At 41.4% G+C, this 106471-nt stretch overlaps 10 protein-coding genes and 1 long non-coding RNA gene across 21 annotated transcripts; 6 read left to right on the top strand and 5 right to left on the bottom strand.

The window, feature by feature from the left end:
* Positions 1-3367: 3367 nt before the first annotated feature.
* On the top strand, positions 3368-9686 carry josd2 (Josephin domain containing 2). Of its 3 annotated transcripts, none has more exons than XM_084943285.1 (6): positions 3368-3519; positions 4998-5164; positions 5374-5502; positions 6265-6390; positions 7383-7577; positions 7843-9686. In XM_084943285.1, the coding sequence occupies exons 3-6, from the start codon at positions 5381-5383 to the stop codon at positions 7949-7951; spliced, it is 552 nt and encodes a 183-aa protein (XP_084799411.1). In that variant the 5' UTR covers positions 3368-3519; positions 4998-5164; positions 5374-5380; the 3' UTR covers positions 7952-9686. The 3 variants fall into 3 exon arrangements, with proteins under 3 accessions (XP_084799411.1, XP_084799412.1, XP_084799410.1); XM_084943286.1 differs by lacking the exon at positions 3368-3519 and adding an exon at positions 4856-4945 and having other exon boundaries at positions 5032-5164; XM_084943284.1 differs by lacking the exon at positions 3368-3519 and having other exon boundaries at positions 4892-5164.
* A 55-nt stretch (positions 9687-9741) lies between these two features.
* ttyh1 (tweety family member 1) lies at positions 9742-31778 on the bottom strand. 4 transcript variants are annotated; one of them, XM_084943281.1, is made up of 16 exons: positions 31668-31778; positions 30947-31078; positions 26809-26973; positions 25247-25476; positions 22460-22571; positions 20068-20405; positions 18377-18472; positions 18189-18261; positions 16757-16832; positions 16508-16563; positions 16123-16215; positions 15931-16023; positions 15704-15843; positions 14351-14518; positions 12416-12494; positions 9742-10811 (listed from the first exon to the last, which is right to left on the bottom strand). In XM_084943281.1, exons 3-16 carry the CDS (start codon positions 26941-26943, stop codon positions 10728-10730), a joined length of 1773 nt encoding a protein of 590 aa, XP_084799407.1. In that variant the 5' UTR covers positions 26944-26973; positions 30947-31078; positions 31668-31778; the 3' UTR covers positions 9742-10727. The 4 variants fall into 4 exon arrangements, with proteins under 4 accessions (XP_084799407.1, XP_084799406.1, XP_084799408.1 ...); XM_084943280.1 differs by lacking the exon at positions 31668-31778 and having other exon boundaries at positions 30947-31425; XM_084943282.1 differs by lacking the exon at positions 31668-31778 and having other exon boundaries at positions 14458-14518; positions 30947-31410.
* Positions 31779-32497: 719 nt separating this feature from the next.
* Positions 32498-39423, bottom strand: leng9 (leukocyte receptor cluster (LRC) member 9). Of its 3 annotated transcripts, none has more exons than XM_084943785.1 (8): positions 39343-39423; positions 39002-39124; positions 36612-36705; positions 36125-36264; positions 35683-36012; positions 35416-35596; positions 34705-34828; positions 32498-34624 (listed from the first exon to the last, which is right to left on the bottom strand). In XM_084943785.1, the coding sequence occupies exons 2-8, from the start codon at positions 39114-39116 to the stop codon at positions 33962-33964; spliced, it is 1647 nt and encodes a 548-aa protein (XP_084799911.1). In that variant the 5' UTR covers positions 39117-39124; positions 39343-39423; the 3' UTR covers positions 32498-33961. The 3 variants fall into 3 exon arrangements, with proteins under 3 accessions (XP_084799911.1, XP_084799913.1, XP_084799912.1); XM_084943787.1 differs by having other exon boundaries at positions 35416-35593; XM_084943786.1 differs by having other exon boundaries at positions 35683-36009.
* Positions 39424-39500: 77 nt separating this feature from the next.
* Positions 39501-48474, top strand: flcn (folliculin). Of its 2 annotated transcripts, XM_084943784.1 has the most exons (12): positions 39621-39901; positions 40056-40259; positions 40376-40522; positions 40619-40840; positions 40920-41086; positions 41172-41263; positions 44116-44279; positions 44481-44594; positions 44999-45122; positions 45236-45361; positions 47317-47419; positions 47832-48474. In XM_084943784.1, the coding sequence occupies exons 2-12, from the start codon at positions 40056-40058 to the stop codon at positions 48037-48039; spliced, it is 1671 nt and encodes a 556-aa protein (XP_084799910.1). In that variant the 5' UTR covers positions 39621-39901; the 3' UTR covers positions 48040-48474. The 2 variants fall into 2 exon arrangements, with proteins under 2 accessions (XP_084799909.1, XP_084799910.1); XM_084943783.1 differs by having other exon boundaries at positions 39501-39901; positions 40376-40840.
* A 1420-nt stretch (positions 48475-49894) lies between these two features.
* On the top strand, positions 49895-52759 carry LOC146377820 (uncharacterized). The gene is made up of 5 exons (XM_084943806.1): positions 49895-50473; positions 50861-50967; positions 51084-51155; positions 51452-51598; positions 51729-52759. The coding sequence occupies exons 1-5, from the start codon at positions 50461-50463 to the stop codon at positions 52062-52064; spliced, it is 675 nt and encodes a 224-aa protein (XP_084799932.1). The 5' UTR covers positions 49895-50460; the 3' UTR covers positions 52065-52759.
* A 1124-nt stretch (positions 52760-53883) lies between these two features.
* grwd1 (glutamate-rich WD repeat containing 1) lies at positions 53884-61782 on the top strand. Its single transcript, XM_084943803.1, has 7 exons — positions 53884-54154; positions 54245-54362; positions 57034-57196; positions 57292-57502; positions 59621-59766; positions 60417-60608; positions 61227-61782. The coding sequence occupies exons 1-7, from the start codon at positions 53938-53940 to the stop codon at positions 61533-61535; spliced, it is 1356 nt and encodes a 451-aa protein (XP_084799929.1). The 5' UTR covers positions 53884-53937; the 3' UTR covers positions 61536-61782.
* Positions 61783-61870: 88 nt separating this feature from the next.
* On the bottom strand, positions 61871-65107 carry cdc42ep5 (CDC42 effector protein (Rho GTPase binding) 5). The gene is made up of 2 exons (XM_084943804.1): positions 64866-65107; positions 61871-63982 (listed from the first exon to the last, which is right to left on the bottom strand). The coding sequence occupies exon 2, from the start codon at positions 63978-63980 to the stop codon at positions 63093-63095; it is 888 nt and encodes a 295-aa protein (XP_084799930.1). The 5' UTR covers positions 63981-63982; positions 64866-65107; the 3' UTR covers positions 61871-63092.
* A 3760-nt stretch (positions 65108-68867) lies between these two features.
* leng8 (leukocyte receptor cluster (LRC) member 8) lies at positions 68868-80057 on the top strand. The gene is made up of 15 exons (XM_084943275.1): positions 68868-69241; positions 69890-70022; positions 71868-72002; positions 72122-72199; positions 72460-72895; positions 73226-73391; positions 73472-73642; positions 73758-74006; positions 74096-74257; positions 74367-74655; positions 74947-75048; positions 75150-75218; positions 75328-75457; positions 75602-75809; positions 75905-80057. Exons 1-15 carry the CDS (start codon positions 69201-69203, stop codon positions 76065-76067), a joined length of 2532 nt encoding a protein of 843 aa, XP_084799401.1. The 5' UTR covers positions 68868-69200; the 3' UTR covers positions 76068-80057.
* A 65-nt stretch (positions 80058-80122) lies between these two features.
* Positions 80123-94678, bottom strand: rbfox1l (RNA binding fox-1 homolog 1, like). 2 transcript variants are annotated; one of them, XM_084943276.1, is made up of 12 exons: positions 94269-94678; positions 89223-89459; positions 84542-84721; positions 84383-84436; positions 84205-84297; positions 83570-83639; positions 83432-83491; positions 83191-83326; positions 83076-83115; positions 82918-82985; positions 81965-82037; positions 80123-81881 (listed from the first exon to the last, which is right to left on the bottom strand). In XM_084943276.1, exons 1-12 carry the CDS (start codon positions 94353-94355, stop codon positions 81837-81839), a joined length of 1143 nt encoding a protein of 380 aa, XP_084799402.1. In that variant the 5' UTR covers positions 94356-94678; the 3' UTR covers positions 80123-81836. The 2 variants fall into 2 exon arrangements, with proteins under 2 accessions (XP_084799402.1, XP_084799403.1); XM_084943277.1 differs by lacking the exon at positions 94269-94678 and adding an exon at positions 90577-90688.
* Positions 94679-95047: 369 nt separating this feature from the next.
* rps9 (ribosomal protein S9) lies at positions 95048-97407 on the top strand. Its single transcript, XM_084944297.1, has 5 exons — positions 95048-95154; positions 95894-96006; positions 96108-96230; positions 96418-96604; positions 97146-97407. The coding sequence occupies exons 2-5, from the start codon at positions 95910-95912 to the stop codon at positions 97321-97323; spliced, it is 585 nt and encodes a 194-aa protein (XP_084800423.1). The 5' UTR covers positions 95048-95154; positions 95894-95909; the 3' UTR covers positions 97324-97407.
* Positions 97408-98203: 796 nt separating this feature from the next.
* On the bottom strand, positions 98204-103916 carry LOC146377814 (uncharacterized). 2 transcript variants are annotated; one of them, XR_014801675.1, is made up of 2 exons: positions 103254-103916; positions 98204-98841 (listed from the first exon to the last, which is right to left on the bottom strand). It is a non-coding gene; the product is annotated as an uncharacterized LOC146377814 (long non-coding RNA). The 2 variants fall into 2 exon arrangements; XR_014801674.1 differs by having other exon boundaries at positions 103471-103916.
* Positions 103917-106471: the final 2555 nt, after the last annotated feature.

The raw sequence follows: 106471 nt of genomic DNA, 5'->3' as shown, positions 1-106471 counted from the left end.
TTGAGGTTTGTGACATGGTGTATTATCCTGTTGGAAGCAGCCATCAAAAAATATGCACACCGTGGTCATGAGGGGATGGACATAATCACAGGTAGGCTCAGTTGGTACCCAAAATTGGCCAAGAAAATATCCTCACACTATTACAACACCAGCAGTAGCCCTAACCATTGGGACAAGGCAGGATGGATGTGTACTTTCATGTTTAATGTTATAGCAGAAATCAAGACTCACAAACTGGGCAACATTTTCCAGTATTTGATTGTCCAATCATTGTGAGCCTGCTACGTCCACACTAGCCCGGATAGATCTGAAAACTGCGTTTTCGTCTGAAAACGCTCAGCGTTAGTGATGGGTCGTTCGCGAACGAAATGGCTCTTAGAGCCGACTCTTTGAAGTGAACGACGCGAGCCGGCTCCTTATTGGGAGCCGTGAGGTTTTTTTTTTTTCTTTCTCTCACCCTCTCTCTCGCCCTTTTTTCCGCTAAACTCCGCATGCACGGCCTGTACTTTGCGCTGGGCAGAGGGGGGAGGGGCGTTAGTTACACTCGCAGTAGCACAGGAACAGAGCCAGAGAGAAAAAGAGCGAGGGACAACAACGTCACATTAGAAAGGTATAGTAATCATCCACTATTTTCAGTTGCAGATGATAAAGGATTCAGAAATCATGCAGGCCCATATGACAGAGAATGTGCATCTTCTTTTTGTTTTAATATTTTAATTTATATTTAATTGTGTTGTGGTTTGCAGTGTTTTGTGTTGTTTCACGTTAAATTAGTTTAAAAGGAAAAAGCTGAAAATTTAAATAGTTAAAAGTTTAAAATGTAAATAGTTGTTTTTTGTATTATATGATTTATTTATTACATTTTATGTGGAGTGAATAAATAAAGTGTATTTATGGTGGCCCTTAGAGACAAAGCACGTACAAACTCCAAACACGTACAAACTCCTAAGCATGTACAAACTCCAAAACGCGTAAAAACTCCAAAACGCGTAAAAACTCAGACGCACTTACAAACCCCAAAGCATGTACAAACTCCAAAACACGTAAAAACTCAGAAGCACGTACAAACTCCAAAACACGTAAAACCTCAGAAGCACGTACAAACTCAGAATCACGTACAAAAGACAACAGAAGTGCTCCAGGATGCTAGGGCGCAGTGTTGAGCTTTTGTTACCTAGTGGCTACACAAGCCAGAAAATATCAACAACCGGATTTGGTGTGTGGTAGTAACAGGTAAATGAACTTATTTTTTTTAAATTATTTGAATAAATATGAGTGCTTGTCTATAAATACACAAACAATACACACATGCTTTCAATTGTGTAATTTAAGTGATCTGGGTAGCTCTGTTTTGGAAGTTCAGTTAACGCTAGAAATGTGTTTTGGAGTTTGTACGTGTTTTGTCTCTAGGGGCCATATATAAACATATATAAATAAAACCACTTTTTTTACATTAGTAATTCCTTTTCTGCATAATTTTATATTATTGTTAATGATAAATTAATTAAAGCAACAAAACAACCTGAAGAGCCGGTCTTTTTAGTGAGCCGAGCCGAAAGAGCCGGTTCTCTTAAAAGAGCCGGAAATCCCATCACTACTCAGCGTCAATGCTAGCGTTTTTCAGTCGTTTTCACAGAGTTGCACGTCCACATTGAAACGGCTGAAAACACTTACGTTCCAGTACTGCGCATGCGTGAAACGCAAGAAGATTCGACCTGCCTTATTTCTGTCTGTTGCTTAGTTACTTTCCAGCTCTTTGAAACATTGCTGCAAAATGTTGAGGAAAAGCACAGAGTTTTTTAAATGGACTAACAATGAGGTGGAGTTGTTGCTGCGAGTAACACAAAAGTGCAAAGTTGCAAAACGCGAGTGAGAGTTAAAGAATTTGAAGAAAAGCTATCTGGAGCATGTACAGACTGATATTAATCTTTAATAGGGCTGTCAAAATTGAGAGCAAACAAAACAATTGCTGTAGAATGCCCTCCGCTATCTTAGTTTAATTTGTCACATGACTGCATCATATGACTAACATGGTTTTCGCTGTCCACACTGCCACACCAAAACACCGTTTTCACATGTAGCCTATGCGTTTTCGAGAGCGTTTTCAAAACGCTGCGTTTTCCATGAGCGAAAACGCCGTCTCAGTGTGGACGGGGGAGAAAACGATGCGTTTTCAAACGAAAACGCATTAGTGTGGGCTACGTCCACACGTACCCGGGTATTTTTGAAAACGCAGATTTTTCTATGCGTTTGCACCTTCTGTCCACACGTAAACGGCGTTTTCGGTCACTGAAAACGGAAATTTCTAAAAACTCCGGCCAGGGTGGATATTTTTGAAAACTCCGTTTTTGCATTTACTGTGCGCATTTTTTGACGTCACACTGTGCGCCACGTTATTGTTTCGGTGAAATGAATTTCTACAATACTGTTACTGTTAATTGTACTCTCTGTAGTGTTTAAATGCTTATATATATACACACAGTTACACAGTTACTGTCCCTCCACACATACGACTGGGTTCTGCTTCTATGCCCCATCCTTGTTTACTATTTCCCACCAAGGCTTCTAGACTTCTGATTGGCCAACATTTCTGCACGGTTAGGAATATATTGCCACCTGTTGCTTTGGCATGTTCCTAGCAGCGTTTTCCTTCATTTCTGCGTTTACGTGTGGACGGGATTATTTTTTAAAACGAAAACGGAAAATCTCCGTTTTCAAAAATACCCGTGTACGTGTGGACGTTTCCTGTTCTTACCTGGCAGGAGTGGCACCTAGTATGATTGTAGCCCTGTAGCTTTAAGCATGTTGTGCTTTCAGAAATGCTCTTCTGCATGCTTTTGTTGAGTTGCTATTGCTTTCCTATGTGCTTGAAAAAGTCTGGCCGTTCTCCTCTGACCCCTGACATTTGAGCATTTGAGAAGTGTCGATCACTAGATATTTTCTCTTTTTTTAGGATCCTCTGTAACCCTACAGATGGTTGTGTGGGAAAATCCCAGTAGATCAGCAGTTTCTGAAATACTCAGACCAGTCTGTCTGACACCACACCACCAATCAATGTTCAATACCATGTTCAAAGTCACTTAAATCACCCTTTTTCCGCATAGTGATGCTCGATCAGACAGGTCATCGTGACCAAATCTTGACCTTTTTGCCAAAATTGTCCCACTGTTTATAATCAAGTTTAGAGAGATCTTTTAAGTCACTCCAAAACACTGCCATATTTTATGAAATTTTGGGGTTGATACCTTATGTATGCCGCTAGAGGTCACTTTTTGAGTTTTTTGGTATGGTGAATGTATTTGAGGTAGACACACGTAATTAGCGGCAGGTGTGTTGTTGATCGGAAGGAGGCAAACAGTTTGTGACCGCTGCGCTGCTATGTTAAATCGTGGAAATAAAGAATCTAAAGGACAAGATGAGTAAGGCTGGAGTTATTGGACTGTATCAAGTTTAATATATTCATGCATACCAGTGACATCGCGCGTCATCCCTGTCAATAAATACCTCAGTGGCTTCAAGGTAGGCTTAGCCTCTACAGTAAGACAGAGCTTGGACTTTGTCACCCTAACAGTTACAGTAATTAACAAATCTATTAGATTACTTGTCATAAAGTCTGTCAAAAATATTTCAAAAATCTGTTTAAAACTAAAAATAATTTTGTTATCTATTAGACACACGTTAAACAGAATTAATTTTCCTACACTGGACTTCTTTAAGAAATTATTCAAGTGCAACATCCAACCATTAAAACTTTTCCTGTTCAGGAATGCAAATAAATACATTTATCTCAATAAAAAAAACAGACAGATTTAACATTTTTCTGTAATAATGTAAATTTTGAAAATTTACAGTTTTCAGTTTATGGATTTACTTGCTTCTGTTTTAATTGTTTTAAGTTCTAACTTTCTTATTATAATATGGAGAATATTTATTAAGAGCTAATAATAATTTGCTAATAATTTCAGAATATATACATTTTTCAACTCCTTCCTTTAGGGGTCGCCACATCAGATCATCTGCCTCCATTTCACCCTGCCCCTAACCTCCTGTGACACACCAACCCTCTGCATGCCCTCCTTCACGACATCCATGAATCTTCTTGGTGATCTTCCTCTTTTCCTCCTGCCTGGCAGCTGCACATTCAACATCCTTTGTCCAATACATCCACCAGCCTTCCACAGCACATCCCCAAACCATTTGAGCCTTCCCTCTCCAGCTCAGCCTCCTGTCTCTTTGTCGGTGGCACCGTCTCCAAACTAGACATCACAGCAGGTGTCACAACCATCTTGTAAGCCATTTTTTTCCACTCTTGCTGCTATCCTTCTGTCACAAATCACCCCCCACACTTGTCTCCAACCACTTAACCCTGCCTGTTCTTAACCTCTCTTATGCACTGCTTGTTGTCTTGGATGTGACTCCAGGTATTTAAACTCATCCAACGTTGCAACCTCTGCTCCTTGAAACTTTACCTTTTCACCTGTCTAGTCTAGTCTAGTCTAGTCATGCTTCTACTGACTTTCTTCAGCTCTTCGCCCTACTCCCGGTTTTTACTACAAATTACAATGTCGTCTGCAAACATCATTGTCCACTATTTCAGAATAGAATAAGGCAGTCATGTAGAAATCTCAAGTCTCACCAAACAATGCATCAAAGCCTTAGTTGGGCAGGCTTTGAAAACAACATTTCCTACATATTTTTATTTATTTATTTATTTCGTTTATTTCAGTTTAGTGGTTGTACAACTTAATTTCATTTAGTTTAGTTATAATTTAGTTATTTTTTTCCTAGAATATAGTTTTTTATCTTTATTCGAGGCTTAGCTCACTTCATTAACTTCAGTCTGTATCACCGCAGTCAGCAGTAATCAGGCTCGTCACTAGGGGGCGCTTCAGCATCAGCTCAGTGATTAGACGCGGGGAAGAAGCGCGTGTGTGTGACACCATTGGTGAGTTGAAGATGAGTTAATCCTGACATTATTATTACTTTCCTCTATTCAGCATAATTAGACTGTTAAACTGGCGGGGTTTCCAGCCCTGCTGTGAAGGACGCATACGGACGACAAAAAAACCCAACACCATCTCAACAACAAAGGCTCAGCTTCCGGTTTCTGGATGTAGCTGTCAGGCTCCACCATCATTTAAACGGGGCATCGCTTTATCAGCAGGTTGGTAGCTTCGTTTAGCTATTGTTGATTAATAATAGTTTATCGGGGCGATGTTTTTCCAAACTGCCAGCAGTCATAAACACAGTGTATACTCAGATTTTTCAGCTTCTTCTACAGCCAGCAGCCGCTAGCCTGAATGGGCTACAAACTGCCAGCTAGCAGATGTAATATGATCGTTAATTAACGAGACTTCTCGTTTCTCTGTGAAGCTTTAGTATGAGCGAAGGAGAGGTGTTTCATGAGAAGCAACGATTGGAGCTGTGTGCAATTCACGCACTCAACAACGTGCTCCAGGAGCGGGTGTTTACCAAAGAGACAGCCGACGATATCTGCAAAAGGTAGGGCAGCCTCTGGGTGACGTGACGGTGATCAAACGATCCATCTGCTAAACTCACCAATGATCTGACCAGTTTATAACCTCAACATTCCAGACAATACTCCATAATTTGTTTACCCTGTGAACACACTGCCATTTTTCTGCAATGCAGCAGCTGCTTTTATCTTCTAAGGCGTGTGTGAGATGCTGAACATGACAGGTTTTCATGTTTAGCTTCAGTTATGGCAGTGCCGAGCAAGGCTTTTACTGGGAACTCCAAGACTCAAGCGGAAATGACTGAATTCCCTCATTCAGCCATCATGTCTTCCACCTAAAAGTGAAAAATGCCAAACATTTATTCTTAACAAAAGCTTTAATTTGATCAGGAGTGTGTGGGTGTTTGTTGGTTTTTTTACACTCACTGTTAGGAAAATTTAACATTAAGTTTTTGTGGGGAAAGAGCAGTGGGTGCTGTCCGTGTAGCAGAAACCATTGTTTTTCAGTGAGGCTGGCATGTATGTCAGCAGCCATTAACTTAATTGAACACGAGGCCAGATGAGTCATGATCTCTGTGGCTTTTGACAAACAACAGCAGCTCAACCCCAACCCCACAAAAACACAGCTTTTTCATATCGCTGTGGTTGTTTTGGGACAACAGTTATGCATTGTGATGATATTTATATGCAAGGAAGTAAAACAAATCTAAACAGTTTTGTAAAGAAGATGCAGTATAACATTTGGTTTTTTAAAACTGGATTTCTCTGCCTTTTTTCTCTCGTGGCAGGCTGGCTCCACAGTGTGTCGTGAACCCACATCGGTCAGTGTTAGGGACAGGAAACTATGATGTCAACGTCATCATGGCGGCACTACAGAGCCGGGAGTTGGCTGCGGTGTGGTGGGACAAACGCAGGTAAGTGAGTCACACTTGAAGTCTGTGAAATGAGAAAGTCATTTTGTGTAGAGGTCCCGCCTCTGTGCTCATAATGTTGGTGTTAAATTTGAAATTTACTTTTTCATTTACACTATGTCTCCGGGCTGTTTGTTCTACCTTTCTCCTTTACTTAATCTCACAGTCGCTTTTTTTAAGCCATACCTATACAGCTGGTTGTTAATAAAAATATCCAATTAGACAATTACACGGAAGCAACTCAGTTCGTTTAGGAATTTAGGCATCAAAACACAGTCAGGATAACCTGCTAAAGTTTAAACTGGGCATCAGAATGGGGAAGAAAGATGATTTAAAGTGATTTTGAACGTAGCACGGTTGTTGGTGCCAGATGGACGGGGCTGTTTATTTCCGAAACTGCTGATCTTCTGGGATTTTTCCCAAGAAACCATCTCCAGGGCAGAACACCATTTCTGAATGTGCAACATGTCAAACCTTGAAGCAGATGGGATACAGTATCAGAAGACTAGACCGGGGGCCACTCAGGGAACCGAGATTACAACCAACCAACCCAGTTTTAGCAAGGTGTACCTAATAAAGTGGCTGGGACTGTATACTGCAAGGGGATCCAGAATATTGAGATCAGCTCTTAGTGCCAGGCTGTTGTAATAAAAGGAAAAGGGAATTCTTGAGACTATTTTCAGACACAGATGGGTTTTTTTCCCTTAAAACAACATCTTAATTTTAAACCACTTGTGATGTAACCCTGAGGCGTTGTTGGATTACACATAAAAAGCATATTGGCAGTCTTACCAAACCGCAGCTACATGTGAAAATGAATTTTGTGCTTTGATAGATTTACAGACTCAGTAAGTGCTTCAGAAGTAGGCTATCCGGGTCGAGGTCATTCATAATGAAAAATGCCCTGAGATGCACTGCGCGTAATAACTGGTTAAGTAAGACTATCTCAAAGTGGGTGATTTTGTGATTTCTTTCTCTCCTCTTTCAAACTGCAGGGAAGTTGAGAACCTCTGTATGTCAAAGGTCCAAGGCTTTATTCTGAATGTCCCATCACGAGTATCTTTGGGGATTGTATCCCTCCCGCTCCGACGGCGGCATTGGCTCGCAGTTCGGCAAGTTAGCGGACAGTACTACAACCTGGACTCTAAGCTGAAGAGTCCGGTCTGCATCGGCGGAGAAGCAGAGCTACGGTAAGAATTGCACACGTATACGTCCAATGTTTCCCGGACTCTCAGGAGCAGAGATGTAATCTCTGTGTGAGTGATTCTGCTCTGACTTCGATCTAAACTTGGCTTTTGTGTGCTGTTTGAACTCATTGAGTGAGTCATACCATGTGACTGGTCGCGTGGAAGTGGGGGTTAGCTCATTGTTTGTTTCGTGTTAGGACACTGTGCTCTATTAAAATCCCCACTGTCTGTGTTCTTCTAACCTTCTCTCTCTTCGTTTCTGTTTCAGCACATTTCTCACTGAACAGCTTTCTCAGGACGTGGCAGAGATGCTGCTCGTTGTCCAACGGGAGGTGGAGGAGGACGGCTCGTGGCTGAACGCTGACAGCAAGAAGTGATGCCTTGGGACAGAATATAACTTTGCAAAGCGTGGGGGGAAAAAAACCCTCCACTGGGGAAATGACAGACATTTTGAAAGAGAGAAGCAAACACCTCGTTAAAAAAATATCTTCAGGGAATGCACTAAAATACATTTAATATCTACACAAACACACAAATTCCAAAGAGAAGTAGAGGTGGGCGTTTAATCTTGAAATGAAGAACTGCTTGATTGTAACGGCTTAAAAAAGAAAACCATTGCTCTGGTATGACCATCTATCTGCAACGTCAACTATACTCTTGTACTTTTTGTTTTAACTCTTTGAGTTGACAAAGTTGCAGGTTAGAGGCAAACGTGTGCTAGTTTATGACACTTTTGTTGTGACCTGATTGTGAAATGTTACTGTGTTTTTGGTAACTGGAAAAATTTGATTACTTAAAATGCTATCAGGATGAATTCGCCACTTAGGATACTGTTGTCTTAGATCCAGTTTATGTCCTTCGTGCGTTATGGTTATGCCAGAATGCGTTGATTGTGAAGGAGCGCCATCTCTTCCTTCACCCTTGTTATTAACCTTCTATGCACTGCAGCGTTTGAGTTGTTTGCACTGTTTGTCTTTGTTAGCACTCATGCAGGCACAGGAGCCTTGAATGCATCGCCTTAAAGAGGCACCAGAAGACTGCACCAGTGTCTTTGCATGTGTTTACCATTTACTTGACTTCTTGCGTTCTTTTTAGTCTAGTTACACAGTTGTGATCAGAAGTTTACACGCACTCTTCGTGGGCACGAATGTTATGATAATTTGGGGCTTTTAATGATTTCTTTGAACATTTTTTTTCCAGGGTGGAATGATTTACAGCATACGTCTTTAATGACTTTTAAAAACAAGAATTGGCTGTGCAAGTTTGAAACTGGATTTTCTCTAAACCACACAGGGTTAAATATCTGCATACACCCACACTAATATTTGGTTAAATTTCCCCTGGCATTTTGCACCTCAGCCAGACTCTTTTGGAAGCTTCTTACTGAATAGTTGATCACTCATCCTGGCAGATATGATGGAGTTAATTTAAATCAGGCACAGAGACAGCGTTTAAGCATAGGCCAGAAATTTTCAGTAGGTTTTGGGAAGGCCTTTCCATTAGTGGATGTAAACCTCTGACCACAGCTGTGTTATAGTTGTGCGGTAAAGTTGTACAAGCCACACGCTGAAGAAGCTCCCTCAGTCCATTTTTCTTCTGTTTATCCAGTTCAAGGTTGGGGTAGTCGGGGGGGCTGGAGCCAATCCCAACTGTCACAGGGTGAGAGGCAGGGTACACCTTGGCCATGTTGCCAGTATGTCACATGGCCAACACAGAGAAACACGACCGTTTACACTGACAGTAAATTTAGAGTCAAATAACTTAACCCTCTGCATGTTTTTGGACTTTGTGAGGAAGCCACAGGACCCAGGGAGATGATGCGAAGAGTAAAGTAGCTGACATCATGAAGAGTTAGCGAGTGAATCCAGGTTTGGGGTACAGAGCAGTGTTAAGTTCACTAATCTTGAAAACATGCAAAAACACTGGACACGTGACTGTATGTAGGCGCTACACTTGTGTTTTGTCTCCCCTAGTGATCTATGCATATCTGAAAGAATAGGAGCGCTGTCTCTGATACACACTAGTGAATAACTTACACATAAACCTAAGCTCAGAGGTGAATAATATTTAAATTTATTTATATTAAACATTGACCTTTTGTTTTAAGTACAAGTCTCTGTGTGTGTGTTTTCTTGGCATTGTGTTGACATGAAGATGAGGACCAGTGTCGGGTTATTGAAGTTATTTTTATTTATATTAGACTCTCGAGTGTAAAAGGATGCCATTCAAAAGGAGCATTGATAACCATACAAACTCAATTCAAGGGTTAACGGGGTCAGAGAGGGAGGGATTCGATGAAATCTCACACCGGTACCATATATACACAAAAACTTCTTGGAGAGATCTCAGAAATCCAACGCTATACATAGTTATTATTGCTAGTTATGGTAGGGCTACTGCAGCACCAGTAGCAAGATTCATATTGCTATGTACCTGCTGTCATGGCATGGGATTTCTAGTTCTCCACCCTCAGAGATTGAGTGGCGGTTCTCCGTTCCGTCATTAAAACAGAGTCACGGCAGCCCTCAAGTTTTTTTTGTTTGTTTTTGTTGTTTTTTTTAAAGAGCAAAGATTCATGATTATTCAGATATTACAGACAGTGAGAGATATACAGAGTACCATAAGGTAATACGAGGAAAATACAGAATCGCCACCTATAAAAAGTAATTAAAAAAAAAAATCATACCAAGTGAAGGAACTGCATAACCATTCACAGAAAAAAATGTGTCTTGTTGCTACGTGCCAGTGCTTTTCTACAACAATATTTATATAAAAACTCGAAAATAAAGTGGTGGTACAGATACATTTAAGAATATAAAACTACAACGTAGTAACGTCAATACCATTCTGACTTGGCTCACCACAGTTTACACAGTTTGGACAAAAGGGAGGGAGGAATTTAGGCCAAGCACACTTGGTTTAAAGCATAACCAAGCAGCAGAATCACTGTCGGTTGTATCTTTTAAGTGCTTTTAATAATAATAATAATACTAGTAATAATGATAATACTCAGTGGTACTGACGTTACGCACTTTGACACCTAGCATTCATTTTATTTAGATTAGTTTCTTTTTCATTTCATTAAAGTGTCCATTCATAAGAAAACTAAACATTTTTTTTTCTATACATTTCCTAACAAAAAAATAATAATAATCAACGTGAATACAGGTTCCTCGAATGGGCGGGGTTGGGGTGTGATTGACTTCCCCCGTAACCAGTCAGCATGCTGGGAGAGTACTGCGCTTCCAGAGAACAGGACGGGGTTCAACAGACGAGAGGTCAAGATGGTCCGAAGTTTCAGGGAGAGAAAGTAAAAGAGAAAAAAAAGACGTTTGTTATTCATTCATGTGAACATTGGCTCATCCAAAGCAGAACACGGCACCTATTACGCTCATTTAAAGCATCACCGTTTTATTTTCAGCTCTTTTAGCCTTTAGGCAGCTGATTTTGTCCTCTGGTATATATATGTGTGGCAGATTGGCTGGCCCTCAAACTGATGGTCTGAAGTAAATATTGCTGTTTTACTTCATTCTTTCCTCAGAAGCAACATATTATAGTCCATAAACTAGACTATAAATCCAAATATGTTCTTTTTTATTTGGCAAAATCTTGACTGGCATTGTTCCCGGCGCATTTTACAGCATTTCTCAGAAGCTGAAGTCTGCCGGAACATCAAAGAATTGCTTTAGCTGTCATTATGAAAGTGAAAGCTTGCTCACTTGTTGAAATCGAGTCATACAGTCATGTACAAAGGAAAGCGTTCAAGTACCTCCCATGATAAAGCAGCTTGTAGAAGCACTTTTAACAGCTCTTTCTGCATGACTTTATTGTTCCCTCACATAATTATGGAGCCATTTTGCCCCACTCTTCTTCACAGCGTTGTTTCAGTTCATTGAGGTTTGCAGGTATTTGTTTATGCAAAGCTCTCTTAAGGTCCCACCACATAATTTCAGTCAGGCCTAGGTCTGGATTTTGACCATGCACCACCTACATTCTTTCGTTTTTTTCTGTTCATTCAGATGTGCTGCTGTGCTTGGGATCATTATCCTGTTGCATGACAGAATTTGGGCCAAGCTTTAGCTGCCTGACAGATGGCCTCACATTTGACTCTGGAGTACATTGTTACACAGAGTTCAATGGCTGACTCTGTGTTTGGAAGGTGTCCAGGTCCTGTAGCTGCAAAATAAGCCCGTATCATGCCACCTGGACTTTCAACCCTATCTTACAGCTTTTGCCAGGAAGATGGAGTCTGATTTGAATTTTCAAAGAATTACTTTTGCTGTCATTATAAAACTGAAAGTCTGTTCACCTGTTAGAGCAAGGTTATATGATGGTAGAGATTGCAAGTCTGTACTCTGTGCGCTCTATAACTTAAGCTGAAACCTTGTCAAAACATTGTAAAACTGCTGAGCATGACTAACTTGTCGTGATCAAGGTCACTTAGTAGATTTTTGTGGCACCTTGATCTGCATCTCCTGGTCTTCCTTGACAGATAAAGGTGTTCAGGAGGTCACATATGAGGGGGAGACGCTATTAAAAGTCATGCAGTGTCTCTGACAGTATCATAACCTGAAACCTTCCTATGTGCTTTAAAATAACCAGAAAAAACTTGTAAATTGGTTTTAGTTCATTTCTTTTCCCAGCGTTGATAGTTTTTGTTGTCAAAATGGACAAATGTTCTTCCTGATATGCTTTGCACTTTTTAAAGGTTTTAAACTGTTGAAGTAAAAGTGAACCACGTTAGTCCGTTTGCTACTTGTTATCAAAGCGAGCGTGAGCACTAACAGCAATGAAAAAAATGGCACAGAGTGCGATGGTGTCACAGGTACAGAGGAACTCACAGAGGGGGGTGGGGACTGCCTGTCAGTCAAGGGTAGGCTCTCATAGCCAGGGTTGCCATTGGAGGAAACGTTTGGAGTCCTGTATAGAGATAGAAAGAGACAAGGACAGAAGAGAGCGGGAGAAGACGAATAGAGGATAAAGAAGAGAGGGAAAGAAGGGGTGAGACACATTGAGAAAGACAGAAGGGGGGTGGGGGGAGGACCGCAGGATGACGAGACCCACGGACAGGTAAAAGGAAAAAAGGAGAAAGAACGATTAGAGAAATAGTGCAGACAACACAGCACTCAGCAGAGCTATTAGTACTACTGGCACTCAGGAAGGACACTGTGAGCACCAGCAGAAGCTGTACAGTCCACTCCTGATGACTGATGCACAATAGGATTTGCACAATAATCTGCAATTACAGGCATTTAGGACTGGGTATGAATCGCCAGCTGCATTTCAGCCGTTATGTTGCTTTGCTAATGAATTTGTTTATCTGCACGATAAAACCCAGAAAGCTTTTAAAGCAGTCCTGAGCTTCCATTTAAGAGGAGTGGACTGTATTTAGCTGAGTTTCTTTGTATCTTTGTATTTGTGCGTTAATATCACATATGGAGTCAAGACGATCCACTGCATTAGGATAGTAAGTAAAATTAGTAGCACTAACTATACTTTGATTTTTGCATAAAGGAGTAAAGGGAGGGGGGTCAAAACAAAGTAAGATGAGAAAATTGAAGGTATGCAGAGGACTGAAACAGCCAAAAACAAATATAAATAAGGAAGTAAATATATGAGTATAATAATAATAATAAAAAAAAAAGAAATGTAGACACCGATTAATTTACAAAATGCGACACAAATTGATGTTCATATTTCTATTATGTACTTTTCCTTTTTATCTATTTCTTTATTTTTCATTTCATTTATTTAACCAATTTAAAAAAACATGAATTTCTCTTGCATTTATACATTTGTTCATGCCTACATTTCTCTTAAATATTCCTTTTGTATAATCATTAATTTTCCGAGTAGTTTATTTACTTCTTTATGCTTATTTTATTTTGGCTGCTTCGGTCCTCCATATAGGGAGAACTAATCGGGAAGCAGGAGGAATTATGAAGAACAAAAAAGGAGCAGGACAGAGAGAGAGAGAGATAATAATCTGAGGGGTTTGGACACCACAATGAGGTGAGAGATGAGAGTGATGCAGGAGGGTGTGTGTGGGAGGGGTTACCTATAGTCAACCTGAGCCTCACACCGCCGGAGTTTTTACGAGCGCATCCTCGTCAATGACACCCTGCCCCCCACCCAACACAGCAGCAGCGCACTGCTGTTTAGGAGACAGGACGCCATTTGAGACGAGATCTGTGAAATGACCGAGTGGCCTACGTCGTCTGTCCCGAAACACTCGACAGACGAATAGACAGACACACAGACAGACAGACCTCTGGAGTTGTGTCTGTTTCTCTGCCTACGCTGTAGTCCATAATGACCTGTCTGTGTGTCTGTCTGCAATGCATGTGCTTAACCTGACAGCTCTGTGGATTCAGCCTAATCCTGTGTGTGCATGTGTGTAAGGCAGGAGAGTTTGAACCTGGCTGACTGTCCTGCACTCATCAGTATAGCTATAACTGTGCTGTAATAATGTTCTGAAGGAAGGCGGGATGTGATTTCACACTTCAGCAAAAAGACTATGTGTCTGCACAAAAACAAAAACAGTGCTCCGCCAGTCTCTGAATTTACTCTTTTGTTTTATATTTTCTTGGACTTTTACAGTCTGGGGCTCGGGGGAGACACCAGTGTAAAAAGCTTTTCATGGATCCAGATGTTGAAACAGAAACATCTGTTTCAGCAACTTCCTCCTCTTGTATTTAAAAAATAATAATTTTAGGGTGTGTGTGTATGTTCTCTCTGTCTGTCTGTCTGTGTGTCTGTGTGTCTGTGTTACTCACGGGAGGGGCGGCGCGCTAGAAAAGGGGGGTGTCCACCCTGCCCCTGGGTAATTATAGAAGGGGGCCATGGCCCCTCGCTGAGACCCCGAGGACGTCTGTCTACGTGCCTGATGGGAAGTGAAGGGGTCCTCACTCTCGCTGTCTGAGTCTTCGTACTCCTCTGATTCACTGTCGGCGACCATGAAAGAGAGAAAAAGCAAAAATATGACGATACCAAGCTACTGGATTCTGTTTTGAATTTAAAAAGACATCTAATTCTCTCATCTTGCGATCCTGAAGAACTTTAGAAGCATTTATGTCTTCTAGGCTGGACTACTGTGATTCGTTATTAGCAGGATGTCCTAAAAACTCCCTGAAAAGCCTTTAGTTGATCCAAAAATGCTGCAGTGACAGAGAAAGAGAGAGCATATTTCTCCCATATTGGCTTCTCCTCATTGACTCTCTGTTAAATCCAGAAAGGAATTTAAAATATTTCTCTCACATACAAGATCTTGAATAATCAGGCCCCATCTCATCTTAAAGACTTCATAGTACCGTGTCACTCTATTAGAGCACTTCGCTCTCAGCATGCAGGTTTACTTGTGGTTCCTGGAGTATTTAAAAGTTCAATGGGAGGCAGAGCCTTCAGCTTTCAGGCCCCTGTTCTGTGGAACCAGCTCCCAGTTGGGATTCAGGAGACAGACCCTGTCTACTTTTAAGAACCCGTTTGTTACACTGTAACTGGTCATGACAGATGGTTCTTAAAAGGGAGTTTTTCCTTCCCACTGTCGCCAAGTCCTTTCTAACAGGGGGTTGTGTGACTGCTGGGCTTTTCTCTGTATCATTGTTCTTTACCTTACATTATAAAGCACCTCGAGGCAACTGATACTGTGATTCGGTGCTATATAAATAAAACTGAAATGAATGGAATTGTAATAGGTAATGCTCCAAATGGATTTCATGTATTTAGAGAAAACCAGCTACCACTTCCACCATCCACCCACCCCTGCTCCTGTAGGCTTGCTAAGCACAAAAATACTAAACTGAACCTATCTGCACAAAAGTAAATAAATAAAAATGAGGTTTTATTTAGCAGGAGAATAAACTGCAAGATGTTTCATGCTTCAAATATCAAACAGCAATATCTGCTACAGAGAAACACTTCTAGAGGAAATGCATTACAAGGCAAAATAGGCAAAACTGAATGACAACACTGTGAATCAGACAAATGTAAATAACTTCTACTAAAGACCAGTTCTTAAAGACATAACAACAATGTCCTACTTTTACTTGTGCTCTCAGTGTCAGTATTTATACTGCACATTTCTATTGTGTTACACTGGAGACGTGCACTTTACTGTTTTCTTTTCTCACCTGGGGAAGCTCCTCCAGGCACCAGGTAGAGAGCAGAGGATGGCAGTGAAGGCCAGAGCAGAGAGAAAAGAGTAAAGGGAGAGGTAGAGCAATCCCTCCATCCCATCATAGCACAGGCCTTTCAGTGAGTCAATGTAGTCCTAAAATAAAATGGCAGAAAAATACAGAAATGAATAAATGAGAATAGAGCAGCACAGCAGCGAGCAGTGCCGAGTTCTTCTGATCACCTTATTCAGACCCCGGCAGTTCAGTAGTGCCACCAGCTGATGAAAGTTGCCCTCTGTTGAGTTGAGTATCTGTTGAACATCCCTGAGTGATTTCTGCAACGACATAGAAATTCCAGAATGTGAGAAAACCACCGAGGAGGCGGTCCACGTGCAGAAAATGTAGTATTTCATAAAAATAAGTAGTGCACATACCTCAGCTTTGGGGAACTGTGTGAGAGCATTTCTGTCCAGACTGGAGAGATGTGTGTGAATGTTTGAGAGTGCCCTCTGTGACTGGGTCAGCAGCTAAAGCCAACAAGTCAATATAGTCAGTGGAAATCAGAGGTTTTATTTGGCATTGTTTCTCAAACATAGCATTAATGTGCTGAGAGTGTAGCTACTTGTCGAGGGACTAAATAATTTAAGGACAGGACACGTAGCAACAGCTGTGCATCCTGTCCTCAGTTTTATTTTTCCCCTCCAACTGCCCTTCAGAAACTTTGACATACTATCTGCTCACTCCCTTTGAATCACTCTGGGTAAGAGAATCAGAAAATGCCTGCAAATGTAATACGCTGACTGGCAGAGGTGGCATTACCTGCTGGAATGGACTGTTCATGCGCCTGTTGCAGGTCAGGTAATAATCCAACACGTCTGGGTGGCCAACAAAACAGCAGTGCACAAAAGATCAATGCACAATAGGAAAAAATGTGGAAACAGTCATCTGTCATTATATTGGATTCTGCTAGCAAAAGCACATTTGGGGCAGGGGGTAAATCAAGTGCATGGCAGGCATGGAAAACAACTAGATTTTCCAGAAAGTGTTGCTCAGAGAGGGAATCTGTACCTGAGCTGGTCCCACTGTTGAAGTGGGTGGAGTTAAGGACAAACGCGTTTGGATCTGAGCAGAAGTCACTGAGAGCCTGGCGAGAGTGACGGGGACAGTGAGAGAGGATGACAGGAGGATAGCGAGAGTGAGGAAGAGGTGAGGTGGAAGAGGGAGGGCAAGAGAAATGATCAGATAGGAAAACATTTGTAGACACAGTGACCAACTGACATACTTGTCTCTACAGATAACTGACAGCATCGGACAACACAGCAGCAAATATCGACACCCCCCTCCTCCTCCCATGCTCTCCTCTTCTGCTGTTAGATCACTCTTTCATTTAGCTTCTTTTTTAATATCATCTGTGTTTTTGAGGTTGGGCGCACTTCGGTTCAGAGAGTGTACTCCCACAAACTCTCTCAGCCTGAGATCGCCCGACCAGAAGAGGGTGCAAGAGCCACACAGGGAGCCTGCTGACGGAATGAGAAAGCGACGATGGTGGCCAGAATAAGGTTGAGAGGCCCACAGCTGGCCTATTGTTTCCCTGTCAGTGACCAGGGACAGAGCAGCCCTGTGTGGACCCACAGGCCTTGGGACATCTCCCGGCAGCCCCACATGACACTGAGACTCTTAAACTGAGCAGCCATGCAGAAAAACACCCACCCTTTACTCTTTTTTCACACGCACACCAACAAAGTCTCCTCTTCAAAGAGAATGGGCGCTTTTAAAAGAGAAATAGTTCATATGGACAGCCCTCTGTTTTGGACATAAAAATGCTCTTTATGCTCTTTGCTGCTGGTAAATGTCACCATCTAAAACTGTGGCTCGACTGCTGATGATAACAAATGGCACATTGATGCATTTTCTATACAAGTGAAAAGTAGACCTTCAGCCAAACACTGTCCATTTAAAACTTTATTTTACAGTACAAATTTTTTTGTATGCTCACTGTAAAGAATCGTGGAGCCAAATGCCTTCGCAAGTTGACGGTTTCCCCACTCTCTGTCTCTCTCTATCACTTACTTCGGCTTGCTCTCGCTCTAAAAGTGATCTCAAGATGCACTCTCCTGCTCCTCCTCTCCCCTCCTCACTCTTGTTGAAAGCACTTCTCTATCTTTACTTCTTGAAGCCAACAACCCACACACTTGCAAACACACTTGCATGTAAAACACGCACTTTGCTGCATAAACACACTTTGTTCGCAAACGCACTCGTGCACACGCACACTGAATCTTTAATCTCTGCCCCATTTTCCTGCCTCCTTGGTCCTCTGCAATGACTGCAGCGTTCCCTAGGAGGCAGGTCTTTTCACAGTTTAGCACAATAGGCACAGAATTCACACATAAGCACATATATGCACATTACTTTGGCTTGCCATCAGGGGTCGGCCTCCTAAAGCTCTCTTCTCTCCGCTATAGCCAGCCTGTATCGCAGTTTTACTGAGTCTACTCACCACCACAGTGGCTGTCTCCAAACCCAGGGAGCCCCAGCTTAGGAAGAGGGCCAGCCAAGCCAGCACTGTCATCCTGTGGATGGGGGGGGGCGGGGGGACAGAAACTCTTCAACCAAGAGGACACCCATTGCCATCAATCCAGTTTTTGTGTGGTATGTGTCTAAAGATACAAATGTGTGTGTACTCACAGGATGAGCAGCCAACGGGCTTGTTTGGCGAGTCCCAGCAGGATGAACAGACAAACTATGAGGTCAAGGAGCAGCAGCAACACATAAGACAGCCACCTACAACACACACACATATTACTGTGTGTTAATTACAATATCAATCCTTGCTTAACAGCAACTTGACCAAAATTTTACTTAAAGTCCAATCAACATTTTTCTAATATGGGATATCTATCTATCCATCCACCCATATCTACCCATTTATACATTCATGTACCTACATCTGTCTATTTATATATCAATCTATCATCTTTGTGACCATCCATCCATAGATTCACACCCTACCTATCTACCCATGATCCACCCATCTATTTTCTATCCATCCATATACCTTTCTACATGTCTGTGTAAGTACATATCCATCACCATTTATCATCAATCCATACTTGCATACAAGCTACTTAATAGAAAACATCACATCTTACTATCATAGCACAACTGCTATGTTGTGCCTATTAATCCCACAGAGTTCCTGAAAGCAAATTTCTGTTTTCTCAGGTTTTTTTAGTAGCAATTGCAATGTTTTTATGGATTTTGAATCCTCTGGCCATGATGATTTTGCCTCAACAATGGGGATAAATGCGGTAGCAGTGTTTACAATAGTGTTTACAACTAGAAAAAAACCATGTGGAAATGTTTTTTTATCTTCCTGGTAAAGTAATGATGCTTTAGGACTTGTTTACTTGCGATGGAGCTAGTTGCATTTAATATCTAGTTTTTAATTTAAAAGTCCTGGTTTTACTGGGGACATGAATTATAAGATGATCAACAAATAAATAAAAGTGATTTTCACTTTTTTTTTCAAATACTCTTTGAAAAATAAAATATAATAATTTAACCAATGTATGTGTCTTTTCCCCAAATCACCAACGAGCAGATCTGATCACATTTCGATTCTTCCGCCTGATCTTGGATAAACATTCAGTCACCAGCAATTGTTCCCAGAATCAAAACTGCTGGCTGTGTAAAATGAGTCAGGAGGAGCTTGAACTTTCCTTCCCCTCTCCCTGCAACAAGGGAACAATCTGCTTTGTTTATGAGGACATTGTTATTACTTGACTGACGTTATTTATCTAAGCTAGGATATACTTGTTAGCTTTTATTTATCAACTGAAATGTTTCCAATATGGAATATAAAAGCAGCCCATCAACATAATATAACTGGGGGGAAAATGGCATTACATCAACAAGCACATCTTAATAAACATGCAACATTTATGAGGGGCTGGGGCAGGACGTCTGGCAGCCTCTCACAGCATCGTAGGAATAAGAGTGTGGCTGTGTTTGCAGACAGCTTGTACATGTGGAAGTTTGTAAGGCAAAGAGCTTTTTGCAGAAATACATAAACACCTTACGACCCTGACAAGGTAACCTGAAAGGTAGCTGTTAATTTCTATTTTTAAAGCACTGGGTATAAATCTCATGGGCTTTTCTAACTGTAACAAATAATTCTCTCATAAACAAGTAAAAAAAAAACCAAAAGCTCACATTGTCACATTATCTCAGGCTGTAAAAGCACTAGTTTGGTATTTGAACTGGTGTAAGAACTGCTTCTTTTCACCCCGTGAAAATGCTGCATGAATAATAGATTAGTCATTCAAACTGATAAACTGTATTATTAATTTATATTATCCTGAACTGTGCAGCCTTACCTGTAGTCCTCATTGACCATCAGTGTGTTGGCCGCCCAGCCAGGTGAGAAGGGGCTGGCCATTAAGCCGCTGTTAGGCACCACTGTAGGTGCCACAGAGGGCGGTACCGGGGTCAGAGGCGTGATGGACGCCCCACTGATACTGCTGTCATTCCCCAGCCCAGTGTCAATGCTGGACCGAGCCAGGGAGATGGAGGAGAGGAGGTTGATGACGTTCTCAGATAACCTCCGGCAGTTCCGCGTCGAAACCAGGAAGGGTTTGCTGCCAGTAAATAACTCCTCCATCGAGGCCAGTGGTCCAGAGATAGACAGCTGAAGTCCAGTAATTGTGTCTGAAATCTTGAGGGAGGAAGGAGGAATGTGAGGGGAGTAAAGTAGGACTGAAACCACAAAGTGAGCTTGATGATGCTCATAGGGTCATAAAATCCTGGTGTAGGAAACAGAGAGCTAAAGATGTTGGACATCCTCGGCGCCTCAGAATGGCTCTCATAGTCTATAATGCAAATTTACACTTATCAAACTTCTGAATACTTCACTACTTCTCATATGTGTTTGCTATCTTTATGTCTCTGTCTCCATATTTTAAGGTCTTTTCGGGACGGTTGTGGTTTTCATCCCGTTAGCAGTGATGCGCTGCAGAAGTTGGAGTTTAATTTGGAGACCGTGCTGCTCTTTCATCATCCTTATCCTTACCTAATGTTTTTGGGACATCATCTTGCTGTAGGGTGAACTGATGCCCCAGCCTTACTTTACAAAAGCACTACTTCCTGCAGTACAGTACTGCCCTAATAAAGAATGAAACATCACATCAACATAGTTTATCCCTAAAAGTCTTTGTGCAAAGGTTGAGGCAACTGTAGGAATAGTTTGCATTATGTTTCTAGTGGTGGAGGAAAGCTGTCATGTAAAACAATTAGTGATTCACAAAAAAGAGTTTTTAAAGTTACTGAAGAAATTTGATGTTTTTGTTATTATCCAGATCATAAAGTAATTAATTTGTTTTATTAATTATTGAATCATTTACTTTGTATTCTCTAACATCCCCACTTTGGTCTCATCCAAAGGACATTGTTCCATGAGTCTTGTGGTTTGTTGAGATTCAACTTTGCAAACCTAATCTCATGAAAAGACTTTCTCCTGCAACCCTCCAAACAAGCCACACCTGTGCAGTCTTTTTCTAATTGTACTACCACCAACTTCAACATTTAACATGCTATCTGATGCCTGTAGAGTCTGAGATATAGCTCTTTGGGGGTTTTGTAGTTTCTCTGAGCATGCAGTGATTCTGAGCCTGGAGGTAATTTGGGATGCCCACTCCTGGAAACAAACCTGAATTCATTAACAAACCTGAATTCTCCAATTTGAGGAAAACTGTTTTATTTCTAAATTATCTTAATTTTATTTTTTAACCAAAATCAACAGATTTTGTAAGCCTTGAAACTTCGCTTCACTTTTGCAAAATGTTTTCATTTTGAGGTTCAATTCAGGGTTTCTTTTTTTCAGTAGTAAAATATGGCCAAATATTATTCCACTGATCATATCAATCATCACTAGAAACACTGCTTATAAAGATTAATTCATTGAAGGTTAGGAGTAGATTGAATAAAGTATCTTTCTCTTAACTTTCTTCACTACTTCTCTAAACAATTTCAAGTGTGTAATTATTAGAAGTGTGGTCGATTGTCTCATTTTTTAACCACATATTGTATATATATTTTTTCCATATCTTCCTACAGTTTCTCAGATGTTAGTTTAAGAGCTGATGTAACTCTTTATGTATATTCTTTGCATCATGCAGTGGTATTTCTCATGCAATGCAGCAAATCTGCCTTACAGAGAGTAATCTGTTCTCTCATGTAAACATAAATCTGCACTGTCACACCACGTTATTGCACTGTGCACTACACTATTCATTTAAATGGATTGCTTTTTTTTTATGTAATAGTTTATTTAAGTATTTAACTCCTTGTTTCAATTGACCTTATTTCTCAGCTTTACTGAGTTTCTTTCTTTTATGCAGTTAGCCATGCTGTGTTGTATTTAACTATAAAATGCCATTTAATGTACTTATTAAAGTTATTTTGTTATAGGCTTTCAATTGAGCCAACATTTAGAATGAATAGAGTATATCTTCTCTAATTCATGTGTAATATGCACAGATTTGCTGGCCTGTGCCATTTAGTAGTTTGACACATAAACCACTGTCTGACCACAGAGATCAATGAAACAGAAGTTTGTATCTGATTTTCTTTCCCTCTCTGCAGACCTCATGAACAAATTCAGCCCATCTGTCTTCCTCTCTCTCACACTCCGTCTCTCTCACACACACACACACACAGTCATACAGGGTAGATACTTTGCATGACATTTTACTTGCAGAGAGCACCACTCACCAGCAGATCGATGGAAGCTAGCGTATAATTGGCTGTGAGAAGAGACGAGGTCAACTGATACATCCCATCATTAGCCTCACTGTTGCCATAGAAACCGATGCCTATGGCAACACTGCATGAGAGAGAGAGGGGGGGGGGGGGACATGAAAACATTGTGGGAGGGTGACGGGGAGAGAGAAAGAGGGGGACAGGAGAACAGATAGCAGAGGCATAAATGTAATGTTTAATTCAGCGTGGATGTACATTTTAAATGAATGTGACAGGAGGAGATAGAGCTGGTGAGGATGTCATATGTGCGCTCTGGATGAGCATACCATCAGTGGTGAGCAGGGGATGGAATAAACAGTTGATGGGAGAAAAAAGATGACTCACAGCATCGGCAAGGAAAATATTCAAAATGTAAAACATAGCGACGTGTTTACACATTTCTCTGTTATTCAAATATTCAGATTAAGGCCCAGGCCAGATGTTCATCAAATCCCCTCAAACCCAAGAGGAATGGTATGACCCAATCTCCCACAAAGTATGTGACCCAGATTAGAAAGCGGAGGGGGGGGGAGAAGGAATGTGTGCCTGTGTCTGTGTGTGCTTTGCATTTCAAACTGTCAAACCTAAATGCTGTCTAATGCAGCAAAAATGACACACGCTTGTTTCATACTGGAGGCCAAAGGTTACCATCTGGAGAAAACAGGAGGACAATAAATATTTGTTAACAGTAAACCGCAGCACAATTTCTTCATTCAGTCCAGCACAGAGAGCCTTATTGAGCATCAGAGGAGACGATGACTATGACATCACATTATGCTCCATAAGGGGGAGACACGAACCAACTCAAACACCTACAGTCTGCATGTGCTGAAATCATTAAAGCAGCCGAAATCAAATCGGCAGCACATTATTTCCTGTCATGTAGTCTCAGTGTATATAACTAGGCAGGCAATGGACTGGAATATAATAACAAGTGCTGCTGAAGCTTTAAATGGCACTATAATTTTCTTATGCAGCTGGGATGGAGCTTCAGACTTAAAATGTCTGATGGGGAGCAGAGCTTACTCTGAGTGACTCACACTTCCGTTAAACTGCAGTGCTTTGGACAGATGTCAGGCAGCAATTTTGTGCAATATACAGTGAACACAATGTACTGACTTGAAGACTGCATGGTCACCGGAGCTGCAGGGAACACCGGTGGGTAAATGACTGCTGTACCGTAGGTGGGAGAGCTGAGATCATCCACAAACACACTTTAATGCCAAAACACACACAGCTAACAGTGCAATTGTTGCCCTGTGGTTGGGAAACAGCAACGTCACATGACTGTCAGCTGCTGTCTGGGCCAGTCTTATTATAAACACATCAGTGACTGAGTGAGAGACGGAAAGAACACATGACGATGGAGATGATGGAGGTGACAGCTTGTGATTCACAGCTTCACTGCTGTTGGAAAGCAAAGTACATTTAATACAATAAGTTTAATTCCACGGGGAGCTTCATTGCAGTTTTCTAGTTTATTTTATCATATTTAAGGCAATTTGATATACTGCATAGAAGTGGATGTTTTCCCTAAAAATTGAGGCCAATGCACAAGCACTATAAATCTGCATTGTTTCTGATGGCCTGCAGGAGGCGATCTAAGTGGCTGCAGCCCAATATTATTTAAGACTGTGAGAATATTACCCTAATTCTAAATTAATTTAACACCTCAGGAACTTTCCTGACAACTTTATGGTCTCAATTGATATTTTCAAGTCTTCTTTAATAGAGCATGATTGCAAATTATGGTCAAATTCACACTTAAATAGACAATGAATCAGAGAGCGGTTTACTGTTGGAGTGGCTGATAGGATATCCTAGTGTGTGTTTATAATTAAATAGCTGTGAAATTGTTTTTTGCATTCTTTAGTCTTAAAGCTTTGGGTTCATGATGGTTAAAACATTATGGTTTAAAAACCAAAAGAAATATTACAGATTAATTCTGGTTTGACCCAAGTGTTCTGATCTATATACTGTCAACACAGATTTAACTTCAAGTATAATTTCCATCCTGCTGTATTTTTAGATGGTTGAAAAACATGTTTTAGACTCCATAAATGTATCGATGAAACGTACAAAGTAGTTATGTGTTTTTATCTCCAATTATAATTAAAAAGTAGAGTTAACTGTTGTGAATTATTTCTCTCTAAAATGTAGTTAATGAAAAATTATGATGCATCAAAAATGAATGAATGACTATGTAGGTATGCAACTTGGCTCTGTGCAATTATTTGATGTAAATTAAATATTGGATGGATGGATGGATGGATGGATGGGTATAGATGAAAGAAGAGGGATAGGCAGACAGGTGCATGGATGATGACTAACCCATATCAATAAAGATGTGGTTTGATATCCATTAAAATAGTTTCTGGGTTTTTCAAAGGTAGCTGCAAAGGCAGAGACGACCCTCACTCTGACAGAAACTGTTTAGTTCAAAAAGAGCTTCAAGGGTTACTCTGAAGCATTCAGGAGGTAAAGAGCTAAAGGGAAGGTACCCTGAGATAAAATTACTTTTTCAATGAGAGGATGAACTGGAGGGCTGCACCAAGGCCCAGTTTTTGATAGATATTGGTTTGAGCTGTGAATGATGCAAACTGACTCTAGAGGAGTCTATAGATAAAAAATAATGAGCCAGAAATGAGTGTGATTGGTTCTGTTTGAGAAAAACATCTGAATACTTCTTCAACTACTGCCAAAAGGCGCCGTGTGTACATTTGCCAGGAAGTACAGTGACGTCTAAAAACTCTTTCTCACCAGCAGAGCGTGACAGCCGCCACCGCCACCCACGTGACACAGCAGATTCCCCGCCCCTTCTTCCCACTGTAACCGTGACCCGTGCTGCCATCCTCATCCTCCTCCTCTTCTTCTGATCCTTCGTTCCGGTCACCACGGTGACAGCAGCAGTAGTGTATGAGGAAGGAGAGAACCACCAATAGGGAGATAACAAGAGCGATGGCTGATAAACTGGACAAAACCAGCAAAGTCTGAAAAAAGGAAGAGGAGGGGGAAAATATCAGAGGATGAGTCAGTGAATATAAAAAAAAGAAAAGAAAAATGGCACTTTGATTCCATTTTTACAAGAATACTGACTAATCCTGTTAAATTTCAGTGCTTGTCAGATTGTCCTGCCTCCACTAACAGCAGGAGATGGTTATAAAAAAGCTGTGAGGATATAAATCAAGGATACAGACACATAACGCATACCCCACAGGATTAATGCAACTTGTTTCAAAGATTTTTACCCCTGAATGCCCATCAGTCTGTGCACCTTGCTGGGTTCTAATGTCACTGAGCCATTTCAGCCTTTTGCTTTTCATCAAGCTTCACGTCATAAAATCAACACAGCTGAAGCCACATATCAGCCACATATCTACAGTATTATCCTCCATCCATCTGCCCCATTCCTCCACCTTCCCTCCATTCTCACCTCATGTCCTCTGAAGCCCGTCCCCTTCGCTCCACTCCCCCAATCCCTCTTTCCCCACGTTCTCACTCGTTCCCACTCTCTTTCTCTCCCCCCTCTCTTTCTTTCTATCCACACCACTGAATCTCTATTAATAATCTGTGACCTACTTAAATACATTCACTGCCAGTCTCTCTCGTTCCCACTCTCACTCACTCACTTTGCCTTCCCTCTCTCTGTCTCTCTCGCTCTCTCTCTCTGCCCGGCTTTCTCTTCGGAAAACCTCCTTGCATTACTCATTCCCTCTCTCTGAGCACTTTCAGTTTCTTTTGTCTTTCTGTTCTGCAGGATAATTTGAGTCCCCCCCTCCACCTCCTCTTTGTACCGCAGAGAAGTCACAAACACTGTGAGACATGGCTAGCTGGAGTGCTTGCATGAGCGCTTGCTGGAAGAGAGGGATGAACCTTGCATTTTACAGCACAAACAGGACCATGAGCACAATAGCAGCTGTGGAAACCTTCCAGCGGGTTCCCGCCATGTTGAATATCTTGCACTACCTGATACCAAATTGCATAAAATAGCTCCAATCGGTATGGTTCAAAAGGGGGATTAAAGAATCAAAATCAAGGTATAGAAATGAGGAATGACAAGATCTGACATACTGCACCAATAATTATGCTTTTAAAGGCCTGTAAATGCCATTATCATATTGCTACAGGTTGCTCTGACATGTAGAAATTTGTGGAACAATTTATAGCACAATGTGCCACAAGTTGTAGTAAAATATCAATTGTATCTGCAACTGCAAATTGAGTAACAGGGCTGTAATTATTATGCGATCTGGCACCTCAGACTGGACAGCCACAGCACAGCATGTGGTTACAATGTGGCACGAGTGGCAGGTGTCAGTTACCTGCTGGTACTCCCAGCTGACAGGGACAAAGACGTTGTCCCTCATCTGCATGGAGAAGTCCAGCCGGGGCAGGGCGTGACACATTCTCACCCACAGCGAAGGGTTATAGCTGGGTACCGTAGTCATGGTAGCCATTTTCTGCTGCCACCAGTCCCCTCCTCCACCCTATAGGAGGCAAGAAAGAGGGGTCAGAATAACCAGGATGTGAAGAATGGAAGAGAGGAAAGAGGTTCAGGAGGGATGAAGGTCTTCCTGAGCACAGGGTGAAGCTGAGAGGAAAGAGAGGTTACTATTAATGTCTTCAAGCATCATTTGCAGGTGATAACTAGACTTCATGACAAACGATTGCCTGAGATGAGTAGAAAACTTGATCAGTCCAAAGCAGCTGTGATTCCAAGCTGTGACACAATCAGTCTCAGCATCCGAGATATTCTACTTTTTTTAAAGAAACGTATGTTTCTAGTGTTGCTTTTGCTAAAGGTGCCTTATCGTTTGTGTTGCTCTTAATTACCTCCTAACCATTGCTCTTATTTGTTTTTAATTGTTGCAGTTTTATTACACTTTTATAATTTTGTTGATTAGTTTTTAAGCTTTGCTAAAGATTTTTAAAATGTTACTATTTTGTTGGCAACTTTCTCTTTTTTACCTTTTATGCTTAAGTTTAAAACATTATTTGTTAGTTTCACTGGTCTATTAATCAAATTAAATGTTAAATAATTCCATTAATACATGATCAGGAGATCTTTCTGTGTTTTATAACATCTTAAACTGGGTGGGATTAAATAAGTGTGTACTTCCTCCCACTAGTTTTTTGATCTGTAACAGTTGAAGCAATATTGAAATGCATTAGCTTTAATATGTATAGCATTTTTTCTCTTCTTTTCTTTGCTAAATAAACTTTGAATATTGTTTACGTGATCGAAATAAATTAAGAAACAAAAAACTTAAAATATGTGGAGTTTTGTGACAAAAATATTTAGAGATGAAATCAAATTTTCTTAATTTTTTTGCCTAGTTGCAAAGAAAGAGATCTTTCATAGGGCCAACTGGCAGTTGTTTGGTTAGCCACAGACCACATGGGCATAAATTCAGTCAGCGCTGACTCCCCGGTTCAATATCTGGCAGGCTAAACTTTCATGCATACTGACTCTCTTTCCTCACATTTATTTTGTCTCTCTCCACTTGTAATATTGAATAAAGTGTAAAATACGATCAAAAAGCAAATACAATTAGATTTAAATGCACTGACTTAAAGAAACATAAATAACACTGTTATTTATGCCATTCCTTTCTCTAATATAATGAATAGTAGTATGTGACAAGCCTCTGCATGCAGGGAATGTATAGTTCGGGGTCTCTAAAGTGTGTTTTCTGGAGTACAAAGTAAAGAAAAACCGCAGACAAGGTACAGTGAAGGCTATGAAAGAGAAAAGGCTGCACAATTCTTGACCATCTCCCCCACTGTTCAGCGCATCTTACTAAAGCTGGTCAAGGGGAGGGGGTGAAAGTAGGGTAAATACAAAGGGCAAATCCGGTTAGCTAAAACACACACTGGAATACTCATTACAATGAAGGAGCAGAGATGGAACAGAGGGCAAGACAGAGTCTGGTAGGCTTCTGATACCAGCTGCCCAGATTAAGAGACCGTCAGAGCTTTACTGTTCGACAAAGGAGCATTTTTAGGCGGCAGGAGAGACAACCATTCACAACAACAGCACTGTCACTTAAATATAGAGGCTATACAGAGCAGCTCAATGCTGATATCACAGACAGATACGACTCTGCCTCTAATCACTATTCAATAATAAAAGAGACCCTGAACTGATGGCCTGTGTTGGATTTCTGTGTGTTTTAAAGCCACTGTGATTTGTCCAGTAGCTTCAGCTGGCACAATGTTCTACTTAAGAGAGACTTTTTTCACTCTCCCTATTGAGTCACCCACACAGTGGCTCTGATTCTTACAAGCCACTGCACATAACTGTACTAAATACTGTGCGTGATAAAAGTTTGGATTTTGCCACATGTCATATTCAAAGCCCAAACAGTTTGGCCACTCAGATTTTTGCGGCCCAGAACGAGTTAACGGCTCACCCACGGGGCAGACAGGGCTTCTCTAAGCCCATTACAATAAGCCTGTTCACCTTAATGGTTCCAGCAGCCCAACTGTCACAAATCAAATCACAGCCAACACTCCATTTCCCTTATTAAAACTGTGCTGAACATAATGGTTCACACACTGTGAGAACTACATCCATCCAACACAAATCAGCAGTGTAAACAGACTTCTGTAGTAAGTCATCCAGTATTACATTTCCTACTGTACCATTTATCTTAAGTGTGTTTATTAGGTTATCTATATTGAAGCATGTCTATGAGATGCATTTATCAGACTCTGAGGGTAAAAACTCTTTGAGATCCATAACAAGTAAAGGACTAATTCAACATCAAAGGAGAACCTGATGAGAAGTGGGTCAGCGTGGAAAAGCACTTCCTTTGACGAACAACAATGCAGTGAATGTCACTGTGAGGCCCATCAGTGGTAACAGAAGCAGAAAACCTCACATAAATGCCATTGCTGAATAGTTAATGGTAAAGAGACATGAGTCAATAGCCTGAGAGCGCAGCTATCTGGATCAATTCATGCACAAAATTAAGCCGGTCAGGGTGTGAGAAAGAGGAAATGCACAGTTATGACAGATGTCTGGTCAAAGTTCAGGTAGGATTCTGCTGCAACCCAAAAAGTAGAGGAACACCTAACGAGGCGCTGATGGAAGTTTAGTGGGGGGTGGTTACAGTCCAGGAGGAGCTCCAGTTACTCAGCAGTTGTCATAGATAAAAACCCTCAAGTTGACATGATGTTTCCTGCCAGCTTGTTATTATGCCAGCTACCATTGCGTAACTGAAGGCAAATAAATGTGATTTTAGGCACAGTTGGTGGAGAGAAAAGATGAAAAAAGGAGAAGGAAAGAACACGAGAGACAATGAAAGAGATGGAGGAAAACCACAGATTCTCACCATGGCTCTGAGCTCTGAGAGATAACTAAATAAATAAATAAAAAGAAAACAAAGCAGGAGAACAAATGTGTTGTCTTTTGTCTGTGCAGAGCTCAGAAAACACAGAAGATGTACTCAGTTGGTTTATACGAGACTCCATGATGTCTGAATTTTTTAAAAAAGGGCCATTTTGTGAGGCAGCTAATGGGAATAAGGCTGAAGCATCTTCTGTCAGCTGAATTTAGGATCATCTTTAGCACGGGGAAAATCATTCTGCACCTTTTCTTTTTTTATGAGGCTACATCTCTTTGAATCACAAGATATAAATAATGCTGTTGGCTTGCTGCTGGAACTATGCTCGTTTGCAGTCTGGGCTCATAAAACCTGTTATCGTTCACATAACAGCCTGTGCGTGGAGCTTCTTAAAACCAACCTTGATAACCAGAATTTATGAGACAACATTAAAAAAAAAAAGAAACCCTCTTGACACTTCATCAGCCAGAAGAAATTCAGTAACATCTCTGTATAGTTGAATCTCTCTCCCATGTAAAAGCCGAGGGACAGTCAAACCTCAAAATAAATTTCTACCTCACATCTATGTTCAAAATTAATGTTCAGCTGCGACAATGAACCTTCAAAGTCAGCTGACCGAAGGTAAGCGAGTGCAGCTCGTACTCAGAAAGTCAGTGCAAATCAAAGCTTTGATGTGTGCGAGGGGTCCAGCATGGCATGAAGTTGAGGGTGACACAGTGTGTTCCCACTGATGACAGTAAATCATCCTGCAGATGGTGAAAATCATGAAAAAAGATAAGCTCCAAGTCATATGAAACTCCAATTAGGTGGAAAAAACATTGGATTTCCCTGAGAAACTGCAATAAAACTCATTACAGCATTTTCACATTACTCTGGTAGGCAGCAGACCCCTATTAAGTGTCGTGGTTGGAAAAGATAAGCATGGATCTCCTTTGGCAACACAGTCTAATGGTGTCATGATCATCCATTAATCATATTTGCCAAGATAAGCGTGAGCCCAAATTGGGAAAACACTGTGATTTGGTGTAATGTACATTTTTAATTGGCCAATCTCTGCATGTACATCAGCAATTAAGCCACTAATCGACAAAGAGAGGGGTCAGTCTCTTACCTCTGTCGGTTGTGTTGGGAGGTTTCTCTCTCCTTCTGTCTCTTCTCTCTGCCGGCGTCCGTGAAATATTTAACCACTCAGAGAGGTATACTGCCAGCCATCACCGCCTGATGCTCTTGAGAAAACATCATCCTGAAAAAATGGTTTGGAGACATGCCAAAAATATGACAAAAAGCACAAAAATGAAGACAATTCTGGTAGTTATTTAAATATTAAATGGCCGATAAGTGTCTGGTCGTCTGATGACAGTAGAGAGGTGCTTGTGTTGATGGATGGGAGAGGATCTCTGAGTGAGCGCGAGTGAGTGAGAGTGGGAGAGAGTGAGATAGATGGAGAGAGGGAGAGAGGGAGAGAGAGAGAGCGAGAGAGAGAAAGGGGGATTAAGATTGAGGAGACACCCCTAAGGGACTCTTTATCGTTGCACTGTAGCCCTTCATAGCCTAACACCCGAGTGACTTCACAACACCGCAGTGACACGATATTACCCAAAGATAATTAATCTGTTAACGCGGATTAGCGGAGTCTAACCCCTCGCTGACTTCATAGCTGGGGCGCACTTCTAATGCCGACCCCCACCAACATCAACCTGACCAATCTCTCTCCAGAGCACCAGACTGAACCCTGACCAGATTAACAAGAGAAAGAGTAAAAATGCAAAGCTGCTGGCCAACTGTGTGCACTAAACAAATCAGGAAAAAGAGATTTTTAAAAATCCACTCACACGCTGGATACACAATAGTGAACTCCTCTCTCAGTCTGATGAGGGCTAATGAGAGGAAGAGATGCACAGAAAAATGGGGGAAGAGAGGCACACTGAGAAGAAAACGGGGAGAGGGAGATGCAGAGAAAGGCAACATGAAATACTGAGTAGAAGAAAAAAAAAAAAGTGGGTTCCCAGGGAGTGATGCTGAGAGAAAGAGGAGGGAGGGAGCCAGAGATGGAGTGAACAATGAACAGAGAGGGGCAAAGCAGCATGCAATGGATTTGTAGGCAAAACCAGTTTTCAGCAGAGGCTGCAGGACAACATCAACAGTGATTCAGAGACTGGGAGGCAGCGGAGAATGTGCAACAACGTGACACAAGAGATGGGAGTGCACGGATGGAGATGTTCAGTTGGGTCGCGGGTGGGGGGGATTGGACTGAGAAAATGCAAATTGACGACATAATGTTGAATTGCAGCGAGAACGAGTTTAAAAAAAAAAAAAAAAAAAAAAAAAAAAAAGAGTACGGTGTTTGTCTGCCACTGGAGTAAGGGGGGCAGAAGCAGGCGAGCAAAGAGGGAGGGGGCGGCGTTAGTTTTTCTGTGTCACTGAAAAAGAGTGGGGGAAGGGAGATAATGCAAGGGAGTGCAGACACGATTGAGAGCCAGAGAGCATACTCACTGACTCATATAGTCTATGTATAGTGTTTATGTATCTGGGAGGAAGAAGAAGGGGGAGCAGAAAGGGATGCATGTAAGATTTCAGCTCAGGGAGCGTTTCCACATCCTCGGCACCACAATGAAGGCATTTATAACGGCGCTGGCACATCACCACTCACACGACTTTAAAATAACCAATTCAATATTTAATCCACATGATAATCTAGTGGTCATAATCATTCGTAAAAAGAGTACAAAGGGATCATTCTGTTGGAGCGCAGTCCATGCAACATTCATATAAAACCCATTGTACAAGTCCCTGAATTACGAACAGCAATTATTCAGGCCTATAAAAAGAACACTTTATGTGTCCATAATCAGCTTCAAATTTATTGTCTGTGCAGTAGTAAAACAGTGTAAATTAAGCATGCTTACAGGTCAAAGTTAACCCCAATCATTAGGCCCATCAGATATAAAGTATAACAAGCATTTCTGCACCAAGAAAAACAGATGACCAATTAAAACATTCTTAAAGTTCTTCATAGAAATAAAAACAATATTAATATTATCAAACTGATGGTCCTGAGTCAATTAGACATAAATATTATTGAGCTCCAGCTCATGTTTGCACAAACAGTTCTTCATGGTTTTTACTGTCTCTACATAAAAAAGGCTCTCCAAGCAAAACATTATTTGGCTTATTGATTATTAAATAATTATGGATTCGTTTCTGGATTTTCCCAAATATGATTAGCTGTAGCAAATAAAACATCACAACCACCGAATTCACCAGTGAACCAGAACTTAAACAGGCTGATGACACTGAGGACACTATAACAAGAAAACTGTGCAGTAAAGATCCATGGCTAAAAGAACCAGAGCTAACATTTTTAAAATGGACTGCTGCTCTAAAAACTTCAGCACCTTAAGCAGTTTTTTTAAAATTGTGGATTAATTATTTATATGTTGTATTGCAGCCAGGATGTTGTTTTAAGCTTTAGTGATGTTTACAGCCCAGCCCTGCCCTTTTCTTTCCTCTATATCTCATCTAGAAATATGAAACATGAGATTTGGTACCTTAAGCGGTCCCCAACCCCAGGGCCTCGGACCGGTACTGGTCCGTGAGTCGTTTGGTACCGGGCCGCGAGAGTTGAGGCTCAGGTGTGAAATGTATGGTTTTCAGGGTTTTTATCGGTTTTCAACGTTATTTTGTTATCGTTTTTATCGTTAACTCGGTTTTCCTGGGTCTTTTCACGTGTGTTATGAATAAATCTTCTTTTTTTCGGTACTGGTACTAGTTTTATTTTGTTGTATTTATCCGCGACACATTAAAGGCCGGTCCGTGAAAATATTGCCGGGCATAAACCGGTCTGTGGCGCAAAAAAGGTTGGGGACCACTGCCTTAACAGATTTAAATGCATTAAATAGGAAAACAAATATAACTTTGATCATATTTTTAATTTAAATGCAGTATTTATATCTAATAAATTTAACGAAATTATATTTTTACACCTTTTACGGCCTTCATTAAAAAATGTGCATCTTATCTGAATAAACAAAACTTCTTATAAAGTTTAATTCAGAGGCATCAGCTTTGGTAGACGAGGCCATGTGGCTTATTGCACCCAGTAATGTCTGCAAATCAGTCTTCTTTATCATCGAAGTGTTACCGTGCACACCCTCTCATAAAAACCGTCTACTTTAGAGCCGCCCATGGCACAGAGGTGTAAGGTGTTAACTGGCAGACGCCCAAAGTTTAAGCCCTTCCCCACCCTCAGGTCCCCCACACCTTCAAATATCCTCTCGCCCTCCCTGTCCAGTACCCTGGCCAGACTGAGGTGGTAGCGTGGGTTGTAGGAGTCCCTGTGAAGAAAACCCTCTTTCCTGTAGGCCTCCTGCAGGCCGCTGTTGAGCTGCTGTAGGTGGAGCTGAGGCTGAGGACTCAGGTACAGCACCTTCCCATTGAAATGTTTCAGCTTCACAGGAAAGGTCACAGCTACCGGTGGGTTTCGGTCCAGTTGTGCAAACCGTTGGAGGATCTCCCCAGCAGCCGCCACCTCAGCGGGGCTGTGCAGCACCAGGAGGCACAGGGTGACGTGAAGGCTGGAGGCGGTTTGCCAGTGAGGAGCAGAGGAAGGTATGAGGGAGGTGAGGTCCTTCTGCAACTGCTGGAAACAGGAGAGGATGGCAGGAGTGTTGGCCCGGAAGGTGATGAAGTGTGTGGGTCTCTTCTTAGGGGGGCGACCACCACGCTTCTCTTCTCTCTGCTCCAGAGGTACAGATGGATTCTTGCTAACTTGTTGGGCTGCAGGATAACTCTGTAGTAGAAAGGGAACATTCAAATAACATAACATACAGTGTAAAACCAAGATTTCACGGCAAGATGTGCTGTACTCACTATACAGTCTTCATGGCCTTCCCAGCTTTCCTCCCATTCTGGCAGAATCTCCCCCTCACCCTCCTCTTTTACACCCGGTGCCTCCTCTTCGGTTGAGGAACTCTGATCTGCTGAAACCTGATGTCTGAAATCAAAGCAGGTGAGCAAAATCAATAAAGAGCCAGCTGTAAACACACATTTTGAAAAATCCATTCTCTAACTTCTAATTGCAAGTTCTTTTCATTCTCTTACAGCTTGTTACATACCTAACATGTGTCACAAAAGTTGTTTTTTTTTTTTGTTTGTTTTTGGGGGGGGGGGGGGGGATAGTATATTGCCTGAATGAGGTTGTTATTTGAGGAAGGCAAGCTATAACTGGAGTGCATTTCTCAGCTTTTCTCTTATTCTCGTCTTCCTGATGCAGAGGTGTGAGTGATGTGGGTGGAGGTCCTCAGACCTCTAGATAGTAACATGCCATTTGAATGCTCCAATCAGAAACGGTCTGATTTAAATCTCTTACTATAATATACCCCCACCCTTATATTCTGCCTCAAATCACTGATGCTGAAGATCCTCAAGCATCTTTCTCATTTTAAGTGTTTTAACATTTTGCACAAAGTGATTTGGGAAAACAATGTGTAGATGCTAACAATGATTTTGGGGGGGTGTGGGGGTTGTTTTACTTAAGATCTGTTCTGAGTTATATTTAAACGAGCAACACGAACACCAGACCTATCTGCAGCCTCCTCCACAACACATGGTCCTCGTGACTCCTGTTGTTCCTGAGAAGTGTTTCCTGTACACTCTGGTGGTGGTGGTGCAGACTCAGGGGTGTGAATATTTGTCTCATTCGGCTTCTCTTCCTCTGCAGGTGGCTGCTCGTTAGTTGTTTCAAGCGCTGCTGTATTTTCTTCTAAAACAAAACGTAACATTCAGTCATCTTGCAGAATGCATGTGGTCACATGTAAGGTCTGGCAGCACCAAAGCTGCTTGTCCTACCTCTTACTTCCTCTTCCCCTCCAAAGGGGGGAGCCAGAGATTGACCTGTGGAACCAAAAACTCGGTCAGTCCTGGTGTGGCGGTCCCAGACACGGTGCCCTCTGTAAGTGAAGTACTGGATCCTGTGTCTGGGCAGGGCCAGCTCAACAGTGTAATCACAGTCACACGGGTTGGTCTCCCAGTTGAAGTCACAGAAGGGGCGCTCCAGCACGCCGAGGAATCGATCCACATAGCCCACTACAAATTCTGATGCGTCCACTGATGGGTCCCACAGGATCCGGGAGATCACTTCATCTGCTGTGCGCATACGAGGCTTTTTGTTCACCTCTGCTGAAGAGAAACAGTTTTAAAAAAAGTGAACGGACAAGTTCAAAGAGTATAAAAGCATAATTGGTCTCATGGAAGTATGATCTCACAGAAAGTTAAATAAATGCGGAGTCACCTCTTCTCTCGTTGTGTTTTGGCTTTGGCACTTTATTCACACTGCCCTTCTTGTTCTTGTCTTTTTCTTGTGTCTTTTCTTCTTCCTGTTTTTCATCCACACCAGGACACAGAGCCCCTGAATCATCCTGTAATGGGTCACTAAGAAAGAGAGCAGCAGTGGAAAAAATGCAGAGACAAGGAGATTGAGACAGACATTTCATCAGTGAGAGTATTCATCATATCTAGCCAACTGTCCTGCAGATAAAAAAAATGCAGACAAAAGGTCATTCCAAAGATATTTACATCCATGTCTCTCTGTCTCCAAACCAAGCTTCTAACATCTGTGATCTGAAGATAAACAGCAGCTATTCTACAATAATTTCCAAAGTCTTTTGTGTTAATTTTGAAAAGAAATCCACAAGATGCCAAGAAATTATCTAGAAAAAAACTATAAATCCTCATTTATGCTTCTGATGACTTTTCTGAATAAAGTAAGGAGAGCAAACCTGTGAGCTAAACGGCATCTGAGGCCAAAATGACATTTTCCTATCCGGAAAAACTGGCACACTTTGGCTCCATCCTTGCAACATTCTGCTGACTCTGAAAGACAGGGCACCCGAGGGAGAGACAGAACAAAAGGTTAAAAATAAAAAGAGCCAACGTTTAATAACACTGAACAGAAGTCATGCAGCATTTCACCCTTTCTTCTGCATTCAAAATATGTCAGAAAAAACAATGTAATGGCAGAAGAGATCAACAGGTTTTGTTTAAAGCAGTCCCAAGGCATGTTACAGCATCTTATATGGTCACTCATAATTTTAGGTACCCGTCTTTGCTACAATAAGCCAGTACTCAAAATAATGTTTTTCGCCATTGGACCACTAGAACCGTAGAGCTGACTTTTACCCCGGCCCCTTGTTCATTTTCACAGGCCAAAAAAGTCAATGTGAGAAACTTGTAATCTTCTGCTAAGATTGCTGCATAATTTATTAGCATAACTGACATTAGATGTATATTATGAATCTATATGTTTTTAAATAGTAGCTGTAAAAATGCTGTGCCCCTCTTTAGATCTCTAAAAAGAGACAGTGTGGCTGGTGTCAGTCTGCAAGTTCACAAGAAATCTGCCAAATTTAGACAGACACCTTTCATTTTAGCTTCTTCCTGATTCAGTTGTGCTTTCTCTTTGCAAAACAAGCCAGGGTTTTACTTCACATTTAACTGATCCACAGAGGTGATGGTGTTTTAATGTTAAAACAAGTGAGTTTCATAAGAAACAACATCACTACCCAAATGTACTTCCTTGCTGACCCTGTGTGACTGGGTCATGGGCTACGCTGAATCCTACAAAAAGTCCAACTTCCAAAAACTGCGAGTTCTAAGATTGTATTTCTTCACATTGATCCCAGCTGTAAAACAGAGGAAATTTACACCCTGTTAGTTTATAGTAGTTTTCACTATCAGTGAAACTATCTTCATCTATCAGACTGTAGTGGCTGTTAAAGTGTTCAGCAAAGCGATATGAATGATAAATGAACAATATCAGATCACACATGTGCTACTTATACCATACTTTTAGAAGATGTAGCATGTTTCTACTTAGAACAAAATCCATGACAAATTTGTAAAATTATGTGGTGTAATTGTAACCATAGAAAACAAATGAGCCACTTTGGCCTCTGGTAAAAGTTTTAAGTTCATTCTTAAAGTAAAGTGGAAGAAAAAAATCTGAGATCCCGATGAAGTACCACAGGGCTTTTACTGTATATGATTATCCTTGCACCACATAATACTGAGCAAGTTCTCTTGGATTTTGTTTTTTCTACTGCTACCACCGATGAGCACCTGTCAGATCAGCCATGAGAGCCGTGCAGTACTTTTCTTTCTGATTTTTGTTCATGTATATTTTCACCGTTTGCTTCTGCGTGTGTTTACATTTTGGCTGATGTCTTATATGAGCTTCCGCATCAGTCTGTGTCACTCACACAGACATCTGGAAAAAGGATTCCTTATCGTCTGTTCATTTATTAGAAAACCCTCTTATCATTCCCGTTACCATGCTGTGTCATAAATAAATGAGTGAGAAAGAGGCATGGGGAAAATGACGTGTACAGTCCATCTCCAGTCCACTTCCACTGAGTATTATCATATGACAGGTGGCAGTGACTCAACTCAGAGGACTCAAATGTCAGCCAAGTATGCTGTACATGATGAAGTTGCCTTTACACCCAAATAAAACACATCCTGCAATACTATTTAGAGACAGGAGAAATGAACGTGACTCATGACACAAATACTTTACTTATTAGCTCTGAGTTATTTATTAGAAAGGGAGATGGTTGTCTGGATCAGCCACAAGTTTTGGGAGAGTTTTCAACTCTCTTAAATTGAATGCCTATAAGTAAATGTCTAAGCATAAAAATTAAACATTACAACTTTGAAATTCTTTAGTATACATAAAGTTAATCCACAGATTAGTCCGCTGAGTTCCGAGTGGGAGCAGAAGCGGGCAGATCAGAGTCAGTCAATCCTGAAACATTTCCAGCTAAGCAGAGTGGCCCAGCAGGACGTGAAAAATGTAGGAAACAGTTCAATACAGTACTGGACTCCATCCTTCAGCCCCCCTTCTGATGATAAGAGGCTCCGGCCACGCGATTACAAAACTAAGACCTGGCCAGAACTCCTATTGCCCAGAGTAACACAGAAACACACCACAGACTGGACAATATGATTTATAAGTGGATTACTAGGAAAATAATAAGCTGGTGTAATCATATGAGTCAACAAGCAGGGTTTTACTGTACATGTCTAATAACAAGATGTGTTTCAAATCACCTTAGAAGTTTTCACAGACTCACTTTAGATTACATATAGTAAATGTGCGAAACTGATTTACCTTCTTTGGCTTTTGGGGTGTCTTTGCCACTCTGAGAGTCAGCGGGGACCCCTGCCTGTGGACTCGGTGTGTCAGTCGGGTCAGTGGGGGGAACTCCTGATCCACCTGAAGCCATCCTAAGATCTGAGATTTAAAAGTCAGAAAAATCTACCGTGTCACTGTGTGCAAGTTATCTCTTTGTTGACCACTTAAGAGTGACACACCTATAAAAATTTCATGTTTTAATGCGGAAGTGACGGATTAACGTTGTACAGTGTTAAAAGAAAAGCTAATAAGCCAGCTAGTCTGCTAAGATAGTATATTCAAACCATATATACGCTTATAAATCAACCGGAACATACCTTTTAGTACACAAACCTTCAATGAAAACAGTTCCGACTTTTTTTTTTTTATTGCCCTTTAACCCCTTGTTTGTTATACCAGATTGGGTTATGGGTAATGTAGTTCCACTTTTTCGTTTGCCGAGGAATGGCTCGTTTGTCGTACATAAAGCCTGATATTGGAACACAGAAAAGTCGAAAAACTATTAAATATGTTCGCGTGCTTTCGCGTCACTGGTAAAGCATTAAAGATGTTTTCGATTCGACGGATAAAACTGAGAAAATGAGCAGCAGTTGGCAGCCACGCGTCACTTGTGCCCGAGCGCGTGACTCTGCATCATGTGACGAGGTCTGTTTTTGTTGCCTGCTGGCAGCTACACAGAGGACAAAAAAGTGTAGAAAGCCTCAATTAAAATGTTAGGAACGATGGCTTTTTAAAATACAGGCTCGATGAAGATTTGATTTTGTTTCACGGCGCTGTTATTTTTTTTAACGGCACGGCTTTTTGAACACTACGTCCAATGAATACCTCTTTGTGAAGTGTCACCAGTCATTTGTTGAACGTGGTTCTGCACTGAAGGTAAGACCGTCTCATACTGCCACCTGTACCCGTATTTTAACCCCAGTGTAATCTGGTAACGTCAGTGATTAACCAGAACTAGATGTGGGTGTCATGATCTAAATCAGACATCTTTAGCACAGTAAACATATGAAAACTTGTCTTGTTCTTTCAGATGAATGCTCTGGTGGCTCTCTGTCACTTCTGTGAGCTCCATGGCCCTCGAACCCTGTTCTGCACTGAGGCACTACACCCGCCTTCCCCATCCCCTTCATCCCAGGTAGGTGCCCAAATGCCAGGGGACCGAGATGGTGACCGTGATGGTGAAGGTCTAACCATGAAGGCCAACAGCTCAGCCACACAGAAAGAAATGTGTGAGGTGAGTAGAAGGGGCCTGACTGTGACTTTATCAGATGCTTGGATCCCTCGCTTTATTTGTTCCTTCATTAATTTTCAGCCTTAAAGTACTGATTTCCTTTTTTCTTTGTCTCGTAGGGTTGCCGATCCTTGCCTGCATCTCACCCGGGCTTTGTTAGCATTGATGATGAAACAGGCATCCGCTTCCTGAGCCACCAGCACCCCAGACAGCCCCAGCTTTTCAGCGTGGTCCGACAGGCTTGCGTACGCAGTCTCAGCTGTGAGGTAATTAGTGACATGTTTATGTGGGTGTTGTCTGTGGGCTTTAATCGGCTGATTACTGATATACTTCGTTATGTTTTCTGTTTGTTTTGGTGTCAGGTGTGTCCCGGACGTGAAGGGCCCATTTTTTTTGGAGACGAGCAACATGGATTTGTGTTCTCACACACCTTCTTTATCAAAGACAGTCTCGCTAGAGGCTTCCAGCGTTGGTACAGTATTGTTATGGTAGCCATGGACAGAATCTACCTTATAAACTCCTGGCCTTTCCTGCTGCGTCACCTCAAGCTTACTATACAGAGTCTGCAGAGCACAGCTCTAAAGGTAGAGCAAGTATATAAATGTAATAAACTCAGCAGACTTATTAGTGCTTCTGATGTCTTTGGACTGTCCTTTCCATTAGGTGTTTGACAATGAACAGGGAGTTTGTCCCCAGCGAGCTGTGAGGATGAACAGCGCATTTTCACCTGCAGTTTTTCCACACCAAAGGAGCGGCAATGCAGCCCGATCGCTGACTTCGCTCACCCAGCATCCTAACCTCTGGGCCAGCCTGCACTCCTCCTTTAGCTGGTGAGTCATTAGGTTCAAAGAAACTGTTCTTCTTTTTCCAGTCAGTCTCTCACCCGGCTAATGAGTGGTCTCACCTCACTTCCAGGTTACTTAAAGCTTGTGGTAGCCGTCTGACGGAGAAGCTCCTGGAAGGAGCCCCCACCGAGGACACTCTGGTGCTCATAGAGAGACAAACGGGTAGATGCATTGACCTCGATTAAGAGGCGTGATATTTATTTATGTATATACAGTTGTGATCAGAAGTTTGCATACACTCATCATGAACATGAATCTCATAGTAATTTTGGGCTTTAAATGATTGGTTTGAACTGTTATTTTTTCCACAGTGGAATGAATGTACAGCATACATCTTTAATGACTTTAAAAAGCAAGAACTGAATGTTCAAGATTGAATTTATTTGGGATATTCTCTAATCCACACAGTGTCAAAATTATACATACAGACTCAAATATATACATACACTCCCTCTAAAATCTGGTTTAATGTTCCTTAGGAAGTTGCACCTTAATTGCTCAATAAGTATCTGGCATATTTTGGGGGCTGGGTAGTTGACCCATCTTCTTGGCAGAGTTCATTTAGATTTGTTGGTTCATTGAATCAGCTCAGCTTATAAGCATAGTCCACAGATTTTCTGAGTGAGGTCAGGGCTTTGGGAAGGTCATTTCAGATGCTTAGTGTTAGCCTGCTTTATCCCTTCCAAAACCAGGTTTGATGTGTTTAGGATCATTATCCTGTGGGAATACCAACTGTGTGGAGTTACTCATCCTTCTTCATTATCCTATCCACTTTGTACAACTTATTATTTGACTGTCAGTCAAAAGGTCTTACAGCACAATGCTTGACATTTCAAGGCAGACTTGAGCCTTGGTGCTTCCTGGCTAAAGTCTTCCAGTATCAACTGATGGTGACAGTTTGGGTCTTCTTACAGAACCTGGTAAAGTGGTGACATATCTGAATAATTTGTACTTGCGTACAATGGTTTTAACTGATAACCTTCAAATCTGTGTATTTTCTGATCTGTTGGTTAGAATGGATCCAAGAGACCGTCCCAGCTTGTGTAAATCTGCAGTTCTTCTTCTTAGATCTTCCCTGAGTTCCTTTGACTTTCCCATTGTTCTGAGTAGTGGTTAATCCAATGAGTGCTGTCAAACAAATCTCTTTATGCTGGCAACGAGAGAAAATTAATAGGCCTTGGCAAGTAAAGACTTTGTAGAACCTTCAGCACAACAGTGAATAGCCAAATAAGAATTGGGTGCACCAGTTATAGCCAAACTGGTGCACCCAATTCTTATTTTTTAAAGTCATTAAAGATGTTGGCTGTGCAATTATTCTACCCTGGAACATGAACTGTGTTCCAGGGCAGAAGGATAATCTAACCAGCAAATTCTTGTGGTTCTCTGAGTGAATTATATGTCCCACTGGTGGGGCTTGAAGGTCCCACAGGTGGGGCTCAGACAACCAGATGAAAAATATGAAGTTGAAAAAATGCATTTAAAAGGAAAATAGGCGAAAAGGAGATTTCTGATGTAAATTGCTGAAGCTTTTAAACAAAATTCAACGTGCATCTTTTTTTCTTGTTGATGACTGGTTTAAAAAAATGTGCAGTGTCACCTTGACTCAGCTTCTGAAGTGGAACGTGTTTGAAAAAGTTTAAAAACCACTTCTTTTAGATGTGGTTAGGTTCATTTTGTTCCTAAATTAACCTAAACTCATGACAGCATGTCATTAGTTTGAACAACATGCTTATGGTTTTTATCATCTGACTGAGAAAGCTCTGGTGAAAGTGTGAATCACCAGACGAGTCTGTGGAAAGACGCCAGAAAAACACTGATTCACTAAAGCATCCCAACTTTCCAGAGAATTTACACAATTCCAGTCAGTATTCAGTAATATCATGTACAAAAAAAGAAACCCAACATTTACAGTGAAACTTTCTCTGACAGTATTAGCTCTGTAATTTTAAATCCTATTCTGGGTCATATGACCAAGAATCTGTTAATTTATACACCAAATGGACACTCATTACATAGACTTTGCTATTAGATGGTTGAGTCCTGTTTTGCCTTTAGAAGTGCTTTAATTATTTGTGACAAAGATTCATCAAGGTGCTGGAATCATTCCTCAGAGATTTTGGTTCATAATGACATGACAACATCACACAGTATCTTCAGATTTATGACAATACATTTATAACAATAAGTAAACAATACCGATCTTTGCTGTGGCAATTAAATGGTTCTTTATTGGTACTAAGAAGTCCAAGAAAATGTGGGCCAAACCACAAGCAGCTGCCTGAACTGTTGATGAAAGACAGGATGGATTCATGTTATTTATTCCAAATTCTGACCCTACTATCTGAATATTGCAGCGGAAAGTGAGACTCATCACTAGGCAGTATTTTTCCAAGCTTCCAATTGGAAGTTGTTGAGTTTTGGTGATTCTCCTCTGATGTCAACAAAGCATTTTCACCTAGAGAACTGCTCCTTACTGTATATTTTCTTTTCTTTTCTTTTTTATTTACTGGGTATTTTCTTCTTTTTTTCCATTCTCTGTAAACTCTGTGTGGTTGTGTGGGAACATCAGCAGTTTCTGAACTGCTAAGACCAGGCCACAGCCCACCATGCAACATTGAAAGTCTCATAAATCACCTTTCTTCCCCATTATGATGATCACTTTAAACGTCAGCAGGTCATGTTGACCATGACTACATGAATAAATGAACAGGGTTGCTATCATGTGAGTTGGCCGGATATTTGTGTTACCAAGTAGTTGAAACACTGTACTTAGTAATGTGGTCGCTATGCAGTGCAGGTCATAGGTGTTACTAACAGAGTCTGTTTTTTTTGTTTTGGAAACAGTGGGTAGCTATCCTCATGTGTGCACTATGATGATAGTTGTGTAGGTATGACTCGTGTGGTGTATGAACCGCCGTTTATCACAGTTTCCTATGGAAATTCCCCACATTTGTAATGAACCTTTGCTTGAAAGCATTTGCTATTTCTGTTTTTTAATGTCATGTGTTTTAAAGAGCAAGAGGAGGAAATGAGCTGCTGGGAGGGAGCAGAAGGAGGTGCTTCAAAGACGCAGAGGCACCTGTCAGAGACCGAGCTGGCCCACAACTTCCTGAGCGATGATACAAAACTGGATGAATTACCTGGTCCAAAATTTAGGTCACTGAGGCATTTGAGACAGGTGAACTTAAGCACATTTGTAGTTTGCTAATGTATACCCAACTTAAACATGAACAGCGATAGAAAACTGAGATTGAATAAAGAAAAATACGTGTTTTTACAATCATTTATATGGTAAAGTGATGCATATTGGTTAAAAAAAAGAGCTCATAGAGTGTATGTGTGAGCTGTTGCTTGGTAAACATTGTAGTTCGTTCGGCAGGTCCTCGGGGCTCCTGACTTTCGACAGCTAGCCTGGCACGTGCTCATGGGAAATCAGGTCATATGGAGAGGTGCAGATCCAGTTCTCATCCAGTCAGCTTTTACAGTGCTAAAGGTACTCTGCTCCAGTGGTGTGGCCTTTGTAGATAGAGCGTTGTATTATAATATGGGTAAACATGAACTTCTGGGGCAGCGCGCCTACTATTTGTGTGAGGGTGTAATGCTGTTGTTATTGCACAGTTTTGACCTTTTCTTTTGCGACTACATGCTCTCCTGGGGTTTTCTTTGTGGTTATTTTTCATTTGAATACTTGAAAGATAAATTTTTAATGTCTTAAAATTATATACTGATAACAAGTTCATACTGTAATGTTTGTGTTTCTTTACCACAGTTCTTTAGTAGAAAAGCATCACTTATAGCATTAATGAGTAAGCAGAGACAGCGAGGCTGTGTGAATGTTAGCCAGATCAAACAGTGTATCATCACGGCCATTAACTCACTTCTCTATTTTCCCATTAGTCTTTGCTCCCGGTAGGCTGTGTGCGCTCCGTGCCGTACAGCTCTCAGTACGAGGAGGCCTACAAGTGCAACTTTCTGGGTCTCTGCCCCGATGTGCCTATTCCAGCTCACGTCAGCTCCTCAGGTGCAAGAAGCTCTTTGAGATTTGTAGATCGCTGTGTGAGATTCTCTGTCAAAAACTGTAGATGTGTATTTGCAGATTAAACTGTAATAATTTTGCTTTGATTTGCTCTTCAGAGTTTACAGTGCTCGTGGACGTCACCTCAGAGAGAAGCTGTCACATCCCAGCTGTAAGAGAAGACGACATCAGCTCACTTTATCAGTTCACCATCACCAGTGCCAACACACAACCTATAGACAGGGGTGAGTGCATCGGTCTTGATTTCATTTGCTGCATGTTTGTTGCCTCTGTTAGCGTTACACAATCTACAGTCTGGGAACCCATCGGCTTGACTGCTGATTAATCCTCTGAGGCCAAAGGTAAACTTTTCACGGCTTCCTGTGTAGTCGGCGTTTTTCTGTTCGTTGCTTTCTTTTTCTGCTTTTTGCTCATTCTTTACGAAGTCAGGTAAATTAAAAGACCGATAATAAAAAGCTTCATTTTCTACAGCAGCCGATGTTTTCAGGTTTCCATCTTGACAAATGCCATCCTTCCTTTACTCTTCACACAGAAAGCTTACAGCCATGTAACCCCAGCCTGCTCTAGCCTAATTGGTCGATACCACTTGGACTAAAAGCAGATTACAAATAGACGTCTTTATATGTAGAATCTATTTATAGAGATTACAAATTTACATTTATCATCATCTGACTCTGTATCAGTGAAAAGGACAGATTTTTTTCCCCTCCTGATTCATTAACCCTCGTTTAAGTCAGAGCAGCTGTTAAAGTGAAAGTAGAAAAATGCTCAGGCACAGCAAGAGCATTAAGGAATCCATTAAAAAAAATTGAAGAATTTGCATCGAAAACAGAAACTAGTTGTTTCCACAGAATATATATCAGAGAATCCATCTCACACGTCTTCAGACTTCGTGCCAGCAGACAAACCAAACTGGTTCTGGGCAAATCAGAGTTCTGTGATGAACTTAGAGTCAGAAGGTCACGGCTACAGGTGTGTTTTAGGTTTTACAGGTGTACCGAACATTGTTTTTTACAGCGATTCCTACTAATAAATTCCTATGAAAAAAAGTTCCCATTAATCACTATCTATTATAGAAATTTCTTGCCTTTTTTTCTTAACACTAGATTCCTTTACAAAAATAGGGCCCCATTACTTTATCATGTCAAAAAAGTGAGACCTACTGTTTAAATTGCACTTTCTTTTCCTTATACCAACATATATCAGGGATTAAACGTGAAGTTAAACTTCTTCGCGCTGACAGAGAGGGGAGTTTAAGATCAAAGTAGGCTGTCTGTGAAGGTTCTCAGTCATCCAGGTCATCGTAGTCAAAGGAGCTTGCAAAGAAAAGCGTCTGGACTTCTTTAAGTTACTTGAAGACGTTTCACCTCTCATCCGAGAAGCTTCTTCAGTTCTAAGGTCAAATGGTGGAGAGTCCCAGATATAAACCTAGTGGGAGTATCCCCCCACAGAGGGACAAACGGACCCCCTGATGATCCTCTAGTTTCACACCTTGGCTCAGGCGATTAGAGGATCATCAGGGGGTCCTTTTGTCCCTCTGTGGGGGGATACTCCCACTAGGTTTATATCTGGGACTCTCCACCATTTGACCTTAGAACTGAAGAAGCTTCTCGGATGAGAGGTGAAACGTCTTCAAGTAACTTAAAGAAGTCCAGACGCTTTTCTTTGCAAGCTCCTTTGACTATCAAAGTAGGCTGTATGTCGCCCGCATTGTGAAACGAGTTTGACACCCCTCCTTTAAAGGGTTCTGACTATATAGGAACACACACACACACAGCAGAATACACAAAAGCAACAAACATACCAGCATACCTGAGAAAGGGTCAAAAACTAAATCCAAATTATAAACTTCAAAGCTACAGAAACCTAAAACATGAGAATGAGTAACCGTTCGAGTAAACAGCAAAACATTTGCTGCGTAGCTGGTTGCAGCGACTGCTTGCAAGCTCATAAAGCTACTCAGACCGCGGCCTGTTTTTCCTTTTCTCTGCATCCTGTGGTTCATCAGTCTGATTTGTTGACGTTTTCTCACTGCAGACGGTTATACACAAATAGTTCAACCAATCACCTACTAAGAATTTTTAAAATTTTTTTGCTTGACTCTTTTTTTTTTTTTTTTTTTTTCTAAACTTTCCCACATGGTTCTTCCACTGACTAAATCTTTGTCCTCTTTCTCCAGGTCCAGCATTACTGAACAAGCTGGAGGTCGCTCTGTGCAATGAGAACCTGTCGGTGGATGTTGTGTCTCACTGCCTGCTGTGTTTGAAGGAGGAGTGGATGAAGTGAGTAAAGCTCCTTTATGCCACGTTCCAGATACTTCTGAACTCGGATGTCGGAACAGTGCATTTTACAAAAAGCCAGCAAAAATAGAATTTGTTTAGGTTCTCATTAAGGTAGAGCCATTCAGGGAGAAACAGGGAAAAACACATTAATGGATAGAGCTCGATCACTGCTCACTATTTAATGAGTCAAAAACACACAACACTTGCAGTACAGATTAAAAGTTTATAATTTTACCGTTGTTTACATTCAGTACTGCCATCTTGGATTGCTAACTTAGGATATTTCCAAGTGGGAAGTCTTATTGAGAGGGCGTTCCACACAAAGATTCCCACCGGAAACTCGGAATTTCCGAATTCTGTCTTCTTCAGGAAGGCATAATTAGTCTTAAGTGTGATCTATTTGTTTTTTCAGTAAAGTCAAAGTGCTGTTCAAGTTCTCCAAAGTGGACGGTCGAGGAAGAGAGGACACGCAGAAGGTTCTGGCACTCCTCGGTGCTACGGGGCCCGGGGAAGAGGACAACGTCAGGCTGCTCAAGTACTGGATGACTGGACTTAGCAAAACTTACAAGAGCCATTTAATGACAGCTGTCCGAGGAGGGGAGAGGAGCCCCAGCCAGTGACAAAGAAGAGGAAGAGGAGGAAGAGGAGATTAGGATAAAGAAAGGGGAGCTGAAATGAGGGGGAATGCCATTTCTTTGACATTCCCCTTGTTTTGTTTTGTTTTCTTTTATTAATTTGTTTAGTTTTGGGTTTTATTTCTTACCCACATTGTCATTTAATGACAGGGCTGTGAACGGATGACACAAAGGGTTTCGCTCGTCAATTATGGTTGTTTTCAGTAACTGTTGTGTATCTAACGATGATGATTATCTTGCTCACTAAACAAGTAGAATCAGTTTGGATAATGCATGAGGGCTTTTATTTGTCAAAGGGAACTCTTATAGGAGACCTTTTTATACAGATATGTAAAGTTTAGCTTATTACAAAAAAAGACTTTGCACTTTGTTTACTCCTGCTGATGTTTTAAAATAAAATAAAACCAATGTAAACTTTGAGCCTGACATCCTTTCTCGACCCATGGTTGGCTCCACCTTGTGGTGAATAGAAAGAAAATGGGAGGGAAAGTGAAGCGGAGGTGGAGACTTTTTGTTTCTCCATCACCTCCCACTCGTTTGAAGGCCTTCCTGCGAGCAAGCTTTAAGTGGTGTAAGACAGCACTTTAATTTTTTTTTTTTCCCCATGTCCTGAAACATACAAAAAGTGTTGCATAACAAGGACCCGGGACAGATGACCACATCGGCAAGATTTGGGGTTTTTAACGAACCAGTCACTCTGATCTGCTTTTTTGTTTTTTTCCATGCCAGTTATATGAGCCCGTTGATGTGCTGAAGCTCGCAGACTTTACTCAGTAAAATGTGGCTTTGTTTAAGTTGGATGTTTTTGAAAAAAAATTTTCATGACCCCAAAATTTTAAGTTTCAAACTTGTGTTTTAGTCCTAATTATGAAGGAAAAAGTGAGTTTGCATATATTGGAGTGACTAGTTTTTTTCCCATTTAAAGGAATGCACTTCTTTTGTTTTTATTAAATCTGGATTTCATTTGTTGAGTTACGCTCCGACATGTGTGGACTTCATCTGCAGCAGCTTCACAAATTTTCTGCGCATTTACTTCCCTCTGAATTTTAAATGCAGTATGAACCAGGAAGACGGCACTCTGACTAGATATTTATATCTTTCATTATAAACGTAGCATAAGTGAAGAGGTTTTGATTTAGTCATGCCTTGGGGAATATAGAGCCCTAGCTTGCTGCGGCTGTGTGGTTTCCTTTTCCTCTCAGTAGAGATACCTCTCTGGGAAATTTTCCTCTGTCCTTTGGCTTATGATCCAACAAACATGAAGAATAACGACTTCCTTCCTTTCATCATTAATCAACTCCTCTGTTGACATTGACTGATATCCCAAACCAACGCGGTGCTTTGCATAACCTGAGGCCACAAAACAACACTTTACAGACAGGATGATGACAGCTGTGCACAGTGCTCCGCATCACAATCATACCATCCAACTCTGCAAAGCCAATTTTAACATTAATGACTAAAGAAAGCAGTCATGTTGGGATGACTTGCATCTTCTGGCAATTCAGTGTTGCAATCTTTCTCATTAGCTCTTCGAGGAATGTAATGAATGTGATCCTTATTTCTAAAAGAAACTGACTGTTAATGGATGACTTAATGGGATGATACTGCGCACTGACTTACGGGACAGAGACTGATAGAATCAACAGGCAGAGAGGTGTGGGGAAGAATCCAAATGAAAAACATATGCTCTGACTGCATAACTAAGCCTCTTCGGCCCTGGTTGGGAGCGGGAGGATGGGGGTGGGAGCGGGAGGATGGGGGGGGTGTTGGGGAATGTGGGAAGCAGAAGGGAGGGAGACGGGTCAGTCAATAGTGAGGTAAAACGTGTGCCTGTGGGAGTGGCTGACGCATAAAGGGAGAATTGAGCGGAGCACTTTCACTTTGAGCTGTGCCTGTGTCTGAGTAGGATACAGAGGGGTAGGGAGAAATCCAGGGGAAGAGGTCAGCTCAGCACTTTATTCATTAACCACTTTTAAGGGACGGAGACAGAGTGGCTTAAGGTCAGGAAAATTCTAGGTCAGTAGTGAGAAAGAGAAAGGGAAAGGAGAAAATATTTAGAAAGGAAAATAGAAAACAAGGCTTTCAAAGTGAAAGGCTGCAGCCACCCTGGCTTCAAGTGGGAAAACCCAAAGTGAGAGAGCATGTCGATGTGAGGTGACAAGTGGGGCATGTGCATGGAAAGTACCAAAGGACCCTAAGTAAAGAGAAGGGGATGATCTGAGGGATGTGAACAGGAAGACTAAATATCAAGCAGTGAAGAAGAAGAGACAGAAGCCTGCTCTTTCAAAGACCTGTAAAAAAAACCACAGGAGGAAGCTTCGCCTTTTACAGAGTGACAGTGAAGCTTGCCTGCAGAGTCACTGCTGTCAACAAGAGAAATGGACATGCAGTCAAGATAAAACGATGACACTGCGAGGTGAGAAACTATTATTTTCATGTTAAATTTTTGTCTGTTTTTCACCCTTTTTAAATGTCTGTGGGATTATAGTGAAACAGCAGTCCTGGTTAATGCATAGTGAGATTTAAATGGTGAATCAAAGTTGATTTTTTTTGAGCCACTTTGAAACATTACAGCCGTTTCTGGTGCCCTAATTAAATTAGAGATGTTGCAATCGTAGCCCAGTGTTTCCTGCTGTTTTCTTTTTTTTTTAAAAAAAAGAAAGAAATGGCTAATTTACACAGGAAATGATGTCATGTTCTTTTTAGTAGCTATGCAGTTTGAACAAGCTACAAACCACAGAAAGTTTCCAGCAATTATGTGACTTGTTTTCTGTGGCTTTCGCTCTTATCATGTCTCCAACAGTTCTACTGTTGCTGTCATTACTAACTGCCCCATGTGGTGGATGTGAGTTTGACCTGGAAGGTGTGAAAAATATCAAAGGGACCATCGATTCGAGTTCAGCAAGCTTTGTAAGTGAAACTCTCTTTACTTCGTTTCTAAATATTTACTTCTATGTCCATATAGACCTGTGTGGTCCTTCTGGGTATCTGGCTTCTCATCTTTGCCTCTTTTATCCCTCCTTCAGCGCACAGTGTTTCCTAAGGATTACTATGTGGTGCATCGATATACAAGACACATGCTCTGTGACACCGATCCGGTGAGTTGTTTATATAGGAAGTGCTCATATAGATCTTATATATCCTGTTCATTTTAACCTTCTCCTGAAGCCCACTTGGGTTTTTTTTTAAAGAGAATAATTACTTGCTTTTTTTCTTTGGTCGTCTTCCACTATAACAAGTCACATGCTCTGTTTAATAACAGTCTGTTGTCCCAAGTGGCCTCCAGCCTCTCTCGTAACACGGTTACTTGTGTGGCTCTTGCGGTGATTTGTCATGTGTTTTACATGCTAGTCCTAATTTTGGGGTTGTTGTGTTGCTCCGTTTTTCCTCGCAGTGTTGCGTGTTCCCTGCTGCGTATGTCCTCCATAATTCTTGGCAAGTGCTCCTGACAAACCTCTGGGAGGAACACTTAAATCACTCTCTTGTTGTGGAACTTACACGGACACTGGATAAAATTATTAGCAAGAACAGAAACATGGAAGTACGTATGCTCTTTTTCTTGTCGTGACATTGCTCGCTTCAGTATCAAGTAGCTGTTTCAAAGATGACTTTGTTAGTCAGAGTTGTTGTCTTGATAATACTGATCTTTCTTCCTTGTTTCCTTGCTGCAGATGTTTCGGGAGGAGACAGACTTATCCCAGTTCTCCTCGGTGTCTTCCTCTCCAGAAGAACTCCTAAAGTTAACATCAGAACTTTTTAGCCGGTGGATTCAAATTGGGTGCCCACCTTCAATTGAAACATGCACCCTGCCCAACTTGCCACCGTCTGTTGAAAGGAAGGACTACAGCCCATCAAGGGCCAGACTTTTAACCACTAGAGCGGTAGACAATATGGAATCTGGCAGGATTATAGACACACCGCCACTGTCCAGTGGGGTTCCCCCATCATATTCTGCATTTGTTTGGAGCTCCTTATTATTAAGACTCTACTGGTGTTTGCTACCATAGTTGTCAAAAAGGGTCTTTTTTATAGGCACTGATGACTGTTTTCTTAAGTTTTTGTCTTTGTGTTTCGGTGTGGTAAGCTTTGTGAAACTCAAGTGTTACATCTGATGCACAAAATTAGAGCAAACCACCAGTCTCGCCGTCCAACAGCGCTCTGTAAGAGGTGATATCGCAGATGTAATCCAATAGCATCACTATTTAGAGCAAGCTATCTATGGTTTATGTTCTTCTTGCTAATGGGCATTGCCTGCCACTGTTTACAAATGGATGTATATGTATTTACTTTTGTACAGAAAAATAAATTAAAGACATTTAGATATATGCATCGTTAGCTTTTGGTGTAACTTGCCAGTATCCAAAGTCTGTGTTATATTTATTACAGTATTTTGAATGTACATTTACAGTTAGGCTACTTAAGTAAATGTGCTTAAGTGTTGGGATATACATATTTAATTTGTTTTTCATTTAAAGACACTTTTACGCCACATTTTAGAGGTAAATACTGTCATTTCTCTCCACATTTGTAAAAAATTATTATGCACTGTGGCACACTGAAAAACTCAACAGTTTATGAAGTTGTTCAAATCAGTGCACCGCCAATTACAGCTGTAATGCCTGCATAATGATACTGTGGCCTATGATCAGCACTAACTTATGACATTAATAAAACTACAGTTGCAGAGCAATCACAGGTACAATTCTTGCCAAATTTGCATTTGTAACTTTGCAGTGTGGTACTGCTATTTGCAGCAGCAAAGTATTTAATCAGTCGGAGTTATATGTTTACAGTTTTGTCCCTGCTGCTTTTAAGAGATTACGTTTTGTGTTTAATCTTGCATTCCAACTGCAAGAGTCTGCATTCATGTGAACTCAACCGTAGATTCTCTTGTAAAGAGGCAGCCTTTGTGTGCAAACTCTTCAAATATATTCTGCAGGTTTAGTTTAAAAAAAAAAAAAAATTAAATAAATAAAAAGTCTAAGAGATCAGTTGCAGATGACAGAGGAATGTGTGGTGGAACAGCCCGGGATGTTATGGCTCTTGTCAAAGACCTCGATGAGTAATAAAAGAGCACTTGTCTCTACTTGTACTCAGCTACACGTGAAAGAAACACCTTCGTCCTGACAGAACCCCCCGAGTAGTTTCACAATCTCTTAAATGTATATGTGAGTGTTTGTTAAAAGAGCAGAGAAGGTTTCAAGAGAATCTCTGCCACAATTTTAATAATGAAATTCAAACACAAATGTAAAAGAAAGAAAGAAACACATGCTTAGACAAACGTGTATAAGAGAAATTGCCCAAGTATTCTTATGAATTTAGCATAGCAGCTTTTATGGCAGTTTCCCAACACCCTGATAGAGTCAGTGCAAAATTATCTATAAATTATTGCCAGTGAGTAGCTGTGAGTCAAAGCCTGACTTCCCATTAGTGGTGCAGGGGCTGCTGAGCCCCCTGTCAGTACCAGGCTGTGCTGCGTAAGATGTAGTACAGCACATTCAGATAAATCTCATTAAATCACACAATCATGACTCAGAGGTGAAGACTCTTTACTGATCGGCGCATGGACATGATCCGAAATGTTCTTAAGCAAAAGGCTTATTATCATCCAGGGAGGAGACAGAACATTTGACATGTAGCTAACGCTAACAGTGTTCACGCTAATAATGTTCACGTGATCCTCATCCTCAGGGCTTACAGTGTGAGACAAACAATTGCAAGCCTGGTCTTTCCTGGCAACAGGGGCTCTTTTGCCAAAGAGGTCAGCTGAATTCCCGTAAACAGGGAGAGAGGGGCGCCGCTGGTGAGGAGGGTGAGCGGCGTTTAAACCACGTGGCCACTGCCTGCACCGGAAGTACGCCACACAGTGCCTCTGCCAAGATGTCTGCGCCCGGTGAGCACGCCGTGGAGGAAAACGAGATGGAGGAGATGGACGAAGCGGGCAGCGATGAGGACGAAGGGGTGGAAATGGAAGAGGAAGGGGCAGAGGGAGAGGAGGAGAAGAAAGTGTACGTGCCCGGGATCGAGCCGCTTGAGCCCGGGGAGGAGCTGGAGATGGACCGCTCCGCGTACCGCATGTATCACGAGTGTCAGACAGGCAAGTTAAAGTCATCATTACTCCCAATGAAGTTCACGCTTCCACCATGTGGGATCTCTGGGCTTAAGTTACCTTGTTGTTTATGTTCAGGTGCTCCATGCCTGAGCTTCGACATCTTAAGGGATGGAGATGGAGACGGCAGGGAGCAGTTTCCCCTGTCCATGCTGCTCTGTGCGGGCACGCAGGCGGACGCAGCTCTGAAGAACAGGTACAGGACCACTGACCTTTAACCCACACCTTCATTACTGTCGGCACTCAGCATTTAATCCGAAAGCACCATTTTTAAAGGTCCTGCTCATTAACGCCGGATGTCCTGCACCTCCGTGTGTTTATTTTGGTCGTTTAAACTGGTGTCAGTGGTTAGTTTCACAAATATATTTTAGAGTGATCTGTCATGTTTGCCCTGGAGTAATTTTATCCAGCTGACATTGTGCAAGAGGCAAGTTAAACCCATAAACTCCCCCCATCCCCCCATTTTTTAAATACATATTTATTCGTAGCAGACGCATTCAGATGGCAGTTGCATAACAACATTTAGGCAAAGTTAAAATGAGCAAACACAGCACCAGAGGATAAAATAATGGCTTGCAAATATTATTTAAGAGCAAGACTAATTAAGTAAAGTGATTGCAAAAGGATATTTTTGAAATTTAACAAGAGCAAGTACAAAAACCATAAGCAGAGGGAAGCACTTTTGCAGTGGGATGTGTTCATTTTTGCGTGAGAGGTTGGACTGGACTGTTTTCCACTAATGCTAAAAAGCTTGGTTAGGAAGCTGCATCCATTTGTGTGCAACCCTCCCAGACAAATATAATTCCTTATTATTACTAATTGGGTACTTTGAGCCGCTCCCTTTTTCCCAAGGGGTCTGAGTATGCATGCTGATTTGGTATAGCTTTTAGCCCGGATGTCCTGAGGTAACTTTCCAGTTTATCCAAGCTGAGGAATTGTGAGACCTGCAAGTTTAAATGTGTTTACTACTAATTTGTTCTAAATACTAGAATTTTTCTCCCTAAAAATGAAGCATACAGTTGTTGGACACTCCATACCACACAGCGGATTGTTCTATTAAAAATGTGCCAAAGGGCACGAACAAGTTTGGCAGACAGCAGCTGGCTGCAGCTGCTTGATCCTGGCACAGCTGGGAGTCAGAGTTATGAAAAACATCCAAATGAAATCCAAGTCGGTGAGTTATTAAATTAACACACACTCCTGTACAGCTGTTATAATGGGAGAGATTGGCTGCAGAGACCAGGATGTAACCACGGTAGCTTCATGGCTGGATTTGGGCATTTTAATGCTTTGGCTAGCCTGAAGCGACTGTTTGAGCACCTGTAGTTTTTGGCACTTCCATGGTTTTGTTTTTTTTTAGCTGTGGAAGCTACAGAGACAGACACCTATTCATGCTCATATTCACACCCAGCTTTAAGTCACCAGTTAACTGTAAGCCGCTCGACTGTGGGAGAAAGTGAGCTAAAAGAAAACACAGAGCGGCGCCACCCAGTCTGTTGGGAGTTCAAATCCCTGAACCTTCTAGCCGTGAGGCCACAATTAATATTCCATTTTTCTCCTTATTATTACTAGGACAGTTCACAGAATAAAGGCTGGCTTACTCTAATTTTAAAAGTCACATCACTGTAACGCAGCTAATCAGTAGCACAAAGTGAGCGCTTGGTCTGTTTACTCTGGAGTATTGAGTAGGGAGAGTTAAAGAGTTCAAAAAGCTGAAAGCAGGCATTAAGCTTCACCACATTAAGAAGCGACAGCAGCTCAGCTCTGCTGCAGCCATGTGCCGAGCAGTAGAGCTGAACACAGGTATTTTTATCCTAATTCATGGCAAAGTTGTCCTAAGACAATGAGTTTGTGTAACAGATTAAGTTGGTCATCTATAGTCTGACTATAGTTTGATCACAGTGTGGGATAAAAACAAACGTGTAGATGTTGTAGAAACTCTGTTCACTCACACTTTCTCATTCATACAACAATAAAAGAATACCAATGCCAGACACGGTGGGCCACAAGGAGGACATGCAGATGGCTAATGAGACAGAGGAGGAAGCCAGAGATGGAGTGAGATGGAGGCAGATGTGCTGTGGCGACCCCTAAAGGGAGCAGCTGAAAGAAGACAAAAATAACCATAATTAACCTTAATAATAAGTAACAATAAGTAATACCTGTGAAAGATCCCTGCTTGGATGCCAGGAGGAGACACACATTCGTTCAGGTTCAAGACCTCTAATTAGATTAGTGGATGGATGTTTTTACATTAGACCAGTATTGCAGGAGTAGTGGGCAAGACTAAAACTTGAAAATGATTTTAATTTCTTTAACTTTAAGACCTCCAACAACTTCATTCCTTATTTAAAAAGCTGCTTTGTGCAGGTGTCCCCAGGAGGTGTCCTTTCATCCAAAATCATCGCATTATTGCCACGTTTCCATGTGTAGTAATGTTAAATTCCCCTTATTTTCCCATTCTTCCTGTTGTACATGTTTATTGTTATTATTACCAAATGTGTTGTTTATAGCAGAGAAAAGCAAACTCTTTAATGTCTAAGGGAAAATTCTTTTGGATGCTAACATTAAAGCATTGACTCTCTTCACTATAGACCACACCACAATGTTGTTTTTATTTGTTTGTTGGTTTAATTTTCCTGTGATGCACAGTTTCAGTTTTGTTCTGATGTCAGCTCTCGTACTGTTCCCCTGAAAGGTCTCCTTTCGGTGGAGACTTCAGTGGTCAATTATTGGAAAATCTCAAGCACTCAAAGATGAAGCACACTGATGCAGGATAGTTTGATTTTTTTTTTTTTTTTTGGACTGGGGTATGTCCCAGAAATCAATGCCAATAAATTAATTGTTAATTAATTGTTTTTTGGCAGACTTTTGGTCATGCGCATGTATAACCTTCATGGAACAGAGAAGGACAAAGAGGAGGAAGAGAGCAGCGATGAGGAAAGTGATGAAGAGGAGGAGGATGAAGAAAAGAAACCACAGATGGAACTGGCCATGATGCCCCACTATGGGGGGATTAACAGAGTCAGGGTATGCAGACGTATAAGTAAATAAAATCAGTATCTTGTGCATCAGTTTTTCTTAATTCTCTGGTGATTCGACTAATTTTGCTTCTTGGGGTCCAGGTGACTCAGGTTGGAGAGCAGTCATTAGCCGCTGTGTGGTCGGACAAGGGACAGGTGGAAATCTTTGATCTCCAATCCCAGCTGGAGGCCGTCCACAGTTCTGCTGCTATGGCTGCGTTCATCAAACAGCAGAAGGAGGCAGCAGCGCTCTTCAGTTTCTCAGGGCACATGACTGAAGGCTTTGCAATTGACTGGTCGCCTAAAGTACCTGGTACGTGAGGCTTATCCTGTAAGACTGCTATACAGATGTGAAAAAACAAAAGCAAAGCAAAACATGCATCCTTTCAGCTCACCCTGTGTGGCAACATTGTTTTGTGCAAGCAGCCAGGTCCCTGATTGCACCTGGACTACTTCGTTATCTGATTGACATGATAAAAACAGTCTCCACCTTGTGCAAGATATTTTTGTTCCCATGTTCTTAACTGTGTCTGCCCGTGCAAACCTGTCATCGGGAATCAGAAAAGTATTGTCCACTGCAGGGCTGACACCGGTGTATACAGGGAGTGCAGAATTATTAGGCAAGTTGTATTTTTGAGGAATAATTTTATTATTGAACAACAACCATGTTCTCAATGAACCCAAAAAACTCATTAATATCAAAGCTGAATGTTTTTGGAAGTAGTTTTTAGTTTGTTTTTAGTTTTAGCTATTTTAGGGGGACATCTGTGTGTGCAGGTGACTATTACTGTGCATAATTATTAGGCAACTTAACAAAAAACAAATATATACCCATTTCAATTATTTATTTTCACCAGTGAAACCAATATAACATCTCCACATTCACAAATATACATTTCTGACATTCAAAAACAAAACAAAAACAAATCAGCGACCAATATAGCCACCTTTCTTTGCAAGGACACTCAAAAGCCTGCCATCCATGGATTCTGTCAGTGTTTTGATCTGTTCACCATCAACATTGCGTGCAGCAGCAACCACAGCCTCCCAGACACTGTTCAGAGAGGTGTACTGTTTTCCCTCCTTGTAAATCTCACATTTGATGATGGACCACAGGTTCTCAATGGGGTTCAGATCAGGTGAACAAGGTGGCCATGTCATTAGTTTTTCTTCTTTTATACCCTTTCTTGCCAGCCATGCTGTGGAGTACTTGGACGCGTGTGATGGAGCATTGTCCTGCATGAAAATCATGTTTTTCTTGAAGGATGCAGACTTCTTCCTGTACCACTGCTTGAAGAAGGTGTCTTCCAGAAACTGGCAGTAGGACTGGGAGTTGAGCTTGACTCTATCCTCAACCCGAAAAGGCCCCACAAGCTCATCTTTGATGATACCAGCCCAAACCAGTACTCCACCTCCACCTTGCTGGCGTCTGAGTCGGACTGGAGCTCTCTGCCCTTTACCAATCCAGCCACGGGCCCATCCATCTGGCCCATCAAGACTCACTCTCATTTCATCAGTCCATAAAACCTTAGAAAAACCAGTCTTGAGATATTTCTTGGCCCAGTCTTGACGTTTCAGCTTGTGTGTCTTGTTCAGTGGTGGTCGTCTTTCAGCCTTTCTTACCTTGGCCATGTCTCTGAGTATTGCACACCTTGTGCTTTTGGGCACTCCAGTGATGTTGCAGCTCTGAAATATGGCCAAACTGGTGGCAAGTGGCATCTTGGCAGCTGCACGCTTGACTTTTCTCAGTTCATGGGCAGTTATTTTGCGCCTTGGTTTTTCCACACGCTTCTTGCGACCCTGTTGACTATTTTGAATGAAACGCTTGATTGTTCGATGATCACGCTTCAGAAGCTTTGCAATTTTGAGACTGCTGCATCCCTCTGCAAGATATCTCACTATTTTTGACTTTTCTGAGCCTGTCAAGTCCTTCTTTTGACCCATTTTGCCAAAGGAAAGGACGTTGCCTAATAATTATGCACACCTGATATAGGGTGTTGATGTCATTAGACCACACCCCTTCTCATTACAGCGATGCACATCACCTAATATGCTTAATTGGTAGTAGGCTTTCGAGCCTATACAGCTTGGAGTAAGACAACATGCATGAAGAGGATGAAGTGGACAAAATACTCATTTGCCTAATAATTCTGCACTCCCTGTACGTCAGAGAGGGATCAGCTACGATTAAAAACGTGCAGTAGTTTTAGTGAAAAGATGCCAGTGTGGGCTTTTATAAGAATAACGCTGGAAGGAAATCCACCTTAAAGTGCCGACAAAGAAGAACACAAATTCCTCTTAAACATGGAAACGGGTTGTTTTTATTTGCATGTATTTGAATGTCTTTGAAAGCTGCGATTGACTCAGATAAAGAATTGAATAGATGTCTGTCAAAGATTAAAATGTTAATAGTTTTGTGATTTGTTGGCAGGTCGGCTTGTCAGCGGGGACTGCAAGAAAAACATCCACGTGTGGGAGCCGCGGGAGGGGGGTACTTCCTGGCAGATTGACCAGCGACCTTTCAGCTCCCACACAAAGTCTGTGGAAGATCTGCAGTGGTCGCCTACAGAAGCTACAGTATGTTTGTACACCAACGGTGACGTAGTGGCACAAACTTTGGCAGATTGTGCTCGCTCGCTTGTTGCACTCTTAACCGCAGCGGTAACATTAGTAGGAGTGGCTGTTCTGAATCTTAAGAATTGTGATGTCTATACATTTCTAGGTATCTTCCACTAAGGTTAAGTCCCTGGTGATGCGTGGGTAATTCTTTGAAAAAATTGGGTGCGGTCACGGAGCAGAATTATGGAAACTTGCTGTTAAATGGCACGTGGTAAAAATAGAATATGGTAACACTTGCTGTGTGGCACCACAGTGTTGTGACATAACAAATTACAGCCCAAACTATGTAAATTACGTGAGTCTTAGCGCAGCAGTTAGTCACCAAACCAGTTTGTGACATGTCGATGTTCGTCCTATAAGACTGGGTGTTTGCATTTACGAAAGTATTCTTTATTTATTTTGGAATCTCAGGGCTTTTCAACTTGTACAGTCTTGTCTAAAATTTCTTGCTGCAGTAAGGATCATTAAGCATGCAAAGTCCACCAGAGCCCTCCCCTAGTAAATTCTTAAGAGGAAATAGTTCCTTGTTTGGGAAGGCTGTTGGATCTTATTGTGTTAATAGTTATTGTAAAGTAAACTTTTAAAGTATCTGGACTCTCTTTCACCAGGTTTTTGCATCTTGTTCAGTGGATCAGTCTATTCGGATCTGGGACATCCGCGCCCCGCCCAATTCAATGCTCTCAGCCAATGAAGCTCACTCATCAGACATCAATGTAATCAGCTGGAACAGGAGCGAACCATTCCTCCTGTCAGGAGGGGACGATGGACTCCTGAAAGTGTGGGATCTGCGACAGTTTAAGGTACAAAAGAATAAATGGAGGCAATACATCTAAAGATAATTATGTAAGTCTAATTAAACACACATTGCACTCACAATAACAGAGCTATTATCAGTGTGCCAACATGTCACTGTGACCCACGATTAGTGTTAAATGGAAAACAATCTTTAGGCTTGTGCCGTCAGATTGTCTCACCTCTTAGTGTTCTGGCCCCACCTAACATTAGTTGTACAGTTGTGTAACAATAATAGCTTTAGCTGTTGCCTCCCTTCTAAATCAGGAAACTATTTTAATATATTTGGTGAAAAAACATTTACATGATTTATTACAGAGAGCTGAATGAGACTTTCACAGCACACAAAGTCCTAGTTGCATCGTATGAGCGACATATTTAACCCTTTCCCCCATAATGAAGAGTTTAGACACCTCTGTGTACATCGGTAAAAACATGAGCACAGATCACCCTTCTGATGCACACCCAGTCCTTTTGTTCTTCAAGCAGGCCTGAAGCATGACAGTAACTGCTCGGTTCACAAAAACGCTTCAGTGGTTGCTCCTAGTATGTTTTCAGAGTGAAACCCCACTGAGCTGAAACTGTATGAACAGCTGTCACACCTCACTGCTCTCCTGTTCCTGTAGACCGGGCGTCCCGTGGCCAACTTCAAGCAACACAGCGCTCCCATCACCTCGGTGGAGTGGAACCCCGTAGACTCCAGCGTGTTCGCCGCCTCGGGCGCCGACGACATCGTCAGCCAGTGGGATCTGTCTGTGGAGTCGTGCGACGTAGGCGCCAGGGTGGAGGCGGTCAGGGACCTTCCCCCTCAGCTGCTGTTCCTGCACCAGGGTCAGTCTGAGATCAAGGAGATCCACTGGCACCCGCAGATGCCGGGCATGATGGTCTCCACGGCTCTGTCGGGATTCAACGTGTTCAGGACGATATCCGTGTAGCGTTTGTGCGTTTTAGAGACAAATGGATAGTTTTGCATTTACATGACTGATACATGTGTAACAAGCACTAAGAAGCTTGTAATGTATATAAATAAGCTGTGTATGTAATAATTCAGCTCTTTGACATTTATTTTCCAACAAAGGCACCACATTATGGTCCCGTTTAACTTTCAGCCTGTATGTTTACAGACTTTTGAACTTTTTAAGGCATCACCTGCATGCTTAAAATACAGTTTTGATAACTTGACTGCTCTGTCATTTACTTTTTGAATTACTAAAGGAAAAAATTAGTTTCCTGTCAAACATCTCTAACCTTTAATATAAATGGAATCATTATGAAAATGATAAAATGAAACACTTTTATTTCAGTATTAATGTGTGTGAAATTTCACTCTCACCAGCAGCTACCTGGTATAGTTGGATCTCAGGCATTTAGCTTTTCAGCAACTTTCCTTGAAACAAAAGCCGAGGCTGGTTTCTATCTTTTTGAAGTCGCTTTATTCTTTTCACTGTAATCTTTGTGAAACCACAGGCTAACGAATGTGTTAACCAGCATTTTCAGCATGAGTTGAATGGTATTTCCCTTTTACAGCATTATGAAGTAACACAACAACAAAAAAAAGCAAAAAAAATAGCAAGTCCACTGCTGCTCCTGATTTAAAATCACATAATTGTCTTTGCATTTTAGTGTTAACCCAGCCCCACGGCCTTAAAGGAACAGCTGTGCTAATAACTGCACTCTGATATCAAGTCGCATTTGGTCTGAGCCGTTGTAAGATTTGGAATGTGACACATTCACAGTAATTATTTATAGACGCCGTCTCTCGCAACCCTTTGAAGACCTTTTCAAAGACTTTAATAAACATGCAATATGATGAATATGTAATAAGACACTCGTATATCACAGGGTACAATAATGTAAGTGTATAGCTCCCTTTAAAGACATCAAAGACAAAAGAAATTAATTAACGATGCAGTTTAATTTAGCTTCAATCAAACTTTCCGCTGAGCTTTGATTTCTAAAGCAAAAACGTCCAGGAATGAAAAGAAATCAAAGTGTCGCAAACTTTTCACTTTCATTACCAAAACGGCTCACTGATTTTTTTTTTTTTTTTTTCTGATCAAATATCAAGTCTCCTGCAAATCTGTTACCCTGGTAGATAAAAACAATGTCTTTTCCAGTTGAGCAACATCGTCTCATTGAGTTCTGAAAAATCCAGTTTGAAGTCAGATATGTTGTATTTAAACCTCCCATTCAAAAGCTACCGAAAAAGAAAGGTACTCTGAGAACGCAGTCCTCCACCAAGGCCAGCATCCTGTTCTGTAATTTGAAACAAGGTCATCTGGATCCACATTTGGTATGTCCTTTGCTCGTGTTCCAACTCTCCGCAAAGTTTAATAACATTCAGCTTTGTATTTTTTGCGTAATCTGGTTCACGGCCAAATCAACATCTTTGGTCACACATGGTATGTCCTTGGTGGAGGAATGATGAAATAAGGAAAATACAGTATACTTGATTTACTTGACAGCAAAGATTTGTTGGTGTAGTTTATCCCCTATAAACCGATTTCATCATCAAACTCATCTTCAAATGTGTAGCCTCGTCCTTCTTCATCCACCTCCTCCTCCTCCTCTGAATCAGTCTCTGAATGGCAGCTGCCAACCCTCCTCCTGTCCAATGGAGTGACCCCTTCATACTCGGAGCTTTGTGACGAGGCAGGACTGGGCGGCAAATCTGCATTGTGATTGGTGAACTCAATTTCACCTCCATCAGCTGGACTTTTGCCTTTCTCGCTCTCACTCCTCACTGAGCTATTACATGCTTCCAGATCCTGATCCTCTTCCTGGAAGTCAAACCCTTGACTTTCTTCCTCTTCCGATGCCTGACGAATGATCTCCTCCCGTTTATCGCTGAATCTCACCTTTGGTCGTAACCCCTTTAGCTTCATCCCATTCACATCTGGTATCCTGCTGTCTTCCACCTGGATTACGTCATGCTCTGCCAAGTTCTTCCCATTCAGCTCTCTCTGCCTGTTCACAGACATCGCCGCAGCCCCTTTCCCCTGCTTTGTTTCCACTACCTCCTGATTAGAGTGGAGCCCCAAACCATCCATTACGCCTAGTACATCTCCAAGCATAGATGGACCCAGGTCCAGGTCTAGGTCCAGGTTTAATGAAGACACTGAGTCAGAGTGCCGAAGCTCATAGTTCTCCGGGCTTTCTGGTGCATCTGCATTAAGATCACTGTGGTAGGAAGAAGAAACAATCCCAGGACTCGCCGGGTCAGGTTTGGGTGAACTCGGGCCAAGAGTGGACAGGAAAGAGGTATCGCCAAAGGCGTCTCCTCCCCTGCCGATGTGCATCGTGTGACGAAAATCACCCAGCGGGGCTGAGATCATGGTAGGGTCCAGGCGAGAGGCCCGGGATGATTTGTGGAGTGGCATGACTGTGAAGAAAGGCAGGTAAAGGAAGGAAGAAGGCAAAAATTAAAAGGAAGGATGAATTATTCAATTGTTTTGTTATGACAGCACTTCCTGAATGAAGACACAAAAAGAACAACAACTAGTGAATGAACAAAAAGTTCAAAAAGCACGTGTACAATGGAGGGCTCCAGTGATAGGACAGGCCAGTCTGAAAATCCACCATGTTGTGCAATATTTTTCACTGTGTGTTATACTTGTATAACTATGCATGTGACAAATAAAGAACCTTGAACCTTGAATATTGAATATTGTGGGAAACCAGTGAGCGTTTTGGCACTGGTGCAGCTGTGAAGGCCATGCTGAGACTTGTACTTGAAGAACACTATGCAAAGTTAGCACATACTTTTCTCTGCCCTCAGGGGTGTTTGTTGACAAAACCACGGTTAAACAGTTTCTACAAAAGTAGATCTCTAAGTTAAAAACAACCGGTGGACATTAGATTAAACCCTGCTCCTGCTGAGATCATTATAACATTATTTAATTAAAAAGAAGGGATAATTAATGGAATAAGCGCTAGCCGTTACTGCACATTATATTTGTTAATCGCTCGAGTCACCTTTATAACATGTTATACACTCTGACTGAAGCCAGTCTCCACGTTTGGCTGCAGTTATGGGTTTAGCAGGGGAGGGGGGCTTCAGGCCTGTAAGCCCAACCCTCAAAGTTTTCCAATAACAATTCAAAGTAAATGTTATATATAAATATACAGCTCTAAGAAGTATTGGTAATGGGAGATGCGGGTATTGATAAACCAATCAGAGAAGCGTGTGGATCAATGTAAAATTCAGCTTATCAACTGAGTGTGGGCGCCACCAAAACATGTAAAGTATTTAGAAAAAAACTTACTTTAAAGCGTGAACTCTGGTCTTTGGTTGGCTCCCTCTCCACTCTCCAGCTTTTTCATCTGGCTTTTCGCTTTCGCTTCCCTCTCAACTTTTCCCTCGCTCTTTTTTCTCGCCGTCGTCCGCCTGTGTGAGTTTTCTTTTTCTTTTCTTTTTTTTTCTCCAAAGGGATGGGCACGGGCTGAGGAAGTGACGCGCCAGTTATTGGAGCGAGCTGGATCAAAGTGCTGACGACTCTGTCGCACAGTGTTAAATATAAACCAGACCCACGAACGTGACCTGTCTGCTGCTCGGTTTGTGTTCACAGTTAAACTGATTCAGAGTTTCTGTGAATGAGTGAGTTTAGTTACAAATGTAACGAATGGCTCCTGTCACGAGGTGTGCGTGTGTTTGATCTTTTTAAGGGAATGTTGCCAAAATGTAAATACTGCTGAAGAAAAAAAAACAAAAACATCCGAGTCCTGCTCACTAACCACACATTGGGGTTCGTTTCTTCTCATTTTACTTGAAGGACCACCTAACTTTTTAATAGCTAGCAAATTGCTTCTGTAGCTTTATTTACTATTTAAAATAAAATAAAAATGTATAATATAAAAAATATGAACGAAATAATCGTTTTATCTTTTTTTTTTTTTTTTACATTTATTGTGTTTTGTGCTATATAAGACTATATACACTGTATACAAAAGATCTTTAGTTATTAGCTTGTTTATTTTGTTTTATTTCACTTTTTTCTATTTGATTAAGGTCATTTGTTTTATTTATTTCTTTATTATTTTTTTAACAGTTTATTATTTTTTTCCCCTTATTGAGATTCTTTTCGTCATATTGAATTTTTTCTAATTTAGCTCTATATTTACTGATTTCAGTTCTTGGGTTATGTGTTTTATTTTTGGCTGTTATAGCACAGTATTTTCCCAACTTTGGGCACATCTTAAGTCTTTTCTCATCTTACTCTCTACTGTCCAACTTTCCAACCTTTACCATTCAACCCCAACCATCTCAACCTCACGAGACTCCAGCTCTTATTTGTTGTTTCCATTTTTCATTTCTCCTAGCTATTTGGGATTAATTGGGTTTGATAAGCAGAGAAACAAAGCATCATCTAAGTAGTGCACTTGTTTGGCTTCATTTTAAGATGAGGATTAATAAAAAAAAATTCTTAAATGTGGCAGTTCTTTCTAGAGAAATCAGAAATTACTCATGAACACAACACAATCCAATTAATAGACAGAGCTGTCTTCGTATTCCCTGATTTAAGATTAAAAGCTTTTATTTATCAATGTAAGTGTGACATATGCTGCTGTAGTGCTCTGTCGACCAATTAAAAATTGTACAACTTTATCAAAAAAAACTTGTCCAAGATTGCTAAAATTCTTCAATTCCTAGACAAACAGCACCTCAGTTGTACCTTCTCTGTGCTGTGTTGACATCTTGCACACTGTTTTAACTCAGTTGAGCTACACAAGCAAAGCAAACAATTTTGATGTCATGCTGAATGATGTAGGGTGGACAGAATACCTGCAATTATGTTTTCAAAGGAATGCAGTCACACAGGCCGGTTGACACACTCATATTTTTGAAGGGTGTCCACCTTATAATTACTTCACATAGCTAACCACATCATTTACATGTGCACTAAGTCAGGATTCATCTTTTTAAAATAAAAAAAAAAGGCCGGACAAACCCTGACTTTGGGCCGACAACGGGAGTAGAGCAGATATGCTTTTTAGGATAGTATCAGACTTCCTCCCCTGGGTAAAAGCAAACAGAAACATTACCACAGCAAGGTATTCATACAATAGGACCGGTTACTGAGTCATTGTGAGTGATTTCTCGTCACAAATGCCAAACATAGTTTGGTGATGATGTAGCCAACGAGCTGCTCACTCAGCCTTAGGCACATTTTCCTTCACCGTGAGAAATGAGAAGTGAGGTATTTGTTTTCAAAAGCTGCACCCTTAAAATGAGATTACTCGTTGAAGGCCTACTTTTTACTTTACATTTAAGATGAAAAGGAGCACTTCTGTTTTTTTTTTTAAATTAATGTGTCAACAATAAAAGCAACGCAGCAGCATGTCTTTCTTTCCTTATCAGAGTTTAATGTTTGATAGCATCACGCCCCCAAGATTAACCCCATGATTTCTCCTTTAAAAGACATCACGACTTCATTGTATGCTGACATGTATGATGATTTTCAGAAATGTTCATTCAAGAGAGTCTTTAGAAGACTCTCTTGAATGAACATTTCCGAAAAGTGTGTGTATGTGTGTGTGTGTGTGTGTGTGTGTGTGTGTGTGTGTGTGTGTGTAGTGGTGGGGGGATTTCTGGAAACGACTAAGGCAGGAAATGACTCGCCTCCCCTCAGTAGTACTCACACTAGCACAAACACACATCCTGCAGCTGTGTGTGCTTCACGGGAAGTCAAAGGGGAAAAATGGATCATGAGAACTGTAAAAAAATAGCTACTGTTGCCCATCATTGATTAAAATAAGAGCTGCCCTCATTACTCATTGCCAGACATGGTCAACTGTGGTGAAACTTGTTGAATGTCGTGAATAAAAACTGACACTGGTGCTGATAATGGGATTAATTTGGGGGCTCTGTATAAGTAATTGTTGATTGATATTAGTGATGGCTTCTTCTTTCAGATGCTCCCTTTAGGGGTCGCCACCTCTGCCTCCTCCTCGGTCACACGTACCCCCTGCATGTCTTACGCGTCTTCACTGTGGTCTTCCTCTTTTCCTCCTGCCTGGCAGCTCTGTATTCAACATCCTTTGTCCAGTACATCCAGTCCAGTTTTGCCTGAGCTGTCCCTCTGATGTGCTTGTTCTTTAACTCTGCCAACTCCAGCTGTCTTTGTGTTAATGACACCACCTCCAAACCACACATCACAGTAGGTTTGACCATCACCACTGCAAACAATAAGGGACTCGGAGCAGATCCCTGTTGTAATCAGCAAATGTAATCTGCTGTCCTCATACATGCCCTGCACCACCCTCACATACTTCACCCACTCAGGGTGGAAGCAGGCCATGTGAACTGGACGGGTAACCGACTTTGACTGGTAGGTATACACATAGTACACTCACAGAAAAATGTCGCCACAGTTGTAGTGCAGAAATATCTGTTAGATTACAAAGACAAATAGGAGAGACTTTTCTGCAAAAGTGGGATCACTGAAGTCACCACAATGTCCTCAACAGGTTTCCATTTCATTTGTTTTGCAGTTTTTGATAGGCTCATGCTTTAAAACCTGCGTGCAAGCTCATGAATGACCTATTCATAATCTCAAAGCAACACGAGGGGTACTTCCCCTCAGCATGATGGTTGTAGAAGGACTAAACTACTGTTAACTGAATAATTATACTGAGCTCACACTAACATCCAGTTGGTAATATGGATGTTTATGTTTTCATTACCAAACTATATGAATAAGTGTAACTCATTGTTGAAGTCAGTGACTTTAATGGACCCCTGAGACCTACTTACTCTGGTGACAGACTGATGTGTAAATAGAGTGGAGATGGACAGACACTGTGAAAAATGTCTCAACTTCTTGTGTTGACGCTTACATCTATTTTATTTATAGCCTCTAGTACATTTAATCAATAGAAGTTAATAAAAAAGTGCTTTAAAATAGGCCCATTTATATTTCAGCCCCCCCACCCCAAAACAAACAAACAAACCGTTTTAAAATACATGAAAAGCTGAAATATATGTTTTGCTGCATTAACTACCTTATGTGAATTATTAAAACGTATTCAGAATTTGACACACTGCTCGTCCCTACATAAGCTACCTTTATGGGCTAAAAGTATCTGTTATTGGTATTTACGTGGTGGCGGATCGATACTAAAATTCACAGTTTCGTACAGAATTAAAATGAGAGTCTAACCATAATCCCGCTTAAGGTTTGATTGGTGTAGTTGATAGAGGATAGAGAAGGCGTTACTCTTGAAAATTCAACCAATAACAAAACAGCAAGGTGTCACGTGACTTGGCAGGTTTCGCCTAGCTGCCATTTTGTATCTCCACTGTGCGGTCAGATGAAGTTGGTCGTCAACGAACGAGGGACGAAATAAGATGAAATTTATGCTATTTTATTAATTAGGACATCTTGCAGAAGTATATTTAAGTGTGATATATTTAGTTAGGCAGTGTTGTTCGAGGTCGACCGGCTGTTCTTCTTCTAACCGGACCGTTGGCCCTCGCCTCGGACTTCATCTTGTTTACATTCTACAGCGGAGAAGCTAACGCTAACGCCGTTAGCCAACCTGCTAGCTTAGCTGGCAGACAACTTTCCTAGCGTTAGCTTTCTAACGCTAATCATAGCGAAATGGCGGCCAACACGACACAAGCAGCTCTTACAACTAACTGGTAGGCAACACTCTTTGAATAGATTGTGATTTTAGGCTAACTTGCTTTAATGTATGCCTGAAATAGGTATTTATACCCTAATCTTAAATTCGTGGGAAGGATGTTAGCTTAGGCCAGGGTGTTGGCAAGTACTAGCAGGCCGTTGGAGTAGTTAGCAGAAAGGTGATTTGTTAAGATGCTTGTTTTTTTTATACATTATTTGTGAACGTGTAATATTTTTGATTGAACGCCAGGGTTTGTTGCAGCTCACTCTAATGTTGTACGTTGATGTTAGCACGCGACAGTTGAAGTTTTAGGGTAGGCCTTAATTCATCAGCTGTTTTGGCTGTTAGCTGTTGCTTTAAACGTAATGATTTAATCATCTGCTTGAGATGATCTAATTAGCTGATAGATATCCGGTGTTAACAGAGGGAGGGTAGACTTGTTGTGTAAACGGGTAATGATTAAATGGTCAACATTTTGAGCACAATAGTAATCGTCAAGTAGGCCTTCAATCTATTTTCTGAAGCGAGTAGTTGTCTAAACGAATATAAATCTTATTGCAGACGGTAATTGGGCTTACTTTTGTTTTTCTGCTGATTAAATGGGTTTGATCATGTGTTCTGATCACTAGAATAGACTTGATACTTGACCTTGTGTTGATGGCAGGTCCTATGGTGCTGCTGCAGACGGCCAGGTCCATGAAAATCCTGAATGGGAGAAGGCAAGACAAGCATTAGCATCCATCAGCAAGAGTCAGACCTCTGCTAAGACTACACAACCTAACAGGACCGCTGCAGAGGTTTGTCTTTTTGTGCAGTCTGTTTGTTACACCTGAATATACCTGTACCATATCATATAGTCTCCATTATAGCTATATAAATTTCTATATGATACAAAAATATTAGAATATTCATATTCTGATATTGCCTTAGCAATCTCATGCAGTTATATTCCCTAGTGAACATCAGTGAGACAAGCTCCAGGCACGTCTTGAGAGCCTGAGCTGCATGACAGCCTCCAGTGATCTAGCACCTACAAAGCGAGCCACTTGAACATCCTCCAACAAGCTTAATATTTGCAAAATAGGCAAGGATATTTTTTCTTGTGAATTTGAAAGCTACAAACTTGTTTTATTGCTTTAGACAAAAATCACAAGTTCGAGTTCAACCAGGCTGCGAAGGAAGATGTACTAGCAGCTGGACCATACACCCATTATTTTATGGTCTTCACCTTGCAATATAAAGTGCCTTGAGGCAACTGTTGTTGTGACTTGATTTCACTTAATAAAACAATTTTATTTTTCAGTTTTAGTGTTGTGCAGCTCTTGAAGAGTTACAAGGCTGTTATTTTAGTTAAACCAAAGTGTTTAATAGTTATTTTATATCTTGTTGTATGCTCAGTCATCCATGTAAAGAAAATCCGGAAAGTTGATTCTGTCGCATTTTCATGAGGACAAATGTTTTGTCACTCATCCAAGTGATTTCCTCAGTCTCGGCTGAATGCAGGTTTCCCCCACCTTATAAACAGCACATTTGCATAATGACCAAATCTAGTGCCTAACAATAGGCTGTGAGTTCAGTTTCATGATCATTGGTCAATGGCCACAAGTACCATTCAGACTTAATATGAGTTTGTCACTTGAGACTATTATCATGTAATTTGTGGCTGTTTCAAAAACCAGAAATGTACGTAAGGATGAGTAAAGTAAAATCCATTTTAGTTTTTGTCACAGTCCTATTGATCCTCCATTGGGGGGAGGCCAAAACCTTCCATGTTTTTTTTCATATGCAGGACAATCCTTGTGTAAATAAAATGATTGATGAAAAGTAAGTTTAGAGTGCCAATTGAAGGGGGGGGGGATTCTGTGAAGAAGAATGGGGGATTAGCTTGAATACTAGCAAGGATGTCCTAGGTTTTTAGGGTTACAGTTGTGATCACTGATAATGACCTAATTATGTTGTCCACAGCAGTTAAAACACTGAAACCTCCCACTTACTGACCTAATCAGATTTAACTGTGAGTTTATGTGTTTATGTTGTGTTTATATATAGAAATACTTTCTACACATAGCAAAAACATGAGATAAACAATACTAGATTGTAGTTCTAGTCTGACTTATGTGTTGTTAATGATATATTAGAATATATTGTTGGCTTCTGCATTTGCATAGTCTGCAGATGTTTTACAGCTTTCCTTGGGGCTTGACTGCACCAACTAACAAAATCATAGCTGGCTCAACTCCCGCTGCCAGTTCCTTTTAGTACCTTCTTTTATTGCTCTTCGGATTAATTATTTACAGAAATGAATTCTCAAAGATGCAGGCTGTTAAATTCCCAAAATTAAATAAAAATATTGCTCCCTAGAAACAGTAATGGCCACAGTATTCATCCAGTAGCACAATCCTACTTGATTAATGGTCTTATTAAAACTAGACAACATAAAGATGTCTTATGTATGATGAAGCTTTCTTGTAGTACAGACCCCAGGTATTAACCTTTAAAGTGTCTTATCAACTGTTTTATTGGTTTCACAAAGGTGAAGTTTTATGTTCACACTGCATTATAATTGCTGTCTGTGTTGGACTATGTTTTCTCAGTTCCTGATGGTAACACTGAAGCTATTTTGCGTGTGTCTGTTATTTCAGGCTGGCCAATTCCAACCAGCAGCAACTGACTCTGCTGCTATGCAGCAGCAGCAGTACTATCCGTGGTACCAGCAAACTCAGCAGCACTATCCTGGATATACATACCCCTATAACTACTACTACCCCATGGGGCCAGTAAGTAAAGATATGAGCACTGCTGCTTTCAGTTGGAGAAGTTTTGTACAGTTACACTTTTTACAAAAACTGAATTTAAAGTGAGAAATATTATAAAATGTCCTTTTCTGAATTTCCAGTATGGTGGTGCTTATCCTCCAAATCAGTATGGTGTACCCCCAGGGCCTTACCCAGGAACTCCTACGTCTAATGGACAGGTACAAACTCTACATTTTCTTAGTAAAGCAGAATATTTATATGTAGAAATAATTAATATGATTCATGATACTTATCTGGGATTAAGAAACCTGAAAAATAAGCACATATTCAGGCACCACTGAAGCTGTAGTAGTGTTACAGGTTATATGGTTTTTTGAAGTATTGCGTTTTATTCTCCAGATACATGTGTAGCTTGCTTATGCTTGCAAGGTTTCATTTTTGCTGTAGTGCTGAAACAGGTTTTTCTGTCTTTTTACAGCCTCCCCCAGTGCCTGGAATGGAAGATCAGTCCCCCAGCTACACCTCCCCAACTCAACCTCAACCACCTCCCCCTGCTACTCCTCAACCACCCCAGAGCCCAACCACCTCAGAAAACCCCCCTCCTCCACCACCCCCTCCCATTCCCCCACCACCCAACTCCCAGTACCCCCCTCCCCCATCACAAACTTCTTACAATACCAACAACAGTATGACATACCCACCTGGAGACCCCAACCAGATGCAAGTCTACAATCATTCACAGGGAAGGCCTAACTATGGACAAAACTTCCAGGCTCAGAATGCCTATCAGGCATCTCAGAATAATTCCCAGCAGCAACAACAGCCTGCTCAGTATGCAGCTGGACTGGGCAGAGGAGAAGCCAACAAGAACAAAAACCAGAAGCAAGGACAGCAACTCTGGCACCGCATGAAACGTAAGGTTTATTCTCTTGCTGGGAAGCTTACATTTCTAATGTTAACTTTATTGATTTATTACAGAGTTTAATGGATGTGTTGCTGCTTTTGTTTTCATTCTATCCCCCTCTTTTCATTGTATTCAAGTGCAGTGTGTAGATGCACCATATTCAAACAAGTTAAAAACTTGTTAGGCCATTAAATGCAGAAATAGAGTAGGAGAGGAAGTGTTTGTGGTGATCAGTCTAGCAGTGTTCATCCAAATTCAAAAATATCTAAAAGGAATAAGTTGCTATTGCTATTATGAGAGTGAGTTTCAGTAACGATTCTATGATTTTTACATCTTGTAGAGGCACCTGGCACAACTTCTGTGAAGTTCAATATTCCCAAGAGGACCTATCAGGTATCCCCAGTTTCCAATCAGGCTTTCCCTCCAGGCGAACAGCCCTCGGGGTTGAATCCAGCACCTTCATCTCCTGCTACTGCCAGTGCTGCACCTGGAGGTCCTCAGGCACGGTGAGAAAACTGCTCTGTCTACAGTAATTCTTGATGTGGGAATGACTTGATGACTTTAAATGTAAATGCTTCTCCTCCAGACCGCAGGACTGGCCGCAAGCCATGAAGGAATATGTGCAGCGTTGTTTCACAGCTTGTGAGACCGAGGAAGACAAAGATCGTACGGAGAAGGTGCTGAAAGAAGTTCTACAGGACCGCTTAAAAGATGGCTCTGCTTACACCATTGATTGGACCCGTGAGCCACTGCCAGAGTGAGTTCAGTAGTAGGTTGTGGTTGTAACTACTTTAGGCATTGGAATTCTGCTTTTGTTTTTTGTTTTTGTTGTGCATTCAAACTGTATTCGTCTTTCTCTTCTCCTTTATTAGGTTAAAGGTTAAGCAGTCTCGTTGGGAAAGCATTGCACCTCAGAGGACAACAGATACCTCAGTTGGCTGTGGTGGAAGCACAGTGGCTGGAGCTTCAAGAGGCAGAGGTATTGGACACAGATTGGGCAACTACAGGAATATCTTTTCTCAAAGGAGTCCAACTTCTAGTTCATCCGATTCCTCCTCCCGCTCACCATCACCTTCACACAGCCGGCACAGGGACCGCAGCAACCAAAGGCACAGACGCAGGTATGGAACCATTTCTCCTCCTCTCTTTGGTTATTGTAGTTTTCCTGCATGCTCCCAGCTCAAATGTTCTCCTGTTTGTTTCCTGCCAGTGATTCTGACTCACAGTCAGATAGCAGCATCTGCAGTGACCTCCGACCTCAGCTTTCAAGGCGAGGTCAGAAAGGAGGGCGTGGTCGTGGCAATGATCGGGATAGAGGGCGTGGAGGTGGTGAGAGAGGACGAGGAAGAGGTGGAAAAGGAAGAGGAAGACGGTAAATTTATAAAGTCTTGTATCGTTGTTTAGCAGAAAGAAAACATTTTTGTTTTGTCTTTTTAAGTTGCTTTATGGTGCTGATAGTTAGTATACCTTCTTTTCCCCAGAAACATGGATGATTCAGCTGTTGGAAAGAAGAGGAAAGGGGGCAGTGCTGGTTTGGATTTCCACGATCCCAACAGAGAAGCTAAGAAGCAGAGCCGAGCAGCCCGTTTCCAAAAACAGCTTCGCTCAGAGCCTCTGGTTCTCTCCATCAATGCCCTGGACCTGCCTGATGGAACACAAGAGGGCCTTAGTTGGGAGGACTGCCCCATTGTGGGAACATGTCAGGACATCACCAAGCACTACCTGAGGCTCACCTGTGCCCCTGACCCCTCCACTGTGCGCCCAGTGCATGTAAGTGTTAAGCTTTGTTTTTTTTTTTTTATATAATCTCATTCTACTTGTGCATTTTGCTTTTAAATTCAGATACCATGTCCACTTGCATTATAAAATCATTTTGTCAAGAAAACAAGGAATTCTTTTGAAATATATTCTTGAATAAGGATTTTCTTACAATATTGAAGGAAAATCTCCCAAGGACAGAGGAAGGGGGATTGAATCTGTGCACTACATGTACATACTCCTAAATCCCTGCATCACAGGGCATCAAGATTCAGGCTTTAAATGGTTTAACTGTCATTCTAGGTGCTGAGAAAATCTTTGCAGGCTGTGAAAGCCCACTGGAAAACAAACCAGGACTATACATATGCCTGTGAGCAGATGAAGTCCATACGACAGGACCTAACGGTTGGTTGTCCTTAAATACTATTTATTTTTTCAAAGTTAATTTATGTCTTTGTTATTTTATTCGTTCATTCATTGATTTTATTCCTCTTACCTGCACCTAGGTTCAAGGAATTCGTACTGAATTCACAGTGGAAGTGTACGAGTGTCATGCACGGATAGCTCTAGAAAAGGTGAATCTGTTGGTCCTCAGTAATTACAGACTACTTAAAAGTAATAAAGTGTTTTGTTTTGTTTTTTTTAAACTGGTTGAATGCTTATCTGTTTGTTTATTTATTTTAGGGAGACCATGAAGAGTTCAACCAGTGCCAGACCCAGCTGAAGGCCCTGTATAAGGACAATCCCTCGGAGAACATTGGAGAATTTACAGCATATAGATTGCTGTATTACATCTTTACTAAAAACTCTGGAGGTATGCTCAGATCTTTTTAGAAGTCTTCACCACTGCACTGAACATTGTGGGATTTTTTTGTTGTTTTGTTTTGTTTTAACTATATTTACAAGTTTCCCTGTCTCAGTTTCTGACACTGGCCATTCATTCATCTTCCCCCTGCAGATCTAACCACTGAGTTGGTGTATTTGACCCCAGCACTACGGGCAGATGATTGTGTGGCTCATGCCCTCTCACTTCGTGCAGCTTGGGCATTAGGAAACTATCACCGGTTCTTTAAGCTCTACCTGGAAGCCCCGCGTATGGCTTCATATCTCATTGACAAGTTTGTAGAGCGTGAAAGAAAGGCAGCACTTAGGGCCATGGTCAAAACGTAAGTTATGCTCCAGTAACATGCTAATTGTAAATTTTAGCTGCTTCATTGCTGACCAGTTTCCTGACCCGTTTGCCTATTTTCTCTGTCCACAGGTTCAGACCCGACTTGCCAGTGCAGTATGTGCAGTCCACCTTAGCCTTCTCTTGTTTAGACTCCTGTATGGCCTTTTTAACCGGGCTAGGGGTCACATTCACGCCTTCTGATCCCCAAAAAATAGACTGCAAAACCAGCACAGCCTCTTTGGCTGCCTCCTGAGAGGGGTGGAAGGGTAGCACAGTGAAAGGAGTGGCTAAGGGACCATCATGGATCCTTACATATTCAATGCACTGCACTTCAGACACCACAGCGAGTTCAGATAAGAGCAGTGGCAGACTAACACCCATATAGAAAGATGCTGGCTAGTGTATTACTCTGTCAGGCCAAAAAATGCAGATCTGTTTTTCTGACACTAAGAACTGTTCTGAAAATGCACAGAACTGCACATACTGTCACTCACATATTCTAAGTTTAGCCCATCTCATTACATTTATGATGCCACATAAGTGAGGGAACAGATTAGACCTGAGATCAAGTAGTCTTAGTGACCGAGAAGTCACAGAACCAGATCACAGTTCCTGTTCCGTTACCACCTTCAGATTTCAACGCTAACAGTGTTGTTATGTCTTTTCCTTCCCCAAGTCAGCAGCTCAAAGACCAGAAGATTCAACTTTTACCAAAAGGGAAATGGCTTTTCAAGTCATGCATCCAGCTCTTCACTGTCTGAAGTCGGACCTGCAAAATCAAGTCAAGTCTAGTTTTATTCGTACAGACTCAGAGAAGATGCCAGCAATTTACCTGAAAGAAGAGGTGGTTTGTATGCCCTTCCCACATCTAGTTTCCTCCTCAAATCTACAGCTGGCTGTTCCTCCCATTTGTCTCTACAAGGTCCGTGAAAGAAACTGAAGTCTAAAGTCCCGTTCCTGATTTAGTATTATTCATCCACTGCTCATGTTTATGAATTGGTCGATCAGCACTTAAACAAGTCTCGGATACGCATTGACTTTGTAACGGATAAGTGTTCCTCATCAAGATCAAGTTCCATGACCTGGAAGCTGAGCTTCATGTTCCAGAGTAGCCCCAGGCAGAGTGCAGTTCTGCTTCCATCACCCTCAGGTAGAAGTTCCTACCAGCACCTGGTGTCCAGCTCACCCTGTCAAATGCAGCAGTGCACCTCTGTATCCTCACCAGCTGTTCCTCAGAAAATAATGGTGACGTCACAGCTGACACCTTGGATGTAGCTGAAAGTTAGTTGGGTTTTTTTTTTTTTTTTTTTTTTTGAGGTGGAGCATCAAAGGAAGACCTGCAGCTTCTTCAGGAAGGCTTAAAAAGTGGTTTGTATACTACACGCAAGGCTGGTAAGAGAAAGGGACTCTTCTGGAAGGAGGTGGATGACCGCACAACAGAGATGTTGCCTCAAGTTTTTGTTTGTTGTTTTGGTTTTTTTCCCAACTTGTTTTACATCTTGTGGGTTTATCACTTATCAGTATTTGGCATTCTCTTGTGCAAAAGGAAAAAAAAATTATGGCGGTGGAACCAGAATTTTATTTTTATTTTTTAAATTATATACTTCGTAATGATTTTTGGACAGTCCACGTGTCATTAAATAAATTGAACAATATCCTAAAATCCCAGAATTTTTACTGCACAGATGGAAGCTGCTGTCTCTGAGTATTACAATCAAAACATGAATTTAAAGTGGTACAGACAGCAGTGAAATAAAGAAGTAGTTTGAGTCCAGGCAAGTGCTTTTGTCCATTTTTTTCCCAGAAGATATGAAATTTTTAACAAAAAGTTTGAAATGGGAGCCTCAGTTTAGTATTTAAAAAAACAAAACAAGATAAAAACAGGCTCTCTAAGTGGCCGTGGAGTTGATTCTCTGTATTTTGTGCTTTTTAGGACCCAGTGTAATATTGATGGTATATTAACAACCCTTTAGACAATGAGTGGGGAAATTCAGTTACACTGAAAATGGCGATTGATCAGCTCCTAAGTGTGAGGAAAATAATCCATGTGTTGCTTTTCACCAGCAAAACATCTGGTCCTAATTGAGTTGTGCTGAAAACGTGTAGGTGGTCAACATTGTTCCTCTTCTTTTTTTTTTTCTTTTTCTAAATTAATATCAGTATTAACCGCTGTAGGAACATTGAGTCTGACATTGAGTATTTAATCCTGTTTTGATTGATAAGAACAGGAATGGATTCAGGCTTAATGTAAAACCTACACGTTTACTTATCAACAGAGTATACTTTGTAAATACTGTATGATAATTGATGTGATTTCTTTTTAGTACACCGTGTAGGTTTTTTTTTGTTTGTTTTTTCTTTGTTCATACAACTATTGAACAATGTTTATATAAAAAAAAAAAAAAAAAAAAAAGTAGAATTTGATTGTATGCAGTGATCTCAGTGTGGCTATATCGGAGAAATGTCAGTTAGCGCTGTTTCCGAGTGCAGCCTGAACACAGTCGCACAGGTTGTCAAACCCAATTTTGGCTCGATGCTCAGACTCTATTGGTCCAAAAAAGAAGGAAAAATAAGTTGTTGAAATTTTTCCCTTTAGGTTTTGTGCCACATTTTCCTTTTTTGTGCTCTCTGATTGGTTCCTGCTGGTTTCGTATATATTCAGTGACAAATCAGACCAATGTGGCTAAAACCTTGCCTCCTGACCAATCATGTCGATAAATCACGTGTGACCCTGGATCATATATATATATATTTTAGATGTGTTCGTTGTTGACCTTTTGATTTCAGCATATGTTTTGTAATGATAAAGATCTCAACATGTTTCCTTTCTTTTCCCCCCCTCCCTTCATTTACCTTACTCCCCTATCCTCCTTACTGCCCCCCTCTCCCCTCACTCCTTAAACCCTCCTCCCACATGCCGCCAGACTTCTCGTCCTTCAGCTTGCAAGGCTGCTGCATTGCAGGAGCACACGGAGGGATAAGTGGGCGAAACTCCTCCAGATGCCTGCCGGAGAGAGTGAATTGTGAGCACTCAGTCTCGGTTTGACCCGCCTGAGTTGAAGCCATACAGCTCGTAAAACACAGGGGAGCATCGCATAATGAAAAGTTGAAAATGTTGAAATGCTGCTAATGGGATTTGCTGCTAGCCCTTATTTAAAATGGTTTTGTGTGCAACATCGTACCTGTTCTAGTTTTTAAAAACAAAGCTCTCGAGTCATGTTTGCCTTGTGCTGTGGGGTTCTGCGTGTCCAGATGCATTTGCATAGTTGTTTGCTGATAAGACTTTTCATATTTGGTTAGGTTGGATTTTTGTTTTTTTCAATTCCTTTCTCTCCACCGATTAGAAATGTTTTAGCTTTTGTTTGTTATACTGGCAGGCTGCTTCAGAGTTGAATTGGCATTGAATAAAATATGTCTGGACATGCAGAACATAGTGACCTAAAACTCACCAACACTTTTTTTTTTTTTTTTTTTCTTCAAGTATAAAGTTTGTAGGTTTGTGTTCACATGCTAAGCAGTGACTCTTCTGAAATGATGTAAGTTTTTTTTTTTTTTTTTTTTTTTTTTTTTTTTAAATTTAATGCAGGCTTGTATTGTATACATTTGATGTCTCAGATTTTCAGCACTGAAACAGCCCAGGATGTTTGTCTTTACATAGAAAAATCATCCAGATAACTAATGTACACATTTTCATTTAATACCCCACCCCTCCCAATTTTTGTGTATTTTGCTCCTATGTTGGTGTATACCTCCATCAGTCTTTGTAACTGCTTTTTTGACCCTTGAAGAACTCCCATCTCCCTCTTTCCCTCCACCTTTGTTCATTTCTTTTTTTTTTTCTTTTTCTTTTTTTTTTAACTAGTTTTTCGTAGAATCTTCTCACTTTCTCTTCTTCACCCCTCCCTGCATGATGTTTCAACCTCTCTCCTCTCCCCTGACTCTCTAACCAGTATTTCTCTTTTGTCATTCTTACCCTTTTTTTCCTCTTATGTTGGGTATGTTTGTGACTGCCGTGTGCAACTCTCACTAGTAAGTATTGTATCCTGTCTGCAGTGCTTTTAATAGTTTGTGTTGCAGCACTTTAACAACTGAAGCTGAAGGTCTATCTGCAATGCCCCCTCCCTATCCCTCATTCCCATGGCTACATAGATCTGATAGGATAAACTGCCATTTTGTAAATATTGTGTACATATCTTTTGGAAAGACGTCTAATAAAAAAAAAAAAAAAATAGTACAGAGATCACATACTGTCTTGCGTTTTTATTGGAGTTGATTGATTGTGCTCCACTGAACTGCTAGATTTCAGAGTTGGTTGCAAACAGTTTATTATGAAGATGTTGAATGATGGCATCTGTGATAAAGCAGATCAGCTAGCTGACTAAGCACGATGGTTTAATGTTCATTCATATGGTGATAGTTTTTACTTTAACCAACACATATTAAAAAGCCTTGAGAGCAGCTGGAAAAAAGTTAGTGTGGAAGGTTAAAGATGTAGAAAGTGCAGCAGGAAAAAAATCATTTTGTCATGCAAACAGCAAAAGGCATATAATGGCAAAGGACAGTTCAGTTTAAAAATAGCAAGAAAGCTGGCAAACGAAAAATACTAAACGCTAAAAGAAATACTACTAAGAAGAAAAAGGGCAGAAGCAGAGCAGCAAAACGGTACAGAAGAAATTCACACGAGGAAACAAACGTGGAGTAAAGAAGTTGTTGCATAAAACACTTATAAGACTTAATAAGAAAAGATTAAAATGCATTGCTGATCTCACACATGAGGTGAAACTTACAAAGGAAATGAAATAAAGGCCAATAATCTGGAAGTTTAGAGAGTGCAGAAAATAGAAAACAGGCCCAGGACGGTTTTCATACATGTAGAGCATGAATACTGGCACTGAGTGTTAGAAGGAGGAGGGAAAAATACGAGAATGATGCAACTAAACAGTAAGCAGTGAAATCACACAAAGAAAATAAAAGAAGGGTTTGTTTGGGTTTTTTCTATAGCATTGCCGATGTAATGCCTGATGGTATCAATCCAGACTCATTCCAACTACACGTGTGATTTTCACTTTACAATGTGTGTAGGTCATGTTGCCACAGAAGAAAAACCAGAAACCCAGGGAGTGAGGAGAAGCAGAATAAATAAAGAACAGAAGAGATAGAGGAGAAAAAAGTCTGATTTATTCAGAGGTAAACATCAAACAAAGCAGAAAAGAGTGAAACAAAGCCAAGAAGAACTAACTGATACAAGAAAAGAAGTCATTTAGCAGTAAAGGAGAGTAAAGGAGAAAAGAGGGACAAAATACAGGACAGTGACCCTCCGGTCATCAAAGCTCAAGCAAGGTAGCGAGGAGTGAAGCCAGAAAACAGAAACTACACTGTGTTAGGATTTATGAACAGAAAGGTAGGAAAGGACTCAAGAAACTGCAATCAAGGATTAAATGTAATGGCTGTATGAAAAGCTAAACATGTAGATTTAGAGGTAGATTGTTAGAAATAAAAATAAGTCCAGCTGATAAACATTATTTCTGTGTTTTTAGTTGCAATATCAGTGTCGCAGCCAAATCTCTCTCTTGATGTTGAAACTCACAGACATTCCCACACACACGCACTCACACACACACACACTCAGTAGTGCCAACAAAAATAAATCATTTAAAATTGTACAAAATGTTTTTTGCACAGTTTGACCCCTGAAAAAAAATCCCAAATTATTAAACACAAGAATCTCACAGTATTTTTTAACCACTTATCCATTCTTAAAAAAAAAAAAAAAAGCAAAGCATTAAAAGGTTTCAAGCGACAGCGTCTCCTACGTATTCTCCAGCAGAGCGGATGGTAAGTGGGTCCTACAGTATTTTAACCTTCAGTCTGTTTAGTCTCCCGAGGAGAGGTTGTGATGGAGACAGGAGGTGACACCACGTGTGCCACATTTCCGAGGTTGTTTTTAAGGATTATTGTAATCTGCCCTGCAGTGTCCCAAAGTTCAACAGAGATGCCCGACGACCCCGCCCTTCACCGGGCCTCAGTAGGGGGTGAAGCGGTTGTATCCTCCTCTGTACAAACTGGCCTGTTGACAGTAGTAGGGTGAAAGGTGCAAGTTAACCACCGTGATGTATTTCTCAAGCTTTGTTTACTCTGATAGCTGCTCACCATTGTACCGACCCCATATGTTGTTGGTCCGACTGAGTGGTGATAGGCCTCTGGAGCGTAAACCCGTCCATATCTGTTTAAAAAAAAAATAATATCACGACTCCAATTAAACTTTGTTTCTTATTAATTTATCTGCAAATGAAATTCTGCAAATTCTTTATGATTAATGAAAGCCAACTGAAGTCAGGCATGTATGTGAATTTTTTTTACATTTTGTGAATATTCTGCCATGATTAATGTGAGCATCCAGCACTGTAATAAGTTATGTGATGGAAACCAATCAAAAGCACATTTGGTGATCTTACAAAAACAGTACTTTGGGTGTTATTATGATATTGTTATCCTTGGAAGAGCCACACATCCCTTTGAGGTTGTATTTGGAAGGCCATCCGGCATAAAAATCTGCCAAAACAAACGTGGATCTGCCCACTGTGGCGACCCCTACTAAGGGAGCAGTTGAAAGCTTCTTCTTCTACTAGCAGTTTGTGTGTTATTGGTTAATTTAAAGCTGCTTAACAAGGCCCACAAAATCCTTGAGATAAAAACAAGAACATCAGGTGGGATCTTTGAGCTACACAGGAACAAAAAACATGAGGTTTTTTATTTTACATACTGTGTCCACTCACAGTAAATGTTACAAGATAAATTCCTGACTGTTTGAGAAAATCCAGATCTTTACTTCCTGGCACAAGGCAGAATATTTTCAAAAGCTGTGTTGATCTTGATAAAAGTTACAAAAGCCAAGTTTGAGTTCAAAGGGTGAGCTCTGTGTAGGTAGGAAGACATTTTCATGGGAATAGCCGAAATACTCCAAATAAGTTTTGTGTGTCTGCTCAGGTAAAAGCGGTATATACTATTAGGCACACAGCTGCTCAGTGGTACTGCTGAGGCTCAAACAGAGCATCAGAATGAGCAAGAACATTCATCTTTGTGTACATTGTTTGTCTGTTTACCCATCACTGTAGGTCGCTGTGGCAGCAGATGCTGACTGAGCCACTCTGTATGCTGCAGGGTATCCGCCCTGCATGGGAAAGATGAAGCAACAATAAAGCAGCAGCAACTGATTGACTGATTAAAAAAGTAAAGATATGAGTAGAGTTCAGCTGCGTACATAGACTTCTGCTCCATACAGTCCATCCTGATACACAACCCTGAAAAAAACAATAAAACATTATCAAAATGAAAGTAATTGGATATAAAGCCGACACCGGTGCTCAGAGTCTTACCCAGGGTAGGTGGGGACAGCAGCAGGTGTGGTTGCAGTGGAGCGAATTGTGTTGTAGACAGCTCGACCCCGACCACGCAGCGCTGAACCGCGGTAGGCCAGCGTAGGAGTCGCTACAGGGTACGGAAAACTGGCAACTAAAATAGAGGAGAGGGAAAAAAGCAGCAGGAGGAGTGAAATGGCAGTGCTGATCATCTCTTCAGAGCAATATGTCAGCATGAAAGAGGGAAACGTTTAGTTACCTGTATAGAGCTCAGGTGCGTACATGGCCCCCATGACCGGGTTGATCTTCCAACCGGAAGCTACAAAAACAAGGCCTCTATTAAAAAACAAGCTCCAAAGATTAGTCAGGACCCAAATATTAATGAGAAGTTTCTTACTTGAGATTTCACCGTTCACGAGAGGCGTTTGGGGTTTCTTGGTAACTACTCGTGCAGTGGCATTATTAACCTGGGGATAAAATAATAAGGATAATCACGGAATCACAGAGATAATCACAGAACAGTTAAACCTAGAACACAAAAGCTGGGTGATTTCCACCCACGTGATCAATAAATATCACTTAGGTATAATGTCCAAGGGAAGTTACAGGGTCATAAATACATTTATAGTGAGGTGGCCATTTTTTGTTCTCTCTCCCACTGCTGTCACTCATTCAGGGAGACTCTGCCTTCACTGTACGAGGCTCCCATGTCCCTGAAATTGGTGGCCGGAAGAAAAAGATCCCAGTTCCATTTTTTAAATTATATTTTATTAATGTTATTTATTATTTTTAAGGATTTTTTTCCTCTAATTATTCCTTAATTTTTCACTAGTTTAAGAGCCTTTTTATAGTTTCCCCTCCCCATTATATGTTGTATGGGGGAAATAAAAGAAAAGTACTTCAGTTTACCATGTATTATATTTTTGTGCCTGAACATATTTTTATGTTTTATTGAGTATATTATATTGGGTAAAACAAAACTGCACGTTTGTTTTCTAGTTTTAAAAAAGAAATGGGGAAATCTCGCTTTACCTCGATCTTCCTCCCTTCCACGATTGTCCCGTTCAGCTTTTCTCTTGCTCTGTCAGCCTCGGTAGCATTCTCGAAAGTGACGAATCCAAAGCCCTGTGTGTTTGCACGGTTATATGTTTACTGATGAATGATTCCCACGCTGGTTTAAAAGCACTGATCATATTTCTGAGCTGCTCACCTTTGACCCCCTCTCATTGAAGATAATCTCTACATCGAGGATCTTGCCAAATTGCTGAAAGTGTCAGAGCAATTTTTACAGAATGGAAATTGTTGGATTCAATATGAAAACATGAGCTCTGTGTATGTGTGAAGCTCAGAAACGAGGTGACTGTCATACCCCAAACATCTGGCGGAGGTCTGGGTCTCTAAAGCGAAAGGGGATGTTCGAGACATGGAGGCGTTTCGGTTGGGTTTTACCTGACCCCTCTTCCTCGCTACCGCTTCCTGCCCCGCCCCCCGATGACACGGACACACTGAGAGACTGGGGGTCAGAGGTCACGGGGACCAAAGAGTCCTCCTGACAGTGAGAAAGCACGAAACAGGACAAGGAGGCAGAGGAAGAGGAGGAGGCAAGCAAGTGGATAGAGGAAGAATGGACGGGAAGAACAAAAAAAGATGGAAAACAAAAGATGGAGAGGGTGTGAATGAGGTGGGACAGATGTGAAGAAAAATTGGGAGAGGGCATCAGTAGAAAAGCAAAGAAGGAAAAGAGAAAAACAAACAAACAACAAAGTAAATTCAACAAATTCAACATGTTCCAGAGAATTTCATGTTTAGGTAAAAACTCCAGTTGCGTAAGCATCACATGGCATTAAAGCTCAAAGATCACTTTCATGAGATCAAGTGAACCAAACCAAGTTCAACCAGCATTCAGCAACCAGTGAACCTTCTCAAGCAAATGTAAGGAGGCGTGGAAGGGGCTCCAGTTTAGTGAGGCGTCGTTGAATACATGCCTGTAGGAGATTAGGACAGTGACGCTAACAATAAACGCCAAATGTCTGGTATTAAAACTGCTCATTCCAGCCGTCGTGAAGAGTGAGAAGTTGTTTTAAGCTGTTTTCAGACTCTAACTCAAAGTTTCCCACAGTGGCTCTAACAACTACTTGTTTTACCTTAGCATTAGAGACATACCTGTGCTAGATTAACTTATATAAACTGCCCCATGCAGAAAAATTCAAGAACTAATGTGCCAAAACCAAAACATTCACTATCCCACAATGCACCACGATGCTAGTGTGTGTGTGCATGTATGAGCATATATATATGTGTGTGCAGGTGTGTTGGCCAACCAGCATTGTTCAACCGTTGCAAGAAAAGTGGTTAAAAATATATAGATTTGAAAGAAAATCTGCAAAAAGGGAAACAAACTAAAACCAGTGAGCTTCAGCAGCAAGAAACAAAAGGAAGAGGAGGAGCAGGGAGCACAAAAATTAACGTGAAAAAGAAAAATTACTGGGAGATGTGCTACTCTAATAAGAAATAAGATTACACTCCCAAGCCCTGAGTATTAGCAGTCTAGTACCACGAGGCAGATAAGGAGTGAAAAAGGCTTCAGTAAACAAGGCAAAGAAGGTGCACAGAAAGGGGACAGAGTTTAAAACTGAAGGGTCAGTCTGGGGTGGGGGGTCACGGTGCTGCTTTTTTGCCAAAGGTTAAAGGTCGTTCGTCAGGGGGCATCATTAATAAGAAGGAGACAGACAGAGAGAGGTACAATAACACATTCATACAGACATATAAATGCACACAGGCTACTACTGGAGTACACTACACTGGCTCGATGTGGCTTCAACTGTAGACAGCAGACCCACACACACGCACACACACGCACATACAGGCCAGAGTGGAGGGGGGGTACAGGGGGACAGAGGGTTGAGTTGGGTGGTGGTGTCATTGTCACGATGCAGGATTGAGTTCTGGACCTGAGCGATATTTCAGACGGGGGAAAGGGGGGGAATCATCCGGTCAGCCTCACCCCGCCCCCCCCTTTTTGACCCCCTCCCTCCGTGGCGACGTCTCAACTTTCCCCGAAAATCATCACGGACCCGAGTATGTCTGGGACTCTAGTGATAAAATATATAAACGGGGCCATAAAACACCATTTATGAGAGGAGGAAGGGAGAAGCAGGACACAGAGCTGACCTGCCACACAGATCAGACGGCTCTGCGTGTGTCAGAGTAGATGTTTCCATGTCTGAAGGAGACTTCTGCACTGCAAAAACAAAACAGTCACACACATCTCTGACCACATAACTCATGTCTACATGAATAAGAAAAAAAATTTGCTAATCCGTTAAGAATATTTAAACCTGTTCCAAGGTGAAATCACATCTTCAAGTAACCACTTCTGCAAGGTCCCAAAAGATTGGTTCTGTTCATCTGGATGAACCGTTTTCAGTGGGAGAAACGTTTCGTCACTCATCCAGGTGACTTCTTCAGTCTCAGCTGACTGCAGGTTTCCCCAACCTTATAAACAGTACATTTGTATAATGACTGAAACTAGCACCACTGAATAAACAGTGGGCTGTGATGTCAGTTCCTTGAGCATTAATATGCAAATTGTCATTGATCAACAACCACTGATCAAGGACGAATGATCAATGGTCATGAGTACCATTCACAGAGTTGGGGAATGGCTGCAATCACAGCATGATGAATCAAACACTGATGCACTAAAAAAACAAAATATATTTTTTATATTTTGTCAGGATGTTCACTAAACACTCCAGTTTTTAGAAAATAGAATTTTAAGGGTAGTCAAAGGAGCTTGCAAAGAAAAGCGTCTGGACTTCTTTAAGTTGTTTGAAGACGTTTCACCTCTCATCCGAGAAGCTTCTTCAGTTCTAGGGTCAAATGGCGGAGAGTCCCAGATTTAAACCTAGTGGGAGTTTCCCCCCAAAGAGGGACAAAAGGACCCCCTGATGATCCTCTAATCACATGAGCCAAGGTGTGAAAACGGGTGTGGGTCCCAATCAATATTTCAGGCTTTACACGGTTAAGATAAGTTTTTTCAAAATAAAATAATAAATAAAATAATAAATACGTTAGACCTGGGAAGTGACAATAGGTCTCTGCAGGCAGTGTGAGTCAAAATATTACATTATTAAAAAAACAAACTTTCTCTCATGTGTGTTGCTGTTTTTTTAATCAATTCAGTGAGAGTGACATGGTAAATTTTGCTTTTAAACTGTAAAGCCTGGTTCTGCTGGTTGTCTCTTCCTGCTAAAAAGGTTTCTTCCCTCTCATATTGCAGGGTATTTAGCTTACAGTATTAAGGCCCTTGAGGCAACTGTTACTGTGAATTTGTTATTGTAAATGAGCTTGAAATTGAATTCAAATTGCTAATTAGGAATAATGCAAGTAGCCTACAGCTTACTGGTGGTCATTATTCTGCAAGTAGGCTAACAAAAAAAAATCACTTTGATTTTAACCTGATGGCAGCACAAGATGGAAATTCTTTAGAGCCCCTCAAGTTCCGAACTGTTTAATTGTATAATATAGTTTATTACAATTTCCATAAGATTCCAGCAGCATATCCTCTTCTTCTTTCAGCTGCTTCCTTTAGGTGTCACCACAGCGGATCGTCAGCCTCCATCTCACCCCATCCCCTTCTTTCTTCTTTCACTGCATCCATGAACCTCCTCTGCAGTCTTCCTTACAACAGCATAATAATAGATATAATGCATCTAATCAAGTTTTTCCTCAGGATGCCACATTCCTGTTACTCTTGATGCTCTTGCACACTGATAAAGGATTATATGGTGCATAGTCTGCAGCAGATTTCCTGCAGTTTCCTGCTGATGACACTAAAGTGAAGATATATGCAAGAGTAACAGGAATGTTTATGTTTGACTGCACTGACACTCTGAGGTGAAAGTAAAACAAGATATTTAGCTTGTGCTCACGAGAAAAACATCACCTAACAGGACTTGGGGTCTTTCCTCTAATCAGCATGTCCTTTAAAAACCCAGAAGATTAGTGGCCTGTGAATTGTAACAACAATTCCTCATCGTTTTATCAAGTTATTTCATTCAAAATCAAGAGGAAACATCAGGCAGCTCATAAAGACTGAGGCCAGTGTGACCTGTTTGTGCATTATTGTGTTCTCTGTTATTGTAGGGTCTTTATCTTACAATATAAATGGAAATTAAAGACGCTCCCACAGTGCACCAATGCTGAAGTGGTACAGGCCACACACAGAAAGAGATCAGCAGCAACCAGAGACCACAGGGTGTCAGTGAAATTCATCAGTGTGGTAACTGCCAGTATGAGTAAAGGACACAGCTGCCACACCACCGGCAAGATTACACTGAAACATTTGAGGTAATAAACAAGAGGGTTATCTACGCAACCAGCCAGGAACAGCTGCAGAGCAATGACTTTAGATTCAACTGAGGCTAAAATTATAATGCAGGTTTCTTCCCTTGATTTAATAAAAATTTAATTTGGTTTTTAAAAGAATATGTAAAGCAAATTTGATGGTAAACAGGTTGAAATAATCTTATCGCAGTAGCAGAATGAAGACACAAATTATGTATTAATAATTCTCTTTAGTTTCAAAAACCATTTGTTGATACATTTTTAAAGATGCAATCATTGTTTATCCTGTACCAGAAATGATTTCATCAGACAAATCACAAAAGCCTGACATGGACTTTATAAACATCCTTCACATAGCTTAAACTGTAAACTGTAAGTATCAGCACAAAGTTCGAGCGGCGATCTGGAAAGGTGATCAGTTTTATTGACACTTAAATGAGACCTGGGGGAGGGAGAAAGGAAAAGTGGGCATTTATTTTCATCAATAAATCCCTTATCAGCTGCCTCGACATTTTGCTCCACAGAGGGTGACAGGCATTTCCATACAAGGACACCGCGGTGGACATGGGGCTCTAAATATAGAAGGAAACCCTATCTGGGCCTGTTGCTCTGCAGAACATGTGAAAGTACTACCTGTCAACTTACTGACGATCATGTTTTATTGGCCTGGAACATCAACATTTGTCACAGACCGCTCTTACCGTGTTGCCAGATGTCAGAGAGTCGCCCCCATCGTGCTGAGGGCCCTGATAGACTCTGAGCTGGGGATGTTCCTGGTACTCTGAGCTCGGATGTGCAGAGCTAAAGTCGAGAGTTGGCAGTCTGCTGGCGGACGTTGGGGGACCTTGACCTGGTGGGGGGTAAGAGGGAGGCGGGGCATAGACCTGAGGCAGGGCAGGGTCTGCGCTGCCTGGGGCAGCCTCCTGAGTGGGGGCCCCCTGAGGAAAAGAGGAAGAGGGAGACGAATGAGCCACTCATGCCAGAATATGACAGCGTAGATGTAAACAAACGAAACACAAGATGCTGTTGTTGATCTTCTGTTTTTACAATAAAACAAACTGCATAAACACGCTGCAGTGACACTGTGATCTTTAATGAAGATGACAGATACACAAATACCACAATAAATGATTGTTCCACCCAATTTTACACATCAGTTTAACTGTCAGAAGTAGTAAAATGCTGTGAAATCTCTTAAATAATCTGATAATAATAACCATAGCAAAAGATGTTTTTAATAGTAATAGTAAGACAAAATACAAAGCTAAATAAGCTTACTGGTAGGTTGCGGTGTTTGGAAGAGGTCACTAAATTACCTTATATATTTACCTATTCTTTTTTAAATAACTGTCTTTTGTGAGTTTGTTTTTTGTGTGTGGTAATAAAGAAATAGTAAATTATCCTTGAAAAATACATCTGATGACCAGTCCTAAACACTACATTTCTTTTTGCTTATCCAAAGCAACATCCAAGTATAGATATAATTAAAAACATCTCTAATATTAAGACATTTCTCACAATTGTAATAACTGATTCATTCATTAATGCCAAACGTGGAGCTCATTGTTAAATTTAACTCTTTCTGTTTTTCCCATTACAAATGACAGATTTGGCACTTGAAAACAATATTTATGTCCAAAATGTTGACTTTATGTAGTACAATGTCATGTAAAATTATTGGAATCTCATCAGATTCAACAGCCACAGGTATGTTTTAAGTCTCATAGACTTTAGAATCTCTAATATCCATTTTAATTAAACAACAAGCAGAGCAGACAAAAAGCACAACTGTTTACTTAAAAACTTTTTTTTTTTTTTTTAAAAAAAGCATAACAAATGTTTGTCAGGAGCACATTTCTACTAAATATAAGGACCGATAGTATGAAACAGACCTTCTAACCCGCTGCTTCATAAAACTACCTTTAATGAGAAAAACAAGATTAAACAGGAAAACAGGACCTCCTCCAAACCAAATGTAAGCAGTGGTTTGGAGGAAACTCCTGCGCAGTTTCCATTCAAGTGAGGTAAAAAGCAGAGAAATAAAAGCGGTCTTACCCCCTTACTGCATTCCTCGATCTCTGATGCATTGTCTAACAACTGCCGCATGTTTTAATGCCAGCTGACCACCCGCCCACCGCACCATAAGTTCTACCCATCCACCAATCATCAAATGATTGCTAGAGGAAAAGTGACCGGGGGTGGGGGGTGGCTGTGGGTGGGGGAGGTGTTCCACACCAGCTGTGGACATCTGTAACTGTCAGTCACCTTGTTGCTCCCACAAAGAGCCCAGAGGGCCCCTCTAACCTACTCATGAACACAGAAAGCGTACGGAGCTTCCCCCCCAGGATTAAGTATTTATGAATGTGTGTGCTCCTGCTGAGGGTGCATCGCGCTAAATGTCGCCTCCGAGAATATCGGACCTGACAGACACGGTTTTATTACCGCAGAGACATTTTCATGAACATCTACTTCTCTTTGTGTTGTGTGGAGTGGCTCAGTTGCCTTTTAAGAAACAGAGGACTTTACAAGCACAACAATGACATCAATGTTTGGGTTGGGTGCGAGTGAAGTGCTTCGCTGATCTTACTAAATCATGACCACACAACAGAAAAAACAACAAAGTGAACACATTTACCCAGCTGTCAGACTACAGCATACTTATACTGCTTACACTTGAATTTCTGATGTTGAGCTTGCTTTATACTGTAAACCTACCGCCGCCTTGTTTTGGACCCAGCCATGCTTCAGGAAGGCCGAGATGCATCAGTGATTCAGTGTTAAAGATCCCACCACATCAACATGACAGTCTGCACTCCCTGACAACGTCTGGCAGGAGATATGAGTCCACGTGTCACACACCAGGAGACTAAGAAACACAGTCTGTGCAGTCTCACCTCTTCACACTGACTGTCTACGTATATGTTGTATATATGCCGCCTTCTGTACTGTTATATATGTATTTAAACTTTCTGATTTATTGCTTTATATCTTGTGTTAGGACTTCCAGCTGAAGCATTTAACACAACAGTTCTTGTATAAACAGATGAGAGATCTGTGACGGGCCTTCTCAGACTTTCAGGAGACAGTGAGTTCTTACAGGAGGGAAAATTTTCCAAGGACCTCATCGCAACAGTAACACTGAGTGGCAGATTCTTACTATTGGAGCTGTTCGTACTCTAAACTTTTCCATCTTAATACTTCAGACACATGTGACATGATATGTTTCAACCACATGAAAGTTTGTGCTGATCATGAAGATAATGTAAAGTGCCCGTATGTTCATTCTGATGGTGGACAGTCCTCATTTAAAGATGTACAATAATGCTGCAGCACAATGTTCAGATGAAATTATTTTGTCTTGGCTTCCGGATACGACTTCACAAATCTAAGAACATTTATTCTGGAAGACAATCCTGGAAAATCCTCACATTTGTGAGGATTCCCCCACAGTAACTGGGAATATTTCTATTAGAGCACTGATACTTTCACTTAATCACCGGATCAGAGGATACCCTGAGTTACCTTACAAGCAAAATGCCACAAGTGTGTCAGCTGCCTTCAGGATTTAAAGGAGTCACGATTAAAAAAATCTCTATCCCACGCCAGCTCATAATGGCTGGCATAGCTCTGCTGGCTGTTGTACTGAGAGGTGTGAAACATTCAGATTTGTTGACGCAAGGTTTGAGATGAAGGAGAAACTGGTTGTATAAGCAAGGAAATGGTTGTCAGTCAGACTCTTGTTGGCTTGGAGGATTTCATTTGACCACTCTCTGTTGGTTTGGAGGAGGATTTTTAATAAAGTGTGCACTCTCAACAAACCAGATTTGACATTAAAGCAGGCTTCACCCTGATAATTACTGAATGAGGAAAAGTTGATGGAGATGATTCATCTGCAGCTCTTACTCGTTATTCAAGAGAAATATTTAAGTTTGAACCAGAGCTGAAAGATAGGTATTGAGGCGCCGTCCAACTCTGAGGCCGTTCTTAACTCTCGCACTGGAGCTGGAACATGTTTCCAAATATGTCGACACAACTTGCACCTGCACTCTGTCCTACTTATCAGAAGAAACGACGATCTAGCTGCTCCGACCCTCCTCCGAGATATAAAAGCGATGTTGAGCGAAGAAAATGCATCTGTTAGATATCACTATCAACTCTCCCCCCACCTTACAGACTAACTAACTAACCAGCCACTGTGTCTGATTCAGCACCACAGTCTCAACACGAGACTCCTCACGGGCTTGTTTTTTATTATCATTTGCCATTTGTTCCCCCTCTCTCGCTCGTCTCCTTCCTCAGCTGCTGGCTTGCGGTCAGAGGTCGACGGCTTGGAGCCAGGTGCTTGCTGGGACAGCTGCCACGGGATTTACACAAGACGAAGCTGACTGCAGATGTGGCCTTTTGGTGCTGGCCGAGTTACAAATGTTAGCAACATGTAGCTTATTAAAGTGTAACACAATATTCCTTTTTTTCATCCATCCATCTGCTCATTCTGCACATCCCGGTTCCTCCTATTGAGAGACACGACAGGCTTTTTGTTTATATTGCTGATAAAAAAAAAAGAAGAAAAGATTGCTGATAATGAGGAGAGAGGAGTTTTACAAGCTGCCAAATGTTGTGTTAAAACAGATGCTCCACATCAGTCATAAAGGAATTTCCCCAGCACTTGGAAATATGACACTTTTAAAAAGGGAACAATTGCTGGATTGAAGTGAAGGATTAGAGCATTTCGGTACGCTGTATACTGTGTATATTGTTGTACTGACAATAAAGTTCTTGAATCTTGGAAGATCTAGCTGGGGCTTCAGACTATTTACTTCAGTGCCAGTCACCTTCAAATAACAATTCTTTCTGCATCTGTTTTCCATAAACAGCTCTCTGAATCTTATGAAATAAGTCAAGGTTACCCCGGAGGAGCCTAATATTCAACATTTAAATGCACAACAGGCTGGTTTCACATATTTATCTTAAGCACAGCTCACTACAGGACACAAGACAGGTGACAGACCCTCTTCCTGTGATTATCTGCTCAGGAGAGGAGGGCTAAAAATACAGCTGGTGTGAAGCACAGAGACAAGGTAGAGAGATACTAAATGAGCTATGGCATTAGTGGCATGTCAGGGACACTTGCTGGTGGACTAAAGACTAAAAGTGTATGGCCTGGAAGTCCTGAGGTCAAAATGGGTGGTCAAGAATGACTGAGCTAAGATTCTGTGGGACTCCTAGATACAGACGGACAAAATGTTGGTGGCTAACCAATCGGAATAGTGAATAAATAAGACATTTCACAACTAGCACACTTCACACAGATCCTGTTGCATATTAAGCAATGCATCGATAGACTGAATTAGATTAAACTGTGACGTAGGGCCTTTTGGCTTCTTCTGCTCACTGGAAAATGTTTTAAGTTTTACAAAATACAGGGATTTTGTCTGGTAATAGGAATAAGATCTTTTTAGTTTAATCATTAAGCAAAATCATACAAAGGTGCTGATTTAAATGTCCAATTATTTGATTATATTTCTTAATGTGAGTATTTGGGTAAATAAAAGAATAAATATAACAACCAGAGCTCTAGAAATGCAAAATAACTGACATTGAGATTAAGAATTGTAATAATAAATAATATTATTTTGTTGCATAAAGTTATAGTTCCCCAGTAGATGATTTCAGGGATGTTCCCTAGGGGGGAAAATCTCAGTATTTATGTGATAATGTCTGGCCACAGAGTAAATCAAGAGGTTTACCTGAACTATGCTGGGGTAGCATGTGGTTGCCTGTGGGTAGACGGGGAGTCCATAAGGCTGGAGGATCACAGTGGGTGAGGAGAGCATAGCCCAAAAACCACACACGAGGAGATGAGGAACGGAGGAAAATGGGAGGAAAAGGAAAAGGAGAGCAGGGGGAAAGGAAGGGTTGATGTACACACAGAAGAGCAGGCGATCAGGCTGGAAATTTTTTTTAAAAAGGGAGGAAAAATCCCAAATGAAGGAAACAGAAACTCCAAGAAAGTGAGGGAGGTGGGGAAAAAAAGACCACGCTTAAGACTTTTGCTTCACCTCGAAAATGAAGTCAAGCAAGAAAACACAAGAGAAACCCCCAAAACACCCGGAAAAGATGGGATTTAGAGCAGTGAAAGAGAAAGCCAGTGAGCTTCTGTGTGTCCATCAGTTGATCATGCAGCCTGACAGACAGAAACACATGGTCAGGGTCCCATTTCAGAGTTATATAAATAGTCACCCATGTCCTTCTCTCTGAGTTTACCACCTTACCTCCCTCACTCTCACTTTGTAAGAGGAGATCTGTGACCACTCAGTCAAACCTCTGTGCAGAGTGAAAGAAGCAGGCCTTTCCAGCCTCTCTGTGCACATTGAAGCTGTGTGTTATACCATCTATGTAATGACATGAGGCCTGTTCGTGATTCAAGCGCATAAACAAACTTCATCTTAACTTCTTCCATGTGTTCAGGTTGTGCTCTTCGCTTTGACCAACAGAGAGCGACAAACCCAGCGGGCCCGACTTCCGTTTGGACGGTGAGAGGCATCATGGGATATGTAGTGTGCTCGCAGGCCCTATAAATGATTATGGACTTCCTTTAACTTCCTCTTTACTGCGCGAGCCTGAGCGAGACAGGTACGGTTACCATCCTCATCCTTACCAGCAATACAAACCTAGTGTATTTGGACCTCCACGTTGAAAAACAGTCATAGGACATGAAACTAAACTTATGCCTGTGTCGATTGAAGACCTGCATGTGGTTTTTTTTAACGCGTTTTTAAACGAAAAGCGCTTAAGCTAAGCTAATGCTAGCTGCTAACATTAAACAACGTGGTGCGGTGTAGCTGCGGCCTAGTCTTAGGGATCCCCGGTCTGTTAAACGTTTGTACGCGACTTATTGTAGTTTCAGAAACATTTAATGAAGCGCATCCGATGTATCAGTGTTTCTAGTCAATTCGGTCCTTACACATTACCCTTGTCTTCATAAACCATACGATCGTGTGGCAAATCTGACCGATACAGTTGAAGCATGGAAGTAATAGTGACAGTTGTAGGTCCCTTTAGCCTGGTAAAAAGTTAATGTCTTTTTTTTTTTTAATTATTCAGTAAACGCTTTGAAAAACGGAACTAGACTGACAGATGGAGAGCCTATTTGGCTTAATTAAACTGACTCTACTTTTTGAGGTTGACTTGATTGTCTTAGTTGTAAATTGTAACATGAGTTATTGCTGAACGTGCATAATGTTTGCCTTTAAAATGTCTTCTGTGCACAAGATTCAAATAACATGTCAACCTTGAATAACCTATTAAAAGTGTAAAATGGTATAAATCTTATATGTAGCGTCCCCCTCATTGTAATTTCTTGGTTTTGCAGGCACTTATAAGCCATCATGCCCGTTGCCAGAAGCTGGGTTTGTCGTAAGACATATGTCACCCCCCGCCGCCCCTTCGAGAAGTCCCGTCTCGACCAGGAGTTGAAACTCATTGGTATGTTTTCATTTTCATAACTTCCGTCCATATATATATTTCAAGGCATACCCTTTAATGAGCTATACTAAACTGATTACGGCGTTTCATCTCCCTTTAAGGCGAGTATGGGCTGAGGAACAAGCGTGAGGTGTGGAGGGTCAAGTTCACCCTTGCCAAGATCCGCAAGGCTGCCAGAGAGCTGCTCACTCTGGATGAGAAGGACCCAAAGCGTCTGTTTGAAGGTGGGTAGGATGAGTTAAAGCTGGTTTGTGTTGGCCGATGATTTAAATATATAAAGTGTCAGACTTCACCATGGTGTCACGAATTCCTCGTCAATGAGGCCAATATTCCTGCTCTGCATAGATTTTTGAACACGTCTCTGTGGTTGTATGTTTAAATGACGTCTTGTGTATATGTGTGGTTTTCCAGGTAACGCTTTGCTCAGGCGTCTGGTGAGAATCGGTGTGCTCGATGAGGGTAAGATGAAGCTTGATTATATCCTGGGCCTGAAGGTCGAGGATTTCTTGGAGAGGAGGCTTCAGACACAGGTCTTCAAGCTTGGACTTGCCAAGAGCATCCACCACGCTCGTGTCCTTATCCGCCAGAGGCACATTCGGTAAGCTCAAAGCACATAATGGGCTCAGTGGGGTTTTTTTTTTGTTTTTGTTTTTTTTGATGGACTCATGAGAACCTGTCGATGCTTCCTCTTCCATCAGAGGACCACCAACCTGTAACACACCCTGTTGACAACAGTTAAGATTTTCATCAAGGTCAATTCGGTATCAAAACCGTATACCTTGTCAGTAGACATTGCCCAGAGCCAATCCTGCCGCCGAGGGCGCAGACAGTGCCACAGTGTTGTGGCCGTCAGGTAAGGTATGGGGGATTGCACCTCGGGCAATTGTAGTATTCACTACAGCATTGGATATGAAGTACTCAGGCTGATGATTTAAGTCATAAGTTCAGATTTCCTGTGGTGTCAAGAATTCCTCGTCAATGAAGCCTGCAGTAAATTATACATGTAAAATATTAAAGATTCACACTTTTTCCACCCTGAAAGCTTTTTCAGCTTTTAAACTGCAAAGACAACTCTTAAGTGCAACTGGAAGATGCATCAACATTTTCTAAAGTCCTCCCTTTATTGTCTGTCTTGGCAGTGTGCGCAAGCAGGTGGTGAACATCCCCTCTTTTGTGGTTCGCCTGGACAGCCAGAAGCACATCGACTTCTCCCTGAGGTCTCCGTACGGCGGTGGACGCCCAGGCCGCGTCAAGAGAAAGAACGCCAAGAAGGGCCAGGGTGGAGCTGGAGGAGCTGACGATGAGGAGGAGGATTAAGAAGGATGTTGTACAGGAGTGTTTCTTGATACTTCCTGTTGTGACAATTCTCAATAAAATGTTTGGTTTATCCAAAAAAAAGTAGCTGACTATGCAGTTTTAATAAAATGCAAACTTAAGTTTAAGAGCTTTACTCAAATGGTAGCAAAGTGCTGTACACAAAGAGTCAAATAAGGACATTAAATAGAAGAATACGTAATATTACAGGATACAGCTGACATATGCTGTATCATGGTGATTAAAATGTATTCATATAGCACATTTCAGAAACAATCTAGTGTTTTTGTATCATCCAGAGAAGAAACAACTTTCAGGGATTATCTGCTCATGTGGACCTGTAGACTGGTTAGCTGAGCCTCAGCTGAAGATCTTGTGGTTACTAACGGGTATACTTCTATGCAAGTGTGAAAAGTCAGTGACAAAAAATCTTAAAATAAATTCTAGGTTGAACAGGAAGAATACATTTTGGGGGTTTAGTAGAAAGTGTGGCTGCTGGATTTTTCAATCAAGATAGTGTATGAGATTCAATAGTATGTACTGACTAGATTTCTTTTCGTTTGAGTTAATTTTACTAAGTCTCTTTAACTGTGTGAAACAAAACTTGACACCTGAACTGACATGCTTATTTATACTGAGGTTTTTAAAATATTTTAAAACTATACAGCGTTATAGACATAGAGCTCGGGTATGTAGCTGTGAGTGTGCTAGATGCCAGATTAAGCTGACAACTATTACGTCACTCTTATTCATATTTAGCAACATAGAAAAACAGGAAGTTGAGTTTAAGATTGTTACTGAGGTTAAAGAGCTGTAAAGCTTTGTGTCATCTCCATAGGATTGAAAACTCAAACTAGGCCTGTGGATGACAAGCTCATAGGTCTTATAGTTTTGTAATCTTAACATAAGACTTTAATGATCCTACGGTGAGGGAATTTGTGTTACCTCAGCTCAGGTACAGATGGCAGAAGAAAAGTACAAAAAATACAAACAAATACAAAATAAGTAAACACTATATCCAACAGTAGCATACACAGTATGTGATTATGGATAGAAAGTTGTGGAAATATGCAAGACACAAATTTAACTATTCTACCACTACTATTACTATGTAAGTAATAGATATCTAAAGTATAAACATGTACACGAACACACACATGTACACAATAAATATACATATGGATGATACACATGCATGAAGTGTGACCGTGGATGTCAACAATGTCCAGTGACTCATGACATTGTGATTGAGGAGTTGCTGTTGGGATGAATGATCTGTGAAAGCGCTCCTTCCTGCAGCAAGGGTATTTCAGTCTCTCACTAAAGGAACTGCTCAGCACACTCACAGATTCATGCAGAGGGTGATGTGGGTTGTTCATGATGGATGTCAGCTTTACTAACATCCTCCTCTCGCCACCTCCACAGAATCCAGAGCACATCCCAGCACAGAGCTAGACCTCTGCACCAGTTTGTCAATCCTGCTCCTGTCCCTGTCCGTGCATCCGCTCCCTCAGCAGGCCACTGCAAAGAAAAAGGCAGATGCTACCAGAGTATCATAGAATGTTCTTAACAGAGTCCAGCAGACTCCGAAGGACCTCAGTCTCCTCAGCAGGTGGGGTCGACTCTGGCCCTTCTTATACAGGACGTCTGTATTTGTAATAAATTTGTTTTTATTTTCTCTAGACTCGCTTTTATTCAGTTTAGTTTCAGTTAGTTTTTAGAGTGAGTTTTCTCATTTCAGTTTAGCTTTTTTTTTTTGAAAATGTTTCGTTTTAGTTCAGTTTCTATTAGTTTTAGTTTTTATTAATTATTATTTCATGAAGGGAATATGTCAGGGGCCAGATTTAAGAAACACAGTACAGGTAATACAGTAAAAACACAACTTTATTTTAAAAGCAGTTGACTCAGTCTTGTAGACATCCAACGTCTCAATAAGACATCTATCAAAGCCTTATATAGCAAGTTTTAAATATATATTCGATCTATCCTTCAATCTCAGGAGCTTGCGGGTCCTGCACAGAATCTTAGCTGTTCCTAGGACTGCAGTCTTCTGGACAGAGATCTCAGGTGTTGTTCCTGGGATCTTCTTCGCTTGTCTACCACCACTATGTCCGATTGGTTAGCCACCAACATTTTGTCCGTCTGTATCTAGGAGTCCCACAGAATCTTAGCTCAGTCATTCTTGACCACCCATTTTGACCTCAGGACTTCCAGGCCATACACTCCACAGATGGTCCTGTGTACTACGCTGACATGTATGAGCTGCCTGCTAGCATCTTACACCCTCCTGTTATGTGCTGGATTGTCTCAGAGGCATCTTAACACAGCCTGCACCTGGGGTCTTGCCTGGTGTGATAGACCCCAGCCTCTGTGGATCTTGTACTTAGAGCTTGTTTCTGTGTTGCCATGATTAGTGCCTCCATACTGGATTCCTCGATTGTCTGTAGTGCTGTATTGACCTCCTCTAGTAGACCCTCAGAGGGTGGTGGTTACTTCTACAAGATTACTTCACATAATCTTGGTAACCGGCTACCGAGGGTCCAAGTTTCCAGGTTGGCGATGATCCTATCTTTCAGGTCAGTTCCTCTTGCTCAGTTAGCATGTTAAATGTTAACATGAACTCCCTCGCTGAAACAGATCACATACAGTGGACTTGTTCCCCACCCTTCTTACTACTTTCAGTATTTCTTTTTCATTCTTGCTTATGTGACAAAGGCTTCTGATTCTCAGCGCTCAATAGCCATGGGTCATACATACATACATACTGACTTCAAACTTTTCCACAATTTCTAAATAGTTTTCTTCCCTCTGGTCACATCTCAGAAAACTTTTGTTAGAACACCTTCCACACTTCCACTGATTTGTGGATGGGGAGAAACGCTTTGGGGAGAGACGTCGGGTGGCAGCGGCGGTACGTCACAGACTTAAGGACTATGTCAGGAGGGACTGAGCAGCTCGACGGTTTTTATGTGAAATAAATTATATTTTAGAACCCTATATTTTATATTTCCTTGGTACCTCCACTACTCTTCCCGTTTAAGAAGGGTTTCCCTTTTTAGACTTAGAAGAGACTAATAATTAAAAACAGAACATATATTGTCTTTATCCCGGGCCTGATATACTGATATATGACTGAGCGTCAGCATAGAGCACTCAGGTGTGTGTTAACAAAATGCTACACCTTTCAGGAGAGGATTTCCCAGCAAATTTATCCCAACGCCAAAAGGTGCAATGTTCAGAAAAAACGGCAAAACACCTGATGTCTACATCTCAAACTGTACAGGCCCTTGGTGAACTGAAGCAATACTGGGGAGTGTAGAAGAGTGGATCAAAATTTCTCCACAATAATGTCACAGAATGATATCGTGATAAAGAAAACTGGCTTACCGAGGTTCAAACTATATGTTCGGGCACCATGTCTCGCATATATTTTATTAAGGTTTCATTTTTAAAAAGTCGACACTTTAAATCAGGGGTCCCCAATCCCAGTCCGCAAGGGCCGGTGTCCCTGCAGGTTTTAGATGTGTGCTTGATCCATCACAGCTGATGTAAATGGCTAAATGACCTCTTGAAGTTCTCCAGAGGCCTGGTAATGAACTAATCAATGTGATTCAGGTGTGTTGACCCAGGGTGAGATCTAAAACCTGCAGGGACACCGGCCCTTGTGGACTGGGATTGGGGACCCCTGCTTTAAATGTTTTCGCTTTTAGTGGCATCTAAAGTAGGGTGACCATATTTTGATTTCCAAAAAAGAGGACACTTGGCTCAGTCATGAAGAACTTGCTTAAAGAAACATAAAATCGGCCAGGGCATTTTGACTAGAGACCGGCCCACCAGGTATTATAGGAAAAGCCATAAAGCCTTTGAATGAAAACAAACGCTGTTGTAACAGTGATGTACACTGTCTTGTTAGTATATGTATGATTTCTATACATTTTACATCAGATGAAAACTTTGGTTGTAAGATTCCCTGTTAATGCCCTACCTGGCCCCCCTGACAAAGCTTTGCTAGACCCGCCCCTGCACAGTTACCAGCTGTCAGCTGTAGAAAAGGATCCTGGTGTTATTTGTCTCTCAGAAACAGTTCATAACTTCCCTTCAACTCATTCATGTCACCTAAAAGGTAAACCTGTTTCTCCATCACCTGTTCAGCTCTGATGATTCAGTAAGCTACAAGACCTGGGGCTTCCATACAGCACCTGCATGTGGATCAATAGCTTCCTCTCAGGCCGTAGACAGAGAGTCAGAGTTGGCCATCACACATCCTCAGCCCTGAGTCTCAGCACTGGCTCACCCCAGGGCTGTGTGCTCAGTCCACTGCTCTACTCTCTCTACACACACGACTGCACTCCTCGCCACCACAGCAACATCTTTGTGAAATTTGCAGACGACACCACAGTGGTGGGGCTCATTTCCAAGGGAGACGAGTCTACGTACAGAGATGAGGTGGAGCAGCTGACGTCATGGTGTAAGGCCAATAACCTCCTCCTCAACACTTCAAAAACCAAAGAATTCATAATAGACTTCAGAAGGAAAAAGGCAGAGATCCAACCACTATTCATAAATGGGGACTGTGTAGAAAGGGTGGCAAGCTTCCGCTTCCTGGGAGTCAATATAGAGGAGAACCTTTCCTGGAGTTTGAACACCTCCGAGCTGCTGAAAAAGGCCCAACAGAGACTGTACTTCCCGAGAATTCTCAGGAGGAATAACATCACACAGAGACTGCTGGTGTCCTTCTACAGAGCCACCATTGAGAGTGTTCTAACTTACTGCATATGTATTTGGTACACTAGCTGCACAGGGGCTCAGAGGAAAGCACTCCAAGGGATCATTAACACCGCCCAAAAGATCACTGGCTGCCCTCTCCCCACACTGGAAGTTCTACACAACGCCCACTGTTTTAAAAAGGCCCAAAACATCATAAAAGACACCTCACATCCTGGCCACTCCCTGTTCGAACTGTTGCCCTCAGGCAGACGGTACAGGGCAATCAGAGCAAGGACTAATAGACTCAAACACAGTTGTTATCCAACTGCAATAACACATCTGAATACTACAAAAAAACATGTCCATCACGCCACTCTTGTGTTAATCTATGCACGGTCTGAAGCATGTGTGTGGGAATGTATGTGAATGTTTTACTGTTACATCTTATTAGTATTTTAAGTATTTTAAGTATTCTATCTATTTTATTTATTGAATTTTATTGTTTTATTTATATTTTGATATTGCTAGGGATGATGCAATGATCGGGGACCATTCTTAATTTCGTTGTTCTCGTGACAATGACAATAAAGTTTCTGATTCTGAAGGACATCTCCTGGTTTCATCTTCATGTTTCAAACATCAGCTGATACTAGAAAGTAATATTAAATACATTCTAACAACAGCTGATCAAGCTTAAACGTGCTGCTGTTGTTTAACGCGACATCCGCTGGTTTCTTCTTTCTGGCGCAAAGTGGGCGATAAACAAACAAGAGAGAAAAGCCGATCAGCTGATCACTGATCAGTTTCATGATTGAAGTAGCAACAGGAGAGGGAGGGGAGAGAATGAGAGAAGAAGAGGCAGCTGACAGCGTAAAGACACAGAATAACTCCAGCTTTGTGTCTTTTTCATTGTAGCTGAAGTCCGGGACAAACTGTGTTCATATTCAGCTCAATACCAAATATTGAGTAATATTTTCTCTGAATACGAGACGATTCCGTTTTTCTCTACTAACTAACCTTGTGAATAAAATAAAGTTCACTATCAGTAACATCATAGCACCCACCCAGCTGTATAGAAACTCCGTCATGCTAGCTAGTACGCAGTATGAGTTATTGTAACTGACTGTAAAAAGTCAGCCCAACGAAAATAAACTACACCTAAACTTGGTTTATATCTGACCCAGATAGACTGCAGGTCATAACTTCTTATCTGAAGTTCAGTTCACCTGACACTCGGACCGGCAGCCTCGGGTCTCTCCTCCTCCTGCCTCCACTTTCCGTCATCCACTTGCTGGCCTCTGGGAGCTCCGCCATAGCCACCACCAAACAACTGAGTTATTTACACATCGGCCAGCATCTGGCCAATCCACCACCTTTCATTGTTTATACCGGTACAAAAACAACAACAACAAAAACCATCAGTCCGTAAAAACGAAAAATCACCTTGCCCGGTGGGCCGATGGCCAGTCCAGCTATGGTCATTACGAGGGAAATTTCTTTTGCAATTTGTCTGAAAAGATGGACTTGCGCTTCGGGATCCTTTAAACATCATTAGGCGCGTTGCTACGCGCTGTCTGTCCTGTCTGTGAGCGCACAACAAGCGCTCACAAAGCAGCAGTTCGGGGATGAATGACTTCACACACATGGATCCTCTGTCGGAATATAGTAAAACCGAGGACGGTTGGTCACCCTAATCTAAAGTCCCCTCCATAAATCAAGAAGACAAAAAGGGTTTTGTCCGAATCAGAGTCTGCCCATCTAACTTCATGGCTAGATGTCATCAGTCCCAAAAAGCGCTAAAACGTCTGTCCATGTCAAGCCTGCGTATTGTATCCGCTTAATTTCGACTGTTTTCAAAGTATTTAATAAACAAACAAACTCCCGTTCAATTCAAAACGCATGATCTGAGCATGCGCGGAGGTCTTAGTCCTCCTTTGATCGAATCAAAGGATCAAAGAGAGCTGACGTCACGGCTGACATCACGATCGCTGCCAGAAAAATCCTTAAATAGACCCCAGTTTCTTTAACTCAGTATTTCAAGAAACAGCTAGTTGTTTTTGCAAGCCAGGAATCCTTGGGAAAGAGAATAGTTTAATATTGAAATTATTCAGTTAACGGTTTTGTTTTGTTTTTTGCATGAAACTTTTATAGAAATGTCACAGGAACCGTCCAACAATTCAGTGTCTCACAGAGAAACGAGAGAGGAAGGACCGCTCAACTCAGGGGAGAGAGGAATAGTCCAGGGCATGGAGCCCAAAAAGAAAATTCGCATAAGCGAGATAGAGGGGGTGCCCGTAAAGATAACACTGCAGATTGGAGCACTTCAGCAAGATGTGCATGAACTTGAGGAAACGCAACAGTTTCTCCTTGAACAGAACAACACCATTGTTGTTCAGCTGTCCAAGGCTGAAAGCGAGAGAAATGAACTAAAGAAACGGAATGCAGATCTCGAGAAAGCTTTGAAAACTATTCAGTGTCAAGTGGAAGAATTACAGTTTTCAAAAACCAAAAATGCTACTGAACCTGAGGGACTTGAGACTCCTGTTGCTCAACCACCTCAGGATGAGGTTCAGGGTACTGGTATGTGGCATCGTGGTGCCAAATGCCTACTTAAAGTAGGTTTAGGTCTTGCCACAGCGGCCCTTATTGTTCCTGCAGCTTTCTGGGTCTTCTCAAAGATGTTCACCTGACGTGAATGACCCAGCTGCTCCCTGTGGCATTGTGTTTATAATCAGGGGTGCACATAAGCGGTCCGTAGGTGCGCATGCGCTATCAAAATAAAAGACGCGCACCAGATAAGAAGTTGCAACGCGCGTTTGTGTACACAAGATTTTCTGGAGGAGGACGGACATTTGTTTAGAACGCTCAAAGATGTCGAAGAAGCAAGCTCCTTTAAGCAATTACTTTGGTGCTCCTCCACCTCCAAAGAAATTTCAGAAGGAGTCGGAAGGTGAGCTGGCTTCAAACAAATGATGAACGCACAGAGATGTGGTGCAGAATATGTGGTGTAAAACAGTGCCTTTTATATAAAAGGCCTCCAGAAAATCTTATGTATGCAAACGTTGCAACTTCTTATCTGGTGCGCGTCTTTTATTTTGACAACGCATGCGCACCTGCGGACCACTTATGTGCACCCCTGTTTATAATCTTGTGAAAGACCCACGACAGACCTGACCATATACTCATGTTTTTCATCATCTACTTTTATTACTACAGGTTTACCACTACAGATGGCTGCAGCTCACAGCCACACACAGTAATAACAACAACACAGCAGGACCTAGTTCAGCCTTTAAGCCAGCAAGGCATGATTGCAGATTGGCGCTCAGGTGCATCCACCTCCCCTGCTTTCCAACCACGGTCCACCAACTACACCAACCTCCGATAACTATGCCGTGCTCTCCTTTAAGTTTTATTTTGCCCCTCACCCCCCAACCAGTCATGGCAGATGACTGCCCCTTCTTGAACCTGGTTCTGCCTCAGGTTTCTTCCTGTGAAAGGGAGTTTTTCCTGGCCACCGTTGCCCAGTGCTTGTTCATAGGGGATCATTTGATTGTTGGGGTTTATAATTTAAAATGTAATTTTATTTAAATTATTTCAGGTGAGGGGTTCACTTGATAGGGAGCACAAAAAGCTGCAAATATAAAAAAAAAACAACAAAAAGTGTATTTAGCAGCAAATCAAAAATAAAAAAAACAAATATTTAAAAATTCCCTACTGCTTCGTTTATTTACTTAAAAGAACAGTTTTAAATTTTGTGTGATAGTGTCATGGCCCTTGGTCAAGTGATCCAGGGTTTATCTTTTGGACTGTGTGACTCTGGTTTAATTTGTGTCCTTTGATTTAATAGTATTCATGGTTCTGTTTCTCGTCTCCCATGTGTCCATGTTGCTTTTGTATGTCGTGTCTCTTTAGCCGCCGCAGCAGTGGGCGGGCACATCCACATCATCCACGTCGCCGCCAACATACGTTTTATGTTTAGACCATTTATATCATTTGACATCCACAGGACATAGAGGTTCGAAAGACACTGAGTCATGCAATACCTTTAATGAGAATACTGTCAGTGAACACTGATGAGCTTCTGCTTCTTTAATGAGCCATAATTCTCATTAAAGAAGCAGGTTGGCTTATAAAGTGCTCTGTAGTTATCTAATGCAACTGCCATTTGTTTCAGGACATAACCACAATCTGTAATCAACACAGGGTTTATTGAACTGTCGGGTGTGCAGACAACATGGCACGCATGAAAAATGGGTAAGGACATTTTGTGAACACTCATAGTTGATGTCTTAATTGTGGGAATAGCTACTATGTAATTGATGCTTCCTATTCTATCAGATAAGGTGCACCTTATGTGGAAGTGGGTTCCAGTGGACCCGTTTTTGTGAAACATCTGTTGAGGGTGATTTTTTTTGGCCTTGCCTGTGTGCAAAGACCAACC

This window comes from Perissodus microlepis, chromosome 11 (genome assembly GCF_051167445.1).
Source record: "Perissodus microlepis isolate ML-2025 ecotype Zambia chromosome 11, ASM5116744v1, whole genome shotgun sequence".
NCBI lineage: Eukaryota > Metazoa > Chordata > Actinopteri > Cichliformes > Cichlidae > Perissodus > Perissodus microlepis.
The sequence above is the reverse complement of the archived record's forward strand: the minus strand, read 5'-3'. Positions and strand labels throughout refer to the sequence as shown.

Excerpts from the sequence above, each read along its gene's own strand:
- josd2 (XM_084943285.1), top strand. The coding sequence starts at position 5,381 with ATGAGCGAAGGAGAGGTGTTTCATGAGAAGCAACGATTGGAGCTGTGT. Across the intron at positions 5,503-6,264 it reads GCCGACGATATCTGCAAAAG|GCTGGCTCCACAGTGTGTCG; the intron begins GTAGGGCAGCCT and ends CTCTCGTGGCAG. Across the intron at positions 7,578-7,842 it reads GGCGGAGAAGCAGAGCTACG|CACATTTCTCACTGAACAGC; the intron begins GTAAGAATTGCA and ends TTTCTGTTTCAG.
- ttyh1 (XM_084943281.1), bottom strand. The coding sequence starts at position 26,943 with ATGGCTACCATGACTACGGTACCCAGCTATAACCCTTCGCTGTGGGTG. Across the intron at positions 25,477-26,808 it reads TCAGCTGGGAGTACCAGCAG|ACTTTGCTGGTTTTGTCCAG; the intron begins GTAACTGACACC and ends TCCTTTTTTCAG. Across the intron at positions 16,564-16,756 it reads CAACAGTGGGACCAGCTCAG|ACGTGTTGGATTATTACCTG; the intron begins GTACAGATTCCC and ends TTGGCCACCCAG.
- leng9 (XM_084943785.1), bottom strand. The coding sequence starts at position 39,116 with ATGGCTTCAGGTGGATCAGGAGTTCCCCCCACTGACCCGACTGACACA. Across the intron at positions 35,597-35,682 it reads AGGGGAAGAGGAAGTAAGAG|AAGAAAATACAGCAGCGCTT; the intron begins GTAGGACAAGCA and ends GTTTTGTTTTAG. Across the intron at positions 34,829-35,415 it reads GTGGAGGAGGCTGCAGATAG|ACATCAGGTTTCAGCAGATC; the intron begins GTCTGGTGTTCG and ends CTTTGATTTCAG.
- flcn (XM_084943783.1), top strand. The coding sequence starts at position 40,056 with ATGAATGCTCTGGTGGCTCTCTGTCACTTCTGTGAGCTCCATGGCCCT. Across the intron at positions 40,841-40,919 it reads TGCAGAGCACAGCTCTAAAG|GTGTTTGACAATGAACAGGG; the intron begins GTAGAGCAAGTA and ends CCTTTCCATTAG. Across the intron at positions 41,087-41,171 it reads CTGCACTCCTCCTTTAGCTG|GTTACTTAAAGCTTGTGGTA; the intron begins GTGAGTCATTAG and ends CCTCACTTCCAG.
- LOC146377820 (XM_084943806.1), top strand. Across the intron at positions 50,968-51,083 it reads ATTCGAGTTCAGCAAGCTTT|CGCACAGTGTTTCCTAAGGA; the intron begins GTAAGTGAAACT and ends TCCCTCCTTCAG. Across the intron at positions 51,599-51,728 it reads GCAAGAACAGAAACATGGAA|ATGTTTCGGGAGGAGACAGA; the intron begins GTACGTATGCTC and ends TCCTTGCTGCAG.
- grwd1 (XM_084943803.1), top strand. The coding sequence starts at position 53,938 with ATGTCTGCGCCCGGTGAGCACGCCGTGGAGGAAAACGAGATGGAGGAG. Across the intron at positions 54,155-54,244 it reads GTATCACGAGTGTCAGACAG|GTGCTCCATGCCTGAGCTTC; the intron begins GCAAGTTAAAGT and ends GTTTATGTTCAG. Across the intron at positions 59,767-60,416 it reads GGTCGCCTACAGAAGCTACA|GTTTTTGCATCTTGTTCAGT; the intron begins GTATGTTTGTAC and ends CTCTTTCACCAG.
- cdc42ep5 (XM_084943804.1), bottom strand. The coding sequence starts at position 63,980 with ATGCCACTCCACAAATCATCCCGGGCCTCTCGCCTGGACCCTACCATG.
- leng8 (XM_084943275.1), top strand. The coding sequence starts at position 69,201 with ATGGCGGCCAACACGACACAAGCAGCTCTTACAACTAACTG. Across the intron at positions 69,242-69,889 it reads GCAGCTCTTACAACTAACTG|GTCCTATGGTGCTGCTGCAG; the intron begins GTAGGCAACACT and ends TGTTGATGGCAG. Across the intron at positions 75,810-75,904 it reads CTTAGGGCCATGGTCAAAAC|GTTCAGACCCGACTTGCCAG; the intron begins GTAAGTTATGCT and ends CTCTGTCCACAG.
- rbfox1l (XM_084943276.1), bottom strand. The coding sequence starts at position 94,355 with ATGCTCTCCTCACCCACTGTGATCCTCCAGCCTTATGGACTCCCCGTC. Across the intron at positions 83,327-83,431 it reads CGCACCTGAGCTCTATACAG|TTGCCAGTTTTCCGTACCCT; the intron begins GTAACTAAACGT and ends CCTCTATTTTAG. Across the intron at positions 82,038-82,917 it reads ACAGCGACCTACAGTGATGG|ATATGGACGGGTTTACGCTC; the intron begins GTAAACAGACAA and ends TTTTTTAAACAG.
- rps9 (XM_084944297.1), top strand. The coding sequence starts at position 95,910 with ATGCCCGTTGCCAGAAGCTGGGTTTGTCGTAAGACATATGTCACCCCC. Across the intron at positions 96,231-96,417 it reads CCCAAAGCGTCTGTTTGAAG|GTAACGCTTTGCTCAGGCGT; the intron begins GTGGGTAGGATG and ends GTGGTTTTCCAG. Across the intron at positions 96,605-97,145 it reads ATCCGCCAGAGGCACATTCG|TGTGCGCAAGCAGGTGGTGA; the intron begins GTAAGCTCAAAG and ends CTGTCTTGGCAG.